The sequence below is a fragment of the Dipteris shenzhenensis genome, chromosome 26 (assembly GCF_047967505.1).
Source record: "Dipteris shenzhenensis isolate YYH24624 ecotype China chromosome 26, Dip_SZ_1.0, whole genome shotgun sequence".
Taxonomy (NCBI): domain Eukaryota; kingdom Viridiplantae; phylum Streptophyta; class Polypodiopsida; order Gleicheniales; family Dipteridaceae; genus Dipteris; species Dipteris shenzhenensis.
In genome coordinates, this window is record NC_141621.1 from 39068842 (window position 1) to 39213020 (window position 144179).

At 43.0% G+C, this 144179-nt stretch overlaps 2 protein-coding genes across 2 annotated transcripts; both read left to right on the plus strand.

The window, feature by feature from the left end:
• The first annotated feature begins 8318 nt into the window (after positions 1-8318).
• LOC147885046 (Protein kinase superfamily protein) lies at positions 8319-94728 on the plus strand. Its single transcript, XM_087397163.1, has 18 exons — positions 8319-8697; positions 47509-47900; positions 48120-48263; positions 48565-48690; positions 49435-49522; positions 49754-49847; positions 49986-50079; positions 50262-50316; positions 50549-50640; positions 50740-50910; positions 61093-61149; positions 61266-61349; positions 61480-61564; positions 64653-64714; positions 64826-64900; positions 81038-81142; positions 93863-94004; positions 94338-94728. The coding sequence occupies exons 1-18, from the start codon at positions 8406-8408 to the stop codon at positions 94409-94411; spliced, it is 2232 nt and encodes a 743-aa protein (XP_087253289.1). The 5' UTR covers positions 8319-8405; the 3' UTR covers positions 94412-94728.
• A 20291-nt stretch (positions 94729-115019) lies between these two features.
• LOC147885047 (flocculation protein) lies at positions 115020-142518 on the plus strand. Its single transcript, XM_087397449.1, has 5 exons — positions 115020-116050; positions 123282-123397; positions 139510-139753; positions 139840-141387; positions 141834-142518. The coding sequence occupies exons 1-5, from the start codon at positions 115172-115174 to the stop codon at positions 142095-142097; spliced, it is 3051 nt and encodes a 1016-aa protein (XP_087253575.1). The 5' UTR covers positions 115020-115171; the 3' UTR covers positions 142098-142518.
• Positions 142519-144179: the final 1661 nt, after the last annotated feature.

Genomic DNA, 144179 nt, shown 5'->3' on the forward strand with positions numbered 1-144179 from the left:
CAATGGAAGATACCAAAGTCCTTAACAAAATATTGCTACCGTGGAAAGAAACTCCTCAACAACAACATTTATGCAATGCAACCCTAATTAGTTCATCAAGTTCTAGGGCTAGTCACAAGCATATCAACCCCCGATGTCCCAAGGCTCTCCTCCACATCTAGAACAACAAGCTATCCTATACCAACAATTCTAAGGGACGAGTTTGATTGCAAGGTGAATCTAATGACACCAAAGTGGTTTGGATAAGTTCCTTGTGATCATCAAAGGTTTTTTCCACTTTCATTTTCTAACCCCACCCTCCTTTATCTTACTCCAAATGCTCCTCTCTTTAGTTTTGTTTTATTCTTTTTCTTTATGCTACTGAACACTAGTACCCACTTAATGATTTGAGCCTCCTAATATAATATCAGTTTTAACTTAGAAAAATTTTCTAGAATCCAAGATGCTATAAACCTCTTCAGCTGTAGTCATCATTTTAGGAGTTTATATGGTGTATTACCAAACTCCTTTAGATTTCATGACTCTGACAAATGGACTTCTAGATCACACCACATCCTTGTTGGGATCAAAGAAACTAGAACTTAATGAATTATCATCCATAAAATGGATTTAGAAGAAGTTTTATGCATATAAGCAAACAAAATGTCATGCATAAATCTGGACATACAAACAGGCCATGCCTATGGAAGGAAGAAAACTAAAATATGTGGGCATGTCTGGTAAATACTCTACAACCTAATCAAGAATAGTTTAAATAAGAATCATAGCTCCACATGTGAATGGCATTTGTGCTTTATCATGGTCCTAAAACATGAAGGGAAGCATCAGACTATAGTGAATAAACTCAGTAATTTGAAATTTTCACATTAGATCAAAGCGTGTCATTCCAAGGATGGAGCCTTGGGGGGTTCACCTAGAAATATTATGTAAGAATACTATGTGGATTCATTAGAGGGTTCTTTAACTTCAAAACTTTAAGGTAAATTTAAAGAAATATATTTATAGATGGGGGTTTTGATTGGATTTTGAAAAAAAGCCCATAAGTTTGTATAAAAAAGGGTTTACCTGTATTGGAAGAAATTGCCTTAGGGTTGCATAGTGCCTACAAAGTTCTTGTTTGAAGAACACATAGTGTTTTTGGCCTGGTGGGGTGGGGAACCACTGCCTCACTTACAACACACCACCTCTTCATATTTGTCTTCTTCATGAAGGACATCTCCCACTCGGCATGCTTGGTGGGAATATGGTCTAAAGTTTAAATTTGTTTCTTTGCTAAAAAACTCTTTATCCATGCAAAATTTATAAACAAGGGGTTTTTTTAATACCCCTTGAAGTGCACATCATACATATGATTTCTTATTAGTGCACCACTTTGGTGGGGAGTAGGGTCCAAACAAACTCTATCCAACAATATCGGGCCAGAGAGACTGCAACACCATGACTCCATTAAAAGGAGAGGCAGATGGCAAAATGCCAGGGGAAGATGGTCTACCTGTAGAGTTTTACAAGTCTTTCTCGGAATCAGTAGGGCCTCATGTTTTGCAGGCTTGGGATGAAATCCTTGCCTCCTCCTTCCTACCGTCCCACATAAATGGGGGAGTTATTAAGCTTATCCCTAAGGATGGACCCAGGGACGAGCTTAAGGACTGGAGGCCTCTCACCATGCTGAACTGTAGTTACAAGATTTTTGCTAAGGCCCTCTCCCTCAGAACTCAAGACAAAATGGACTCTTGGATTCTTAAACAATAGAAAAGGGTTTATTAAAGGAACGCACCTTCTTGCAAGCATTAATATTTAGGAAGGGTGTGAGTATGCAAAGGACTCAAAACAAGACATTTGCTTTCTTAAAGTTAACTTTGACAAGGCATATGGTCGTTTGGACTTGGACTTCCTTATTCATGTCCTCCAGGACATAGGCCTTCCCCCAACTTTTGTATCTTTTGTAAGGCTACTCCTTACTAATGCTTCAGCCAAAGTTTGTATCAATGGGGAGATGAGCCACTCCTTCCCCCTCAAAAGATCCATCAAACAGGGTTGACCTATTGCTCCCCTCCTCTTTGCAATTGTTGCAGATTCTTTAGGATGGCTTATTCAAAATGAAACTGAAGGTGGTCCCCTCAAAGGCATTGAGATCCCTTTAGGCAAACAACCTCTTTATCAGTAGTTTGAATATGACACTAACTTTACACCAAAAACACAAAGACAGGATATTCAAAAAGTGTTGAAATGTCTTGATGTCTTATGTGAAGCCTCGGGATCCCTCATCAATCACTCAAAAACTGGATATGCAACTTTAAGTGGAAAGAAACGGGATGACTTAAGGGACCTTGGGTGTTTGAGGATACCCCATGGGTTAGTTTTTTGCTTGCTAGGGATTCCAATGGGATTTCAAATTTCAATGAAGTAAAGATGGGATAGGTTTCTGCAAATTCAAGAAAAAGCTGGATAGATGGAGAGGATACCAAGCCAACCTAGCTGGGAGGTGATTAGTTCTTAATCATTGCCTCTACTGAGCCATGTTTTACCTTATCCTGTTGGGTGCCCTCAAGAGCTAGGCTTAAAAGCTTTATCAAACTGTGTAGAGCCTTTCTGTGGGGAGGTCCTTCTAGATTGTCAAAAGTAAGGTGGTTGAGGAGGTCTGGGGATAGTGGATATTGAAAAAGCTACTCATAAGCTTGCAACCTCCTAGATTGTTAAAGTTATTCCCCTTGAAGATTGGGCCTAGATCTTACTCAGAAACATAGTCCATATCCGTCCTCTCAGGGTTTCGAAGTGGAAAATTTTTCCTCTTCTTTCTATCTGTGCAATCTAGAACACTGCACCACAAAAGGGAGCCCGTTATGGAGGTCTCTTTGGCCTACCTTTGAGCTTTATTGTTTTCTTGGGTAAAGGTTCTTTTATGGCTCTTGACTGTGTTTGGGTCTTGGTGGTTTTCAAGGATAAACCTATGAATGATGAAGACTTCATTAGAGCCAGCCTCCTCTTCAAAAAGGGATTACAATGTTGGGGTAAGCTTTGGGACAAAGGAAATCTCAAGTGGAAGAGCTGGCTGGAAATCTGAAGGGAATTCTCACTTACTAACAACGAGCAGGGTCTAGTTATGAACATAGTTGCCCTCTGGCTAGGGGAAACTCATTGGAAGGGTGGGTCTCACTTGGTCTACTGAAAGAATTTAGATGGGTGGGAAGCTCTCTTTTTTTCCCCATCCCTACACCAACTTCCACCATTGATGAGGTGTTCAATGAATTGAACAGAAGATGGTGATAGTGTGGTCATTTGGAAGAGTAGATATGAGAACTTTTGGGTCAAAAGCATACCACAAAAAGTATCTACTCTCTTATGGATGATTCTTCATATGGCTATGTGGACAAATGTCAGGAGCCTCAGCATTGGGAAGGGGACGGATTTTGCAAAAGCTGCCCAAGAGTGAAAGAACATATCTTCCTTTGTGGAATGTCCTCACACATGGAAAGTTTGGAAACTTGTTCACTTGGTTACTGGGGAGCCCCTAAACTGGAATGCTATTCTTCTATGGGAGTCAACCAAGGTCAAAAGTATTTGTGGCTCCCAACAAGAGCACAAGCTGTCTGGTTTATCCAGATTGCCTGAAATAATTTTCAGTTTAAACACACTATTTTGTTTGTTGGCATACTCTTTGCTGAGGGACAAGAATAAAAGTGCCTCCACAAGGCAATCGAACTATACAATGAAGCACACACTCAACTGAACATGGAAATTGAATTGCATGCCCTTAGCTATTTTGAAGACTCGCACACTATTGTTATAAAGGTGCTTGTAGAAGTTGATCATCACGTGTCAACTAAAGAGATTTCTTTGAACGGTGCTGCTACCCCAGATTCCTTGACTCGGGTTGTAGGGATCCCCCCCTCTACTGAGCCTTTTTTCATAACCCCTTCTCCAAGAAGACCCTCTACAAGAATTCCCCTCCTTGCTGCTCATGGTCCTGGCTACATGGAACCAGATCCTATGGTGAAGGACAGTGATAAGCTTAAATCTGATCTTCCCAAAGCTCTTTTCAAGTCTCCTTTGCACGATCTCTCCCCGAAAAATAAACATCCTCACAAGCTCCTAATAATAAAAAGAAAGTTGCGGTTGAACATATAGTCAAGGATGAAGATGCTTAAAAGTCATCCGCTCAAAGTCTTTTGTTTTTTGTTTATCTTGGTGAACACTTCATTTGTGAAGGACTCTTTTTTTTGTGAATCTTTTATAGATTCCTATGATGTAAATTGATTATGTAAATAATATACAACCTATTTTCAAGGAATATGGTATACATTGTTACATGAGAGCTTTTGCAATCCACAAAGGACGTTACAAGAATCACATTTCTTACATCAGATTGCTTAGGATATTATAGCCTTGTCAAATATAACAAAGTACTCCATTGAACTGTATCGAACATGGCAAGGGTTCTAGTGGATACTTTGTGTGGTTTAGTGGTTTTTCCATGCTAGATGGTCGGTATTGTGGGTGATTCCATGTTAATATTGATGCCACTAGTGTTATTGGCGTTATGCTTGATTATTGTATATTGACTACAATTATATTAGGATTAATTGGTTTGTTCAATTGCTTGTTATTAATGTGACTTCATCTTAAGTATAGGTGATGCAGGTGATGGAAATTATGACAAGGATTGGAGATAGTTGAGGGTACTGATTGAGGTGTCGCACTGTACATATCATGTGGCCATAGGACAAGTATTGTATTTACATTGATACTGTATGCCATGGGAAATACTTTATGTTACGAGAAGACATAAATCAATTGTGAATAGATCAACCCAAGAGGATATGGAAAAGTCTCCCGTACTTTTGTCGAGAGAAGGGTTAATTTTCGTTAAGTTATTTTTGGCTCTATGTGCTTTAATGAAAAATCTCAAATACTATAGGCAAGGAAGCATGAGCCAATCATCAATGGTTGAGTATCCAGTTGGTGTGGCCATCCACTTTGTTGTGCTTTTGCTTCCTTTCAATTTTTGAAGTGGTGCTTTGTGTGAAAGCCTACACTTATTTTTTAGAATAGAGATAATATCATCTACTTAATGATTCTGGAGAAGATTTCATAGCTCAAAGTCATAATGCCTTGAATTCTCATTGCTATGCTTTTTCCACCATATGAATTTGCACATGATTTCTCTAAAGGATATTATTTTTGTTACCACTAAGCACAATGAAAAGGCCTACAACTAATGTTGTCATTTTCATCTAGTGGTTTAAAGGGTTGTAGATGAGTTGTCTTTTAGTACTTAGCCTTAGGTGGTATTCATAGCATTATTTCTCATCAAAGGGATGTTGACATCAAATAAAGAACTAGTATACAACAAATTCATACATGGACTAGTTACAAGTTGATAGGTTCCATGCTTATTGATGATGGCACATACAATTGATTGATTAGTGCTTGTACAAACATACATTTGGTGATTGGAAATTCAAGCCATATGCACCTCTTGAACTTTGCGTTGACTTCCAAACTAGCTATCTCCAAAAATATTTTTGAATCCCATTATTAGATATTTATCATTAAAAGACCCTATAGTTATCAAAGGATATCACGAGATTGTGGAATGGCATTCTATGCACATATTTAAGATAAAGAAAGGCTCTATTAAATGAGAGATTGAAGTAGCACTTATTTCAAAAGACTAAAAGTAAAGAAAGAAAAAACCATGCCACCTATGATTGTGGAGCCATACCACCTAAAAGTGTGATTGAGTAGCACTTTTACATCTAGTGAAGGCTGGCGCCATTGAAGAAGGAAATCAATGTAATAGAGAGTTGTTGGTGCTAAGCATGATCAATCTATCTATGCCCCTCTCTTTTCCTTTGTAGTCTTTAAGAGGTAGCTCGTTGTCTGACAAGTGCTACCGTCACTCCATTGGTTTGTCTCATCAAGTCAAATAGTAAAGCGGAGATGTCTTCGTTCATCATGTGAGGGTCCACTAGAGAGTGAGTCTGTCATGTGGTGCTCTTTGGGTCCTAGCTACGTTGTATCCCCTACTACCCCTAGCTCGAGTCACTAGGAAATAAGTTTGTGATCATCTTCTAGCAGGACTTTGATAGGCATCTTGGGCTCTCCTTTGCACTTGCACAGTCAATCTCTATGTCACTAGGCCTCGATGAATAAAGTCACCATGTGTCGCTAGGTATGAGAAGTATGAAGGAAGATTCAATGCCAAATTTGCAAGACCCTTTGTAGTTCAGCCAAATGTTAGTGGGAGTTGTATTGGAGCAAATCTTATATAAATAAATAGATAGATAGCTATAGAGAGAGAGAGGGAGGGAGGGAGGGACTTTTTTTTTGTGAAATGAGACACAAACCTTTTTTTTGTAAAAAGAAATAACACACACACACACACCTCCCTTTAAACAATATTATCTCTTGTAAAAAAAGATTTAACTTTGATACTACAACCTCTTTGTAAAAAGATTTCACTTTGATACTATAACCTCTTGTAAGGCAAGAATTATAGGAACAATCAAATAGCACATGTCTTGCTCGAGTAGAAACGACACACTCTAAAACATGGCGGCTACTAACCTTAGTTCAAATGTTAGTAGCACCCACATTCCCAGTTACCCCCTCTATACCATCCTACTATCCCCCCCTTGCCCCCCTCCGCATAGTTTTCTTATAAGTTTGTGCATCCAAGCATAAAATATACCTTGTTTCCGAAATTGGGATGGTGAATGTGGTCGCAAACAATTATGGATCCAACCATATGTGTGATGAAAAGTGGGATGACAATAGTTTTTGTAGCATGATACAGTGTCTTATCAAGAAATAATAAATATACTTTGTCAACATGAAGAACGCAATCTAAACTACAGTATACTATGGATCAATCATTCAAGTAGCATCTACAGCAACTTGGTCAAGCACTCGATCTAGCTTATGAACTACATATGCTAAATAATAGTTATGTAAAAAAATAGACTATTCTTGATGATCTTATGCAAAGTAGTAGGCAAGTAAGAGCAATAGAGGGTTTGGACTAAGGATTCAATAGTGTAGACTTTTCAAGGGCTTGCACATAATATTGAGTGAGTGGGGAATCACACACTGAGTTGGAGGACAAAGCATACCCTCTTGTTGAATGTGGATACGTGCATATGAAAAGAGTGATAAGCGAAGATGCAAGAAGTTCCTCATGCAAACGTAGAAAGAGAGTTTGAGAATCATACATAGAAATATGAATAAATGAAAATAAAAAGGTCATATATAGAAATATGAATAAATGCATATAAAGAGGGGGGGCATCATATATATAAATATGGATAAATGAATGAATAAATAAATATGTAGGTATGAATATATAGAGGAGGGGGCATCACACACACATACAAACACACGTATGAATGAATAAATAAATATGTATGTATGTGTAGTGGAATGTGTCAAATCAAATAAATTTAATTAAGCATAAGCACACGAGACAAACTTCGTCAGGCACCCTATTTAATCTTTATGCAATAGCAGTGCGATAAATATTCCACCTTTCAACTTGGACAAATATTTATGTGCACGACTTTGAGCACCCATGGAACAGTCGACAATAAAGGCAATGGGCATTTGTAAATGAAAGAGACTATTCTAAAGAATCTCTTGGAGGAACATGTTTGCTAGTTGTACAATGGTCCAATTGAGAACTATGCTAAGGAATGAAAAACAAGATTCCTTACTTGCCGTTAGCCTTCAGCCTCAAGAGAAGAGCATGAGAGTGGTATTGATGGCCCTACATGAGGCGAATGTGCAAACCATGGGCGGGACATGTGGGAAGCATGGGCCTCTGGGTGTGTCGAGGAGTGAGAAGAAGGGAGAGGGCAAGCAAGCGATTGGAAGAGGAGGTGGAGGTGTGGCAAGGAAGGAGAGAGAGAGAGAGAGAGAGAGACGAGAAAAGTGTTTCGAGAAGGTGAGTGGCAAGAGGGTGTGAAGTCAAAAGCTGGAGCGACAGAGCGAGGTGGCAGAGTTTGTACGGCCAATGAGAGCATGATTGAAGCAGAGCGATGAGGAGGTGGCAGTGTTTGAATGGCCAATGAAAGCAAGATAAGTCGGGGGGGATACAAGGAGAAGGGAGTTAGATAGAATCACGGAAAGTGCAAAGAATGAGAGGGAGAGAAAGGGTACAACGCAGCCGATAGGATGGCAACACGTGGAGAGCTGGGGGCCAAGGCTGTGAGGGTGCCACGTGGCAAACGGCGACAGGCGAAGGGAAGGCCACATGGGCAAAAAAGAAATGCTACGGTAGCATTTGATGCTAAAGCATCTTCTTCTTCCACACTCTGTGGCGATGGCTACGGCTATGGCGAGCCACAGCTCAAGCTCGCAATCGCCATAGCTTCCTCCCTCCTTCAACCCCTTCCCCACTTTTGCTTCCCATGGATTCCCCTTGCTTCCCCCCTTCCCAGATTGATCACCACCTTTCCTTCTCTGCCTCCTTCTCCCCTTCCCCCCCTCGATTTCTTCAACCACCTCCCACCCCCCCTCTCCTTGCCCATCGCCCCATCTCCTGCCGAAGCTCCGATCCCTCTCCCGCTCGACCCCCTGCCCTCGTTAACGGAGCCGCGCAGAATGCGGGGCGCCACGGATCGCTGGCCGTCAATGGACGGGAATCTCGCACGGTCAATGGGCGCGAGTCTCGAATGGTTCCTATCAAAGAAGCAATGAGGAGTAAGGACAGCTTAGCGCACTAGTTCTTGGACGTCTTAATGCCCGTGTTTTCTCCTGTTTTTGTTGCTGGGTGCTAGTAGTTCTGTGGATCATGTTACCGGGTCCTTGTACTCACAGCTTAATCACGATGAAGAAGTCTCTTCCTTTGTTGAGGACACGCGCGAATAGTGTCGTATAGAATTACACTGAGTTCAAGTCTCATTGCATAGCCAATCTATGAATTAGCTGCTTGCACTTTCACTCTCGACACATTGTCACCTTTACAGTAATTACGCTAGAAGCGACCTCATATGTGCGCGGAAGCTACTGCGATTTGTTGAGTGTAGATACAACAAGAAATCCTAGAAAGCACGACTCGAGATGAGATCAGCAAAGGTGAGTATATACCGAAGGTGGAAAATTGAGTGTTCGTCCCTGACACCTCTGACTTCACCTTCAGTCCCCATCTAGCACCCATACTGACTTTTATCCCAAAGAGTTGCGCCCTTGGCGCTTCATCTGGTTAGATTTGTTGAAGGAGGACTCTGTTCTTCTCGTGCTACTTCAGGGTCAATGCGCATTTGGCCAAGTGGAATTGAAGGAAGTCCAATACCGCACATTCTGTTGCTGTGCTTTGGCGTACGAAATCTCTATCATGCAGTCGCTGGATATTATAAATGCTTATTCGGAGAAACTGAATTGAAATACTAGTCTCCGTGCGCAATTATATCATGACTGAAGATAATGTAGAGTACCTTTTGGCTCGCTCTCTCCTTTAGTGCTAGCGTTTGTCAATTCTGCGGCTGCCCTTCACCTCCGGAGTGCTGACTGAATCACTGTATGGAGACCCCTGTATAAATGAATGCTGAAAGTGTGTAGGGATGCGTGGATATGCATGTATGGAGCGTATGTTCATCCGCACCCACCATTGTGCACTCATGCATCGGTGGGTATGTCATAGTAGTTGTAGAGAAGGTAAGGTGGTGATCAATCTGGGAGTTTGTAGTTCTCAACTTTGTGGTAATGTCCATCAAGTTGAAATTACGACGTTTTGTTATGGTTTTTAGAGGATGAGTTTAGACAAGCAAATTGAACTTTTTTCTTTTTAACGTTGGTAATAATTTTTTTCTTTTTCTAAGTTTTTTTGCTTAGAAATGCACCTGCTAACTTTGCAAATAATTTTTTTCATGTTAAACAGAGATTGGCCTATCTTCTCTCTGTTTAAAGCTTTTTTTCCATAGAAATGCTCGTTTAGGAGAACTTAAAGTGAACAATCTTAATAAGCCACCTCCTTTAGTGCAGTCTCCATCACTGCCCTTCACCTGAAGAACGCTGATGGAAACTGATATGAAGGACTTTGCATAAATGGGTGTGTCTGTGCATTGATATGCATATGTGAAAGCATGTGTTTATACTATCGTCTACACCCATTGCTTGTGTTAATGGCATTAGTCGGGATGTCACAATGCTTGTCCCTGCTATGCATGATGGAGTTTATAAATTTTTACCTCTGGGTGACCTAGTTAGGTTTTTCGAAGATGAAACTGAGATGTTTTTTAATTCATCTAAGATACATGATGATCAAATTCTTCAAATGGGATGGACGAGCAAGGTTCATGTGGCTGAAATTGCAAGTGGCACCCTCATGCAATGTTGGGAACAGAGTTTGCTACTCTCCTCCAGAGACACCGCTCATTGCCACTCGGATTGCTAAGGAGAAGTCTTCCCGAATTTGTCTTTTGTCAAATGTCAATCTTTCCTACTTATCATTGTTTTCAGTGTGGTGAAGCTCTCCATGACATATAATGGATGTAGTTTGCTTTTCAGAGAGTAGAAAGGGACTGTTTTGTGCTCATGGGATGCCAGTTTTGGAGCTAGGGATCCCACATGGAGTGATAATTTACCATGGAATGTGGAGGCCACCATGGACCCTATGACTTATCTACTTCTTACATGGAGATCAGATGTGGATGATTATATTGTTGGGTCTTCACTTAACAGCTTGGGGATGACCACTGATATCTGGCCTTCATAGTCAGCTGAGTTGGATCAACTTTTATAAGCTGGATTTGTATATGCCATAGATTAAAGTGATTGGCTTTTTCCTATTGTAGTTGTGCCTAAGAAAAATGGCAAACTCCGAGTCTGTGTGGATTATCGAAAATTAAATGCTCAGACAGTTCCAGATTCATTTCCCATACCTTTTACCGATGGAATTTTAGGTCAAGTTGCAGGCCATGAGATGTGCTCATTTATGGATGGCTATAGTGGGTATAATCAGATTATAGTGGCTCCTGAAGATCAGTCAAAGACTGCTTTTATTACAGAGTGGGGTGCTTATGCAACCAAAGTGATGCTTTTTGGTTTGAGGAATGCCCCGTCCACTTTTCAGAAGTTGTTTAGGTGGAAACCTTCAGAGATTACCTCACTGAATTCACTGCAATTTATTTAGATGATTTCTGCGTGTATTCATCGGATATTGATCACTTGGGATATCTTGAGAAGGTTTTTTAGAGATGCAAACAAGCGGGTATCTCTTTGAGTCTTGCTAAGAGTGTGTTCTGTGTCTGAATTGGTATTCTACTCGATCCTGTTATTTCTAAGGATGGAATCAGATACAAGTAAGGTAAAATCAAAGCCCTCCAACAAATGCTTGAACCTCAAAACTTAACTCAATTACGATCTTTTGTAGGGTTTATCAGTTTCTATCGCAGGTTCATCAAGGACTTTGCTAAGATTGCAACGCCCTTGTATGAATTGACAAAAAAGGATACTAAGTTTGAGTGGAAACTGAGTTGACAATAGTTTTCAATGATATGAAAAACCGAGCAAACTCCAATTCTCAGACAACCAAGATGGGATGTCATTTTTCATGTGCATGTGGATGCTTTCGGTTATGCATTGGGTATCATTCTAGCGTAGTTGGATGGTCGGTTGGACTATTCAGAAGATTATGCTAGCAGGTTACTTACACCTACATAATCAAACTATAGCACCATCGAGCGAGAAGCTCTGGGAATGGTTTTTAGTGTATAGAAGTTAAGGCATTATTTACTCAGAAATCCTTTTGTGTTCTATGTGGACCATCAAGCCTTACTTTATCTTATTAATAAGACTGTCATTCAAGGATGGCTTGTTTGTTGGATGCTTCTGCTATAGGAGTTCAATTTCAAGATTAGTTATAAACCAGGTAAGACCCATGTGGGCGCTGATTGTTTGTCCAAGTTACCAGCACCCGAGCAAACTCAAGGAGTTGACATGGAATTACCAGATGTTGATTTGTTCGCAATTGATTATTGTGAGAAGGAATATGCCGAGTTGGTCATTTACCTATCTCAAGGCACATTCGCTGAAACTATGCCTCGAGATAAGCGCGGACAATTAGCTCTTAAGGCTTGGAAATATAGTCTAATTGGTGGAAGCTCTATCGACAACTGATTGGTGGAAGCTCTACCGATAGTGTGCAAATGGGATTCTTCGTAGATGGGTGTTATCTCATGAACTGCAGTGGTGTTGCAGGAGGCTCACTCGGTCCATGAGGAGGGCACTTTCAAGGCGGGTGAACTGCTTGAAAGGTCTTACAAGCAGGTTTATGGTGGGAGACATAATAGAGAAACGATAGGGTTTGCAGTGGAGCGATAAAAAATAGACAATACTCAGACACAACTGAAGAACAGAACTCCGAAAACATAGTGCCTGTCGGTAATATGAAAAAACTGAATACAAGAACCTCAAGCCATCATGTCTCAAGGACCGTGGCTGAGGTGAATCAGAAAGATGATTCCATGTAGAGAAACAATAGAAAAGATAGCAGCAGAGGGAGCGAAACGCAGTCCTCCGTGTAGCTCGATGATGACGAAGATGATGAAGAGCTGGAGCTGCCCTAGAGGTAGGAGAGGATGGCAGCAGATGAAGAGGAGAAATGTGGAAGCTTGTCAGGTAGCAGTTAGGAGCAGATCTGGAGCAGCAGCTGGAGGTCCAGGGCTAGATCTAAAGGAGAGAAATAGAGAGACAGAGGAGTTGGGGCAGAACTGGAGCAGAGGAGTAGATCTGGAGGAGGGGCAGATCTGGAGCAGGAGGGGCAGTTCTGGTGTAGGAGGAGCAGATATGGAGGAGGAGGGGCAGATCTGGAGTAGGAGGGGCAGATCTGGTGCAGGAGGGGCAGATCTGGTGTGTAGGAGGAGCAGATCTGGAGGAGGAGGGGCAGATCGTGCAGGAGGAGCAAATCTAGAGCAGAGGAGCAGATCTGGAGCAGGAGGGGCTGCAGCAAAGGATGGAGGAGGTGAGGAGCAGTTGCAGGTCCTGTCTCAAGAGAGTGAAGGGGGTAGGTAGACTTTTATAGGCCTGACCTTAGGAGGTCGGCCAGCTCTAGTCGGTGGGCCTGCCAGCTGGTTGGCCAGCTGGTCGATGGGCCTGCCAACTGGTTGGCCTGCTGGTCGGCCAGTTCTGGTCGGCCAGATCTGGTCGGCCAGTTCTGGCCTTTTTGGCCACTAGTTTGGCCCTGCTGGCTGACCTTTTGGCTGGCCTGCAAGCTGGTATGTTTACCCCAGAAATTGGGGATTGTAGTTTGCTTAACACCCCCTCTCAATTGCCAATTTGGAGGGGCAGACATTGTGTGCTTGGAGCTTCGTGTAGAGATGTCGACGGTGGTGGTGGCGATCCCTGCGAAAATGCCCAAGAGATGCAAGGCAAAAAATGGAGAGAAGGTCACAAGAGGAGTGCCCTTGCAAGGGAATTGTTCACTTCCTCAAGTGCCTGAGTTACACGTATGATCAGCAGAAATAAGAACACTGTGAAGCTCGAGAGAATAAGCCACCCCCTCTCACCGCCGAAAGGTGGAGGAAAAAGCAAAGGTAAAGAACAAATATCTCGTAGCAGCACTGATAATCCAGAGATGGTGGGATTCCGCCAAAGGAAGAGGTCGTAGCTGAACAATGAGCCAGTGTGTGCCCGATCTTGGACCTCGGGAGAGAGGAGTCTATCCCTACCTCCATGTATGTAGAAGATTCGAAACAACAGTCATCAAGACACATCTGAACAAAAAGGGTCCCGCTTAGGGAGAACTTGTAGATCCTGGAAGTCTATGCCGATGGAGATCTGGTAGAGGTGAAGGATCATGACCTCGTTGTTCGAAGGAATGGGGAGTGTCAAGCTTGAAACCGAAAAAGGAGGGAGGGATGGGAGTAGAAGATGGAGATTAGAAAGGGAGGGAGGGATGGGAGTAGTAGATGGAGGTTAGAAAGGGAGGGAGGGATGGGAGTAGAAGATGGAGTTCTCTCCTGTAGTGCACAACGGAATGAAGAGGAAACTGATATGTTCATAGGAGTGATGCTCCCCGTACCTATGGCCTCCTTGAAGAAGCAAGATCTTTAGATCACCAGAGATCTGAGGTCTTTAGATCACCATGGCTCTGATACCATATAGAGAAACGATAGGGTTTGCAGTGGAGCGATAAAAAATAGACAATACTCCGACACAACTAAAGAACGGAACTCAGAAAACATAGTGCCTGTCGGTAATATGAAAAAACTGAATACAAGAACCTCAAGCCGTCATGTCTCAAGGACCGTGGCTGAGGTGAATTAGAAAGATGATTCCATGTAGAGAAACAATAGAAAAGATAGCAGCAGAGGGAGCGAAACACAGTCCTCTGTGTAGCTCGATGATGACGAAGATGATGAAGAGCTGGAGCTGCCCTAGAGGTAGGAGAGGATGGCAGCAGATGAAGAGGAGAAATGTGGAAGCTTGTCAGGCAGCAGTCAGGAGCAGATCTAGAGCAGCAGCTGGAGGTCCAGGGCTAGATCTGAAGGAGAGAAATAGAGAGATAGAGGAGTTGGGGCAGAACTGGAGCAGAGGAGTAGATCTGGAGGAGGAGGGGCAGATCTGGTGCAGGAGGAGCAGATCTGGAGCAGGAGGGGCAGATCTGGTGTAGGAGGAGCAGATCTGGAGCAGAGGAGGAGCAGATCTGGAGCAGGAGGGGCAGATCTGGTGCAGGAGGAGCAGATCTGGAGCAGGAGGGGCAGATCTGGTGTAGGAGGAGCAGATCTGGAGGAGGAGGGGCAGATCTGGTGTAGGAGGAGCAGATCTGGAGCAGAGGAGCAGATCTGGAGCAGGAGGGGCTGCAGCAAAGGATGGAGGAGGTGAGGAGCAGCTGCAGGTCCTGTCTCAAGAGAGTGAAGGGGGTAGGTAGACTTTTATAGGCCTGACCTTAGGAGGTCGGCCAGCTCTGGTCGGTGGGCCTGCCAGCTGGTCGGTGGGCCTGCCAACTGGTTGGCCAGCTGGTTGGCCAGTTTTGGTCTTTCTGGCCACTAGTTTGGCCCTGCTGGCTGACCTTTTGGCTGGCCTGAAAGCTGGTATGTTTGCCCCAGAAATTGGGGATTGTAGTTTTCTTAACAGACATTGTTCAAAGATGCTCAAGCCAGGTGTATGCAGAGTGATGTGTGTCAACGCACTGGACGGTTATTGGCTACTCAATCTATGCCTTTGCAACTCACCAGGCCCTGGGAAGTCTTTCAATGTCAGGATTTGGATTTTGTTGGTCCCTTTAAAACTGCAAAGTTCACTCAAAACAAGTATTCACTCATTGCCACTGATTATGCTACGAAGTGGGCAGAAGCTAAGGCACTGCGAGATAACTTGTCTCCGAGCACGGCTAAATTTGTCTATGCAAATATTATATGCCAGTATGGATGTCCTCTATAGCTTGTCAATGATCAAAGTGCACATTTTCTCCATGATGTGATGCATGTACTTAAAACGGAATTTAAAATCATGCACACAGTTTCCACTTCTTATTATGCTCGTGGTAATCGTGAAGCTGGGTCAACTAACAAGACCTTGAAGCTCATCCTCACAAAGACAATACATTCTGATAAAGGTGACTTGGATATCAAACTCTACTATGCTTTTTTGTGGGCTTATAGTACGGATTACAAGGTAACTACCAACCTCACACCTTTTCGTATGGCCTTTGGCCTAAAAGCAGTTGTGCCCTTCGAATTTGTGATTCGGAGTCTTCGAATAGCTACAGAGCATCATTTAGGTGAACAAGAAGCAATCAAGGGGCGATCAACTAAGCCACCTGGATGCAGTACATCTGTGAGCTGTTTGGTCACAAACGGTGATTCAGCGCAGAAGGAAAGCGTGGCATGATTGACATATTGTGCCTAAGTAGCATTTAAAGAAAGGTATGCTTGTATTACTCTATACTGCTAAGTTGGGGCCTATCAAAACCAATTTTAAGTTGGGTTGGAATGGACTCTATCGGGTGGTGGAAGTTTATGACAATGGAACAGTGCAACTCGCGGACTTGGAAGGTAATGTGTTGTCCAAGTTGTACAATGGAAGCAAATTTAAGCCATACAGAGCAGTAAGTTCTTCACACATAGGGAACTTGGAAGTAAATCACTCGGTTAACAATGCCTTGTTAAATTTTCACAAGCCAGTGTGCCAGCTAGCTGTTTAATTGGGGTGGACCAAGTGCATCGTGTGCTGCCATGTGGCATGATTAACGTTAAGGGCTTATTAATTCCGGAACATCATGCTAAGTAAGGGAGGTCCATGCAACTGCTATTTTGATGAGCACTACAGTCACAGATTCTGAATGACTACAATTGATCAGAAGCTCCACTGATCAAAACCATTTGCAAATTCAATATACTCAATCATTATCATCTTCAGCGTCTCCAAGAGCTACCTCTAAGCTCTTCCGTGCTTTTGTTCTTACACCTCCATTCACCTTTCACCTATCCTCATCAAGCCAATCTATTCCTCGCCTACAACTTTCCTCACAGGCTTCTTTCTCTGTATCCAACCTCGTCATCTTCGTCGTGATGGCGGATTGTCAAGCTCGCCAGAAGAGGAAGCGCAGCTCTCGCATTTCTCCTCCGCGTCCCATCGAAGACTTTTCTAACGATGTCCTCACCAGCATTCTCGCCTCAAATCGGATCCTAAAATTTTTTCAACTACCATGGAAGGATGTCTACGACGAGGAGCTGGGTCTTCACAGGGCTATCTCATCAACACTTTTTTGTCCAAGCTCATTGGACTCAAGAAGAGTGTCAAGTATGTGTCCCGGCAGTATGTGGCCCGAGTCATCACGATGGTGGAGGACCAGCTCCATGTGGACTGGTTTACAATTTTTGAAAGGATTTTGAGAACCAGCTCCTAGCCATCAACAAGGGACAACCCCATTACAAGCCCGGTCCCCACCTATGTATGATCCCATCACAGGTTAGTGTCCGAGTGAGTGTTGTGGCCGGATGCACTACCGTCAGGAGGGGTAGGGACCTCGGGAGCAGGACAGGACAAGGAGGAGGAACATGTTGAGCAGAAGAAAGAAGAGGGTGATCAAGAGGGACAGGGCAAGGATTAGGAAGGTGAAGAGGAGCAAGCCAGAGAAGAACATGACGAACAAGGAGAAGGGGCATGCGAGGAGCAGAAGTAGGACAAAGGCTTGCAACAGGAGCAGCAGGATAGCCAGGCAGATAACAAGAAACAGGAGGGGAACGGTGACGAGGGCACCTCCGAGCAAAACGATGATGGGGAGAACAGCGAGAAGGGCACCCCCAAGGAGCAGGAGCAGTTGGAGGGGAACAACCAACATGGCACCTCCAATGCAAAGAAAAATGATGGCGGGGACACGGTGGATCAAGAACCACCAAAAGAGGTCGAGCCTGTGCACAGAGTCGAGCAACAAGGAACTGGCTCAGCACTCGGTCGTCTTATCTTACCTCCACTTCCTGCTCCCCTCCAGAGCCATCCTCCCGTAGAGACTACTAAAGATGAGCATCAGGATCGCAATGTCAGAGAAAGTCAGCGGCAGATGTTGAGAGAGAACACGATCCAAGTGACGCAGTCCCTGAACTATCTGGCCAACCATTGGGTTCCCCCCGAGGTGCTGGAGTATAACTTGTTCTTACAAGCCAGGTACCGGGAGGAGGTGACCAGATTTGTCAAGGAACCAATCTGCGCAGGGCTGAAGGTGACCTGGCTGCGGAATGTAGGTCCCTAGGAGAAAGAGCAGTTGGAAAGCAAGCAGGCATTTCATGATGATCTGGTCCATGCTCACGCTCAACTGCAGAGTATGCGCATATAGAATTAAAGACTGATCATAGCAACGTGCAATGCGAGCTCGAATGCCTGGTGTCCATTGCTGCCAAAAATGTGAACATGCAGTGAGCCATACAAAAGCTACAACAACAGGTCGCAGTGAGCAAGCAGCAGCAGGTGGACCACAGCAAAGTTGGGGTGCTAGAACAGGAGAATGCACACCTGAGAGACGAAGTAGCATAGGGGCAAACACTATGGGAGGAGAATGCACGGCTCCAAGCGCAGTGGAGAAGTACCAGCAACTCATCCGCCTCCTCCAGGTGCCCGAAGAACATCCCAGCAACCTAGCTCACGGACAGCCACCCAATCACGATTGACCTGGTGGACAGATGGGTGGCCTCCAACAGTCAATTCCAGCGAGCAGGTAGGAACCTCGGGCCAATGTTCCTTGGCCGAGGGAGGCACTTCACAAACAAAGGGGCCAGAAGGGGTCATGGCCCAAACACTGCCGATGTTGCACTCTAGACAGGAGACACTTACCGAGCAGGCGGTACAAATGGACTGCAGTTTTGATGTATTAGCGCAGATCTGAGTTTTGGCAGAAGTAGCAGATAAGGAGGTGCAAACCAAGCAGCTCGTAGGTGCCAAACCAATTTTGCCAGATGAAGGTCTCTTAGTTGCTGTAGCTGCCACGGAAATTTTGCAGCGTGTTCCAGGTAAGGAGGAGATGCCCATTTGTTACAGGGTTTATCGACAGTCAGTAGCAGATGAAGTGTTTAGTATGCCCTCCATGCACCAAGAAGTTTTGGAGCTTGTACAGCAATGTGATTTCTCCGTTCCATGCATGGACCAAACCCCAAAGCTTCCTTCTTGTGCAAAGTATGGCTCATGTGATTCTAGAATATGCTACAAAAAACATAAATATTATGTACCAATTCAACATATTCTACAATCACTCAATATAGATATTATATCAGTATATTGATTCAAGTACATACCATGTAGTGTATGATTGAACTTGAAGCCCATGCCTCCTCCATGCTATCATAGAAATTATGCATGGCTTGTGTGAATTCATTAGCATCAGGATCTTTGAACACCATCTTTTAAAGTAGCAGAGCCAATATGTTTAAAATGAACCAAAAATTGGCTTTGGCTACCCTTGTTTGCCTCTATTGCTGCCATAAGGAATTATAGCATACAGCTTCTTCCATGTAGTCTTCTAACCTATGAACTACAATGTTGCCAAGCTCATCTGTAGAAACTTTCTAGCTTTGGTTTCACCAAAGCAAGGTTTTGAAGACACATTTTAATTTTTTATTGACCTCTTCTCACCCTTCTCAATTTTCGCTCAATGCTTGTGTAAACCTTCTCTTCTCACCCTTGTCATTGTTCACTTGATGCTTATGTAAACCTACCTTTCTACAAGTTGAGCCTCCTATTATCTCCGTCTACGACAATACCATTCGAGACTTCAATTGTTTTGTGGAGGAGCATGCTATGCGGCAACACAACATATTCAAAGCGGAGCACAGGTTGATTCTGGCACGAGTACGGCAGCTGCCTAAGCCTACTATGGCTGAGTTACCCTTCTACTATGGCAAGCTTTTACGGAAACTGTCCATTGCACTCTCAAGACGCATATGCATACATCCGCATGTGTTGCGGCACATTATTGAAATCCCCACAAAGAAAGGCATTCTGCCACTAGGGATAATTCAACGTGTCCCATCAGATCAAAATTCTATGGTGAGATGATTGAGGAGCATAAACCGAAGCAAATTCATAGATGTCTCCTTGCACAAGGCATTGCACAATAATCCAACAACCATTCTGGTCATTAAAGCCGGTCACTAAAAGCCACAACTAGCTGATGGGCATGTTTTACAAGAAGCACTACTTTAAAAAAGGAATGATTTACAGCATTAAAAATGTCATATCGGGCAAAATGCCATGTCAAGCCTACATAACCATGCTGATTATGATACTGCAAGGCTACTATATCAGGCTGTAATCTGTTAACATACGCCCATATGATCTTCCATTTGCACAGATCACATAACCCCTGCACATTATATGTCAAACTCTGTAGTTTTGGCAGCATATTTACAAATTTACAAGCATGTACATACTATAACACCCCAAATATTAATCAGGACTGTATGTCCACCTCAGGATCTAAATCGTGGTCTTGAGAGCTAGGCAATATCTTCAGGGAAGAGAGTATAGCTCATAGTCATTGCAGCCCAAGTAATACCCAAACCTGAATTCTCAGCAGGGGTGTGCCCACTAAAGATGCACCCATCTAAGTATGAGTTGGAAGTGCCCCCCTAGCTAAGACAATCTTCCTGGGGGCTCACCAACCCTCATTCGAGGCTTTTTCCTTGGATTTTAGCTGAGCGGCAGAGGGCACTAGACAATTACCATTGCCAGTAGAAGTAACTTTAGCTTTTCCTTTATCCAGGACCATAGGAGCTGGTTTATTTGGTTTAGTTTTTAGTCCAAAAGTCCCAGGGGAATCCTTACTCTACACAGGAGTGGCATTGCATCTAGAGGCATCTCCTTTGCAAGGCCAAGGGACATTGCGAGGCAATATGACCAGATTTCCTACATTCAAAACATTCACCTGAAAAAATGCTATTTGCAAGCTGTATTATCTCAAGATACCTGCCTAAATTGCAGAACCTAAGGAATTAGTAGAAAAAGCATGATGCAATGAATGTTCTCCAGGATATCCTCTTGGTGCCTGCCTGCATGCAGCCTCAAAGTTTTGCCATTTCTTATAGATGCCATTTCTTTTGAGACAGACCTCGGATTGAGACGAAGTAAAAGCAAAAAATATGCCCGATACACCTTTCCTTTTGATGTCATGCATATAGCTCTTCATTGCACTGTCTGTAGGTTTCAAAAAATGGCGCCTTAAGTTCGCCTTTCTATTCCCATGAATAGAGAAAGAAGTCATCTCTGTAACTCCGTGGCCACTTGAACAACACTCTCCTAAAGTAGGAGGCATTCAATGGAGCTAGGAAACTTGGGTGGTTGGCTACAACAATAGCAGGTGCAGAGGGAGGAAACTAAGCATTGATACCATTTGATCAAATTGTGAAGCTAGACACTAAGCAGGCTAGGGATTATAGTAATGTGAATATAGTATTAGTATATGTACACTTGTGGTGGACATCTACACAATTTATGCTTAAGAAGCCAAAGCTAGCTAGCTGTATACACATTATCAACACTCAAAACACATGCCAATTTTTTCCATATATTGCCAAATTAATAAACAAATCCCCATGAACAACGTATGGCCCACAGACCGAGAGGATTGTAAGATGGTGGGGTGCAAACTCTACAAAAAGAGGCTTAAGAGCTTCTTTCCTAAACCAAACTAGGGTAAAGTACTTGAGTCCTCTAGATAAGTGAGATTTTGTGTGCCAAGCGAAGAGGAACAAAGGCTTTGAAGATTTTTAGCTAAAGGAAAATTTACTTCACCTCTCATAGATCCACATATTTGTAGCTAGCGTGAGGACACTTTCTAACTAAATAATCTCTCCTTCAAATCTAAATCCACATCATGCTCTCCTTTCACAAGTGAAATATGAGATGCCATCCTCAAGCTTCATGATGGTATGTCCAATAGCCATGAAGGTCTTTAGAGAAAGTACCAAGCATATGGTTGCATGGCTCTTGCTCTTTTTTGAACTTTTTAAGGAGGTTCTTTTCTTTGGATTTTGCACTTCCGAGATCACTCACACTAAAGTGCGCACATTTACAAGGTAGGGGACCCAATTAGTCTGAAGTTCAAACTCTAGTGGATGATCATGATTGGCCACATGTATAGCCAAAGTGTATGCATTCTTGGCCAAGTGTTCGGCCAAGGTATATGCTCCTAGGGAAAATTCCCTTCACCTCTCGTAGATCCATTATTTGTAGCTGATGTGAGGACACTTTCTAACTAGAAAGCACCCAATCTCTCCTTTAAATCTAAATCCACATCAAGCTCTCCTTTCACAAGCAAAATAGAAGGTGCCATCCTCAAGCTTCATAATGGTAAGTCCAATGACCATGAAGATCTTTAGAGAAAGTACCAAGCATGTGGTTGCATGGCTCTTGCTTCTTACTTTTTAAGGAGTTTGTTTTCTTTGGATTTTTGCACTTGCAGACCACTCACACTAAAGTGTGCACATTTACAAGGTAGGGACTCAAGTAGTACAAAGTTCAAACTCTAATGGATGATCATGATTGGCCGCCAAGGTATATGCTTGGGTGAGACATTCATCCATGAAAGAGCATTGAGATTGCTATCCAGATGTTAAGGGGTCAACTAATCAACCCGAAGTTAGAATTGGAATAGTTAAGTGTCTTAACAGTTAGAAGTTATAACCGCAGATACAACTACCAAGTCGGATATAGAGAGAGTGTGTGAGAAGAAGAGGGCATGAGAAGAGAATACGCGATATGTGTTCTTGTAATGATCTGTTCTGATGAGTAATGAAAATTTGAATCTGATTGTCACTTATTCTGTACGATGTTCGTCTTTTTGTGTTTGTGATGCAATGTCTTGTGCGTTTCCTTTTCAATCTACAATGAGAGGCAGTAAAATGTATTTCACTTCGTAGTGGAGAGATCTTTGACGTTATGCAAGTATCAGCACCCCAGTTTGACAATGTGTTATTAGTTTTAGCATTTCATTCACGCAAAAAAAACATGGGGGTCTTGTATTATGTTAACACTGGTGATCCTGCGGGCTCAAATACCCTACAAGTTATCTCGTAATTAAAGACCGAGATCGGCTTGTTGTGCGCCATGGAGCATTGTGCACTAATGGGATGACAATGCAGTCGTCTATACACCACATCCAGAGGGGTGGAGCAGAATGCTCAGTCCAGTGGATGAGATAATCTCAATCCAATGTTTTCGGAAGACGGCGGGGGCTCTGACAGTCCCGAACAAGAGAATCAGGTACAATGCAAATTGATTTGAATTGAGTATACTAACGTTCTTGGCATGGCAATACACATACAAGACAATGAATGTCTACAAATTGCCAAGACGACAACCCCATATCCCAACAAACGCGCTTGCAACTTCGACTTCATGATCAACAAGAGCGGAGAAGTGAAAGTAAGTGTTGGAATGGTACCAACACATTTATTAAGCCAGGAAGGTGTCATCCAAACGGTGACACGGGAAGAAACCGATGTTCAAATCCCAGAGGATGAATCAAGGGGGAATCCTGAAATTTCAAGCATTCTTGTAGACGAAGAGAATCAAGCTTTTCACACTTTACCAAACAGTCCAAGGAATGAGAGTACATACTACAAATTTGCCACCACCCTCACCTGTAAGTCCACAAGTGAACATGCCAATACCTGTAATTCCACCAGTTCGCCCAATGGCACATCCGCAGGTAAGGAGTCTGAAATGCAAATTTTTTGAGTTCCATGGTAAGGTCAAAGAAGATCGAGACAGCCATGTCGTTCAATTTGAAACCCGGTGGCGAGCCTATAGTTTCAACACCTTGTTCGGAGTTCCGAAAAAGTTACAACAGTTCGCCGGCATAAAGCAATGTGGTGGTTCAGCCCATACAGAGTGGGAAATTTCGCCACCCATAGTGATCTCAAAACAAAATTTTTGGAGAGGTTCTAGAAGGAGGAAATCCCCAATGATGTTAGGAGAAAGCTAAGGCAATTGAAGAAAAAGAAGCTGTCCGTAGAAGACTATGCCCAACAGTTTGTAAATTTCAACGCACGTTTGGATGCAACAGAAATACTGACCATTGAAACAATGGCAGAATACTTCTGCAAGGGGCTAAAACTGAAAATTCAATGTTTGGTTGGTGGCCTAGTACTGCCACTTTAGTTGATGCAGCCAAAAGAGCTGAAAGACGTATAGGAACAACAAAAAAGGGAAAAAAAAAATCGGAGGTGGAATCCGACGATGATTTCGAAGAGGATTATGATGCTTCGAATAGTGAATCTGAATTCGAATTTGACTCGAGTAGTGATGAGTCCGACAGTGATTCGGACACCGAATCAAAGAAGAAAAGAAGAAGAAGAAGAAGCAGTAGCAAAGAAAAGGAAAAAGGAAGAAAATAAGATGAAGAAAGAGAAGGTGAGTAGCGGAGATGCAACATACTAGAAGGGTTGGCCGACAACTTGACGAAATACAGATAGTGAATTAGTTTGTGAATTGTGACGAAGGAATTCGACGGAACAGATGCAGTTGATGGGATGATAAGCGATAAGCGAGGTGTCAAGCGTATAAGTGGCCTTATCTACGAAGAAACTTAGCTTGGGAGAAATAGGTTGACGAGGAACAGAGAGCATGGTTCCCATAAGCCAGACGGAAGACAGGTGACGAGAGGAGTCATCAGCGCAGCAGACTTTAGTTGAGGAGCGTATCAATTGGTGGTACCAATCTGTTCACCAAACCAAAGCCAGTTGGTCCAGTTAGTGTAACCAGACAGTTATCCATCCAATTATTGTGAAAAAAAAAAACAGAGAAGTTTTCTTTGGCCACTAGTTTCCACTTATTTGCTGTCAGTTAATTTCCTGTCAGAAACACAGAGTTTTGCAAAAACCTAGAGACTTGCAAAGGCTTTAGCAGAAGAAGGCTTTGGGACATTTGCGCTACGTGAAGACTCCAGGGGTATTAAATTGGGTGGCAGGAGAAAGACCAGGGAGCACTTTACCCATTTTCCCCTTTGTTTTTGTCATTTCTGTTTTGTTAGAAACAGATTAGGCTTGTGTGGTTATAGCAGAGACTTGGGATGGACAGTCTTTGAGACTATGCCTGTGTGCTTCAGTCACAGTTGATTTGCAAGAATTTCCCTAGTATAGGGAAAAACGATATTTAGATATATGCGTGTCAATTACCTAGCCAGTATAGTTGTCAGATTGTAGGTATTCCCTAGTATAGGGAATTGTGTCAGAATTGTCGATTTGTAAATATAGTGTTCTAGCAGTGTTTTTTTTTAAAAAAAAATAAAACACCCATTGACCTGAATGGAAGCAGAAGAAGGAGCTTCCAGGAGGGACCCTGGTGAGTCAAGGGTCCGGCTGACCCAGCAAGTGTCGCACCCAGTAGTTCACACCTTATCTGGCAGGATTGCATTACTTGTGAATGCCTTGCAGCAGTTATTAGCGCAACAATTACAGGCAAATGCAGGGCAGTATGAACTTAGAAGAGTGATACACAAAATGTCTGCCAGACCTTCTCGAGATGAGAAAGGAAAGGCTCCGATGGAACCGGAGTCTAGTGTCCATACAGTCGAGCTTAGGAGGGCTAAAGTACCTAATATTGCCAATTATAGGCCGGAAAAGTATTCTGGTCAGATGAATGACCGTAGTTCTGATATCAATGAGACCTGCTTACACAAATGGGATGAGGCGTTTGCCATTTGTGAAATCAGAAATGATATCAAGAAAATCCGCGAGGCCACCCACATGTTTAGTGAGGCAGTGGATCGGTGGTGGATTAAACAACAAAAAGATGGTATTGCATCCACTACCTGGGAGGGGTTTAAAAGGGAATTTAGGAAACACTTCTTACCTCCTGACGAAGCATCCCGAGCTTGGGATCAGTATAGAAACTTCGTCAGAGAAATTTGTCAATGGCAGAATACACTGATAAGTTTCGAGAGAGCGTAATGAAGGTTGATGAACCCCTACCTCAATCAATCCAAGTGGAAGATTTCATATTTGGATTGAATGATCGGATTAAAATGGAAGTTCGGGCTAAGTATGCGAACACGTTGGATGATGCAATAGCCATAGCCCTGAACTATGAAGATGCCAAGGGCAGTAGGCCAAGTGGGTTTGCGCAGGTCGGAACCCAGTATTGGTACCGGAAGAAATCTGGGTTTAAGAAGAAGTGGATTAGTAAAGGGAGTGGTTCTCAGCCGAGTGGTCAAGCCAAGCAGGCAAAACCAGCTGAAACTCCTAAATCAAGTACCACCATTGGAGTGAAGAGGAAAGTAACACCAATGGCAGCCCGGGCTTAGTCAAAGTCTCCCTTAAACCCAGAGCAAAGAGAAAAAGCGAGGAGAGAAGGCTTGTATTTTGGTTGCCTTTAGCCTCATCAATGGAAGGATTGTCCACGAAATAAGGATCGTTGGATGGCTGAGATGGTAGTCTTAGAATGCGACGTGGAAATGGAGGGAAGTCCTAGAGTGGAACAGTTGCAGATTCAGCTAGCGGGATCTTCTCAGAGGTTAGTACCTTGTTTGTTATGTGTGTCTGTTGCTAAGCTAGTAATGAGTGCACCTAATAACATCTTATCTAAGCCCGCAGCAACGGGGTATACAGCCTTTAATGATACGGAGTTAATTAAGATGAAAGGGCAAGTGGCCAATCATGATGTCATTGTGTTGTTTGACTCGACGTCAACTCACAATGTAATTAACTGCAAGCTCGTGAAGAGGCTGAAGTTAAAGACTAGCCCATCTGACTATGCGTATACAGTCAAGATGGTAGATGGAAGTTCAACTGAAGTATGGGACGAAAGGGTTACTTAGTTGAAGCTTCGTATTCAGGACTATGCTAAGAAGCTTGATTTTGAAATGACTAAGCTTGCTCATGCAGATATAGCCCTGGGTATGGCGTGGCATTCTAGGAAGAATCCAGCCATTGATTAGAAAAAGCACGTATATCAATTCAAGATGAATGATGTGCTTTATGTCTTACGAGGTGAAAAAGATATACCTCAAGGACCATTGGTTTCCGTGATGGAAATCTGAAAAGCTCAAGAAGAGTTTTTATTCCTTTGTACGGCATCGGTAGAGCCGGTTGATGATTCTTCGGCTAGCACTGATGTTGTTCAAAGTGGTGAGATGGCCAAGCTGGCTAATCTAGTAGCAGAGGAGTTCTCTTAATGTTTTAGGGAGGAGTTACCTTATGGGTTACCTCTAGAGCGGAATGTTCAACATAAGATTGAACTGATCCCGGGGGCAGAACCTGTAAATAGACCTCCCTATAGAATGAGTTTTACTGAAGAAGTAGAGGTGTGTAGACAACTGGAAGAATACCTCAAGTTGGGGCAGATTCAACCAAGTTTCTCACCGTTTTGCTTCGCCAGTGATATTAAAGAAGAAAAAGGATGATACGTTTCGCCTCTGTATAGATTACAGAGCATTGAATAATATCACTATTAAGCACAGGTATTTGATGGTTCGGATTGATGATTTGCTAGATGCATTACATGGAGCCGTGATTTTCAGCAAGATAGATCTTAAGTGTGGCTACCATCCAGATCCGGATTAGAGCCGAGGATGTGCATAAAACCGCTTTCAGAAGCAGGTTTGGTCATTATGAGTTTTTGGTAATGCCCTTCGGACTTACCAATGCTTCAGCTACATTCGTCACGCTTATGAACGATTTACTACGTCCGTATATCGGAAAGTTTGTAGTACATTTTGTTGACGATATTTTAGTGTTCAGTAAAAGTATTACTGAGCATCGTGAACACTTAAGAATAGTGTTCAGTACTTTGAGGAAAGCCAGTCTTTATGTAAATAAAAAGAAAACTATACTGTGTATGGTTAGACTTGAATATTTGGGATTCATAGTTACTCCAAAGGAGGTAGAAATGGACCCAAAGAAAGTGGCTGCGATACTGACTTAGCCAATCTCTTAGAGTCTGACCGCTTTTGCAATCATTCTTGGGATTTGTCCAAATTTATAGAAGGCATATCAAAGGATATTCCAAAATAGTATCGCCATTGACTGATCTAACCTCAAATAAAGTACCTTTTATATGGGGACAAAATCAACAAGAAAGTTTTAACACCATAAAACAAGTTGTGGTCACAGGACCGGTGTTAAAAATAGTTGATCCCCAAAAACCGTTGTTCGTGGAAACCGATGCAAGTGGCATTGTGGTAGGTGTTGGAAAGGTCACCTCCCCATCTATAAGCCCCCATATGAGGAGAGCATGGGGGAGGGAGACCTAGGGCAATACCCAACAGAAAAAGAGAGAAAGGGGCTGCCACATAGACAGCATCATGGCTGGCATGTGGGCAGCACATCTAGAACTGTTATGGGCAGGACAGAGGGCCAGGAAAGTACGGAAGGATGGCAGATCTGTACGGATTACAGATGCCTGCTGTACGGCTGGTTTCAGGGTCACGTACGGAGCTCAGGCAGGAGCCCTAGAGCTGGAACAAGCCCGGAGCAAAGGCAAGACAGTCTGGGACAGATTGCGATGGATCTAGGACAGGAGGCGCACTGTTTGCAGTAGGTTTTGGGGGGGGCTGGACCCTGTATTTATAGGGCATCTGCCCTTGAAAGGTGGGCCAAGGGCCCTTGTAATGAGTGCCCCAAAAGGGCAGCCCACAGTCCCATAAATGGGGAGCTGTGGGGTCGGTTTTCAGACAGACTGAGTCGGCCAGATTAGGGCTGACCAGTCGGTATTTTTGCAGGCCCTTGGGGCCTATATAAAGAGGACATTCAGGCCTCATTTCAACATCATCTGGAGCAGCAATTCCACCAGCAGAAGGAGCAGCAGCAGGGCTATCTTTGGGCCTACAGTCAAGAGGAGAAAGAAGTACCTTGTGCTGCAGACTTAGCTAACAGGAAGCTGCCCACCTAGACTGGTTTCCAGACAGCAAGGTGGAGAAGATCATTCTAGACGGAAAGTCTACTCATGCTCGAGGTGGAGCACGCGGACTCTAGTCTAGAGATAGCCAGCAGATAGGAGAAGGACTTTGTGGTAAGATCAGAGGACCACACCATTGGTGGGACTCTGGATCTGTCTCTCTTGTATTGTGTCCATAGTTGTGGACGGAAATATATTATTTGGTGATTTCTCTATCTAGTTTGGTTCATTGTCTATTGATGAGTCTGCACACCTATTGAATGCACATAAGTAAAGAAGTTTGTGATTCCACACCCACACCGCACACTGTGTGAGCTCCTGGGCATTATTTCCGCTGCGTGTACCGTCTGTTGGGTCATTTCTAACATGGTATCAGAGCCCAAGTAGGAGGCTCACAGGTGTACTGAAGGCAGGGACCTTGCTGAAGGACGACCCTGATTCAGAAGCTCTAGGGAATTGACTTCCACGACTGGAGGATTGTGCCCTTGCGAGAAGGAGGGTGACTCAGGTTCAGTCAGGTGCGTTCAGAGTTCTGGTTTACTGAATTTGAGTTTGGTTGACTTTGCTGTGTGGTATATACAGTAGAGATGTCGCCATCTACAGCCTCTTCAGCCCCTGCTATCCCTTCCTCCTCCTCCAGTTTTCTCTCTTTCACTATCCCTAACTTTGGAGAGTCTGGGAACTTGGACGGGACTAATTACCCGATCTGGAAAGTGAAGATCTGGAGTCATTTAGTGGCTCGGAAGTTGTGGAAGCTGACCACGGGAGAGGAGTCGAAGCCGGAAGACTTGGTGGACAGTAAAGGGAAGGTACTCATCGCAGTAGACAGAGAGGAGCTTGAAGCTTGGGAAGAAAGAGATGCCCATGCCCTGGCAATAATCATAGGGACTACGGCGGACTCTGTTCTTCCGCATATCCAGCTAGCCGAGACGTCAGTAGAGGCGTGGGCCACCCTGAAGGATCTGTACGAGACAGATAATACCTCTCGGAACGTGCTTCTTCAGCATCAACTCTACAATCTTGATATGGAAGAAGGCGATACGGTACATAGCCATTTGACGAAGGTCAAGGTGGTGCGGGATCAGCTGGCAGCAATTGGTCAGAAGACAGACTCATGCCATCTGGCCTTGATGGTACTGAGGAGACTGCCTCGGAGTTTCAAGAGCTTTGTTACGGCTGTGACAGCAAGCCAGAGGAACAAACCTCTGACATTTGAGGAGTTGTGTCCCTTTCTGCTACAGGAGGAAGCTCGGGAGAAGCTCTACAACGAGGACAAAGACGACAAGGCGATGCTGGTGAAGGATTCCGCAGGTAAGGGAAAGGGCAAGCCTAACAGTGGCAAGTCCAATAAAGATGACTCTGACGACGAGGGGACTTCGAAGAGGAAGCACAAGAAGAAGTGTTTCTATTGTGATACGCCTGGACATTTTGCAAAGGACTGCAGAAAGAAAAAGGTGGATCTGAAAAACAAACAGGAGTCTGACTCAGATTCAGAGGGAAAGGCCAAAGCTAATGTGGTAATCGAAGAATTGTTCCTGGTGACATCATCGAGTGTTACCAAGGTCAGGTATGTTGATCCAGAAATCACAGTAAGGATGTCTGACATAGAGATGTGGGTCGACGAGGAGTCAGCTACCTTTGTGAAGGTGAAGGACAGTATGGAGCGCTTGGTACCTTCCAGGTGTGTAGCTGTTAACACTGACACGAGGGTGGATTCCATGGAAAGCCCTGGGGTCTCATGGTAAGATGGATGGGTCAGATGGATGCTGGACTTCAGAAGGGGACAGTACAGGATTACACAGGATCTTGGCGGGTGCCTCATTGAGGTACAGGGTTTGCTTTCAGAGCGTACATTCAGGCAATACAACAGTTTGGTATGTATTTGATATTCTGTATTTGAGCCTTTATAGCATGCTGTGGGGAGATTCTGGTCTTCATTTGTCTCAGGTGATAAGAGATTGGAAGGAATTGGCCTTCTTCGAAGGCAGAAGGGGAAGTATTGGTGCTTCTTCAAATCTCGGACGCAGATTGCTAGAAGGTGGTGGACAAAGAGTACTGAAGCCAGAAGAGTACCTGCTTGAGAACTCAGCGAGAGTTCATGGTCCAGGTTATCTGGAAATATTCATTGGTTGCAGACCTTGCCAAAGGAAGGACGGGTTGAAACAGACCCTCAAAGCATGGTGCCTGGAAGACTCCAGGTTGTTCACTCATTATGAGGGGGACGACTGGAAGATCGTGATGACTGGATTGCTCGAGTTCAGAGGCGGGAATGTGACTGAAGGAGGTGCTACCAGGAGGTGCTACCAGAGATGGACCTGTGTACCAGGATGGTGTGCGGAAGCAGAACCGGACCTGGTGGAGCAGGAGCCACTGGATGAAAAGCCAGGAAAAGATTTCGACACCGAAAGGTTCCAGAGGACTACGACCAGGGAGTTACTGGAGCATCTTCATCGACGTGTTGGCATTGGGCTGAGATGTGTCGGTGAGAGGGGGTGTTGGAAAGGTCACCTCCCATCTGTAAGCCCCCATATGAGGAGAGCATGGGGGAGGGAGACCTAGGGCAGTACCCAACAGAAAAAGAGAGAAAGGAGCTGCCACATAGACAGCATCATGGCTGGCATGTGGGCAGCACATCTAGAACTGTTATGGGCAGGACAGAGGGCCAGGAAAGTACGGAAGGATGGCAGATCTGTACGGATTACAGATGCCTGCTGTACGGCTGGTTTCAGGGTCACGTACGGAGCTCAGGCAGGAGCCCTAGAGCTGGAACAAGCCCGGAGCAGAGGCAAGACAGTCTGGGACAGATTGTGATGGATCTAGGACAGGAGGCGCACTGTTTGCAGTAGGTTTTGGGGGGGGCTGGACCCTGTATTTATAGGGCATCTGCCCTTGAAAGGTGGGCCAAGGGCCCTTGTAATGAGTGCCCCAAAAGGGCAGCCCACAGTCCCATAAATGGGGAGCTGTGGGGTCGGTTTTCAGACAGACTGAGTCGGCCAGATTAGGGCTGACCAGTCGGTATTTTTGCAGGCCCTTGGGGCCTATATAAAGAGGACATTCAGGCCTCATTTCAACATCATCTGGAGCAGCAATTCCACCAGCAGAAGGAGCAGCAGCAGGGCTATCTTTGGGCCTACAGTCAGGAGGAGAAAGAAGTACCTTGTGCTGCAGACTTAGCTAACAGGAAGCTGCCCACCTAGACTGGTTTCCAGACAGCAAGGTGGAGAAGATCATTCTAGACGGAAAGTCTACTCACGCTCGAGGTGGAGCACGCGGACTCTAGTCTAGAGATAGCCAGCAGATAGGAGAAGGACTTTGTGGTAAGATCAGAGGGCCACACCATTGGTGGGACTCTAGATCTGTCTCTCTTGTATTGTGTCCATAGTTGTGGACGGAAATATATTGTTTGGTGATTTCTCTATCTAGTTTGGTTCATTGTCTATTGATGAGTCTGCACACCTATTGAATGCACATAAGTAAAGAAGTTTGTGATTCCATACCCACACCACACACTGTGTGAGCTCTTGGGCATTATTTCCGCTGCGTGTACCCTCTGTTGGGTCATTTCTAACAGTAGGAGCAGTTCTCCTTTAAGAGGGAAGGCCAGTAGCCTTTGAAAGCAAGAAGCCTTCTCCCTCCCAAAGAAATTGGCCAACTCATGAATTGGAGTTGTATGCTGTTATCCATGCTTTGAAAACATGGAGGCATTATTTGTATGGTTCAGAGTTTTATGTGGATGTGGATCATGATACTCTGAAACATTTTTATAAACGGCCTGACTTGAGGGGCCGCCAAGCTATGTGGGCAGAGCTCATGCAGGAGTTTAATTTGACGATTCGGTACCGAAGAGGGAAGGATAATAAGGTTGCTGATGCGTTGTCTCGCATTATGCACGGTATGAGTTTTACGGTATTAGAGAGTGCTCTAATGACTGAGATTAGAGAAACTCAAAAGATGGACGAGTTTGTCCAGAGCTTATGGCCTAAAGCTCATGTGTTTAGACCCGGGGAAGAAAAGGATGACCTGGCATCTAGAAAAGGCCAAACTTATGCAAGATATGCCATAAGGGATGGTATGCTAAAAAGAAATGGCAAGGTAGTAGTACCTAGTCAGAGTGATCTCAGGCAAAGAGTCATTCGACAGTGCCATGATAGCCCATGTGCGGGACATCCAGGAGTCGAGAAGACATATGATCTCGTGAAGCGAGATTTCTTTTGGCCAAAGATGAAAAAGCATATTCATGAATATGTGACACGGTGTTTTTCTTGTCAGGTAAGCAAGGCCGAGCGGGTGAAGCCACCCGGACTTTTACAGCCCTTGGAGATACCACTAAGTAAGGGGGAGAGAATTTCCATGGACTTTATTGTAGGGCTGCCTATGACACAAGGTGGATATGATTCTATCCTTGTTGGTTGATCGTCTAACCAAGATGGCTCACTTTATTCCGACTAGAGAGTCTGTTAGTGCCCCGCAAGTGGCGGATTTGTTTATTAGACATATATTTCGTCTGCATGGATTGCCTAGATCCATAGTGTCAGACAGAGATGTCAGATTTACTAGTCATTTTTGGACAGCGGCATTTGAGACACTAAGGACTGGGGTCAGGTTAAGGAGTCATGTACTATGGTTTCTAGGATTTTCGGCTGCTCCTGCGAGCTTCCCCTCCTCCCCCGCCGTACCTCTACCTCCCCCTAGCCCCTCCTTGCCTCGCCTCTCCCGCCCCTACCCCTCCGCCCTCACGTCCCCCCTCACCCCCACCTCGCTCCGTCCCCCCTTGCCACGCTCCACCCCCCCGCCCGCTACCCCCCTCCGCTCACCCCCGCTCACCCCCTCCGCTCCACTCCCACTCACCCCCTCCGCTCACCCCCTCCGCTCACCCCCTTCGCTCCACTCCCGCTCACCCCCTCCCTCCACTCCCGCTCACCCCCTCCCGCTCACCCCCTCCGCTCCACTCCCGCTCACCCCCCTCCGCTCACCCCCGCTCACCCCCTCCGCTCCATTCCGCTACCCCCTCGCTCCACACCCCCCGCCCCGCTACCCCCTCCGCTCACCCCCGCCCCGCTACCCCCTCCGCTCCCCCCCGCCCCGCTACCTCCGCCCTGCTACCCCCTCCGCTCACCCCCGCCCCGCTACCCCCCTCCGCCCCAGCCCACTACCCCCTCGCTCCACTCCGCTCACCCCCGCCGCCAGTCCGTCCCCTCACCCCTCGCCTCCCGCCCCGTCCCCTCCCGCCTCTCCGCCCTCCCGTTCCACCTCCGCCTTCCGCTCCCGCCCTCACCCCCGCCCCCCCCGTTCATTCGCCCCACCCCGCCCCCTCCGCCCCTCCATTCCCCCCCGCCCCCCGTCCGCCACCTCGTCCCCGCTCCGCCTCTCCCCCGCCCCCGCTTCCGCTCCCGCCGCCCCACCTCACCAGTCTCCCGCCTCCACGCCTTCACCTCGCGCCACCTCCGTTCCTGCCACACCCAGGCTCCACCCTCCCGCTTCTACCTCCCCCCGTTTTTGGGTGACAGCCTCTTCCTCATCGGAAGCCTCGCAGTTTGTCTTGGCGGTATGGCGGCTCCCTGCCTGGAACCGGAGGCCCAGAGGGTCCCTCCCTCTCCAGATGCCTACCGCGTCATCCTGACTGAGCAGCAATCATCTCGGGTTCAGGAGGTTGCCAATGACTTTGCTCTTACCTCTGTCTATGGCAGAGTCATTGGACATTCCCCCTCCAGATCAGCCATCAGGGACTGGCTCCAGTCCACTCTCATGCTAGAGGACGGCCATATTGAGGAGGTGGCCCTTATGGGAAGGGGCATCTTCTGGCTTAAACTCTCCAGTGCGAAAGCTGCGAGCAGCCTGATTGCTGGCTCCCCCACGTCAGTGGACGGAAAGATTATCATGATAGTTCCGTGGTACCGTGGATTCAGCGCAGCAGATTTTGATGCCCGGTTCCGTATACCTCGCCATCCAGTGACGCTAGTTTTTCCTGGTCTTGCTGCTGAGCTGCGGCCGATTGTTAGGGACTTGGGTTCCCACTTCGGCTGGGTTATGCACGATACTTTCGCCGATGCGGTGACTACGGCAAAAGCCCCCCGAGTCCGTGTGGCTGTGGCGGATCCTGCGACTCTCCCGGCTGTGATCGAGATCGTGACAGGTGCCGGCAGCATCACCCAGAGCATGGTAGTCACCGGACAGCCAGGACAGTGTCTGAGGTGTCACGGCTTTGGACACCTAGCGGCTGCCTGCCCACGTTTCGCCAGCTCTTCTCGGCCTCCCCCGCCTCCCCCCTCTCCGCCCCCTCCTCCCCCCTCCGGGCAGCCACGCTAGGAGGAGTAGAGGCAGCCGGAGCCCGGACCAGAGATTGCTGGCGGCTGGACTGAGGTTAGAAGAAAAAGAGGAAAGAACAAGAAGATTTCTGATAAAGGCAAGGAGGCAGAGGTTACCCCACCTGTAGCTGCACCTCAGAGACCCGATAGGCAGCCGCCCCAGGGACATGGGAGAGCATCTTCTTCGACGGTAGCCCGCCCTCCACAGCCTCAGGTCCCCCTCTCTTCCTCTCCCTAGCCTCTCCCCAGCCAGCCCCAACCCATCCCCCAACTGCACCCCTTGTCTCCCGACCCGCAGCTTCAGCCCCCTCGTCCTCCTCAGTCTTCTCCCCCTCCTTCTCAGCCCCAGTTCCAGTTGCAGCCCCATCCCTCCCGCCCCCCCCCGCCTCTTTCAGTTCTCCCGCAGAGCTAGCTGCTCCGACGGTTCCTCAGCCGAGGGCAGTTCCCGCTCCCCCTCCTTCTTCTCCTCCGCCAGCCGCCCCTGAGGAGTCTGAGCTGCCTATTCCCCAGCCTCCTCCCCCTCCCCCTCCCCCTCCGCTGGCAGGACACCCGGAGTCTACACCACCACCGGAGCAGGCTTCTCCGTCCGCTAGCCCCTCAGTGGCAGACTCTGATGGGCCTCAGCTTCAGGAGAGAGAGCTCCCCCGCGACTTTTACAGATCTGGCCCCTGGGACTACTTGGATGTGGCCAAACCTCGGGACCTTCCCTGCTTGCCTCGACATCAGTATCTTCCTGCTCCGCAAAGGGGCAGATGGGAAGATAGCCGCCTTGGCCCCTAGGGATGGCCCTAGCTTTGCTTTCACGTTCCTCAGCGACGGCACCGAGACCTGGACAGACGACTCGGTCTGGGAGGCTCTCAGGGAGCACACGCATGCTCAGATTTGCTCCTGGATAGGCCCGTCCGGTGGGCAGCTTCTCGAGACTCAGTGGTCCGAGGGTGACGTGCGCCTGCGGTGGCGCTGCGCCGCCAAACGATTCAGGCTGATTGTGATCCTCAGGCCCCCCCTGTCTTGGCCCCTCCCCCAAGATGTCAGAGCCTGGATGCCTGAGAAACTCCGTGCCTTCTACGGGATGTCCACCTCAGAGATCTCGAGCTGGCTCGAGAAAGCCTTCGTTCATGGTACCAAAGGCCTCTCGCCTTTGCTGAAGGTGTTGAAGGACGGGCAGGACGACCCCGCCTCCCCCTCCAAACCTTCCCATAAGCACCAGCGCGTCTACTCTGAAATGTCAGCTTCTTCTTCGACCTCGACCGCGAGCAGACAGTTGTTCGCTGCCTCCCAGTCCTCACCATGAGCCTACACCTTGTATCCTGGAATGTGAACGGGTTTCACTCTTCTGGCACCCGTGGTCCCAGAAAGCTCATTTTGAGACAGGAACTTCAGCCAGCAGTGATAGGACGTTTGGATGTACTTCTGCTCCAGGAACACAAGCTTTCGGCGGCTCACTCCCGTAGATGCGGGAAGATCCTCCCTGGTCACTCTCACACTTATTGGGAGCCCTCGATCGGCGCACTGGGGAGGAGTGGTGGTGTCTGTACTTCCGTGGGAGAGCAGCTAGCCCAGGGAGTTTTCGGTCATGGCACGTTGATTCCAGGTCGTGCCCTCTGGGTAGGTCTGGAATTGGAGGGCTCAAGAGTTGGAATTCTCAACATTTATGCTCCCACAGATCTCCGTTGTAGAGCCACCTTCTGGAGGACACTTACAGGGATTCTCCCAGACATGGATTCCTGGATTGTTGGAGGTGACTTCAACAATTTGGAGACCTTGGAGGACCAGCAGGGCAGAGGACCGGAGTTTACAGGTATGTCTCAGGCAGAGCAGTCCGCTTGGGACTCTTTTATCTTTGCGACAGGAGGAAGGGACTGTTGGCGAGACCCGTCCTTCCGGCATTGGCACGGGAGCTTGGACTTCTCGTGGGGTTTCCGCAGGGAAGGAGGCAGACTCTTGGAGAGGCTGGATAGATTCTATGTTAGTGATTGGGCCATCAGCAGAGGCGGTCAGGCCGGTATAGTTCCAGGGACGACACTCTCCGACCATGCGCCGGTGCTCTTATCATTAGATTCGGCAGCTCAGGCCCTTCCCCCCCGCTCATGCCGGATTCCCGACTCCATTTTCTCGAGGGAGGACGTGCGCAGCAGTATTTGCGGTCTTTGGGATAGAGACTGGGGCGAGTGCGCGGATTTGGTTGATTCGGTGGCGCAGGCGTTGCAGGAGTCCAGCCAGATCTGCCAGCTCGCAGCCCTACAGGTTCGACAGGAGTGGTGGGGTAGAGAGAGAGCCCTTCGGAGAGACCTCGCCTCCATTCAGCGGCTCCAGCAGGCATCCCCGGGCTCGGAGGAGCTTCGGACCCAGGCCCTTCGAGCCAAAGCCCTTCTTGAGGAGACACTCCAGCGTCGCTCAGAGTTTTCCTATCATGCCTCTCTCTCCTTCTGGGCTCGGAAGGGTGACCGGATGTGCAGGGAGTTCTTCAGGACACATGGCCAGAGAGCTGCAGGTGATCAGCTTCGGAGTCTCAGGACAGCGGTGGGACACATCGTCACGGATCTGGGAGAGGTCTTGGGATTGGCCACCGACTTCTACAGGACCCTTTTCTAGCAGGAGCCGCTTGCTCCTCGCACTCGTCGTGCCCGTGAGGAGGTGTGGAGACACACTCCTTCCTTGGTCCAGCCTAGCATGCAGGCGACGCTGTTGGCACCGTTTACCACGGATGAGATGCTGGAGGCCTTGATGGCCATCGATGGACAGAAGTGCCCAGGTGAGGATGGGCTATCTCGGGCATTCTTCACCTCCTTCTGGGACCAGATCCATCAGCCCCTCTTAGCAGCTCTTCAGAGGATTTTTAGCAGCGGTTATATGCCAGAGAGCCTCTCCTCGGGACTGATTTGCCTCATCCCGAAGGGAGGAGATAGATAGGAGGTCTGTCAGTGGCGCCCGATCACTCTCCTTACCACTGCCTACAAAATCCTAGCCAAGATGATCAGCGCCAGAGTTCGGCCTCTACTTCCAGACCTCATTCACGACACTCAAACAGGCTTTGTCCAGGATCGCAGTATCCTGGATAATGTCTTCACCTTTCCAGAGGCGGCGGAGTGGGCTCAGCACAGCGGATCACACCTTGCCATCCTACTTCTCGACTTTGAGAAGGCCTACAATTGGGTGGACTCCTTTCTGGAGGGGACTCTGGAGCGGCTAGGTTTCCCAGCAGGTTGGATTCAGGGTATTTCAGCTTTGTACAGGACAGCCTCTAGCAGAGTCATCATTGGAGGCAGGATGGGTGAGCGTTTTAGCTTGGAGAGATCAGTGCGTCAGGGCTGCCCCCTTGCCCCTTACCTGTTTCTCTTCTTCGCCGAGGCTATGACTTATTACCTCCGGGCGAGGTCTACAGGGATCAGGGGTGTTCGCCTTCCCCTCCGGGAGGACTCGGAGTACGCGGATGACACAGCCCTGTATGTCCAGGACGATGAGTTGATGCTGGAGAGGGTGAGGATGGCCCTGGAGGTCTTCTGTTCGGCTGCTGGTGCGAAAATCAACTGGAACAAATCAGTTGGTTTCCTCACAGACCCCGGGGCGCGTTCTCAGTGGGGGAGGTTTTTGGGTTTCAGGTGGATCCCGCGGGGACAGACAGCTAGATACCTGGGTTTTCAGGTCGGCCTGGACATCACGCCAGCTCAGCAGTTTCTCCCGGTGCCAGATTCCATCCGACGAAAGCTGGCCTTCTGGAGCACTGCTAAGCTTTCCCTTGCAGGTCGTGCCTTGGTAGTCAACCAAGTCCTCCTTGCCACGGCTTGGTATGTGGCTTCCTGTTGGTGTTTCTCGAGATCCAGTGTGACACAGCTTAGGAGGCTGGTTCGGAACTTCCTTTGGTCCGGGGAGGATGGCCTCAGAGATACCAGAGCCAGGGTCGCTTGGCAGACAGTTATTCTTCCGCAGGCTGAGGGAGGCCTGGGAGTCATCGATCCAGAGCTGCAGAGTCAGGCCTTGTTAGGCAAGTTAGTCATCTGCGGTTTGACCCCGGGGGGGCAGACGTGGAAGATGCTACTTCAGCAGGGGGTCGGTTCTTGTGTCCCGCGACGAGGTGGAGAGTGGCTCCCGTCCCTCAGGTGGATCTTCACTTCCGCCCCGCTTACTCAGCCCCGCTCCCCACTCGTTCGTAGCCTCCTCATGGTTTGGAGGCGGCTCCGTCTCAGTCTCATTCAGTCTCCTTCCCGCTGTCAGGAGGAGATTGATCGCCAGCCGCTTATCTGGAATGATCAGGTCAGAGATGCCGAGGGCCTTCAGTTGGGGGAGAGATCACATATCAGGTGGGATGGTTGGATGAGGGGGCCAGCCCGGTCCCTTCGAGTTTGGAGAGACACGTACAGATATTTGGAGACGGCTGATCTCGCAGACGCAGCTGGAGGTGCTCGTGGAGCCCAGGCGAGACGCACGGAGATCGACGGCGCGATCCCAGCTGATTGGTTGGTTCCACCTGAGCCTCAGATCCTCATGCCTGGGTATGACCGTTGGCTGGGACAGTTCACCCCCCGTGGCATCCCACTGGTGGTCGCAGGACGTTTGGACGACTCCTCTATTTCTTTCTTCGCGGTTATGGGGGATGGACGACTCAGGAGAGAGGATGCACTCATCGACCCCCTACTCCCATGGCAGAGGGTTCGGATCGTAGGCCTTTTGGGGAAGGTCTGGCGTACCGATCCTAGCATTGAGCAAGATCAGCTGCAGCTTTGGCGACTCTAGCTCTGGGAGGGGCGGGCCTTGTCAGAGCTTGAGTGGGACCCAGGAGAGTGGAGCTGGCCAGAGGTTGTGACAGGACAGGGGCTGACCTCCTTCTTTGCCTACAACACGACTTTGGGCAGGCGAGTTCTTGGGAGGATGCAGAGCTGCCCCCCCACCCAGCAGCCCAGTTGGTATGCACAGGGTATTTTCAGGTTCTTGTTGCAGGCCTTCTGGAAGGCCTTGTGGGAGAGCTGGCGGCCGCGGAAGATCTCCTACTTCTTGTGGCTTCTCGCCCACAAAGGTCTTCCGGTGGGGAGCTGGTTGAGACAGATAGGCCAGGACAGACGCTGTCAGATCTGCCATGAGGTTGAGGAGTCACCAAAGCACTGCATGTGGAGCTGCACTCGCGCCCAGGAAGTGTGGAGGTGGACTTTCGGGATTCTCACTCGCGCAGCACCAGAGCTAGGCTTGATCACATGGGGCGCGTTCTGTTGGTGCAGCACCGCACCTGGTCTACATCACTTATTCGAGGCATGCCAGTAGGACCCCACTTTCCTTATCACGCAGGGTACATGGGGGGGGCTGCTCGAGGGTATCCCGCATCACCTAGCAGAGGCGGATACAGGAGTTCAGGAGAGGCAGCCAGTCTGGGAGATTATTAGCAGCATAGCAGGGTGGCACATTTGGACCTCGCGTTGCGCGCAGATCCTCGGTGGCACCTCCTTATCGACTGCCCAGATCATGACTGATATTTGGTGCGAGATTATTCATACCCTCAGAGGCCAGTGGGACCAGATTCAAGGAGATTCCCGGTCCGGTCAAGAGAAGCGGAGACGCTTCCTTCGGACTTGGAACACTCAGGGCCTCTTCTTCGAGCAGACTTCGCAGGGCCTTCGGTGGCGCTACTCACCACCCCGATGGCTGTTCATTCACACTCGCCTTATCCCGACGTGAGAGAGTGATTTATTGTGTTACCTTTTAGGGCTGTGTCCGATTTGTGAACGCAGCCCGTCAGCTACAAGCTGACCTTTGTATCTTGTTCTCGAAGTAATATAATTAGCACTGTTTTTTCAGCAAAAAAAAGACACTAAGGACTGAGTTGGGAATGAGTAGTGGGGATCATCCTGAAATGGATGATCAGACGGAGAGAGTCAATCAGATTTTAGAGGATATGCTGAGGGCATATGTGTCATTGAGGCAACATACGCGGGACAAGTGGTTGCCATTGTTAGAGTTTGCCTACAATGATAGAAAACATTCCTCTACGAAGTTTAGTCTGTTTGAATTGAATTATGGTTATAGACCAGCAAATCCAACTTCAGTTGGAATACCTCAAAGAGTGCCTAGTGCCGCGAACTTTGTGGTTCAAATGCGGGAGATGCTAGCACTTGCGAGAGCTAATATCCGCTAGGCTATGGATAGAGCCAAGGCGTATGCAGATGAAAACCGATCTATAAGATTAAAGTTTTTCTCAGAGTTTCTTCGCACTCGAAGTCGTTAACTTTAGGAGAGTGTGCTAAGTTATCACCTCGATACTGTGGGCCGTGGTTAATTCTAAAGAGAATAGGCAAGATAGCCTATAAATTAGAATTGCCACAGGGTTGCAAGGTACACCCAGTGTTTCATGTTTCTTGTTTAAAGAAATTTTTGCATACTGGTGACTCACTAATCGAAGGTGTGGTTTTGTTTCAGGAGATAGAGGATAATGCAAGATGCAAACCAACAAGAATCCTGGACCAAGGAACAATGCAAGTGCGAAATCGGAAGATACCCACGGTGTTGGTTGCATGGCATGGTCAACCTCTATCAGAAGCTACCTGGGAATCCGTATACCAGTTGCGGAGAGTGTTCCCAGATTTTATCATTGAGGACGCTGATGTCCGAAGAGGGAAAGAATGTTACGCTCTAGCCGAGGTAGCATGACCTCGGAAGAATCAGTCGACATTTCCCTTAAAGGATCTATGTTTGTAATATATCTGTTTGCTCTTCATGTAAATGATCGTGAGGGAATTAATGTCAAGGTCCTAGGTGAGGGCTGATAGCACCAGACTAGGTGGGTCTAAGGCTAAGGGCCTAATGCAAGCAATGTGCCTAGGGGCAATTGGAATTAAAGTATCCCAAGAGAGGGGTGAAAAGATGCATTAGGAAGGCCCTATGATGATGACATGTGGCATCTAGATCCAACTAGGGAGATGGGGCTTGTTGGAGTTAGTGAGAGAAGGAGAAGGAACTTTGGTGTGATTCGATTTTGATATCTCTGTGAGCTCTCACGCTTCAACAGGAATTGGCTGGGTGGAACTAAGTTGGTGCTATTCCCGTGATCTGCAGTAGTAGTTTAGGAAATGTATGTAATAATGACCCGCATGAACCTGATTGAGACTCTACCGGGAAAATCACTGGAAGTAGAGGTTCTGGTAGTCACCCGATCATAAGGTCCAGTTCAAAAGAAACCACAAGCAAAGAAAGAAGTAAAGGAGAAAGCGTTGAGATGGAAAGATCAAGAAGAGGTCCGGACAGCAGTATTGAAAGAGATTTAGAAGGCACAAGCCAAAGATGCAAGACCAATGTTTTGGCAAACGGTGGACCCGCAAGAACGAACCAATCTGGCAAATCCAAAAAGTAATCTGATAGATAGTCCAAGAAAAGTTTTGATGAACAGTCCGACAACAAATCCGACCACAAGTCCGACAAGCAGTCCGAATCTAGGGGATCAATCAGCAGTCCAGGAGCAGGGGGCAGGTAGCCAAAAGCAAGGCGAAGGGAACCTCTCGGCTGAATTGTTTCAAGCCTTGAAGCAAGCATCCATCAAGATTACATTGGATCAACTATTGAGTTTGGCTCCAGTATTTCTGAGAACTTTATTAAGCAATTGCAAGAAGAAAATAAGGAGAAAAAGAAATCAGAATTTCTGGGTGAGGAAGACTACCAGCCTTGTCTGCAAGAACTAACGATACTGCAAGTAGAACCTGATGACGTGGACTATAAGGTCCCGGCAATCAAAGTGCATTCTAATGGTCAAGAGATACCAAGAACATTGCTAGATGGGCGCTCGGGTGTGAACATCCTCCGGCACAATATGTATGAAAAGATGGGTTTGGCGGAGTTGGATGAAGCACCTTTTCAGGTCACATTGGCTTACCAAAGATGAGTTCAACCACTAGGAATTGTTCGAAACTAGCAGATTGTCATTCAAGCCTATGACGAGCAGATGAAGAAAACAACAAGAATAAAGAAAGTCGAGTTGGAAGAACTGAATTTCAACACAACAGAAAAGCTACAGACAGTAAAATTTAGTGTACATGTGGAAGGAACTTTAAAAACTGAATTGATGCAACTGTTGATGGAATTTAATGACATTTTTGCTTGGGAATACACGGACATGAAGGGCATCGATCCGAGTCTATGTGTTCACCGCATAAATATGAAAAAGGATGCAATTCCAGTAGTGCTACAGAGGTATCGAATGAATCCTAACTATCAAAGTTGGTAAAGGAAGAATTAGGTGAGTTTATTAGAGTTGGTTTTATATACCCTTGTCATAGTCTTTAAGAAAAATGGCAAATTGCGGATCTGTGTAGAGTATAGAAAATTGAATGCAGCTACTATCACCAACCCCTCCCCTTTACCTTTCTGTGACACCACGTTGAATGCAGTAGCAAGCCACAAAGTGTACAGCTTTCTAGATGGATTCAATGGGTATAATCAAATCCAAAAGGCTAAGGAAGATAAAGAAAAAATGGCATTTTGTGGCTGAATGGGGGGTGTTTCAAGCAATGTAATGAATTTCAAACTGAAAACGGTCCACCCACATTTCAGGGATGGATGCAGAAGATTTTTGCACCATATCTTACAACCTTCATGAGAGTGATTTTGGATGACTTCAGTGTATTTGGCAAAAAGATGAACACATTGAACAACTTCGGCTTTGTTTTGGAAAATGCAGAGAGTCTCGGCTAAGCCTGAATCCGATGAAATGCGCATTTGTAGTCCGACATGGTGTCTTACTTGGACATATCATTTTGGCAGAAGGAATGGCAAGAAAGGTTATTGCAATCCAAGAGGCTAAAGAACCTAGAAATGCCAAAGAGATTATGTGGTTTATTGGGCAAGTGAAATGGCACAATAGATTTCTCAGGTATCTCTCCTATTTGTGTCAATTATTGACAAGATTAGTTAAGAAAAATAAACAATTTGTTTGGAGAGAGGAACATCAAAAAGTATTCCAGCTATTGAACAAAATGCTGGTGGTAGCACCTATCCTTATTCCACTGGATTGGAGCCAAGACTTTCATGTTTTTTTGGATGCATCGGATATTGCCATTGGTGCAGTCCTAATGCAAACTTTGCAGAAGGGATGGTTCTAGCCGATTTACTATGCCAGCCGTATCTTATCATCAGCCGAACAAAATTATTCGGTCAAATTATTCGGTCAACGAAAGGGAAGGCTTGTGCATGGTATATGCTTTGCAAAAATTCAAACATTATCTTTTGGGCAATATAGTGGTCTTTCATATTGACCACCAGGTATCATTGTATCTGGTCAATAAGCCACAACCATCAGGAAGGATAGCAAGATGGATCCTCCTCTTACAGGAATATAACTACAGAATAGTGCACACATTGGGGAGACAGCATCTCATTGCCGATTATCTCAGTAGATTGGAGTCAAGGGAACATCCAGGACAAGGAATTCTGGATGACCTACCTAATGTATCTTTGCTCCAAGTGGAAGCCATTGGTGGAACAGATTGATATGACAGAATGGTGCAGTTCTTGACAAATGGAGTGTTTCCTAAAAGTTTCGCAAGGGATCAAAGGCATAGACTGGCTCTCAAAAGCAGACCATTTATGATCATTTCAGGAGAATTGTATAAAAGAGGAATAGATCAAATACTCTAACGCTGTGTTCCAGAACATGAGCAGCACTTCATTTGCAAGAAGCTCATCAGGGGACATGGAGTGGCCAATTTTCAGGAGATATGACAGCAAAAAGGATCTTTCAAGCTGGATTGTGGTGGCTGACAGTAATCAAAGACTCACATGGATTCGCAAAGAAATGTTGGTACTGCCAAAGAGATGGACAATCATCGGATGCCGATAGATTGTTGCTCAACCCAATCCTACCACTTGAACCATTTCAAAAATGGGGTTTAGATTTTGTGGGGCCATTCAAACCAGCTGCAAAACAAACAGGGAACAAATACATTTTGGTAGCTACGGATTATTGCACTAAGTGGGTCGAGGCACAAGCTCTGCAAGATAATTCATCTAACTGCACAACAAAGTTTTTGTACCGTAACATTGTAACGCAGTTCGGATGTCCGATAGCGCTAGTGTTGGATCAAGGATGACATTTTCTAAATCGAACCAGTTAAAAAAATACAAAATCACATACGATTGTTCACAAAATAGCATCAACTTACTACCCACAAGCAGCAAGACAAGTAGAAAGTTCTAATAAAATCATGAAGCAGATTCTGAAATTGATAGTTTCAAAAAATAGAACGGCTTTGGACACACAACTAGATTCAGCATTGTGGGCATTCCGAACAGCATTCAAGGTAAGCATGGGAATGACACCCTTCAAGTTAGTTTATGGGGTCCATGGAGGCGATAGTGCCCATGGAATTCATGACCGACAATCTACGGGTTTCAACAGCAAAACTAAGGAGTGGAGTTCTGACGACAATAGTTGAATCAATTGGATGAAGACCGACTAGGAAGTCAACATACAACACAAGTCATCCAAGAGTGTAGAAAAGCTTGGGTTGATAGAAACATCAAATTCAAATTATATAAGGAAGGAGACTGGGTACTCATGTTTAACACAAAATTGGAGAAGTTCCCAGGAAAATTGAAATTGAGATATGATGGACCATTTAAAATTGTGAAGTACTTAGGCCAAGGAACATTCCGACTAGCTGATATGCATGGTAATATATCATTGTTGAAAGCTGTCAATGATTTTCACTGAAGCCATTTGTCAAACTGAGGAAAAAGTACGATTTGACTTCAAACCATTTGGTTGGATTTCGGACTTTCAACGATCCAACGGTCGGGTACATTGGGCCTTTAAAAAGAGGAGTCATGCAAGGGAGCGACAACCATGACACTTTACACGTGCAGGTGTTGCAGCACATGCAGAAATCGGCACTTCAGTTCCTTCACAAGAGTCATTCTACCTTTCCAATCATCCTTCACTTGCTTCGACCTGCCAAAAATCAGCCATCGGAATTTCATCGATTTGTCAGCATGCAGACCACCCTCAAAAGTGTCATGGAAGAGCATGCAGAAGGAGAAGGTGCTGCCAGCAGTTCGTCGATCCTCCAAGTCATGGCATCTTCCCGCAATCCTTCAGGATGAAAGCAGAAGGTTCAGTTTGCATCATGCTGGTCCCTCCGGAGTCAAGTAAGCGCCAACGTTGAAGAGAAGGCCGTAGAATCGCCTCGTCCGGCAAAGAAAAGGAGCCTGGAATCCCACTTGTGATTTTTAAGATTTTAAGCATGATTTGGACACTACAGTCTACCGGTCCGTGGAAAATTGCATGGCTGCACAAGATGGGGTTACACGAATATTATCATTTGCTATGGTGGCAATGGGCCATGAACATGGAAGTACAAAGGCAATTCGACCACCTCCAAGATACAAAAGGTATGCTTACACCAGAGATGCCAGTCACGGTTGAGTTAGTTGCGCAGGTGTTTAAGTTACTATTAATTCCAAACGTGCCCACAAAACCTCCAAGTAGATACCCGATGAAGTCATGGTATAGGGATTCGGTGAGTAGGTGCACTCCAAAGGATACTTTTATGTGAAGAATGCACTCAAAGGCCAAAGAAGAGATCAATGTAAGTGGTTCCTGGAGAGAGTTTTACTCCTCACTAAATATGATTACATTTTAAAGGATAATTATTCTCTGATGCATTTTGCCGAACTGGTCAGCATTCATGCACGAGAGAATCATGGGGGAGATAACCAGAAAGGATAAGCGGTGGAGTACGACACACAACAAACTCCGGTCTATTCTCTATGTTATTTTCATTCAGATTCCAGATGGACCACGTCCCCGCCAATGTTTACCATTCTCGGATGAATAAAACAAGAGAGAAGACAGATGCATCATGGAGGAGTACCCCCGACAAGAAACAATTAGACTATGGAAGGAAGCCGGGTATGCTCTAGCAGATATCAAAGCAATCGTGGAAACAAAGAAAGACTTACAAGAGGTTGCACACCAGTAGGGTAAACCAGATTCTATCAAGAAGCCCAAATTAAAAATTCGGTATTAAACCACAAACTGTAGACCCTGCAACAAAGATGAACAGGCAGCAGAACAAGAAGTGGAAGAGAGAATGCCAGAACAAGCAGGACAATTGAGAGGACAAGGTACCTGGAACTCATGAGGGAGTACCACCAGTGGGGGATATGCCCATAGACCCACTGAAACTAGAAAGCCCTATATAGCAGCCACCAATGGTACAAGAGCATGTAGATAACCGAGAACAGAGCCCAGAAATGGCAGAATAAGATCAAATTACATTTATGGATGTTGATGAGGCAATTCTTCTGTTATAGAGATTGAGTTCATCCTTTCTGAAGGTTGGAAATCCAAAGTTTTGAGGTGGGCTCAGGTCCAAGCATTTAGTCCAAATTCCTATCCACCGGGTGTGCCAGGTGTTAAGGGGTCAACTAATCAACCCGATATCGGAATAGTTACATGTCTTTGACAAGTAGAAGTTATAACCGCAGATACAACTACCAAGTCGGATTTAGAGAGAGCGTGTGAGAAGAAGAGGGCATGAGAATTTAGACCCTGGTTTGTCTATTTGCGTACTCAATGACAGGTTCTGGTAGTTTTAACGCACTTCTTGAAATTTTTGGTGTTGTGTGGGAAGGAGATATGCTCATGTGAATGATGTGCTTGGTAGAAGAAAAAAAGAGATTTGCTTGAAACATTATGGCAAGACTCCTTGCAATCTGTTTTCATCCCTATTTGGTGCCCGTATGTGAAGACACTTGTTTTGATTAAGTATCCTCCTTGTGCAGAGGGTTCTTAATGCTTTTTCCAATTCCCTTTTAAATGTATGTTCTCCACTCAAAAGCTATCTTATGTACTTCATGATTTAGGTGTGTCCTCATTTTAAATTGACGTATTGAATTTGAGCAGAGAATTCCACAGAAAATGGAAGTGCTAATATGACAAAGATGACAAATGGCTTCAGTTCAAATGGAGCTGTCAATAAATCTTTCAAGGATGTACCCAGTAGTTCAGCCTCAAATAATAGAATGTCTCTGGCTGCCAGAAACGGGAATCAGGTCAATGGAGCAAGAGTGGATGTATTCCCTAAATTGCAACGCTCAAATCAGTTAGAAGCTACTTTGTGGGAAGACAATATTAAAGTCTTGCCTTCAGATGAGGCTTTCAGCTGGTCCAAAGAAAATTACAGCAATGTGCAGAGGACAATTGATGTATGGAGTTTTGTTTTATCGTTGAGAGCTCGTGTATATATTGATGGTGCAAAATGGACCTTCATTGGTGGAATGTCGGAAGAAAAGCAGGTGGGGGTTTCATTTTCAAAGTTTTTTCCCCTGGTGGACTTGTTGCTATAAAAAGCTACTAGGCTCGTTCCTGGTTAAATTATTTAGGTATTCTAGTCATGTACTAGTACGTGTGATTTGATTTTTTGAAACTAACAGATTGTACTCTAAATAAATTTTATAAACATTGATGATCCAGCCATCTATACTTTTTATTACTTAGGTGTTGTTCTTTGGCAGAAAGCTAGAAGGCGCAAAACCGCCTCTTGGGTGAGGGAGAGAATTTTACAGCTAGGCCCTACGTTTATCAAGCTAGGGCAATTGTCATCAACACGCTCAGATCTTTTCCCAGCAGAATTTGTTGAGGAGCTTGCCAAGCTACAGGTATCATTGCACGTTGCAGCGACTTGGTTCTGAATTCTGAATCCTGATTGCTTGTTGTTGAGAATTGGCACACGCCTTACTGAACAGGGCTGATCTTGAAGTGCCATCAAGTGACTTAAATATACCTCAGTTAGGTCTTTTTTGTTTGCAAAGCTTCAAAAAAATGATACAGCTAGAAGGAGAGTTTTAAGTATAGACTAGCAAGTGCTTAGATGAAAAGATTCTAAAAGGATATAAATATAGTTTCTGTTACAAGGAGTTAAGGATATAACGACTTAACTACATACAATAATCTTTGTAGGATCGTGTCCCAGCTTTTTCCTCTAAGAAAGCGGTTGTGCTGATTGAAAAAGAGCTGGGGCAACCTGTGGACATGCTTTTTACAGAATTTGAACAACAACCTGTTGCTGCAGCTAGCCTTGGTCAGGTGGGCCCTTTCTTTCAGATGAGATGAAGTTCAGATGGTTTTCTACGTAATACTGCCTGCTTGCTTGTATTTCGCTTTCGCAATAGGCAAACCTTCTCTTTTCTTGTTGGTACCTGATGGTTCTATCAATCTTGTTGGTATAACCAGGTCTTATTTAATATGGTGTATTAACATATTCTTGTTGTTCTTGTCCCCTTGGATCAAAGTATCTGTATTTGTTCTCCATTGACACATGTAGACTGCTGAAGTGTGCTGCTTTTCTTTGATTTTGATGATTGCTCTTGAAACGTGTATCAGATGTCTTCATTCCCATGCCATTGGAGACCCCTTATGAAGAGTCCTTGTCATATCTTGCTCTTTCCCTGTTGGTCTTCTCTCTATCTAAGAAGCCAATCCATGTGATACGTTGATCTTACTATCCTTACTATGGCTCCTACAACCGTGGTAAAAGGCCGTCTAAAATCTAGTCAGTCAGGGATGTAACACCATGCAACAGCAATTTGAATTCCTATGATATGGTACCAAGAGTGTTATGTGAGTGCTTATAAAGATGCATGGGGTACTAGGTCTTCCATGGACATCTTAGGAGGAAGTTTGGAATAAGACTTGTTTGAACTGTTTCCATTCTTGGTGGACTTCCATGTTATGCTCGGTTCATGTTCTGCACAGGCAGTACTCTTGCTTTGCTGGGTGATCTTGATGTGATTTTTGAAATGTTTATTTTTGTCATGGACTGGTGTGCAGGTTCATAGAGCATTGCTACCCAACGGAGAAAAGGTGGTTGTAAAAATACAGAGGCCTGGTTTGAAAGAACTCTTTGACATAGATTTGAGTAAGCTACTTTTTGACATAGATTTGAGTAAGCTATGCTTTTGTAGATTCCACACATTGTGTTGCGTTGGGTTCCGATAGATTTTTTCTTTCCTGATGGATATTAAATCACGTTAAGTTGGATATCTATGGAATTACATTGTAGCTCTGGTTTGGCCTTCTAGATTGTTTAAAAGTGAGAAGAGAGTTGTCAGAGAGCTCACATGAATTCCAATGATTTCATATCTTCCAGGCAATTTGAAGAGAATTGCTGGATATTTTCAAAATAGTGAGACACTAGGAGGACCCACAAGAGATTGGCTTGGCATCTATGAAGAGTGTGCAACGTAAGATGTTCAACAGGTTTACATGCTGATAGCTTTTGCTTTTACACATGGAAGCGAGTCTTAATATAAATATCTACTTTAACATTGATTTATGGTGCTATTGTTTCATTGAAGGAGTTGTGGCTTTGTCATTTGCAGCATTTTATATCAAGAAATTGATTACATCAATGAAGGTCGCAATGCGGATAGATTTAGAAGAGATTTTCGAAATATTAAGTGGGTCCGTGTTCCAGTAAGTTGAAGCCAAGACCCAATCCTGTTTTCTATATAGCCTCATGGCGAATCTAGGTTGTAAAGTTTGGGGCCAACGGTTTGCTTGAGCAATATGGTATTTTGAATATTGCCTAATGTTGATCAGGAATTATCAGAATATTCTTTAAAGTCATTAACAGCATATGCTCTGATTGTGGGCAGCAAATATTCTGGGACTATACATCTACTAAAGTTCTAACACTCGAGTATGTTCCAGGTATTCCATTATATCTCAATCGTTTTAAGTTTTTCACGAAGGGTGGAAAAACAATGCATCAGACCTACTTTAAGGATTCTTTAAGGGGTCTCAAAACCTGGTGTTCTGTCTTCTGAAATTAAGCTTTATGATGTTCCCTGTTAAAGGTTTCTATTAGAACTAGATTTATGGATATTTGCTGCTGATTTTGTGAGGTAAACCTTTTCTTTGTGTGCTGCTACCTTGCATCCAGGCATTAAGATAAATGATGTGGCCATATTGGATAATGGAGGCTTTGATCGCTCAGCTATAGCCAGTAAAGCCATCGAGGCATATCTAATTCAGGTTGTGACTCATCATGGGCATATTTCAAAGTTCCTATTTAGCCTCTTTGATTGTTGTTGTCTCATGTGGTTTGATTAAGTGTTTTGATACCTTGTGCAGATATTAAAAACTGGCTTCTTCCATGCAGACCCACATCCTGGGAACCTAGCAGTTGATGTTGATGGCTCACTCATTTATTATGATTTTGGTATGATGGGAGACATAAAGGCGTTCACACGAGAAAAGTTGCTTGAGATGTTTTATGCAGTGTATGAGAAAGATGCAAAGAAGGTAAAGTAACATATTTTATAATGCAAAAGGTCTTTGTTGAAGCAAATTTTGTTTCGAGTTGGGAATGGAGCAATGAGCATATCTTCAAATTCTTAACAGTCTTCAAAGATTTCTAGACTTGATTTTATTCAGGCTCAGAAGTGGACGAAAGCCCTGAGGATTAACCTCTGTATTGAGTGCTGCAAATGGAGGTCATTTTCCTTCCAAAACTCTGTAGTGGTTTCCTTAATCTGCTCTCAGAAAGTATCTCAAAGAACTGGGGTGCTCTTTTAGCTGCTCAGATAGACAGCTCCAAGCCCCCATGGCTGGACTGGGCCACTATCCCACTGTGCCTAACCAATGTCCTTCTTGGCCCCCAGCATGAATCCTCTGAATCTTAAAACCTTAGGGTGCCAAGCATTGTCTATTGCCCAATGTCCTCTCTAGACTTTGGGCTGGCCTTCGACAAGACATCTGGATAAATGGTTTTGCACCCTCATCATGCTCCACATCATGAGGAGACCTTCTTGGTGAGGCGGACTCCTATAAAGATCTACCTATCGCTGCCGCTACCCTCCCATCTTTGGTGTCTTTTGGAGTAGACCTTGTTTTAGAAGGAGCTCCTGGACATGTTTGGGTTGAAAATATTGATTCTTAGGCATTTCCTAACGAAACTGTCTTACTCTAACTATTTCTAACTTGAATTCTATGTATTTCAGAGTTTGATGGTGCCACTATCGTGATTCTACAGCACTCAGCCCTGGTATTTTGCTGAGAACGGGCTCTAGTCAGAGGGATTTTGGGCCTATCTACACCCGGTTATCTCTGGGGGATACCATTGCTTACATTCTACAGTTTTCTATATTTTTTTGTTATGTTGGGTTCTCATCCTTCATTTTCTTTTAGTGGGGAGATCGTTGTATGCATTGGACTATAAATTCATGTTCCAGGACTTCTAGGTTTCCTTGCGTTGTGTCCGAGGATCTGCATTGCTATTGTAATTTGTAATTAAAGCGGGGCATGGCATTATTGTAATAAGAAATATAACAGAATCAGCCAATGTAGTGTGTGTACCTCATTCGCAACCTATCGGGTGTTGGAGTCTTCTCCTTTCCTTTCCTCTACTCTATCCTTTGTGTGGAATTTGAATGATATGTGTGTGATTGTTAATTTCTAAGTAATGGCAATCTAAAATTCAAAATTTATTAAGTACTTTAACTGGAAATGTGCTTCCGCATAAGGACCACCTTGACAGAGGATATGTCTATATTCCTCATGTGAGTGTCCACCCCGGGTTGGTCTGCTGAGTCGTGCAATCTGGCTCTCTGATATGTTTGGTCCCCATCCCCTGCTGTCCGTCGCTTGGATTACCAGAGAAAAAATTCGTGATTGTGCTCTACTAGGCTCTATCAGTCCCTCTAGTGCTCTCCTCTATGCTTGTATGAGCTGATCTTATGCCTTGGGGATTTAGAAAGGAAAGTGGCCACATGCTGTGATCAAGGTGTGCCTAGAACTCCCTGTGGGGGCCAAAATTGCTGCTAAATAGACAGTGATGTCCTCCATGGTTCCCATCGGAATGCAAAGTGCTTTTTTGTCTCTGTTCATCTCCCACATATATTGAGGATCTCAAATAGGCAGCTCCATGTTTCTTCTCACAGACCCTGAACTTTATGTGACCCCTAGTCCGGTGGTATGGTAAACCCTTCACTTCGTGATAGGTGAGTGGACCATGGAGCCTTAAGGCTATATGGGAATGGTGTTAGTCTGTCCACATGTAGTCCCAAGCTTGCAAACCATTTGTGTGTTTGGGCATACCAGCTTCACTGATCCCCCTTTGCCTCCAGTTGATACATGAGGTTAAGGCCAGCCATAGCAGTCTGCACCATCCAGATGTCGTGCTATCAAAAGTCTCTGACTCTATGAAGTTAAGTGACGACCTAAAAGATTGCATCAAGCTATAGCAGAGTAATCCGGAACTCTACTAGTAGATTATGATGTGGGACCGATGACACACTCTACAAGGAGAGAGCAACCACTTGGCAATAGAAAAACGATACAAGCACTAAATTAGGGTTTCATTTCCATACAAGGTGAGGTATTTGAAGTCTTGGTGCAGGAACTCAAAGAGTCACTCACAATAGGTAGACAATTCATGTGCGAATTGAAATTGTGTGTTTTGCATGGGTTTAAATTGAATGTAAAATGAATGAGAAAGTTGGCTTTTGGCTGGCTGGTTGTCATAATAGAACAGTGAACAGCCTCAGAGTTTCCGAGCAAGTCAAAGAGCAATTTCTAGAAACTAAAAATGAAATTTGAACTTTAGAACAACGAAAATCTGAATTTGTATGATTGGATATATAATAGTCTTACAAAGGTATATTCACTAAATCAAGATATCCTGAAGATGTTTTAAGAATAAGCTCATGAAAAAAAGAATATTTCAAATTTAGCTAGATAAATACATGTACTTGTGGGAGGGTCAAAGTCTTGCGTTGCTTGAATATGCCTCATGAAAATAAAATGGAACGTGGATGATGAACACATGCAGCTAAATGCGAATTTGCAGCCAAATTTAAAGTATGTAACTTCAAAAAAGAGGTGAAAAATTACTATCTTTTTTGGGCATCATCATATCCAGCAAATGATGCATATGTTTAGCAATTGTGGATTCATATATTGAAGAACAGAATGATTGGCACGAGCATGTGCAAATTTAGACCAGGGGAAGGTACCTCGGAGCAGTGTGACAAAGGTCGCAAATGATGCATTATCCCATAATTAAAGAAAATGCAGAAATCAAAGAAGGGTATCTTTTCATTTCATACTGGAGGAGACAATGTTATGGAGTCATCTGTAAGCATTTGTCTTCTACTATATTATGATTATGAAATACCCATTCATGCCGTTTTTCTTGCCTCGATATCTTTATGAGATTGTTAATAACATTCAGGTGAGAATAATGGAGTCCAGTGGACTGGCATGATCCATTAATGTTCTTCATGTTATGCATACTTCCACTGGTACAAAATCAGCATCAAGAGGGATTGTTGGATCATAATCATAGTCTTCAAGTTTGTTTAGAAAAGCATGCAGTCCCCGTGTAGAGATCACATATAATCTGCCATTGGCCTTCTTTGGTTAGAATCCTGGTTTTCATGGAGGTTATGCCTGTTTAGCCTGCTGTCTTCTGGGTCTTCCTTCATATTCAAGTCCCTCTTGATGAGTATCTCTCTATGTGAGATTTTTTCATTGGAAACATTTCAATTTACGTGCTTCATTAAGTAGGATTGCTGGGCAATATTGAAATTATGTCTAGAAATGCATGTAGAGTTGGAGCTGTTAGAGTGGGAATTTTGTGATTTCATAGCCAGAAAGGATACACCCCTGCCCTCCCCACCACACACACACAGGCACACACGTATGGACACACACCATCACCACCACCTCCGGTCCTGCCCTTCCTCCTCTCCTCTCCTTCCCTGTTTCCTTATTTTTTTCCTGTCTTCCACGTGTGAAGTGAACCACCACAATAAGCACACTGATTTTCCAAAACGTGTATCAATTTAATAATTAAATTACATCCCTCTTGTGAGATGCACAACTGTCTAAAGTAATTTTTGACAATCTTTAGAAACCCAGATGGCAGCTTATGCTTGGATACTGATAAGAACGTAAGTGTAGCTTTTCTTACTAAGTTATTTTCTCTCATTTAGTTTTAATTTTGTTTAAAGTTTCTTACAAAATCCTTTTTTCCCTTTTTCCTTTTCCACTCACTTTTTTTTTGGGTGAAATCCATATTTGTTTATATTACAAGAAGCAGTTCTCAAAGAGAGAACTTGCCATTACAAAAACATCAGTAGATTTCAATATAAGACAAGTAGATAGTGGAATCTATTTGATGAGCACTGAGGCAATCATAAAAGGATTGCCTTAATGGCATCCAGAAATAGGAAGTCTTGGAAAAAGTGGAGTCTCCAAAGACAATATGATTTATGTCCTTCCATAGAGCCGAGAGGCCCCAATATCGAACCATGCGAAAAAAAGATGAAAGTCCGGCCTCAGTGGATAGATGCCAAATATTCATACACTTCTTTTCTTTTTGTGAGAAGAAATATTTTATTGCTATGAAATAATTACATTCGTAGTTACTTTCAAAGTGGTGTAATTACTACTCAACTGAAAATCTCAATATAAGCTAGATATACATCATGATCAATCAAACGAGTCTGAAAGCAATCATAGAATGATTGCCGCAGAGATTGTTTGAAAAAAACAAAAGATGGAAAAGTAGGATCACCAAAGACTCTATGATTTATGTCTATCCATGGAGTCCACAGTGCCCAGTAGCGCACCCAAACTAAAAATAAATCAAAACCCTGTCTAGCTGGATGAAAATCAAATAACCAGAAGAACCTGCCAAAAGTAACAGTAGGAACTCTCGCTCGAAGCCGCTGTCGGATGAGAGCGAGGAAATCACAAGTGTGTGGACAGTGCCAGAAGATGTGAAGCACAGATTTGGCAGAATGTAGACATCTATGGCAAACAGCCAGAGCAATATGTCTATGTGCGAGTAACTGCCCAGATGGAGAAATGCCAAGTAGGACTCGCCAAAGGAAAAGCTGTTGCCGAAGAGGGACTTTATAATGCCAAAGGAGACGCAGCCGCTTTCTCCACCACTTTAGTGGGCGATCCATATGCCAAACAGAATTTGCTCTGTCAGAAATCCAAGGCGGAAGTAATAACACTTTATATAGAGAAGGCACTGTGATATGTGAGAGCTTCAAAGGACGGGCTGAAGAGGAAGAAGAATGTATGATAGCAGACATAAAGGAAACGAGATCTGCCTTAGTGAACATGATGAGAGGCAGATAGAATTGTATGTATGCTATCAAAATGGATTGCGTTATTCGCAAACGAACATGGAATGGCCAAGTTACAAGCTTCCAATATTCAAGTTTTGCCCTTAACTTTGTAAGCATCCAATCAGTTTGTTGAGAACGAGTAAGCCCCCAACCTAGAGGATAGCCAAGATGTCGAATCAGTTGAGAAGTTGGAACAATTTCCCTAGGCCACAAAAGACTATGCCAGTCTTTAGCATGCAACGGCAATAATTTTGATTTTTGAAAATTGACATGAAGACCAGTAGCCAAACCATATGTAGAAAGAGCCTGCATAATCATGGAGGGATCGCTCCGAGTATTTTTCAGGGTAAAGAAAGAATCATCAGCATATGCTTGGGTGATCATGCTATGGTTGCCAGGAATTTCCAATCCATGCAACATGCCAGTGTCCAAAAGGTGGTCCATATATTGAAGCATTGGATGAGTGGCTATGGCAAAAAGTAAAGCACTGAGGGGACATCCTTGCCGAACAGAACAACCAAGAGTGGAAGGTTGTAGAAATATCCCCTGAAAGTATGCAAGCAGCTTTACTATCTTGATATAATTAATTGATAACTTGTGGCATTTTTGGGCCAAATCCCAAGGCCTGCATAGTTGATGAAATAAAATCCCACTTAACAGTATGGCAATATCAACTTGCAATAGCAAAACATCCTGCTGCATATATTTGGCATATTCGATTCCAACATGAGCATTAGCAATGTTATCTGTGATATGCCTACAAGGAACAAAACCATATTGCGCAGGATGCAACCCATCATGTAAATAGCCTTTCAACCGATCAACAATCATTTTGGTAGTAAATTTGTAAATGATCGGCATAAGTGTGATAGGTCTCCAATCAGCCAAAGATTCACAAATTTGCTTTTTTGAAAGAAGTTTAACAAGACCTCGCTCCTATGTGTCTGGCATTTTCTGATTTTGCCAAGTAGAGTTCACCTTATGCAGCAATGCATGCTTCAATAGAGGCCAATATTCTAGAAAAAACTCAAGTGTAAGACCATCCCATCCTGGAGATTTCCATCTATCATAAGATTTGATTGCATCTGACAATTTCCTCTCAGTAAAAGGTTCCTCAAATTCCAAAGCTTGAGTAGTGGAAATAATAGGAGAAACATGCTGTAAAAGTAAATTTCTGGCAAACAAAACCTGCTACGAGGGAGGATCTGCAGAACCAAACTGCTGAGAGAAATGATGTACACAAACAGAGGCAAGTTGTGACTGTGATGTAGTCCATGAACCATCAGGCAGAAGCACCCTGTAAATGTTTGTTTTTAGTCTCTTCTGATGCAAGCTTTTAAAAATTTGTTTGGAAGAGTAGCCTTTATCTATAAAGGCTATTTGTCTTGCTTTAGTCTCCGATTTAGCTAGTTTCCTGTGATCGTTGATTTGAAGACAATGTTTAGCTTGGCATAGTCTTGTTTGCTCATGCAATGACAATGGACGAAGATGACTGAGTTCAGTGAGGTCTTGACAAGTTAATTTGGCCTAAGCAATAGTTTCCCTCAGAGTCTTCATGTAAGACTTGCCATAACCTTTAATTACATCTTGCATTTTAGAAACAAAAGAATCCCATGCATTATCAATATCAAAGTGGCTCTAAGAAGACAGAGTGAGATGCTTCAGTAACCATGGCCTTGAAAGCAATATGTTGCAAATAGCTATTGTTCACAATCAGATGTCGCCTTTGAGGTAGTCTATCATCTGGCATATCATAAAAAGATAACCTCGATCATAAAGGTGCATGATTTGAATGCACAAAGGCATAGTCAATCCAGATTTTGAATGTAAAATCATCATTTTGTTACGGAGCTACACTATACCAATGATCCAGACGTGCCTAATAAGAGGAAAGGGCATTATGTTGGAAAGTGTATCCTGGTGACAAAGGCTGCAATTCCTTCCAAAGATCTACTAAATCAAGGTGCATCAGTGATTGAGACCATGCATGCCTTTCAGGGGTTAACATATGAGTATGTCCTGATGTATTGTCACCCTATTGCGGATCATTATTGAAATCCCCACAGATAAAGGCATGATATCTCCATGGATATTGCTACATGGCATCCCAAATTGCAGATCTATTCCGAGAAGATTGAGGTGCATGGACAGAAGCGAATTCAAACACCTCGCCTTGAATGATGCATTGAAGAATAATCCATCTGCCTTGATTGTCATTTAAAGCTATAGCTGGCTGAAGCTCATGCTTTATCAAAAAGACTACTCCTGAGAAAGAGTGCTCCCCAGCATAGAAGATATCATAGCCACAGTAATGACAAAAGAGGGGCGAATGTTCCAAAAGCATTTGCCTATGAATCTCATCTATCATAATGACCTCAAAAAAGCCCCGGGCTGCATAGTGTACCTTCTGAACAAATGAGCCAGCCAGTGTGCGGGTCAACTTGTTGCCTACCTCTGCAGCAGGTGGCATCTGACGTGGGAAAAATAAAATAACTGCATTTTTGGCATATTCTCTAACTGGATCCACAATTTCATCCACTTCAACCATCAGACCAACCGATGGAACATAGTCTTTCCACTCTTTCCTGACATCATAAACCAGTTGTGCTTCAACAGAATCATGCATTGGGTCATGCTGACCCTCAGCCTGCTCCTACTTTTGCTTTTTGCATTGAACTGATCGATCCTTTTGAAAAGTTTTTTCATAAGAGTATTCAGCCATGTCTTTGGAAGAGGATGGAACCCAAAAAGGAGGTACCTGTAAAGAGATAGTAGAGAAAAAACAGTCCCAAAAAAGCAGCCCACAGAGAGGAAGAAAGTATTGTATTTGCAAAGAGAAAAAGGGAAAAAGAGATGTAGGAATTTAGAGAAAAGAAATGACAAGTTCTGTAGAACAAGAAGAGAAAAAAACAGTAAAAGTTCCTAGATGAACTAGATTTCAGAAAAAGAAGAGAGATTCTGGCGATGGAAAGAGTACACAAGGACCCAGAACCCCAAGAGGAGAGAAAGGGGAACAGAGAGCCCTCAAAACCAGCGTAAAGATGCAGTCCGTGAGCAAACCCCTGCAGAAAAGCGACCCAGGAGCAGGAAATCAAGTGGCACCAGCAGCGTGAGCAGAGCGGGACAGGCCGTACGGTCCGTACACCTGTACAGAAACTGTACGGAAGGATGGTGGGCTGTACGGCAGGTATTTATCTAAAATGTCATTTTTTGCACTCTGATGTAGCGCAGCAGGTAGGTGATACCAACGGGCTGGTTTTTTTACACAAACATTAAATCAATGTACATGACATTAGACTCCAAAGGAGAGCCCAATGAAAGAACTCAAAAACAGTGAGAAAACACTTCAAGGCTAGTAGCATCCAAGTCTCTTGCAGCAAAACTATCATATAAGGATTGCTTGAGAGACATTCTGAAGAAAATATATGTCTGAGAAAACTGTTGACCCATCCTGGAATGCAGTCTATGTGTCCAAATGGTCCATAGTACCCAAAAGCAAGTCCAGTGAAAAAAGAGAAGGAATGGAGACATTTGAGATGAGAAGCATCCAAACATCCAGAAGAGTTTCCCAAATCGGATAGAGGGAAGCCGAAGCCGCAGCAAATGGGAAATATGAGTGATCAATATGCGAGAGTGTGGGCAAGACCATAAGAGGTGAGGAACTATCTCGCGGTGATGAGAGCAACGGGTGCAGGAAGAGGGAGCAATGCGACGTGCTGCCAATTTCACCCCAATGGAAAAAGCTCCCACTATACATCTCCAAAAGAAAAGCCTTTGTTTTAATGGCAATTTGGCTTTCCAGATTTTCATGAGTCGTGATTGCCACCAAGATAAAGGCCTATCCAAGTTCCAAAGAGTGTTGGCATGCTTGTCAATCCATGGCGGTGGAAGAAGAAATCTATAGACCTTCGAGGAGGTCAGATATGCATTGAAAGCGTATGCATAGTAGGAGGTAAGGAAGTCAAATTCCAGTCCAGTAATCTGTCCTGTACAAACAGTGGAGGAACTGGAATAAATGGTTGCAACATAGTCGAAAGTGTTTTCCAAATGGACCTATGATGCAATCCCAAGGAGAATGTCCTGCAAGCTTGTGGAAATGAAAGCATACATCCTTGTTGATCCACAACATCGCCAACAAGTCTTATGCCCAATTTCGTGAGATTGTATGCGTTAATAGGTGCCTGTAGAGCGAGAGGCGATTCAAACACCTTGCTCCAATGGATGCTTTCCAAGCGAAAAGAATTACCATGATGAGAGGAAGCACCTGTCCATTTAGCATATGAAAGAATTCTCTTCCAATCATGAATAAAAGCAGTAGAAACAGGGCAACCAGGAATTTTCCCCTGAAATGTGGTCATGACTGCTTCCCAGTGATCTGTAATCCAATGCCCATATGCATGGGAAGTCATGTTTCCACACATAGCTGCTAACATAATAGCCCATGGCTGTTTTTGCTGAAAGAAATCAGCAATCATAGTGCTTTTTCTTGCCAACATATGAACCTGGAGATTGAGAATATTCAGCCCCCCATGAATCTTGGGTGAACAAATAGACTGCATTGGGAGTAGCCGCAAAGCCTTTTTGTGAGATTTGCTTTTCCAGAATATCTCCATAGCCTGTGACATATAGGAAGCCAACTGCTTAATAGACCAGGGAAGAAGAGGCAAATAGAATTGCACATATGCCATAATGATGGACTGTACTATCCGAAGTCGAACATGTAGAGGCCAAGTGGACAAATGCCAGTATTCCAGTTTCTTGTTGATCTTTTGAAGCACCCATTTGAGCTGGTGTTGCGGAGTGATATTCCAACCAATGGGGTAGCCTAGATGCCTCACACACACACTTTCTTTTTCCACACACACACACTTTTTTGGGGGAGGGTGAAATCCATATATTTCTATATTACAAGAAGCAGTCCCCAACAGGGAACAGTTAAACAATTACAAACATAGGAAGATTTTAATATAAGACAAGTAGACATAGGAATCTATCTAATGAACACATAGGCAATCATAAAAAGATTGCCCGAGTGACATCCAGAAAAAGTGAAACTTGGATAAAGTGGAATCTCCAAAGACTCTATTTTCTGTCTTTCCACAAACTCCGGAGTCCCCAATATCTAACCCATGTGAAGAAAAGAAGACACATACACACACACACACACACACATTTTCTATGGTACATAGAGTGTTGGAAAGGTAGGCCTCCCTAGAATCCTTAGGATTGCTGCTAGAACTTATGTGAATATTTTTTTTTAAACAACAATGCTATCGCAATCAATATAACTTCTTATAATAGGCTTTGTTTTAAAAAAGAAATGTTGTTCATGGACATGCAGGTCATTCAAGCCTTGATCGACCTTGGAGCATTGACACCAACAGGAGATATGGCATCGGTGAGTAGTCAAATTGAAGACAAATAAACATTTTCTTGTGTGTGTTGCTTCTCAATGTGGAATAAATAGCACTTGCCAAAAATAGTCAATTAATGGGAATTCTCATTTATGGATAGGTGAGAAGATCAATCCAATTCTTTTTAAACAATTTAATGGACCAGAAACCAGATGAAGCAACTACTTTCTCTGCAATTGGCGAGGTGAGAGTCTTTGGAACCTCTATATTTGAAGACAAATATATATAAAATAAATGGTGATATACTAGAGACTTTCCTAGTGGGTCAGATCTCCTCTCTCCCTTGCAATTTTGTAATAATGGATATTTTTCAGGATCTATTTGCAATAGCATTAGACCAACCGTTCCGGTTCCCAGCAACATTCACATTTGTCTTACGTGCCTTTTCTACACTGGAAGGTATTCTACTTTTGGCATCTTCCTATATCTTTTGTAGTTATTTTTATCTCTCTACAGTTCCTTATGTTTTTCTTTAGGAACTTGTTTTGTTATATTTGTGTGTTGTCTTACGTGCCTTTTTTACACTGGAAGGTATTCTACTTTTGGGATCTTCCTATATCTTTTGTAGTTATTTTTATCTCTCTATGGTTCCTTATGTTTGTCTTTAGGAACTTGTTTTGTCATATTTGTGTGTGACTTTAAGTGTCTTGGTCCCTTGTAGTCAATATTTGAGAATGTGTATGAAATCAAAGAGAAAAAATGATGCCTTTCAAGTTCTTTATTATGTGAATCCAAATCAAAGAATGCAAGCTTATAAAGGTTTGCACTGAAGAAATTGAGAGGTGGGCACGTTTAGCCTAAACTTTAGGCCTTTTTTATAAGCTTTTTTCCCTAGCCTTCATTATTTGAGACCTCACCATTCCTTTGGAGCTCTAGACTGCCGTAAACAAAGATTAGTGCATGTGAGCATAATTTCATGCAATGATCTGATGGGCTGATGATGCCATTAGGGGTTTGATAGAGAAAGGCTTTTCCATGCATGACAAAAATGGGGGCATAGTCACCAGAAACTTTCTAGAAACAATTTTTAGAGGTTTGGATGAGCTACTGGCAGAAAAAGATGACTTGCCTTGATTTGATTTACTAGTTTGATTGCCAAAATTCTTTCAATGTTAATTGAACTGCATAAGTTGTTGAACCTTATGTCCTTTGCCATAGAGTTCTTTGAATCAAACTTGGAATGTGATGATAGAACTTGTTAATGAAGATATCTTGGCTTTGAATTTCCTGGATGTAGTTTCTTTAGTTGATGATGGTTGGCTAGCCACTAATGTTGTGAGTTTGTTGATAAAGTGTTCACTAAAGGGAAATATTTGGGATATGGTGTCCAACATAACTGCTTGGAACATCTGGGTCGCCCATTGTACCTTGGTGATGGGAGGCCACGAGGTTCCCCCGGCAACCACCATTGTTGCTAGATGGCAAGATATTATCTACAACCTGTGCACCATATGAGAGCACAAGACGTGATGATTTCAGACTACGGTTGAGAGACGAGCACGTATTTGCAAGGCTTGGCCTACTGGTGTCTTCTATGTATTTGTTGAGTGAGGCATTCACTAGATGTATAGTCCCCCACCTTGGTTGCTTCACAGATTCCCTAAGCAATGAGCTGGGTTCTTTGAAAATAGGTTGGTTGATAGCTAGTGGTTGATAGCTAGTTCTTTCTCCAGTTGATTCTTCCACAATCAACACCACACGGATAGCTAAGTTGTATGGTTTGTTTTTCCTCAAGCAAGGTGTTTCCCTTAGAGTAAGTATATACCAAAACTTTTAAAAATCTTCAAAATTACAAGATTAAAGCTGCCTTTGAGTGATAGACCCTTTTGGTGAAGATTGCATCTAATTCAGATTAACTTTGACAAAGAGGATCAGAGTAACAATCCTTTGGGTACATCATTTTCTTTTCTTTTTTTTAATAGAGAAAAGGAACTTCTATTAATGCTTAAAATCCAACCATACAAATTGGCAAAACCAGAAAGGTGCCAATCGTGGCCAAAAACGGGCTGAAAGAAAACCCGCTTGTTATGATGCCTTGGCAATGACATAGGTCCAGTTCTCTTATGGACATTTAAAGAACTTAGACAGTTGCTTGCTTAGGGATTCTTTGTAACAGGGGCTAACAACCACGGTGGTGGACTATACAGCCAGCGAATCCCTCGCGGCGTGAGATCATAAAATACACCTGCAAGCCAAGCCTTGCAGAAACGTGCCCACCTATCGTCGGTAGCTCGAGAACTTGGAACACCGTGCTCCCAAATGGATCGCAACATATAAATGATATCTTGCCAAATAGCAACCAACGTAGCCATCGGAGGAACATGGTGCTGGCGCATGATCCAGCTACAACGGGTCACCCAGATGTTCCAGGCCGTGATGCTGGCCACCGTCTCCCAAACACTATCCTCTCTCGACTAAGGGGGATGGTGAGAAGGGGGGGGGGGTAGCCAAGTGAAGCTCAATGCTGTGAATGCTCCGGCCCTGTATCCAGTAAGGTGGCGAGACCGTGTCTATAGAGAAGGCGTGGCCCCCCTCTGTAAGCCAAGCTGACGTACCCCACGTGAAATCTCTATGTGTGCTCTGAAACCGTGCCACAATCCGAAGCGCTCCGAGCCAAATCCTTTGAGCTGTTGGGCAGCTCCATAAGCAATGAGGAATAGTCTCCATAGCTCCGACTGTACATCTGTGGCAGCTGCCATCCACCCGCATCTGCTCAAGCCATGGGCCCACAGGGAGACCACCGTGTGCAACCATCCAAGGGTACATCATTTTCTAAGTACCAATAGAAGATATTCCAGCTTATTTTCTTTTTAAAACATGAATCTAGGCCAGTGTGGAAGCTCCTTTGGAGTCTAATTGGCTCTAGATTGGGACCAGATGTGTTGCCCTGGTTCTTAGGCATTTTGAATAGGTATACAGCTCTACAATGCCTGGAGAAATCATGGCAGTGGTTGTGGTAAGCTGTTGTGATGAGAGAGTTTTGTAGAGGTAGCAGACTCTACGTTTGACATTGATACACACTATAGAAAGCTTTGTAGTGTGAAAGTTCTGATGTAATTGGCTCTCTAAGGCCTGTAGGTCTGCGAGCATCTAATCGTCTATAGCTTATTTTTCTCTGCGTTGCATAACTTCTTGTATGAGATCTAGGATTCTTTCACTACAATGCCCTGCCTGCTGTCAGATATCTGAGTATGGACATATTCTGTATGCTATGCCACTTCATTGCATCCGACATCTTTCTTAGTTTATTTTGCAGTTTTGCTAGATTTTTATGTGCATTTTATGCGTGTGATTGTTTTCTAATGTTATCAGGGTCATGTTGTAGATTAGCAGGTGTGATTCTGGATGCAAACGAATAGGGATTATAAGTGAGGACATAGCTATAAAAGGCTTGATATACCCATCATGACTCATATATGTCTCTTCAATCAATAGATGCCTATTAATCTTGGACTTTCCCGTCTTTCTTTCTTTTGCCACATTGCAGGCATTGGTTACATACTTGATCCCAACTTCTCATTTGCAAAAGTTGCAGCTCCATATGCACAGGTTTTAATTGTTCTGGAAATTTCACTTGCAAAAGTAAGCTGCGCTCTTTACATCAGATTATTGGTGTTATGGGATGTACTTACTTGTTTCTTCTTTTTTGCGTCTGGCCAGGAGCTACTTGATGTCAAAAGTACACAAAGAAATGGAAACTATTTAATACAGGAACTGCAACGGCAAGCTAATGAGGTCATTATACTTTCAATCCATAAACTTTTCTTTCCTTTTAGATCTATTTTGAGGAATCCTTTGAGACTTGAAAAGCATCTGATCAGTATCCATTCTAGTATTTTCAAACTTTTCTGACTTCTTGTATCAGCAGACTGTGCAATTATCATATTTTCCATGGACACAATATTCCATGAAGCTTTTGTTTCTCTAAGTTGTGAGGATGTTACTGAAGCTAGTCACTACCATGCCTAGAAAAGTTAGTTTAGAAGTCTGTGTAAGAAACAGATTCGATATTTCTTTATTTCATTTGTGTGCGCGCTTATATCTAGATGTGCCATACACGTATATATGCAACTATATGTTCATATAGGCATACTCTTCTATTTATCGAGATAGGTATGTACATGTGTATACGTACATGCATACCTGCATGATTTTATTTACACACACTTTTTTTTTTTTGGTAAAATTATCAGCAAAATTTACATGCGGGTCTCAAAAAAGAAAACAGAGAGCCTCAACAGGAAATCAAAAGCAAAGAGAAACTATTTCCAGGCATGACTGAGGAAGATCTCCTTGATCACAACATGAGATATTTTGGGAATCTGTTCTTGCAATCTTATGAACACACACACACACACACATATATATATGTATATGTATATGTATATGTATATATATATATGTATATGTATATGTATATATATATGTATGTATATATATATATATATATATATATATGTATGTATATGTATGTATGTATATATATGTGTGTGTGTGTGTGTGTGTGTGTGTGTGTGTGTGAAGAGCTTGGAGAGGAGATCAGGTTGCGAGACAGAGCCCCGTACAGCTCCCCCTTCTGCCCGTACACCTGTACGGCTGCCGTACATCAGTACGGACAGACCGTACGACCAGTCTGCTCCCCCTACGCAACCCGTGTAATCTCGCTCCAACTCTGCGTGTGTGTGCGTCGATATCGTTTTTCCCTTCCGAAGCTTCTTTTGTGCCTCCGTACATTTCTGCCACCCTCCGTACATTTCAGACCGTTTGCCCTCCGTCAGCATCTCTGTTCTCGCCAGCAACCCTGCGCAGCCTTCATCCGTACATTTGTACGGTCGTCGTACGGCATCCGTACGTCTGTACGTTTCCGTACCAGCCCAGCCTTCCCGTACAGTCAGACTTCCCTCCCGTGCAGCCCGTATATACTACAGCGCAGCTCATCATCGTACAGTTTGGTACCTCTTGCCGTACAAGTTTTGGGGTTTTCCTCCGGTGTCTTCCCTAGCTGTGTCTTCCGCCAAATCTCACCTATCCCTCTGCTCTCTCCTTACCAGTTATACACTTCTTCTTCTCTCTTGTGGGCTTCCTGTGATATTTCTTTGGGACTGGTTTTTTTGGCTTTCACTACCCTTTTACAGGTACTTCATTCTCAAGCTCCCTTTCTTACAAAGTCATGGCAAAGTATTCATATGAAAAAATGTTTCAAAAGAAGCGCTCGGCTCCCTGCAAGAAGCAAAAGCAGGTTGAGGGTCAACACGACCCGATGCATGATACTCTTGAGGCTGAACTGGTATATGATGTAATGCATGAAGGTTGCAGATACGAGAAAAGAGTGGAAAGACTCGGTTCCTTCAGTTGGCCTCATGGTTGAGGTCGATGAAATTGTGAATCCAGTCAGAGATTATGCCAAGAATGCAGTCATATTATTCTTTCCAGGCCGGATGCCACCTGCTGCAGAGAGAGGCAACTGGCTGACATGCACATTGGCTGGCTCTTTTGTTCGTAAAGTACACTATGCAGCCAGGGGCTTTTTTGAGGTTATCATGGTGGATGAGATCCACAGACAAATGCTTTTGGAACATTCACCTCTCTTTTTTGGGCAGCAAATGGTGCATGTCTTGCCATGGTCTCCCACAAGGGACTTTCAAGCTTTAATCCGACACAGATGCCCAATTTGGGTTGAAGTTGTTGATTTTCCCCAATGTATGGCCTCACTTTTGCCTAAAATTGCAGCATCTTTAGGTAAAGTGGTCTGCCCACCACGGCCAAATGGCAACTCAAACAGATTTTGCATTCTCTGGGATACTAATAATCCCACACCGGACTCTTATTCAGTCACGGTGAATAATGTGAACATGGGAAGTGCCTTTTATAAACTCAAATGGGGTTTATTTGCAGGGGCCTGTTTTGAATGCAAAAAGTTTGGACACATGGCTTCACAGTGTCCAATGAATCAACATAAAATGCCTCATGCCACCTTGCCAGTTCACATGCCTACTAAAGATGCTCCTACTCCAGTTGCCAACAAAAATAAAAGCAGTAGACAGCCTTCTGGGAGTCGGGATAAAGGCAAAGCTCCAGTGGCTCCCAATGGGAATCTCACTTCACATTCACGTCGTGCTATTCAATCCTCGACCAAAGGAAAGCAACCTTCAACTGATGGTTGGCAAAGCCCAAGAAAAGTTATTTCTGCTCGAAGAATTCCACCCCCCCGTACTTGGAATGGTGCATCTTCTAGCAATGAGATCAGAAGTATTTGGATAGGACCAAAAAATGTGAAGCACTGATTCAGTAGAGTGCTGGCATCTATCAGACAGAGGCTTCGACAGCGATTTCCTACTGTTACTTTTGGCAGATTTTTGTGGTTGTTTGGTTTTCATCCACAGCGACAGGGTTTTGATTTATTTTTTGTATGGGTGCACTATTGGACCCTATGGACTTTATGGATGGACAGAAATCATAGAGTCTTTGGTGATCCAATATTTTCTTCCTTCCTTTTTCTCAAATTCTCTCTGCAACAATCATTCTACGATTGTCTTCAAACTCGTTTGATTGATCAGGATGTGTATATAGCTTATACTGAGATCTTTAGTTGAGTAGTAGCTACTTCGTTCTTGAAGTAACTATGAATGTAATTATTTTACAGCAATAAAAGATTTCTTCCCACAAAAAAGTGTATATATATGGGTGCGCTATTGGACCCTATGGACTTTATGGATGGACAGAGATCATAGAGTCTTTGGTAATCCAATATTTTCATCCTTTCTTTTCTTCAAACGCTCTCTGCAACAATCATTCTACGATTGTCTTCAGACTCGTTTGATTGATCAGGATATGTATACAGCTTATACTGAGATCTTTAGTTGAGTAGTAGCTACTTCGTTCTTGAAGTAACTATGAATGTAATTATTCAACAGCAATAAAAGATTTCTTCCCACAAAAAAAGTGTGTATATATATGTGTATACACACACTTTTTTTTTTTTGTGAAACCAGTAACTATAAAATTAGCATGAAATCAATGTACATGATATTAGACTCCAAAGGAGAGCCTAATGAAAGAACTCAAAAACAGTGAGAAAACACTTCAAGGCTAGTAGCATCCAAGTCCCTCGCAGCATAACTATCATATAAAGATTTCTTGAGGGACATTCTGAAGAAAGCATAGCATGAGGAAACTATTGTCCCATCCTAAAATGCAATCTCTGTGTCCAAATAGTCCATAGTACCCAAAAGCGAGCCCAGTGAAAGAAAAGGAGGAATGGAGACATCTGAGGTGAGAAGCATCCAAACATCCAGAAGAGTTTCCTGAATCTGATAGAGGGAAACCGGAGCCGTAGCAAATGAGAGACATGAGTGATCAGTATTCGAGAGTGCGGGCAAGACCATAAGAAATGGGGAACTGTCTCATGGTGATGAGAGCAACAGGGGCAAGAAGAGAAAGCAATACGACTTGCTTCCAATTTCACCCCAATGGAAAAAGCTCCCACTATACATCTCCAAAGGAAGAGCCTCTGTTTCAATGGCAATTTAGCTTTCCAAATTTTCCTAAGTTTTGATTGCCACCAAGATAAAGGCCTATCCAAATTCCGAAGAGTGTTAGCATGCTTATCAATCCATGGCGGTGGAAGAAGAAATCTGTAGACCATCGAAGATGTCAGATTATGCAGTGAAAGTGAACAGGTAGCAGGAGACAAGGAAATCAAATTCCAGTCCAGTAATCTGTCCTGAATAAACAACGGAGGAACAGGAACAAATGGCTGCAACATAGTTGTAAGTATTCTCCAAATGGGCCTATGATGCAGACCCAAGGGGAATGTCCTATAAGCTTGTGGAAATGAGAGCACATAACCATGTTGATCCACCACATCTCCGACAAATCTTATGCCCAATTTCATAAGATTATATGCTTTAATTGGTGCCTGTAAAGCAAGAGGCGATTCAAACACCTTGCTCCAATGGATGCTTTCCAAATGAAGAGAGTTACCATGATGGGAGGAAGCACCTGACAATTTAGCACAAGAGAGAATTCTCTTCCAGTCATGAATAAAAGCAGTAGAAATAGGACAGCCAGGAATTTTCCCCTGAAATGTGGTCATGACTGCTTCCCAGTGATGATCTGTAATCCAATGCCCATATGCATGAGACTTCATGTTTCCACACATAGCTGCTAGCATAATAGCCCATGGCTGTTTTTGCTGAAAGAAATCAGCAATCATAGTGCTCTTTCTTGCCAACATATGAAACTGAAGATTGAGAATATTCAGTCCACCATGAGTCTTAGGAGAACAAACAGACTGCATGGGAAGTAGTCACAAAGCCTTTTTGTGAGATTTGCTTTTCCAAAATATCTCCATAGCCTGGGACATATAGGAAGCTAAATGCTTAAAGACCAGTGAAGAAGCGGCAAGTAAAATTGCATATATGACATGATGATAGACTGGACTATCCGAAGTCGAACATGTAGAGGCCAAGTTGACAAGTGCCAGTATTCCAACTTCTTGTTAATCTTTTGAAGCACCCATTTAAGCTGTTGTTGAGGGGTAATATTCCAGCCAATGGGATACCCTAAATGCCTCACAATGGTATAGGAAGAAATAATGTGGCCTCGCTAGAGAAGTGCATGCCAATCAGCTTCTTTCAATGCTAGAAGATTCGATTTCTGAAAGTTGATATGCAGTCCAGCAGCTATGCCAAAATCATTCAAAGTATGCATCAAAAGAGAGAGGTCACTTTGAGAATTCCTAGGCGTGAAATATGAATCATCAGCATATGCCTGTGCAAGAAACAGCTGTGCCCCTGGAATTTGCAAGCCATGAAGCTGTCCTGTATCTGCAAGATGGTCCATATGCAACAATAACGGATGAGTAGCAATGGCATACAGTAGGGAGCTAAGAGGGCATCCCTGTCTCACTGAACGGGTCATAGTCCATGTCCTTGACAACCCACTACCAAGCAGACACTGTGCAGTGGCATGAGAATACAACCAGTAAATAACATGAACGAGCGGAGGGCCAAATCCCAATTTATGCATTGTTTGAGAAATAAAATCCAATGGATAGTATCAAATGCTTTCGCAATGTCCACTTGTAGAATGAGAACATCTTGTTTAGAATATTTGGCATACTCAATTGCAAGCAAAGCATTGGAGATATTGTCAGTAATCTGCCTTCTGGGAACAAACCCATACTGCTTGGGATGAAGTCCAGCTTGCAAGATAAATCGAACCCCAAGGACAATCATCTTGGCAATGAGTTTGTAGATGACTAGCATAAGAGATATGGGCCGCCAATCAGCCATTGTCTCACACAATCTTTTTTTGGGGATCAATTTGACAAGCCCATGTTTCCAAGAAGGGGGAAGAGATTGTTCTACCCAAGCATGATTGATCATGAGAAGAAGAGTGTGATTGAGATTACCCCAAAATGCACGGAAGAATTCAGCAGTCAATCCATCCCAACCAGGAGAGCTGCCTTTACGTAAATGACTCAAAGCATCATCTAGTTCCTTAAACATAAATGGCTGCTCCAATGCATGAGCCTGTTCCCAAGACAATATAGACTGAACATGCATAAGGAATTGAGACCTAGCTGCGTTCACTTGCATCGAATAATCAGGCTGAGGAGAAAAGAGATACTGGAAATGACTAGAGCATTGCGATTCCAGTTCTGATTTGGAGGTGGTCCAGGTGCCATCATCCTGCCTGATCTTGCAAATATCCTCCTTTCGCCTATCCGCATGCAGGCTTTTAAAGAAGGCCTTGGAGGAGCAGCCCTTATCCAAAAGGGGTTTCATGCGAGCTCGGATTTGCCACTTCTTTATTTTACGAATATCATTTTGATGGATGATATGAACTGCATAAGCGCAAGAATCCTGTTCAGAAGAGGTGAGCTGCCTATAAGAGCTGATTGCATCCATCTGTTGCTTGTGAGATTGAGCCCATTTCAGCTTAAGTCTGAGGTTTTCCATGTGACTCCGTCCATAATCTTGAATAACAGCCTGCAAGCGATGGGCAAGACTGATCCAGGAAAAATCCATGTCCTCCTGAGAATGTAAGAGGAGGGGGCGGACAGCCACTCTCACCATGTTCTGAAATTGTTGATGAAGCAAATAAGCACTATTAACATGGAGTAGGCGACGACCAAAAAAAGGCATATCATCTGTCAAATGTGCTATAGATAATGTCAGGCATACTGGAAAGTGATCAGATAACAAGAGGGGATGATCAACCCATAATGCACACGTGAAACTAGTGTATTGCTGAGCGTGCAACAAATACCATCTGTCAAGTCGAGCCCAATAATGAGTAAAAGCATTGTGACGGTATGTATAACCCATATCTCTATCCCTTGTTGAGAGCCATAAATCTTCTGCATGCAAAAAAGAAAGCATATCCTCCCAATGTCAAAGCTCAGTGGGGATCATGTGAGAACGATGAGTGGTGTTGTCTTGCATGGCAGGCGAGTTATTAAAGTCTCCACACAAAAAAGCATTAGACAGCCATGGATATTGCTTGAGGGAGTCCCACATTCGAGCTCTTGTCGCAGAAGTTTGAGAGGCATAAACCGATGCTATTTCATAAAGATCAGCATGAGAGATGCATCTGATTACCATCCATCGACCCTGGGGGTCGTTGTAAGCAACCGTGGGCTGCATATCATGTTTTACCAACATGCATATCCCAGAAAAGTGCATCGTACCAGCATAAAAGATGTCATAACCAGCAAAGTGGCCTTGCTGGCGTGCCAAGAAGTGTTGGTTGTGTTCCTGTAAGGAAATTACATCGGGGTGCATTCTATGTACATAGTGCCAAAAAAGTCTCCACTTATTGACATTGCAAAGACCTTGAACATTGTATGTAATGCAAGTAATTGAAGCAGACATAGAAGATATGTACAGTTGAGCCAAGAAACATAGTAAAGGTATAAGCTGTCAGGCCTCAGCCATGACATCGACGTCCACCTGGCCTCTTGGATCAGTAGCTCTATCATCCGCATCATTGTCACATACAGGAATGCCCTTCTTAAGCACATCAACCCACAATCGAGATGTCAGGCTATCAGTAGGGGTAGAGGCCTGACCAGGGGTGGAAGTAGAGGCATCCCAATGCCGAGATTGTAACGGTCGTGGCTTAAGCGCAAATACCTTTTTGGGTTGCTGCCAGGCAACCTATGGAGAGGCATTGGATTGTGAAATTTTGCCCTTTCCCTTATCCTTTTGCTTGGCTGAAACTTGGACCACACTTTCTTTGGGAAGAACAGATTGAGATGCCACATCACCCAACTTGCTAGGCGTTGCCTTAGGCCTTGGACCATAAGTTGGAGAGGTAGTATTTTTTGGAGATGTGTATACACACACACACACACATATATATATGTATGTATGTACATGCAGAACATCTCTCTTTGCATGTGTGTGCATGCGTGCATTGTGTTTGTAGATTGACCGTCTCTTTTGTGTTTATATGTATATGTGTGTGTGTGTGTGTGTGTGTGTGTGTGCGCGCGCAATAATGGCTTGAGGGAAGGAAAGCATTTGACCAGTAGCATCAACAACGTCATTTATACACCTGATCCCCAATTTGCTGAGATTATATGCCCGAATCGGCTCTTGGAGGGCCAATGGAGGATCAAAAACAGCACTCCAGTAAATACTCCAGCACTAAGACCTTCATATGCAAAATTTCCATGTCGCTTCGCCTTCATTTCCCTAACTCTCCTTTTGGGAAACATTTTTGGCTTTTTGGCAGACTTCCTACAACCCTGGTCCCTTACTCTTTATTTTTGTACTGGGTCAGATATTGGGCTTTTTGGACCATATGGCAGTATCACAACATGAGATATTTTGGGAATTCGTTCTTGCAATCTTATGAATATTTCAGACTCTCCCTACGGCAATCTATCTATGATGCTTGCCATCAAGGAGATCTTCCTCAGTCATGCCTGGAAATAGTTTCTCTTTGCTTTTGATTTCCTGTTGAGGCTCTCTGTTTTTTTTGAGACCCTCATGTAAATTTTGCTGATAATATAATCATGGATTTACCACAAAAAAAAAGTGTGTGTGTGTGTGCAGCATCAACATCTTCCCTCAGCTTGGAAGCATGGTTTGGTTAAGCTTGTGCCCAAAAAACCTCTATGTGAGACAATGGATGACTGGAGGCCCTTCACTTTGATGCCAATTATATACAAACTTATTGCCAAAATGTTGGTACATCGGATAAAGGATATCCTTCATGATGGACTTCATCCCAGGCAATATGGTTTTGTTCCAAGACGGCATATTCATGACAATATCTCTGATACTCTCATCGCAATGGAATATGCGAAATATTCAGCTCAAGATGTTTTGGTCATGCAGGTGGATGTGGCGAAGGCATTTGATACGGTACAGTGGGATTATGTCTCTCAAATCATGTTTAAACTTGGTTTTGGGCCAAAGCTAGTTAATGTCATATATTGGCTTTACTCAGATTCCATTGCACATTCCATTGCACAATGCTTTATAGGGAATCATTTATCTGAGTCTTGGACTCTGGAACGATCAGTTCGACAGGGATGCCCTCTCAGTGCTTTGCTCTATGCCATTGCTTCACATCCTTTACTTCTTTATATGGATCATCTAGTTGATACTGAGAGCTTACAATCTTATGAAATTGGGCATCCGTTTCATTGATGACGTGGTGGATACGCAAGGACATATTCTCTCTTTTCCAGCAGCATGTCGGCAATACAATCTTGGGATGCATCACAGACCTATTTGGAAAGCTATTGCTGATCTCTTACTCCCTTTGGTCCCGATTCCAACATTGAATGTAAGAGACAGGATTCAAGATTGGCACCTTCAGTCTTCGAGTCCAAGAATATCCTCTCGGCCTTTGCATTTATTGACGTCTATATAGGCTTATCGATTGATATTACCTCCTCCTTGGATTGCTCATCATGCTAATTCTCTATGGCATTTGAATAAATCATTAGCCTGGTGGAAAGGAAAATTGCAATTGGTATGGAAGTTGAAAATGCCATTGAAGCAGAGACTCTTTCTATGGAGATGCATTGTCCGTATTCTTCCAATGGGAGTGAAATTGGCTCAAAGAAGGATTGCTTCACCTCTTTGTCCAAGATGTCATCATATTCCTAAGAGTATTCCGCATCTATTATGATTTTGTTCATATTCCAGAGACCTTCTAGACAAGATCTCCTATTTCTTATCTCTTAGATTTCCTGCACACAGGTTCTACAGGTTTTTCTAGATGTATGGCAAACTATCAGCTTCTTTGTCGCAATATTCTCTTTTCTTCCAATGGATTAGATACTGGGCCTTATGGACCCTCTGGCTGCAGCGAAATCAAGCATATCTGAATTCTCCCCTTCAGCATCCTTATGAGTTCTTTCGAGCCTCATTGCGGCAGTCTTTATATGATGCAGTACATGAGGAAGATTTGGATGTTTCTTGTATTCAGCTTTTCTTTTACTGCTTCTTTGGCTCTTTTCTTGAGCACTGCCCTGATGTAAATGAATGTTTCATAATATATTGGTTTCACAAAAAAGTGTGTGTGTGTATGTGTGTGTGTGTGTGTGTGTGTGTGTGTGCTTCCGTGTGTGTGTGTGTGAGGTGTGGTGACAAGTGATAGTTTGCCCTTGCGTGTGTGTGGAGCGAGTCCGGTCGAGAGGGTGAGAGCGTCGAAGCCAAGCCTTCCTGCAGCATCGTCGAAACCTTCCTGCACCGTACCGTACAACCAGTACGGCTACCCGTACAGCCTGTACGGCGGTTTTCCGTACAGCGCACAGCCCGTCTCCTTTCCATCGCTCCCTAGATTTGCCTGCGTGGTGCTTCGCTGTCTTTTTTTCGTCACTCTCCAAAATTCCTATGTAGCCTCATCCGTACAGTCGTACGGCACACGTGCAACGTCCGTACGTTTCTAGTTTTCTGTTTCTGCTGTGTCAATCCCCGTTCTGGCCGTACACCTGCCCCCCTCGTACAGCTCCGTATACCTGCCCCCTCCGTACAGCTCTATCCGTACAATCCTGCACGCTCCCCTACTTCCAACCGTACAACTACTTGGAGTTTTTTCTTGGGCTTCGTGTTCTTCTCCGAACGTCTTGTGTTCCAGCCTAAAATCCTGCATTCCTATCTGTTTGTTTTCTCCACTCTTCCTATCCTTTCTGGTGGACCTCGTGTGAATACTTCTTTTGGGACTGGTTTTTTTAGCTTTTACTGCCCTTTTACAGGTATTTTCACTTACAAGTCCCTCTTTTCACAAAGTCATGGCAGAGTATTCATATGAAAAAACGTTTCAAAAGGAGCGCACGGCTCCCTACAAGAAACAAAAGCAGGTTGAGGGTCAGCATGACCCGATACATGAGACTCTTGAGGCTCAACTGGTATATGATATAATGCATGAAGGATTTGCAGATACTAGAAAAGAGTGGAAAGACTCGGTTCCTTCAGTTGGCCTCATGGTTGAGGTCGATGAAATTGTGGATCCGGTCAGAGAATATGCCAAGAATGCAGTCATTTTATTTTTTCCACGCCGACTGCCACCTGCTGCAGAAATAGGCAATTGGCTGACACGTACATTGGCTGGCTCTTTTGTTCGTAAAGTACACTATGCGGCCAGAGGCTTTTTTGAGGTGATCATGGTGGATGAGATCCACAGACAAATGCTTTTGGAACACTCACCTCTTTTTTTTGGGCAGCAAATGGTGCATGTCTTGCCATGGTCTCCCACAAGAGACTATCAGGCTTTAATTCGACGCTTTAATTCGACACAGATGCCCGGTTTGGGTCGAAGTTGTTGATTTCCCCCAATGTATGGCCTCGCTTTTGCCTAAAATTGCAGCATCTTTAGATAAAGTGGTTTGCCCACCACGGCCAAATGGAAACTCAAACCGATTTTGCATTCTCTGGGATACTGATAATCCCACACCTGACTCTTATTCAGTCACGGTGAATAATGTGAACATGGGAAGTGCTTTCTATAAACTCAAATGGGGTTTATTTGCTGGGGCCTGTTTTGAATGCAAAAAGTTTGGACACATGGCTTCACAGTGTCCAATGAATCCACATAAAATGCCTCGTGCCACTTTGTCAATTTCTATGCCTACTAAAGATGTTCCTTCTTCAGTGGTCAGCAAAAATAAAAGCAGTAGACAGCCTGCTGGGAGTCAGGATAAAGGCAAAGCTCCAGTGGCTCCCAATGGGAATCTCACATCACTTTCACCTCCTGTCATTCAATCCTCGACCAAAGGACAGCAACCTTCAACTGATGGCTGGCAGAGTCCAAGAAAAGTTATTTCTGCTAGAAGAATTCCACCCCCCCGCACTTGGACTGGTGCCTCTTCTAGCGGGAATACCCCAGAGATAAACACAGGAATTGGGATTACATGGGCTGCAGTAACAGCCAGCAGAACACTCTTCCCTGAAGAAGAGGTTGCTGCGTTGCTGTCTACTTCTCAGGCGGCTACTTCTTCTCAGGCGCGAGGTCTCGACCCTGAGATAGAAATGCAAGGCTGACCTCATAAATTTTGCTGCTGTACATAGTTGTTACATTACTATAAATACCTGTATATATGACTGCTCACATCAAATGTTTCACACTCAATGTCCAGGGCATGTGTGACAGTAGGAAATGGAAATCTGTGTGGCTGTACATCAACAGATTTCAGCCTAACATAGTGGCTTTACAAGAACACAACCAACATATGTATGCAGGCAAGACAGGACACTACTGTGGATATGATATTTTTTATGCTGGGGAGCACTCTTTCTCAGGGGTTGTCTTTCTGATCAAACATGAGCTTCAATCTGTCATTGCATTAAATGACAATAAAGGCAGATGGCTCGTTCTCCAATGCCTTATTAGAGGAGAGGTGTTTGAATTTGCTTCAGTTTATGCACCTCAGTCCTCTAGAGAAAGAACTGTAATTTGGGATGCCATGCAACAATATCCGTGGAGATATCATGCCTACATATGTGGTGATTTCAATAATGCTCCACAACAAGGAGACAACACCTCCAGACATGATCATATGTTATCTCCTGAAAGGCATGCATGGTCTCAACTACTTCTACATCTGGATCTGGTTGACCTTTGGAAGGAATTGCAGCCTTTGTCACCGGGCTACACTTTTCAACATAATGCTCTTTCAGCCTATCAGGCACGTCTGGATCGATGGTATAGTGTTGCGCCCCAACAAAATGGGGAGTTCACATGCAAAATGTGGATTGACTATGCCTTTGTGCATTCAGACCATGCACCACTATGGTTACGGTTATCTTTTCATAACATGCCAGATGATAGATTGCCACACAGAAGACATCTCATCATCAACAATAGTTATTTGCAACATGCTGATTTCAAGGCAATGGTTACTGAAGCAGCTCATTGTCTTTCCTCCAGCAGCCATCTAAATGTTGATGTTGCTTGGGATACTTTTATTTCTAAAATGCAAGTGGTGGATTAGAGTTTATGGCAAGTCTTACATGAAGACTCTGAGGGAAACCATTGCTCAGGCCAAATCTACTTGTCAAGACCTCACTGAACTCAGTCATTACCGTTCTTTGTCCTTGCATGAGCAACCAACACTATGCCAGGCCAGACATTGTCTAAAACTAAATGATCAAAGGAAACTGGCAAAATGGGAGACTAGAGCAAGACAAAGAGCCTTTACAGATAAAGGTTGCTCTTCCAAAGAATTTTTCAAAAGTTTACATCAGAAGAGAATCAAAATAGAAATTTGCAGAGTGCTTATGCCTGATGGATCATGGACTACCTCACGGTCACAGCTTGCTTCCTTTTGTGTGCATCACTTCTCGCAGCAATTTGGCTCTGCAGCTCCTCTCTCGCAACAGATTTTACATGCACGAAATTTACTGTTGCAACATGTTTCTCCTATCATTTCCCCTCCTAAAGCTTTGGAATTGGAGGAACCTTTTACTGAGAGGGAACTGTCAGATGCGATCAAATCATGTGGTAGATGGAAATCCCCTGGATGGGATGGTTTAACAGTAGAGTTTTTTCTAGCCTACTGGCCTATTTTGAAGCATTCTTTGTTATGTATGGTGAATGCTGCGTGGCAAAATCAGAAAATGCCAGACACATGGAAGAGAGGTCTTGTTAAGCTCCTTCCCAAAAAACAAATTTGTGAGTCTTTGGCAGATTGGAGACCTATCACTCTTATGCCTGTAATTTACAAAGTCACCACCAAAATGGTTGTTGATCGGCTAAAGGGGATTTTACATGATGGGTTGCATCTTGCTCAATATGGCTTTGTCCCATGCAGGCACATCACCGATAACATTGCTAATGCCTACATTGGGATTGAATATGCTAAATATACACAGCAGGATGTTTTGTTACTGCAAATTGATATTGCCAAAGCATTTGATACTATTCAATGGGATTTTATTTCATCGACTCTGCAAGCATTGGGTTTTGGCACAAAAATGCAGCAGCTCATCACTTGGCTATATCAAGATAGTAAAGCTACCTGTATACTCTCAGGAGATATTTCCCCATCCTGGACTCTTGCTTGCTCTGTCAGGCAAGGATGTCCCCTGAGTGCTTTACTTTTTGCTATAGCCACCCATCCACTGCTTCAATATTTGGATCACCTTTTGGACACTGATCAGTTACACGGTTTGGAGATTCTTGGTAGTCGCAGCATGATTGCTCAGGCATATGCTGATGATTCATTCTTTACTCCAAAAAATACTCAGGCTGATTTGTCCATGATTATGCATACTCTTACTACATATGGTTTGGCTGCTGGCCTTCGGGTCAATTTTCAGAAATCGAAATTGCTGCCATTACATGCACAGGAATGGCACAACCTTCTGTGGCCTGGAGAAATTGTCCCCACTTGCCATTTTATTCGACATCTTGGTTATCCTCTAGGCTGGGGACTCACCCGCTCACAACAAACTAATTGGGTGCTAGCAAAATTAAGGGCAAAACTTGAATATTGGAAGCTTGCAACTTGGCCATTACATGTTCGCCTGCGAATCACGCAATCCATTTTGATAGCATACATACAATTTTATCTGCCTCTCACCATGTTCACTAAGGCAGATCTGGTTTCATTTATGTCAGCTATCATGGAAATTTTCTGGCGTTCAAAACATGGCAAGAAAAGTCTCAGATTACTCTCTATGCATCGTCTCTGTTCTCCCAAGATGCACGGAGGTCTGAACATTCTTGATATTCAAATGCATTTACTTGCTCACAGAGGGAAAATGATGATACAGTTTATGCAAGGAGATCAGCCTTGGGCTTACATGATTCGCTCTCTCTTATTACATCTTCATACACCTGCCTTTGGGCATTGGCAGCTTACTCAGTGGGATTTTTTATTTGGCTCTATCCAAGGCAAGATCAGAGGATGCCCTTTTGTCTCTCGTCTGCTTCTTGATTGGAAACATATTCTATCCCATTTGGAATGGCATGGCAGGGACTCTCTCTCGGGCAACTCCTTGAGGGTAGAGAATATTTTTTGGTCTAAAGTTTTCCACCCCCCTTTGGCCATACAAGAACCCCGACGTTCTTATTTTCTCTCCTTAAAAGGCATTTCATCTGTGGCGGATGTACTTCGGGATGATGGCACAATCTTATCTTTTTCTATGGCTGCTCGCAAATATGGCTTGGGAGCTCATTATTGCCCTTTATGGCATCGAATATCAACAATGCTCCAACCGTACTTGCCGGTACCCCATTTGGAACTTCAGAATCGGCTTGAGGATTGGATCTTACGCTCTCCTTCCTTATATGCCTGTCCTCTGAAGCTCTCACATATCACAGTGTCATCACTGTATAAAGTGTTATTACCTCCGCCTTGGATTTCCCACAAAGCAAATACTGTTTGGCATATAGATCGCCCAATGAAGTGGTGGAGAAAAAGGCTGCGTCTTCTTTGGCATTACAAAGTCCCTCTATGACAACAGCTTTTCCTATGGCGAGTTCTTCTTGGCATTTTTCCATCCGGACAGTTACTCGCACATAGACATATAGCTTCAGCTGTTTGTCACCGATGTCAGCACTCTACTGAATCAGTGTTTCATATCTTTTGGTCCTGTCCAAACACTTCTGATCTCATTGCTCTTATCAGACAGAGGCTTCAACAGCGATTTCCTACTGTTACTTTTGGCAGATTTTTCTGGTTGTTTGGCTTTCATCCAGAGAGACAGGGTTTTGATTTATTTTTTGTATGGGTGCGCTATTGGACACTATGGACTTTATGGATGGACAGAAATCATAGAGTCTTTGGTGATCCACTTTTTTCATTTTTTCTTTTTTTCAAACGATCTCTGCAACAATCTTTTTATGATTGTCTTCAAACTCGTTTGATTGATCAGGATCTTATACTGAGATCTTCAGTTGAGTAGTAGTTACTTCGTCTTTTTGAAGTAACTATGAATGTAATTTTTCTACATCAATAAAAGATTTCTTCCCACAAAAAAAAAAAAGTCTGTGTGTTCTTCCATTAGGCTCTCTTTTGGAGTCTAATGTCATGTACATTGATTTCATGTTAATTTTATAGTTACTAGTTTCACCAAAAAAAAAAAAAAAAAGTGTGTGTGTATATATGTATGTATGTATGTATGTATGTACATGCCGAACGTCTCTCTTTGCGTGTGTGTGCATGCATGCATTGTATTTGTAGATTGACCGTTTCTTTTGTGTTTATATGTATGTGTTCCTGTCGTTAGATCCTACATAACAAAATCATGGCTGTATTGAGGCAAATAGAATGGTGAAGCAGCTTTTTATCTGAGACTGAAGCAATTTTATAAATCATAAACAAACATTACTGTCTTGAAACAGTTTTTTGTCTAAGACTGAACTTTCACATGGAATTCTGTTATTGCAATTGTGTTGCAGGCTAGAGATGCTGCAGTAGCAATGCCAAATAGAATTCAACGGATTGATGAAATTTTGCAGCAACTTGAGTCAGGCGATATAAAGCTCCGTGTGAGAGTCCTTGAGGTCAGTGTTGGGTTGCTCTCCTAAATGAAGATGAATTAGCTTATTAGGTTTCAATATCAAAGTGTGGACTCTTAGTGAAATTATCAAATGGTTGCTGCATGCTTTATCCAAGTAGATTTGTTTTTTGACTCTCTCTCTCTCTCTCTCTCTCTCTCTCTCTCTCTCTCTCTCTCTCTCACACACACACACACACACACATACACACGCGCGCACGTGCACACAAACACACACACACATTTTTGGGTGAAATCCATGTATGTTCATATTATAAGAAGCAGCCCCAAAGAGGGGACATGCAATTTCAGCATCAAAGATGTCAATATAAGACAAGTAAACAGAGGAATCTATCTGACAACACATAGAGAATCATAAAAAGATTGCTTGAGTAACATCCGGAAGTAGTGAAACTTGGAAAAAGTGGAATCTAACCAGTAATTACAACATCAAACGATCTCATTATGGGACAAAAAGGCACAAGCGTAGACACTTTTTTTGGGGGGTGAAATCCATGTATGTTTATATTACTTAGAAGCAGTCCCCAAAGAGGAGACATGCAATTACAATATCAAAAGATTTCATTGTCAGATAAGTAAATAGAGTAATGTATCTGACGTATAGGCATGCAATTGTAGAAAGATTGCATGAGCGACATCTAGGATAGTGAAACATGGAAAAAGTAGAATCGCCAAAGACTCTATGATTCTTGTCTTTCCACAGAGTCCACACAAACACCCACAAAAAATAATAATAATTTTTATTAGTAACTGTATCTCACACACATAGACACTTATTTCTTTACACACACGCAGTAACTTTATATTACGTAAAGACTGTCTCCAAAGCAGAGATCAGCCTATACAACAGAAAAGCTCAGTATAAGAGACAAGTAGACAGCATAGTCTATCTGCTGAACAGACAAAAGTAAAAGAACATGGAAGAGGTGGGCTCATGAAAGACTTGTTAATTCCTGTCTTTCCATATGGTCGAGAGTGCCCAATATCTGACCCATGCAAAGAACAAGTTGAACTCCGGTCGTTGCAAGTGAATCCCAAAGAGCCCAAAAAGCTTTCCAAATATAGCAGAAGGAAAGCATGCGTGAAGATGTTGCTGAATCAACAGAAAGAAATCCCGAGTGACGGGACAAGTCTAGAAAAGATGAAACAAAGATTCCTAGGAGCCAAACATCTGTGGCATAATGCATGAGCAATGTGTCAAAAAGCCAAGAGTGTGCCAAAAGGAATGACACCAAGTAGCACTCGCTATTAAAAAACATGTTGTCGAAGTGGCAGTTTGTAGGACCAGATTTGATGCAACCTTTTATGCCACCATTTGGCATTATGATTAAAAGACCACAGTCAGTTGGCATGCTATGAAATCCAAGAAGGTAGCCAAGCGTAAAGGCTGCAAAGGAGAACCCTGGCGATGCAAAGACCAATCAGTAAGCTGATCTGTGAGTCCAATGTGGGAACCGGTAAGAAAGAAGAAAGCATATGAGAGAGGGAATGCCAAAAAGGCCTATAATGTATTCCCAATCCATACTGTCTGGCTTCCAATGGAAAAGGCAATAAAGTACCATCATCTTGAAGGACATCATTAACGAGCGAAATACCTTTAAAAGACAGGAAATAAGAATGCCTTGGTTCTTGTAGAGCAAGTGGTGGATCAAATGCTTTCAACAAGTGTAGGTTCTCAGCCCTCAGAGAATTGCCTTGCAAAAAATCACGCCCGGTCCATTTAAGATGAGAGAAAATCTCTTGCCAAGCTAAGAGGATATGAGAAAAAAAGACAGCCTTTAATCTTGCTATCAATGTGTCCCAGAATAAAGTCCCATGAAGTGGGATGCCAGCGCCCAAAAGCGGGAGTAGACAAGTGCAAAAGCAAATGAGAAATCATAGCTGCCCAAGGCTGATTACCTTCCAAAAAAAGAAGCATCATTTTACCCTTGTGTGTAAGAAGATGGATATGAAGATTGAGTATGTTCAATCCACCATGCATTTTAGGGGAGCATAAATGCTCCATAGAGAGTAGTCTGATACTTTTACGGCCTTGCTTCAAGGACCAGAAAGTCCATAATGGTGGACATGAAATTAGAAATATCTTTCTTTTGAAACATCATCAAGGGCAAGAAGAACTGAATATAAGCCACCAAAATGGATTGCACAATTCGAAGACGAACATGAAGAGACCAAGTGGCTAATTTCCAATACTCCAGTTTCTTTCTGAGTTTTACAAGCACCCAATCTATTTGCTGTCTACGAGTGATATTCCATCCCAAGGGGTATCCAACATGACGAATAAGCTGATTGGGCAGAACAATCTCTCTTGGCCACAAGGAACTATGCCAGTCCTTGGCATGCAAAGACAGAAGCTTAGACTTTTGAAAGTTCACCTGCAAGCCAGCAACTAGTCCATATAAAGATAAGGCCTTCATAAGTTGATCAAGATCCTATTTTGTGTTCTTAGGAGTATAGAAAGAATCATTAGCATAGGCTTGCCCAAGCATGGGTTTGCTGCCATGAATATTGAGACCATGCAAAGCATTTGAGTCAACAAGGTGATCAATATAACAGAGCATCAGATGAGTAGCAATTGCATAAAGCAAAGCACTAAGAGGCATCCCTGTCGTCTCACTGATCGATACAAAGTTCATTGATCAGAGAGATCCCCCAACAAGATGCATGCCGCTTTGCTTTCACGGTAGAGCCAATAAATAATATTCTGCAGTCAATGCCCAAATCCAAGAGTGTGCATAGTTTGGGAAATGAAATCCCAGTGCACTGTATCAAAAGCTTTGGCAATGTCCACTTGGAGCAAAAGGACATCCTTGAGTATACTTGGCGTATTCAATGCCAATATATGCATTAGCAATATTGTCAGTGATGTGTCGGCGAGGAATAATTAGGATGCAAGCCATCATGCAGGTAGCCTTTTATTCTATCACCCACTATTTTGGCAATGATCTTATAGATGATCGGCATGAGTGTAATAGGCCTCCAATCAGCAAATGAATCACCAAGATGCTTCTTGGGAATTAACTTAACCAACCCTTTCTTCCAAGCATCTGGCTTTTGCTGATTTTGCCATGCAACATTAATCATATACAACAAAGTATGCTAGAAAAAACTCTAACGTAGGCCCATCCCAACCCGGAGACTTCCATTTGCCACAGGATTTCAAAGCATCCAGAAGCTCCCTTTCAGTAAAAGCTGCCTCAAGTGCATAGCCTGATCAGAATCAATAATTGGAGCAAGATGCTATAACAATTGACATCTGGCGCAAAGAGCCCGTTGCAAAGAGGGCTGCAGATTCCCAAATTGATGAGAAAAATGATCAGAAAAATGATCAACACATGCCTGAGCAAGCTGTGCCCGTGAGGAGGTCCAAACACCGTTAGATGTCAAGACGCGAGAAATATTTTGAGCTTGATTTTTAGAATGCCAACTTTTGAAGAATTTTTTGGAGGAACAACTTGCATTTGGCAATTTTCATGTAGCATGACATAGACAATCAAGCACAGGCTGAGACAAAACCCTGACATGGCTGAGTTCGGTCAATCGTTGACAGTTAGCTTGTACTCAAGTCATGCCAGTAGGATTTCCCATAGTCACGAATAACAGATTACATACGAGAAGTGAAAGCATTCCAAGCATAGTCAAGACCAATTTGACATTGCTCACGAAGTGGTGCAATGGCATGAACAACGATTTGCTTGTATTCATCATGCACCAAGTAACTATTATTGACTATGAGAAATCTTCTGCTTGGCAATCTGTCATGCGGAATTGCCTCATGGGAGGTGTAAACAGGGTCATCCTAACCCGAAACCTGTCCTTTTTTTTTTCTGAAAGTCTTTTCGAATGCATAATCAGCCATTGTACTTGAAAGAAAGGGTGAATGTGAAGAACCCTATGCCCAACTTTTACAATAAATGAGAAAAAACAGCCCCAAAAAAGAGCAAAGAAAGACCATGATAAGAAGTTAAGCAGGGCTCAACGAGGGCCAAAAAGCAGAATGGAAGCAGAGACGAGAAAGAAAGAGACCAAAAAGTGGGATTATGAACAGGGAAAAGAAAGCGCACGGTAGAGAAATGGTGGCAGCACAGAAGAAAAAGAGGAGCGTTGGAAGTGAGCACAAAAGAGCGCAAACAGTTTTCTGTACAAATTGTATGGAACTGTACGGTAAAGAATCATACAGTCAGCTGAGGGGTACAACAGATCTGCAAACTGTACGTATGAAAGGTACGACACTGAAAGAACGAATCTGTATAGGTGGCTGAAGATTTTGGCACAGCAAGGACCTGTACGTGACAAATTTGGCGTCAAAATCAGGGTATGGGGTGCCGAAACAAAGAGCTGACCAGTGACTTTGGTCAGAATCCCGTGCATGGTAAAAGCCCTAGACAGGGGCTGAACAGCCTGTGTTCACCACAGCTCGCATCTTCTCCTCTCTCTCTCTCTCACACACACACACCACACACTTTTTTTTAATAGTGAAAGCTTTGATTGATTATATTACACACACTACACCCACATGTATACTTTTTCAATTTTGAATTATTATTTTATGTACCCCGTGAAATCTCCCCTTTACACTCTTTTTAACAACCCCATACACCAAGCCCACTAGTCATCCCATACCTCATCTAATGCCTTCTCAATCCATGCACTCATTCGCTCCTTACTCCACTTGTGACTTAAACTTTTTTTAATTATCTAAGAATCCATATGGTTGCCTATATTCCTAGGTAAAGTGATAACAAGCTGGGAAAAATAGGCATTACCTGTCTACCCAAATGTAACTATGATGTTCTAACACCTAATTTGTTTGGATGGTGGTAGGTAAGTGGACCCCAACCTCTAAACCTGGACTGCTTCTTTTTTCAATATTATGTTTGTCAAACTCAATATTATTAAAAATTCTTAATTTTGTTCGAAATTTTTGCAAACTCTAGTTGCATTTTTCAACTTAGATGCCTCAAATATTTTTTCCTTATATATTTTCCTTTTTTATACTTTTCATCCATTTGATGAAATTAATTGTATGGCTCAATTATTGATGGGACTTTTTAATCTACACGCACACACACACACTTTTTTTTGGGTGAAATCCATCAGGCTTTATATTACAATGAGCAGTCCCCAAACAAGGGGCTGACAATTACAAGATTAGAAAATCTCATTATAAGATAAGAAAAAAGTATGATTTATCTGACGAGCACATAGGCAATCAAAGAAAGATTGCCTTAATGATACCTGGAAGAAGGAAAACTTGGAGAAAATGGTATCTCGAAAGACTTTATGATTATGGTATTTTCATAGACTCCAGAGTTCCCAATAATGAACCCACGTGAAAAAGAGATCAAAGCTTTGCTGCTTTGGGTGGATTCCGAATAGCCAAAAAAACTTTCCAAAGGAAGCTGTAGGAAAGCGAGTCCTTAGGCGTTGCTGCAGAAAATAAAGAAAGTCACTAGTGTTGGGGCATTGCCAAAAAAGATGAGCCGAAGATTCCCGGGGAGCCTGACATCTGTGACAAATAGGAGGAGCAATATGTCCGCGAGCCAATAGTTGACCAAATGGAATGATACCAAGCATCACACGCCACAAGAAAACTTGTTGACGAAGAGGAACTTTGGAAGTCACCTTAATCTTTTCCACTACCATCTGGCATCACGATGCATACACCAAAACTGATTTTCCGCTACCATCTGGCATCACGATGCATACACCAAAACTGATTTACTCTATCTGAAATTCAAGGTGAAGGCATCAAAAACCTTATTAAGCTTAGCAACTGTGATGTAAGCCAACATTAAAGGACAAGTGAGTGAGCCCTGACAGTGTAAAGCCCAATCTTCAAGACGGTATTGAGTTTCAAGTCTTGGAATTGGCATGAAAGGTGGAAACACATGCGTAATAATGCAAACCCAAACCATATTTTTTGACTGCAGAAGGAAAAGATAGCAAGGTACCATCAAGTTGAAGAACATCATCGACAGTCCGAATCCCTTTAAAACTGATAAAATAAGAGAACCGAGGCTCTTGCAAGGTCAGTGGATGAGCAAACACTTCGGACTAATGCAAACTCTCAGCCCTTAGGGAATTACCATTCACAGAATCACGACCTTGCCATTTAAGATAGTGAGAATCTCCTTCCAGTCGGAAAACATGCAGGAAACAAAAGGACAGCCCTTAACTTTGCCGTCAATGTATCCAAACAGAAAATCACATTGAGAAGGTTGCCAGTGGCCAAATGCATGAGTGGATAAGTATGAGAGCAAGTGACACATCATAGCAGCCCAAGACTGATTTCCCTGCATAAATTCCAGCATCATCTTGCCTTTATGTGCTAAAATGTGTATGTGAATATTCAGAATATTCAGACCGCCATGCATTTTTGGTGAATAGAAGCGCTGCATTGAGAGCAATCTGATGCTCTTACAACCATGTTTCGACCGCCAAAAGGTCTCCTATAAGAGTAGAATAAAACATGCATATCCTTCTTGCCAAACATCATCAATTTGGCAAAAAGAATTGTATGTAGGCAACCAAAATGGATTGAGTAATACGAAGTCAAACATGGAGCGGCCAAGTAGATAGTTTCCACTATTCCAATTTCTTTTTAAGCTTTTCAAGTACCCAATCCGTTTGATGGCGGCAAGTGACCATCCATCCCAAGGGATATTCAAGATAACGAACAATCTGAGTGGGCAAAACAGTTTCCCCTGGCCACAAAAGATGATGCCAATCTTTAACGTGCAATAGCAGCAACTTAGACTGTTGGAAATTGACCTATAGGCCAGCAGCTAAACCATATAGAGACAACGCACTCATGAGTTGTGAAAGATCCTTCTGAGTATTTTAGGAGTGAAGAAGTAATCATCAGCATAAGCTTGCGCAATCATAGGTTTAGTTCTGTGAATCTCTAAACCATGCAAAGCATCTGTATCCACAAGATGATCAATATAGCAAAGCATGGGATGCGTAGCAATTGCATACAAGAGTGCACTAAGAGGACATCCTTGCCGTACTAAATGATGGAGATCACAAATGTCCCCAGATATATGCAAGGAGCTTAATTATTACAGTAAAGCCAATCTACAATATGTTGCTTTTTTCCCAAACAACGCATGGTCTGCGAGATAAAGTCCCACTGAACAATATCAAAAGGTTTAACAATGTCTATTCATAACAAATGTACATCTTGCTGTGTGTATTTGGCATATTCTATCCCAACGTAAGCGTTAGCAATATTATCCACGATATGTCTACGAGGGATGAAACCATATTGAGCAAGATGTAGTCCATCATCATGTAGATAGCCTTTGAACCAATCATCTTATAAACAACAAGCATAAGAGTAATAGGCCTCTCCAATCGGCAAATGATTCACACAAGTATTTCTTCAGAAGTAGTTTGACCAATCCTGTCGTCCAAGCATTTGGCATTTGCTGATTTTGCCAAGTAGTATTAATCATGTAGAGCAAAACATGCTTGAGGGCATTCCAGTATGCGAGAAAGAACTCCACAATTAGACCATCCCAACTCGGGGACTTCCATTTGCCACAAGATTAATTGCATCAAAGCTCTCTTCTTGCAGCCAATACTTCCTGAGAAGGAGAGGGTGAAATCTCAAACTGTCTAGAGAAGTGAGTTACACAAGCTTGAGCAAGCTGTGATCTCGAAGAAGTCCAACATCCATCAAATGTCAAAACTCGACAAATGTTGGTAGATTACCTCTTGTGGTGTAAGCTTTTAAAAAATGCTTGAGACGAGCAACCTTTATGAACAAAAGCCCTTTGTGTGGCCTTAGTTTCCCATTTGGCAAATTTTCAGTAGTCATTGCATTGCAAAGTATACCTAGCCTAGCATAAAGATACACTCTCATTTGGAGTTAAATCCCACATATGACTGATTTCAGTCAAAGATTGACAAACAATTTTTGGCTTTAATAGCGAACCCGTGTGAAAAAAAGATCAAACTCCGCTCTCTGTGGGTGAATGCCGAAGACCAAAAAAGCTTGCCAAAGCAAGCAGTGGGAAAGCAGGCGTGGAGGTGCTACTGAAGAAATAGTAGGAAGTCACGGGTGACAGGGCAATTGCAAAAAAGATGGAGCAAAGATTCCCTGGGTGCCAAACATTTGTGACATAGAGCAGGAGCAATATGCCTATGTGCCAGGAGTTGGCCAAAAGGAATAACACCAAGCATCACTCACCATATAAAAACATGTAGACGAAGAGGAAGTTTGTAGGACCAAAGCTGCTGCAATCTTTTACGCCACCATTTTGGCATTACAATTCAAGGACCAAAGCTGATTTCCATGATGTGATATCCAAGGAGGAGGCATCAAAACCCTGTATAAGCTAGTCACTGAGATATTGATTAGGCGTAAGGAGGGGGGGGGGAGGGGAGTAGAGTCCCGGTGATGTAAGGTCCAATCAAGAAGGTGATACATAAGCTCCAACCAATGAAGTATTTGAGAAAAATAGTTCCAAAGGGGTCGATAAGGCATGCCTATGAGGATTTGGATTTTGCATGGGAGAGCTTTGTATGTCGCATTCAAACAGTCATTAAGGATTATGGCAGGTGGCATATGGCTGATTTACGACAACACATACAATGGGCTAAGAATTAATGTCAAAGCCTCACACAAATTAGCCATGAGAGACATCTTAATCCTCATGAACTAGATGCTCTTTCAACTGCCCACAATATTTTGACTCAGAATGCCAAAAGAAAGCTTCGTAAATGGCAAATTAGAGCCAAGGTTAAGCCATTGTTGGACAAAGGCTGTTTTTCCAAATCTTTTTTCAAGAGTTTGCATGTAGGAAGACAGAGATGATCAATTCAAAGGATTGAAAAATAGGATGGTTATTGGACGCACTCTCAATCCCAACTGGAAGATGCATGTGTACAGTATTTCAAAAACATTTTCTCGCAGCCTTTGCCTTTCTCTGATCAATTTCAGACTCATTGCAGATTTCTGGATTGTGTATGCCCAATTATTGATTCAGATGTTGCTGTAGATCTTGAAAAGCCTTTTTCAGACGCTAAAGTGGATGATGCTCTGACACATTCGGCAAAAGGTAAATCAACCAAAAAAGCCTGGCAAGAACAGCATCTTCCTCGCTCCTGGAAGCATGGCATTGTGAAATTGGTCCCTAAAAAACTCTTATGTGAAACTTTTTCTGATTTGCCAATCACTCTTATGCCTTTCATTTATAAGCTCCTTGCTAAGATGATTGTACAGAGAGTTAAACATATATTGCATCATGGCTTACATCCAAGGCAATATGGTTTTGTGCCCAAGCGGCAGATCAATGATAACATTTCCAATGCACTTCTTGCCATTGAATATGCTAAATATACTACACAGGATGTTCTGATTATGCAAGTGGATGTTGCCAAAGCTTTTGATATTGTTCACTAGGATTTCATCTCTAAGACTATGTCCAGGATGGGATTTGGACCAAAATTGATTCATGTGATCTATCTTTTATATTCAGCTTCCACTTCTCAATGCATACTTAGCAAACACTTGTCTAGGCCTTGGACTTTGTTCAGATCTATACGGCAAGGCTGCCTTTTGAGTGCTCTTTTGTATGCAATTGCCACCCATCCACTTTTGTTATATATGGATTATCTGACTGATACAGGACAGCTGCATGGTCTTCAACTCCCTGGAACACAATCTTTTCTGGCAAATGCATATGCTGATGATTTCTTTTTTATGCCTCAAAACAGTCCTAATGAACTTCGGCTTCTCATGAGCACTCTTTTTTATTTTGGATTGGCTGTTGGCCTGAATATTAACTTTGACAACTTCAAGCTTTTGCCTTTGAAAGCTTGTGATTGGCACTCACTTATTTGGCATGTTCAAATTTTGCCTCCAGACCAGATTGTCAGGCATCTGGGGTATCCTGTGGGCTGGAATATAACAATAAAACAGCAAATGGCATGGGTGTCTAAGAAGCTTTGTCAGAAATTGGATTATTGGAAGTTATCCACATGGCCATTGCATGTTCGGCTCTGAATTGTTCAATCCATTATTATGGCTCATGTTCAGTTTTATTTACCACCCTTACACTGGACTTCCAAGGACATCACTAGCTTCATGTCTCCTACAATGGAGTTGTTTTGGAAGACAAAATCTTGCAGGTTGGCTTTGAGGCTGCTAAAAATGCACTTTGTATGTTCTCCAAAGATGCATGGAGGTCTTAACATACTCAACATCAGATATCATATATTAGCAAGAAAGATTACCATGCATTCAACTTTTTTTCAGCAAAAACAGCCTTGGGCTATCATGTTGGCAGCCATGTCTATGAACATGAGGACAAAGGCATATGGAGATTGGATTACAGATCATTGGGAGGTAGTCATTGAAAATTTCAAGGCATCATCCTTGGGTGTCCTTACTCCACTTCTTTAATGCAGGATTGGAAGCGAGTGCTCTTCAAGATTAAATGGTCTCCTATCAGTTCAGCTCCGACTGACTCTCTTCACCATGAAAGCATACACAGGAGCTCAGTCTTTGATCTTTCTTTAGCTTTACAGAAACCGGTTAGGGCATACAATCTTATGAAACTTGGGATTCACTACATTGATGATGTGGGAGACACTCTGGGGAATATATTATCATTTCCAGATGCTTGTCATAGATTTCCTATCATAGACCGATATGGAGGAAACATCTTACTGCACCCCTCCTCCCAATTCCTCCATATGATGGATCCAACAGACTTCAAGATTGGCAGATCATGCCATGTATTCAAGGCTTGCACCCACTTTCTTTGCAAGCCATCACTTCTATGAAAACTTATAGGCTGATTTTGCCTCCTCCATGGATTGCACAACATGGGAATGCCCTCTGGCACCTGCAAAAATCTCTTTCCTGGTGGAAGTCAAATCTTAAATTATTATGGAGAAGTAAGCCGCCTTTGAAGCAAAGATTGTTTCTTTGGAAATGTTTGGTGGGGTTTTTTCAGTGGGAGTCACTTTGGCCAAATGTGGGATTACAGGTCCTCATTGCTTGAGGTGCTCTCTTTCTTCAGAGACAGTCCCACATCTTTTGTGGTTTTGCTCTCATTCCAGAGCTCTATTGGACAGCATATCTCACGGTCTTCACTTGAGATTTCCGGGTTATCAGTTTGGTAAAATTTTCTGGTTATTTGGCAGATTTACTCCAGTACGGTCCAATACTCTCTTTTCTTCATTGGGTCAGATTTTGGGCGCTGTGGACAATTTGTAAGCAGAGGAATTAGGGAACCCATTGCTCAAACTGTATGAGTTTTTTAGAGCATCATTACGGGAATCTCTGTATGATGCTTGTCATGAGAATGACTTGGATGTATCTTCTCTAGAGGTGTTTTCCCACTGCTTTTGATTTTTCAGAATAGTCTTTTCTCAAGACTATTCTCTGGAAAACCATTTTTGCCAGGTGAATTCAGGCATTCCCTTTTTTTAAAGGGTAATAGTTCGAACAGCCATCAAAAAATTCGAGACAGAGGAGAACAATGGAGCACAAGCACAATAATTTATGGTGGGCTTCCCCTCAACCTGGCAGATTAACAGCTTTCAGCCTGTACATAAGATGGGAGATTCTGTGAATCCATCCAACTATAGGACAATTTGGAAGAATGAGGTCCCTAAGATGTCATGGAGAAGAAAATGCAACTCTTCCTTATATGGGTCATGAAGGGCTTAGTCCTAGCATCGTTTAGAGGGAGCCAAACCGGGGGAATATGGCTGACTGCCACTTAACCAACTGACCCAACACCAATCGACTGACTCATGGCCGTTATGCCACATCATCAGTTGCTTGCCACGTTGCTGATTGCAATGTCACTTGCCAACCTGTCACGTGGATAATTGCAATGCCATCTTCTGCAGATCTGCAGCCATGCATGTAATCTGGGGCTGTTTGACAGCCAATGCTGTTGCTACACATCCAACCTCTCTATCTAACTATTTATGCTATTGCACAGGGCTTCTCTTTGTTTGGGTCCTTATACACGCGAGCATCTATCTTCCCAGATGGATGCCCAAAGGGTGAAGCATTGATTTCCTACGTCCACCCTCAAGTTAGACACTAGACTATTGCTTGGGCCCAATCTTAAGAAGCTTCAAAAGGTACCCATGTGTTCTGGGATGAATCTTGTCCAAAACAAATATTGTACTTCAATATGCTTTGTCCGTTATAGGTCAAGTGCCATCCATGTCGAACTAATGAATGAAGTGGGGGATTGATATCCTCGCGTGATGATCCCCTTGCCTAGGAACTTTTTGGAGGTAGCCTAGGTTTCACATATGCAGGTTCTTATGTAAATGGCGAAGTCCGAAGAAAGCATTTTCAAAAATCCAAAATCTTCTATTACCACCTGCTGAAAGACCCAGCACAATTCCTTTACTGAGTCACACTGAATTAATCCCACAACCACCCTTGTCCAGTGTTCAAATCCACCCTATTTCAAATAATAAATCCCGCAATGTGTGCCAGAGCAAAAAAGATATTGATAGTGTTGCTCTTGATGTTTCAAAGTGAATCTAGGACTCATTAATCACCTCTCGTCATGCAAAGGCGAACGGATCCAAGCGGACCCCTAATATTATGCATAGTTCGAATACAGAAAGAGTTTATCTATATTTTTTCTTCGATCATCTTCCATGATCTGTATTGTAATCATGTTTTGATGATGGTACCGTTTATGTTATACTTTTCCAGGCAGAAAGGGCAGCCAGAAGAGCTTCAATTCTGCAGATGGCGACACTCCACACAGTTGCTGCAGGCACACTACTGAATATCGGTGTTTCTTTCATTGGCCAGGGATTGGAAACCTTTGCGACACCTTCGTTCATTGGATCAGGTAAATTCAGCTCGCATCTCAAGCAGGAATGCTGACATCCATTGTCTGATCTCCAAAGAAGTGCATTATACCTTAACTTATTAGTCCTAACTGGGAGTTGATCTTCAAAAGCAAGCTTGGTCAAAAGTTTTGCTGTGGTTGCAGCTGTGCAGTATCTTGATGATTTGTTAGCCTGCTTTTATTTTTACATTCTACTAGGGAAGAAGCAATGAACTGGTGGCATCTTTTTTTTTTTTTTCAAGAAAACTGGTGGCATCTTTTTGGACTTACCCCATCTTGGAATTACAAAATGAATGAGCACATGATATTCTGCATGGTAATTTACTGCAACAGGGGTATTTGTGCTGCTTCTGATTCAAGCCATGAGGAGAATTCGCCGTCTTGACAAATTCGAAAAAATGATCTGAGATGGAAATAAGAACATGTACTATACATATTCCATGTACAAAAGTACCTGGCAGGAAATTTCAGGGGCAGCATTTGATAGTTGGGATTCTGATATTTTACCCTGGTTGTCCACCACATTGAACAGAACGATATTTAAGCCCCTAAATTGACACAGGAATTTAATGTATTCTTCCCGCTGAGCAATATGCATTTGTTCAGTGGACTTTGTATAAAGATTCTGCATTACCTGGAGTACATCTATAGCTCCTTTTAGCATTTACCTGGAGGATAAATTTATGATTGGACGTGTAATGGATCAATACACAGAACATATAACAGGAGAAAGTCCACCGTACTGATCCAAAGAATTCCTTTGAAAGCACCTCTCAACTAGATCTTTTATCTCTCTCCCTCCCATAAGTCCTATACCTACATAAAGTATTCACTTGATCCAAAGAATTCCATTGAAAGTGTCTCCCCAAGTATTCACTTGATCCAAATAATTCCATTGAAAGTGTCTCCCCAAGTAGGTCTTTTATCTCTCTCTCTCTCTCATGAAGTCCTATAAACTACCTGCATATACTCTATATCAACTCCACTTCCAACCATCCTCTTCCTTCTTTAGTGGGGAATATGTAAAAGGCTTTTCTAAAATCTATGAAGCAACATACAAGACTTTCCCCACAAGGTCTTCTCTCCTCCATATGTACTTGAAGAGTTACTAAACAATTGATTATGATATATAGCCTTATGATATCTGCCCCTTGGCTTATCTCACAGTTAGTCGATGATAGTCCACTACAAGTAGTCGATGTAGTCCAGTATAGGTTTGCCAATGTAGATCCTTTCGAAATGGTTAAGTAGTTGCCTATGTTACTCCTCCTCTTTTGTGTGTCAAGGGTTTATCTAGTTCTCAGCCTATTTTGAAGCAAAACCTTTCCATGTAACTATGTTGTGACATGTCATATACTCAGGCACACAGGCATAGGTAGTAGCTCTTAAATTTTAGGATTTAGAAGAATGAATTCAACAATGTGGAGATGCAAAAGCTTTGCTGCTTTGGTGTTCACCCCACATGCGTGGACTTAAATGCTTTACATAATCAAATTCAAGGGTAGGAGAGAGGTGCATATAATATTGTTGTAAACTTTTATTATTCCTTTGGAAATAGTTTACATGCAGCATCTTACACTATTTTGTTCAAATTCTAGAACAAGAAACTGTAGAAATTCAAGATTTAGAAAGGAAGACGGTAGTAAAGCCTCACAAGAAGGGATATCAAAATATTGAGAAGTACCTCACCATCATCATTGATAGATGAACTAGAAGAAGGCCTTGCTCACTTCAAGTGAGTTACCAAGGATTTGAAAGAATAGAATGTCATGACATATTATGTGGTTGTCTAAATCATCTACCTAGCAAATCAATCTAGAAGGTAGATTTCATGACACCAAAATTTGTAGATATGATCCTAATCTCATAGTTCAATTTTAAATGATGCACTTAGGAATCATATACATGATCTTCCCAAAGTTTTGTATGTCCAACTTTAGAGCATAGCGAGATAGAATAAGAATCAAATTGTATTAGGATGCCTTTGTATGCTAGTAGAGAAATGCATATTTCAAAAGTGATGCTAGGATTCCTTCCTATGGGGGCTAAACACATTATTAATTAGATGTTTTTCTATTTCTTGATAAATATGAGAAAGAAGCTTGCAATGTAGATGTAATAATTCCTATTTAATAAGATACATATGTGCCAAAAATAAATTGTAGGCATGAAAACAACAAATTGATTTTAGATGCTTTGTGCTTGGGCACTATGATCAAACTAATTGATCTATTGAGAAACTAAATGAGCTAATATTTTAACACCAATTTCAAAACAAGAAAGATTAGGCTAACATGACATTGTTGTGGGGGGAGCTCTTTACACCAACATCATCTTGGGTTCCAACCAAAGGATTTAGAATTTGACTTGTGTATTACACCATTAAAGCCTTGGCATCAATGAAGGAGATCTATGAGCCATGAAGTAGGGGAGAGGTACAGACCTAGAAGTGTAGTGAATAAGATTAGAGAAATGTTACAATGTCTTTCAATGTGATTTTTATGTTCCACCATGTAGCCTTGGAGTCACTAAAAGGAGGTACATTGAGCGATAAAGGAGGGGAGAGATGTAGACCCTATAAGTTTAGTAAATGAGATAAGAGACAATGGAGCATGTGGGTGTGGACATGGTGGGATCCATTCTTTGCATCCCAACCTTTCATCATTGAGCAATCTCACAGGAGTTCTAAAGCATATTTGATGTTAGTTGGCCATAATGCATGAAAAGAAGTTTTGTAGGCATACTCGGCGATAGTTTTTTAAGTATCCATGTACTTGCACTACCACAGAACAAGTACCTTTGAGAGGATAAATAAATTTATCTTGATTGTTAGCCCTTAACAGAGGGAGCCACAGTCTAAGTATGGTCACCAAGTGCTAGCCTCGAAAGCGATGGAGTTTGAACCGAGCACCATTTTGTAGCAGAGGTGCAGGAGATTGGGCTATCACCAGCAATCAGAAGATACAAGTTGAACCATCGAACGCATATTCATTTAGAAGGCAATTTTATTAGGTACTTGATTTGTTTGTAATAGGCAGAGAAGAGAAAAAGAGATCAGTGTGCCGAGTTCTCTTCATCTGACCTAAGCTTGCTAGGATAGGGGGCATTCATTGCAAGTCGAGGCAGCTTGGTTGTACTCACGATAGAGTGAGTGATTTCAATACAAGATATTGCGTGCTCATGTACTCGACTCTATTGATGTAATAAGTGATTTCAATACAAGATATTGTGTGCTCATGTACTTGACTCTATTGATGTAATACACTTTGTATTCTTAAAAGTGTTCTTTTAAGAGTGTGTGTGTGTGTGTGTGTGTGTGTATTTGAACAAGGTTGTATGCTTTCATTTCCACAAGCTTGCAGGACATTCTCCTTGGGTCTACATCATAGATCCATTTGGAGAACTCTTACAACTATGTTACAGCCAGTTGTTCTGGTCCCTCCACTATTTGTACAGGACAGATTACTGGACTAGAAATTGACTTCCTTACCTCCTGCTACTCATACGCTCTCAATGCATAATTTGACCTCCTCGAAGGTCTACAGATTTCTTCTTCCACCACCATGGATTGATAAGCATGCCAACACTCTTTGGAATTTGGATAGGCCTCTATCTTGGTGGCAATCACGACTCATGAAAATCTGGAAAGCCAAATCACCATTGAAACAGAGGTTTTTCTTTTGGAGATGTATAGTGGGAGCTTTCTCCATTGGGGCGAAATTGGTAGCACGCCGCATTGCTTCCCCCTCCTGTCCCCGTTGCTCTCATCACTGTGAAACAGTTCCTCATCTATTATGGTCTTGCCCACACTCTCGCATATTGATCACTCGTATTTCTCATTTGCTGCGGCTTCGGTTTCCCTCCATCAGATTTGGAAAACTTTTCTGGATGTTTGGATGCCTCTCATCTCAGATGTCTCCATTCCTCTTCTTTCACAGGACTCGCTTTTGGGTACTATGGACCATTTGGACTCAGAGACTGCATTCCAGGATGGGTCAACAGTTTCCTCAAGCATATATTTTCTTCATAATGTCCCTCAAGCAATCCTTATACGATAGTTTTGCTGCAAGGGACTTGGATGCTACTAGCCTTGAAGTGTTTTCTATCTGTTTTTGAGTTTTTTACATTGGGCTCTAGTTTGGAGTCTAATGTTAGTGTGTGGGAGACTTCCCATCTTGTAAATTTATGAGAATATAGATACACTAGATTTTACCAAAAAAAAGTGTGTGCGTGTGTGTGTGTGGCTTGGTATTCTCTTGCTATCATATGGTTCTCCTACAATAGCTAACCCCATCCTCTGAGTGTGAATGTTGTCTATCTATTCTATATCTGAGCATTTCATCCTTAAAGATTGCAAGAGATGGCATCTTAATCGAGCACAGTACAGAGTTAACACCAAGCACCTTTTTGAGTTAGCCACCACGGATGAGAGAACCAAATGGAAGGTCGATTGAATTGTGAGTTGACAAGTTATCAATTAAAGATATTTAGAGAACCAAGTTAGTAAGCTTAGTGTCAAGGTCAGTAAAGTTTATGTTAACCAGTGTGACAAAGTGAAACAATTGCTAGGATTTGTGGGCTACTACAAGTGACTTTGGACGAGTGCCATCGGTTGGTGGTGTGCTTGAAGACTGGCATGTGGGATACACAAAGTATTTGGACTACTACCCAGATACTTTCTACTATAGTTATGGCTAACACATGCTCAGAAAGAAAAAGAAGATACATGGGCGGCCAGGTGTGAAGAGTCCCTGAGCCCAAGGAAATCGGTTACATCCAACCATGAGAACTGGACTAGTCTTAAAAATGCAGTTCAATGCCTGATAGAGGCTGGCAGAAGAAGCAACTATCCAACAGGAGCTGTAGAGCCAGAAGAATGAAACATTGGTGTTGGGCTGAGGAATCCCAAGAGAGTGACGGATAAATGTCCATCCTGGCAAGTGGAGTCCGAGCATTCTTCTATGGAGAGTTTGGATTTAGAATGGATGGCCATTTCCTTGGTGGAACATCAAAATGGACAAGAAGACAAACTCCGAGAATGAAGAGGGTGTCTTCGACAATACTCAGCCATCATTTCAAAAGAATTACACCAGGAAAGATATGAAGGTAGAAGACTAGCTATAACTAATGGTCTAAGAAACAACCAATGGAAAGACCAGCATGCTTATAGAGAGCGATGCCACCAAAGACCAAAAGTGAATGTGGAGCAAGTAAGGCAATTTGCCCGAGTTCCTCTCACAGTAGATAGAAATTCTACTCAGCCAATAGGTATACATTGAACTATATCTAAGGATAGCACCAACCGATTGAAGGAGAGTGTACATCGACCTCATACACATGGCAGTTATGATAGGTGGAAGGCTAGCAACTCAGTCCTTTTGAGTGGAAGACATGCCTACTCAGGTTATGGAGGAGAGAAGCCTAAGTCCAGCTCCAACAGCAAGGTAAATTTTTAAAATCTCAAAGGCACTGATGATGAAGACCCTTAGAGTCACTTACAGAGCTTCTTACATGTAGGTCGCATAAATGGTGGAACAATAGACAAGGATTACATGGATTATTTCGTGTGCACCTTTTAAAAAAATGCCTAGAAGCATTCTTGCGCATAGGTTCAGGCAAGAAATCAACGAAGAAGATGTCCAAATGAAGCTAAGTGAGCTAAAGAAAAATAAAGGAGAATCCGCCCAAGACTTTGTCCTCAGGAAGCAAACTCTCATAAATCAATTGAGCACAATTCCAGATGACAAGTTGATGCAAACCTGGTTGATATTACAGGTTGCACCCAGTTAGACTTGCGCAAGCTAAAGATAGTAAATTCAACTAAAATCTATGAAGAACTATTAGGCTGAGCTGTTGCTTTGGAAAAGAATGAAGGCTTGAAGAACAAGGTAAAGAGGAAAGATGCTGACAGTGATACTGAGGAGACACCAGCAAAGAAAGGCAAACTCCAAACTAAGCTGAAGAAAGCCTTAAAAGAATCGGGCGTTGACGCAAGCTGGGTAACAATGAGAAATGGTCCAATAAGTGTTTCAAAGGAGGACGCGTGGAAGAGGAATGCAAGATTAAGTATTGAACCACCTACACCAAGTTTGGGAATGATGAATCAGATTGTTGGTTTAATGGTAAAAATCACCAAGTGTCAGCAAACTGAGTGGTGATTGATACTCGACCACCAAGTAGTAAGCCACCACGTCCCAAGCAGAGGGACAAGGGTAAGAATGGTAAGGAGAAAAGTGATCCATCCAAGATCAAGTGTTTCTATTGTGGAGAGAATCATTTGTGTTCTGATTGTCCAATATTGGATGAACATTTAGAGTTTCTCAAGACTAATATGGAAAGAAAGGAAGTCAATCCAAAATGCCGAGCAGTTATATCCAAACTACTAGATGTTTGATGCCCAAGTGCTCACTCGATCAAAAGGATTGGTAGCAACCACTGAAGACACAGATGCTTTAAGTAAAGACATTAATTGCAAGGCCCATAAGGATTTGGCAACCAAGATTCCAAGGGAGCTGAAAAGGAAGCTCCAACAGTAGAGATACCCAAGTAGATTCAACATTCCATCATTGAGCGAGGGGAATCCTTAGAATCTAAGGCAAATGTAATTGAATCGAGTGCTACACAAGAGCCTAATGCAGAGCTAGCTCGAGCATGGGAAATATTTAAGAATATGCAGCTTAGGTCGACATTTGCTGAGTTATGAAAATAGCTCCGTACTATCAAGATTTATTTACACAATCAACAGATCAAGGAGTCAGCCATCAAGGCTAAGAAGAAAACTATACTTGGAGTAATAGTGGACGGTGGTTCTGGAGTGACCATCATTTTTGTAGAGATTGCTGAGAGACTAAACTTTGAGTCATACAAGCCACCCCGAGTATATATGACAAATCAACACCCAGTTGACCCCAAAGATATGTTGCAAGATGTGGTCATTTCTATAGGTGGCATATATCATACAGATAGCTTTATAGTGATTGCCATGGAGCAGCATGCTTATCCAATATTATTGGGATGATCTCGGCTCTACAAAGTGCAAAAGTACTCCATGATTGGGGTTCAGAAGAGATGATTAACAAGATAGATAGTCAAGATGGGTGTATACCAACAAATTCTCAGAAGGTTTCAAGTAGTTGTCTACCAAAGAATTTGGAGGTCACAGTATCCATTTCCTCAGGATGTTGAGTCACGATTGATGGAGCTACAAATCCTACCTGTGGGTGAGATTGATATTTTCTAAGTGGCTACAAACATCAAATAGAAGTTGAAAGACGAGTAGATTGCCAAGCAAAAAGTTATATTTTCAAGTAACTTCATTGAATGAAGGGGAATGAGAGGTAGCTGAGATGCCAATGACTATCACTAGACTCAGTACTAAACAACTAGTCCAAGAGCCAACAAAGAACTAAATTTAGGCACAGAAGATAACCCTGCTACGGTAGTGGTAAGTGCCAAATTTCTTCTGAGCAACTCAGAGTTGTGCGAGATTTATTTATCAAAATATAACAATGTGTTTACATGGAATTACATAGACCTAGGTGGAGTTCCTCCTAAGTTGTGTCAAAAGCCAATTCAACAACACAGGTACATAATGAATCCTAACTATGCCAAACAAGTAAAAGTTGAGTTGGATAAACTTTTGTGTGTTGGGTTTATGTATGCCATTGATCCTAATGTGACTAGTTATTTCCTATTGTGGTTCTGCCTAAGAAAATTTGCAAACTTCAAGTCTATGTGGACTATAGGAAGTTAAATGCCCAGACAATCTGTGATCCATTTTTGATACCCTTCTCACCAATGGAATCTTGGATCAAGTTGTAGGACATGAGGTGTACCCATTTATGGATGGTTACAATGGCTATAACCGAATCACTATGGCTCGAGAAGATCACTGCCTTTATCATAAAATGGGGTGCTTATGCAACTTGAGTTATGCCTTTTGGAGAGAGAAATGCCCATCAATCTTTTAGAAGTTTATGGTAGAAACTTTCCAAGACTATCTTACCGAATTGATTGCCATTTACTTGGATGATTTTTGTTCAAACAAAGATCATCTCAAATACCTAGAAAAGGTATGTCTGAGATGCAAACAAGCTAGTATCTCATTGAACCTAGCTACGAGTGTATTCTATGTTTGATTCGGGATATCCTCGTCGGCCATGTCATTTCTCAAGGTGGCATAAGAACCAAGCTAGGTAAGATCAAGGCTACACAGCAGATGCCTGGGCCTCAGAATCTCACTCAATTGCATTCCTTTATAGGGTTTATCAATTCTATTAAAGATTTATCAAAGACTTTCCAAGATTGCAGCTTCTTTGTATGAGTTGACAAAGAAAAATATTGAGTTTGAGTGGAATGCCAAGTTGACTATGGTTTCCATGAATTGAAGAGTCGAGCAATGGCTACTCCTATTCTAAGGCAATTAAGGTGGGATCTTATCTTTCATGTGCATGTAGATGCTTCTGGATATGCCTTGGGCATTATTTTGGCACAATCAAATGGTCATTCAGATTAATTAGTATACTATGCCAGTCAGTTATTAACACCTACAAAGTCCAACCATAGTATTACCAACAAGCGAGAAGCTCTGGGAATGATCTGTGATCTTTAGTGTATAGAAACTAAGGCATTATCTATTGGTGGTAACCCTTTTGTGTTCTATGTTAACCATCAAGCCTTGCTTTATCTAATCAAGAAGACTGTAATTCAAGGACATCTTGTTCCTTGGATGCTTCTACTTTAAGAGTTAAACTCTAAAATCATTCATATGCTGGCAAGAATCATGTAAGATCTAATTGTTTGTCCAATTTACCTACACTCAAGGATACATGAGGAGTTACTACTGAGTTGCCAGATGCATAACTCTTGGCAGTGGACTATTGTGGACAATGCCTAGGGATAAGCACAGACAACTAGCCTTGAATGCTTGGAAATACACCTTGATCGGTGGACAACTGTATCGATAGTGTGCAAGTGAAGTTCTTCGCAGATGGTTTTTGCCATAAGAGCAAGCCGTTGTGTTGTAGGAAGCTCACTCGGGTGAATTTGGTGGAAATTTTCACGGGGAGTTAACCACTATAAAAGTTTTACTAGCAGGTTTGTGGTGGGATACCTTGTTCAAAGATGCTCAAACTAAGTGCATGCAATATGACATTTGTCAATGCATTGGATGGTTATTGCCTTATTAGTCTATGTCCTTACAACCCACTCTCTAGGGAAGCGTTTCAAAGATGGGGTTTGGACTTTGTTGTAGCTGTTGACTATGCTACTAAGTAGGTAGAAGCTAAGTCACTTTGAGACAGCGCGGCTAGGAGCCCAGTTAAGTTCATCTTTGAGAATATCATATGCAAATATGGATGTCCTTTGCAGCTTGTTAGTGACCAAGGTACACATTTCCTTCAATGTGGTGTAGTCTCTAAAAAAGGGACTCAAAATCATGCATACAATCTTCACCACTTACAATCCTCATGCCAATGGTGAAGCTGAGTCAACAAACAAAACACTTAAGCTCATCCTCACCAAGACGGTGAAATTAGCTAAGGGTGAATGGGACACTCAACTTCATCCTACTCTATGGTTCTATCAGACTGCTTACAAGGTGACTACCAATCTTACACCCTTTTGTATGGCCTTTGGCTTAGAAGGAGTTGTTCCCTTAGAATTTATTATTTTGAGTCTTTGGATTGCTACAGATCATCATTTGGATAAGGCAGTAGTAATCAATGGGCGATTGCATCAGCTAAGCCACGTGGATGAGTTACGTCTCTGAGCAGCTTGGTCACAATTAGTAATACAGAGCACGAGAAAGGCATGGTATGATAGGCACATTGTGCCTAAGAATTTGAAGAAGGGTATGCTCATGTTACTCTACAATGCTAAGTTGGGGCCTCTCAAAAAAAACTTTAAGTTGGGTTGGAATGGTCCCTACCATATAGCTAAAGTCTTTGAGAATGTGACAGTTTAGCTCAAAGATTTACAAGGCAATGTGTTCTCTGAATTGTATAATGGGAGTACCAAGTAGCAAGTTCCTTAGACAGACAAGAATCGGATGTAGACCACTCGGTTGACAATGCCTTGGTGAAATTTGTAAAAAATTGAGTGCCAGTTAGCTATTTAGTGACAGTGGAAGAGATGCATCATATGCCACCATGTGGCAGTATTAATGTTGTGGGCACATTAATGCAGAGTCATCATGACAAAGAAAGGGAGATTCATGCAACCATTGATTTGACGAGACATCCAACTATAGATTCTATTCGACTACATTGGGTTCGAAACTCAGTTATCATCTTCAATTGCATTCTCAATACATCTACAATAGATGTTGCAAATTTTCCATCATCTTCCCTACCCTCTAGATTTTCACAGTACCAGCTTGTTTCCTATGCTACCCAGCCCTTCCTTCCATCATCCTCTTTGATGCTCAGCTCTCATGTTGTATTCATGATCATGGAGAGGAGAGAGTGTGCTGATCGACAGAGAAGGAGAAAAAGTTCATCACATGTGTTGCCTCCACACCCTATCAAAAATTTTGACTCACTGGGATCTTGCAGGCCAACTGTCTCTTGAATTCGCCAACCTGCCATGGAAAGATGTTTGGGATGAAGCACTGGCAGAAGAGATCTTGGACTCTTATGATGAGGAGGATCATAGCCTTATCATCAACGACATGCATATTTGGATCAGCTCACAGCTACTTATAAGAAGGGCTTTAAGCTCAAGCAATGCTCTAACCCTGAAAAGCTTGGTGATGCAAAGCGGTGTGATGTCTACTTTGTAGATTATAGTTACTCATCTTCGCAAGGGTATCTTATCAGCAAAGTAGTTGACGAGAGCCTAAGGATGGCATGCAGGTTCTTGTTTGAATTTTTTCAGTTGAAGAAGAGCATTGGGGGTATGTTCCATGACACTATTTGGCATGGGTCGTTTTAGTAGTGGAGGAACGTTTGTCGAAGGATTGGTTCACAATTTTTGAGAAGGCATTCGAGGCTCAGCTAAGGGCAGTGAGTCAAGGCCAAGTCAAGGCCAGACACATTGCAATCTCGACCTGCATCTTTGCATGTTGCAACACCGTCTCGTATGACAGGGCAGGTACCATGGCTAAATGCATTGCCATTTCCAAGTGGAGCACGCCCAATAGGAGCCAAAAATGATGAACACCTAGATAGGGGTGAGCAAGGTAACAAGGAGAAGGAACAAGGGAGGGAGGTTGAAGTAGACAAGGTTGAAGCTCACCCCTCACAGAAAGCCAAGCAACAGAGGAGTGGCACGACCTTGGCCACTGTCACTTTGGTTCACCTCCCTTGCCTCTACAGAGCCTACTTCATGCCGAGCCATTTCCCTTGGGCCCCATGTTAATTGAGGACAATCATTAGGATCGGGCTACCACTAAGAGCCAGTGGCAAGTCCTTAGGGAGAACATGGTACACACGGCTCAAGCTTTGGATTTTCTAACCAACCACTGGCTCTCTCCCAAGGTGCTCAAGCATAATCTATTCCTTCAAATGTAGTACTAGGAGGAATTGTCCAGATTCTTGGAGGAGCGAACATCAAGCTTGCGACAACGGGCTGAGGTAGACTTGACTACGGAGTGCAAGTCCCTCTAGGAGCAGCTGTTGGACAGTAGAAACGATGTGTATGAGGAGGTGGTCCAAAACTACTCCCCACTACATTAGGCCCATGGTACGTACTTTGGTAACCAACAATGCAAAGTGGACAGATTAAAAGCACTTGCTACCAAGTCCAGGAGTGAGGTGGTGGCCCTTGTAGAGAAGAATGTGCAATTACAACATGTCTTGCATTGCATACAACAAAAGGCCACCGAAGCTTGATAGTAGAATACAACTTGGACTCAAGTCAAGGTCCTTGAAAAAGAGAATGCTGATAGGCTACTGCATGACCTAAAGGAGGAGCATATGTGCTTACAAGCTAAGCTAAATTGGTTTTGCCAACTCTAGCAACTAGTCCATCTCCTCTAGGCTCCCAATGAATACCCCAACAAACTAGCTTGCCAACAACCACCAAACCATGACAGCTCGAATGGTTAGGCTAGTGTGTGTGAACTGTCACAACAACTAAGTAGGCAAACAAGAATTTTGGAATAGAGAATAGATTAAGGAGGAGGTGCTTCATAAAGAAAGGTAGCAGAAGGTCTCACGGCCCAGTCACTAGATTAACACTCAACCCAACTAGTTGAGCAAAGTAAAAGGAGACAGCATAAGAATCCATGCAGTTCCAGAAAGAACAATTACTTCACCTGAAGGAGGATAGGATTCAGAGTCAATATACGGTTCAAGTCATTCAAGAACGACGAAAGGCATGAGTAAACCGAAACGTTAAGTTCAAATTGTTTAGAGTGGGAGATCTAGTCTTGGTGTATAATTCCAAATTGGGAAGATTCTTGAGCAAGCTTAAATTGCGGTATCAATGCCCATACCGGATTGTGGAGGACCACAAACAAGGGACTTTCTAGATCGTGGATCTACATGGCAATAGGTTCCCAACACTAATTAAAGATTCCACATGAAGCCATTTATAGGGGTATGGGAACTGACGGCTCAATCAGAGAATTTGAAAGTAGAAATCTTGGTTGGGGCAGTATCTGGGTATAATACGAAAGAGGTAGCAGCCCATATTCACTGGAGTGATAGTTTGCATGTGTGGGTCAAATCGAAGGGATGGTTTAAATATCTCTCTATCAATTCTTTGTATCAATTCACCATCATCTCAGTCCTTCAAATTGGTGGGAATGTGTGCGCAATCGACTTCACTGAATTTAAAACACAACAAGCAAGGCCTCCTATGCACAAATAGATCATTGCCTATAGTAAAAACTGCAAGTGCTACTTTGCAAGCTCAGGCAGAATCAAATTCTCAGATGTAGTCGCGAAAAGTATGGGAAAGAGAAAGGTCTTTTGGACCATCCAAAACACTGTGCTATAAAGCCCAAAGGTTGGAATAACTCAAGGAGCAAGTGGTGGAGTTGGACCTGAAGTGGGCAAAGCGAGTAAGTCAGTACACTGTCATTGAGTCATCTCCATTTGTGGATTCCAAATTTTATCTAGATGATGATGCCTCCAAAAATTTATGGTTAAAAAAGATGGAGCTAGAAGGGTACCACAAATGCCATTGGTGGAGGTGGCAGATTAATACATAGGCCGACGAGCAGTTTGCTCAATTATAAGAATCAAGGGGTTATATAGCACCAATACAGGTGATTGAGCAGGTGGTGTCGCAGGTATTTAACTTACCATGGTATCCAGAGGCACTGACAAGGCCAAAAACGAAATGCACTCCACGATAGATGGTTGCAGAATTTGGATGCCTCATACCACTAGATCCACTCATTCCTCTCAACCTCTCAGCCTCCTCCTGCTCCCTCCCCTCTCCCTCTCCCTCCAATCTATCCTCTCCCTCTCCAAAAGGTAGGGTTGATTTAGGAGAAGGATCATTTGCTACAACAACAAAAGGAGGCCCATGAAAAAGAAACAGCTAATATGTTGTTGCTGGGGGAATTGCAACAGCAAACTGCACAGACTGAGAAGTTGCGAAGTTTATTGGTTGTCAAAACCAGTGTGGTGGAAGATATACAAAAATGGCTCATGGATGTCAAAAGCACCCTAATTGAAGAGTTGAATATTTTGATGGAGGCTAATTCTAAATTGTCCACAGAGAATACAATATTGTAGGCAAGGGTGGATGCTTTAACAGAGGTAGAGACCTAGATTGAAGTCATGAATGATGAGGACACTCTTGAGATAGAAGGCATGTTCATGAGCAATAAGAGTGTAGAAGAGTTGCAGAGAAGATTACATGACTTAAAATGTGGATGAACATCAAATGAAAATTGTTTATGACACTTCAACAACCCTTTGGTGATCATATAAAAAATGCAGAATCAATCAGGGTGAATATATTACAGGAGCAGTTGGAGGTATTGCAGAGAACTGTATGAAGAGAAGAAGTCAAAACTAATAATATTAGCAGCCTCTATGTTTGAATTGGGAGAGTCCCAATTCATAAAAGAAATAGATAGAACATCCAAGGTATAGAAGGTGGTTAGTGCACCAAATATGAAAGTGGAAACAGACTTAGCAATTGAAGAACAGGATGACCAAACTGAGCTAACCATGCATACCCAATTCAATGATGAGCAAAAAGACATGGATCTACACTCATTTGCAGCACACAATGGATTGTCTATCTTCTTCTTCACCTACTTTGCATAATTTGGGTTCATTCGGTACCATTGCTAAATTATTGGGTTGGCGTCTTCAGGTTAATACGGTGGACATAGAGAGCCGGATCCACTCCCCGCATATCCGTATATTCCCAAGCAAATACATCCTTATATTCTTGCAAAAAGTTCACCAATTCCTATCTGAATGTTCCTGTAGCAAATATGCTCACCTTAATCGATTTCGGTTTTGCCTCTGTTCCCAAGTCTCTTCCAAGCCATCTTCCTTCACCCTCAATGTTCTCCACCTACCCAATTCAATGATGAGCAAAAAGACATGGATCTACACTCATTTGCAGCACACAATGGATTGTCTATCTTCTTCTTCACCTACTTTGCATAATTTGGGTTCATTCGGTACCATTGCTAAATTATTGGGTTGGCGTCTTCAGGTTAATACGGTGGACATAGAGAGCCGGATCCACTCCCCGCATATCCGTATATTCCCAAGCAAATACATCCTTATATTCTTGCAAAAAGTTCACCAATTCCTATCTGAATGTTCCTGTAGCAAATATGCTCACCTTAATCGATTTCGGTTTTGCCTCTGTTCCCAAGTCTCTTCCAAGCCATCTTCCTTCACCCTCAATGTTCTCCACCTTTGATCTTCATACGCAGATTCAGCCTTCAAGATTAAACCCTCTCCATATTTATGGTATAGTGCAGTGCAGTCTCCCTCTCATCTAGTTTGGAATCCGATATCACCGGCTGGTCCTCCTCTGATTCAAATCCCTTGTCGGGTGCTGGATCCTCTACTGTAACTATGCACACTTCCATTATAGGTTGTACCTATTGCCCTACTAGACGATTGCTTCCACATCTATCTCGAATAATAATGGATTGGCATCCAGGAGCTGTTGCTCCTCGTTGTCATCCAACTATGTTCCCATATTCACCCCTTGGGCCATTACTGGTGGTTGTTTCTTTAATAAGGTGGTGTTGGGAATCATCTACATTTTCAACTTCTTTTTTCCATTCTGTATTATGATCATCAAAGATCCCAATCTAGTTTTACCCTGGTTGCCTTGAACCATGGCCTCCCTAGCAACATGGGGTATCTTCGTCCATCTATAGGATTATAAAATTAATACGGAACACCATACCTTGCATGCGTATCAACTGATTCCGAGCTATTCCTATGGGTTGAATTCTCCTCTGGTCTGCCATGCTATTAGAGCTATGCTTCTCCATCATTTTCAAAAGAACACTCAACTTTTTCAAAAGTGAAATGAATTCCATACGTTTAAGGGTTTGGTAGCACTGAAGTCGACAGCTAAGCTGAAGTTTGAGATATGCACAAAGAATCACCCAACAAGGATTTGTTGGTATAACCCCAATGCTCGAATGAACCCGATGCAATAGGTACCCCGAACACTGGCAATTATCAAGTGGCCATCGACCCAGTATCGGCACAAAACGTGAACCAGATCCAACAAAGGAATAAATGGAATCAGAGAGGCAACTGGAACCAGAGGGGGAATTGGAACCTGCAAGTGGTCTAGGGCAAACAAATTTTCGGCATAGATTAAGATTGCAGGTATTGTTTGGAGAATGGACATAGACAAGTATGTAAACATAGAATAGAGTGAGGTTTAGAGATCACACGATGGCCACTAAGGCGGGGACCACCTCCACACGACCAACCACCAGCACAAACAAATGCAGTACTTATTGAAGAATGGGGGAAACCTCTGTATGACAGATGAAATCCACAACACAGGTTTACGAATGGTAGTAGTGTGACTACTCGACATACATGAAGCAGAGGGATTTCCACAGAAGGAGATAGAGAAGATCAATGTGTATGCTATAACAAGATTCAAGGGTCCAGTTTGAGAACTAGTAGAAGAAGCGCAACCAAAGAAGGGGAAACGTATGGAGTGGAAGCACCAAAGGAGGCCCGGATGGCGACATTAAAGCAAATTGAGAAAATGAAGGCAGACGAGCCACAACAAGTGGAACAGCAAACAATCATAGCATAAGGGGAACCCAGAGGCTCTTCTCTGGCACCTACTGCAAAGCTAGGGAAGGAGATGGAAGCAAACCATATAGTATCAAATCCGGATAAGACTTTCGGTTTGGATAATTTTTTAGGACCGTTGACGGCCCTTAAGAAGGTGGAGGTAAAGATTCCAATAGAGCACCTGTTACGGATGGGTCCTGGAAGTAAGAAAGAGGCTAGTGGGGCAGATTTCAGAGTTCCAACCTCTGGAATTAATACCATCAAGTTGATTAGAGAGTGAGGCACCAATAATATGTTGGGTGGAACCGAAGGATGTGGACTATATGGTACCAACGGTAAAAGTTCAATACCAAGGTCATAATCTGACGGGTGTGTTGCTAGATGGGGGGTCTGGGGTTAACATTCTACCAGAATACATGTTTCGGTGGTTGGGAGTTTTAGGATTAGAACCTATTCCATTCCAGGTCTCATCCAAGAGTTTCTCTGTATCACTTGTTTTCTTTTTCGATTTCGTCTTCTCCTTTCTTGACTTATTTGTCTCTTTCTTAGTAGACTTCTTTTTCTTATGTTTTTGCTTCTTTTTGGACTTTTCATCCATATCCTCTGAATCTTCACTTTCAAATTTTGTATCCTCGTCCGTATCACTTCCAGATTTATGTGTGTCAGAATCAGTCTCACTATCTGAATCATCACCTTTGGACTGACTTTTAAAAGATCCACATCTTCGTTTTGCTCTTTTTTTTTTTGTCTGTCAAATCATTGAAGCCATTAACTCCTTGGATTTCCAATCCACTTACTATGCTACATATCTCTTGCCTCAATCCTTTGCAAAAATATTCAGCCAATGTCTCGATTGCGGGTCTTTCCACCACATCCAACCGGGCATTGAGGTTTCGGCATTTCTATGCATAATCTTCGACCATCAATTTCTTCTATCAAAGTCCTCACAATTTTCTATGGATGTCGTTTGGGGTTTTCTATTTACGGAACCTATGCAAGAAAGTTGTCTTTAGTATTGGATAATCCGCAAACTATGCAAGGCCATACGAGCTGAACCAACTCATCGCCATGCCACTTAGGGTACCTGCAAATTGTTGTAAATTTTTTGGATCCCCAAAGATTGTGTCAAAACCACTCGCTTGCCAGTGGGTCTCAAATTGTGCTACGTGGCTATCCGAGTCATCCTTTTTTCGACCCTGAACTCAGCAAACTTGCAATTCAAACTTGCTGCGTTCGGATTCATTAGGTTAGCTAGCGGAATCAGTGGTAGTGCTAGTACTATTGGTACTTGTGGCACTGTAGGCACTACTAGCACTCGTGGCACTACTAGCACTACTGGCAGTTGTGGCATTGTTGACACTATTGGCACTTGTGGCCAAAGGATTGGATTGACTAGTACTGTCAAATTTATGAGAGCTTCTGTATCCCACGAATCAACCGAATTTTCCTAGCCTGCTGGATTACTCATATTAGATTAAAAATATTTGGTAAGGACTGACTTACCGTATCTTTCTGCTTATTCGAATTGAATAAACTTGAAAAATTTGAAGTGAACTCCTTACATGGGTTTAGTTTGGTACTGGTGGGTCTTGCTAAGTCTTCCGGAACTGCATATGTTGGCTTTTGTACTAGCCTGGTTCTGGTGGCTCCTTTGCTTGATGTCGGATTCAGGTATCGCAGACTATTGTGAGTGCTACTAAATTGTCGATCGCCCCTCGGTTTCTTCGTTTGCTTACTTGGCTATGGTTTCCAATCCCTCTGCTATAGGCATGCGAATCTCCTCGTCTTCAAATTTTGTGGCTGGATTCCTTGTCTAGTCCCTCAAACTTGAAGTGGGTCATACTGTAAGTGACAATTGGTTTGCCATTGCACCAATGCCTAGTTTCGATTACCGAAACCAAAGAGCGTTGCAAGTGTTCATCTGGCAAAGTCGTACCAGCATCATCTAAAGATGCCTTTGGGACATTATCATCTACCTCGGAGATGATAATGTTTCAACAGTACGTGGTTCTGCAACCGCTGTTGCCATAGCCACGTACGAGACACAATGGGCCTTGACTGATCCATGAAATCTGACATGCAGACTATCGTCCATTACTTTCTATTCCACCCGTATTTTGAACTTCCTTTCATGGATGCTTCTCCTTTCTTCCCGTATCAAATCTTCATCAATTATGGAGTAGAAATGTTTCCACCACAGAACTCTACTTGTTATCCTTCCTTATCCGCCCCGAACATTTCTTTCTTTAGCCCCGAACGTTTCTACTTGTTGGCAAGGTAGATGTACAATAGGATTGCCAGTGTTTTGGGGTCCATCTAGAACCCGCAAAAGTATTCTAGAATAACAAAAACTCAAAGCGCAATGTACAATTCATATACAGAATGCAAGACATCATTATGGATAATTTAAGGACTACATTATCAAAATCAGAAACTCACAACACCATTTGAACTGCTCGAAAGAGATCAACAGATATAAAAGAAGCGATGGACATTTCAGAATGCAAAATGCTTACAATAACAGATTCAAAACTCTCTCCACAATCATCTCTCTCGGAATAACACATTCCCGGTTCTCTTACATTCCTAAAGGTGGATGAAGAGGCACACCCAACAGGTGGTGACCCCTTGTATCTATAAGCATTAAGTTATACTAAAATATATCTAAAATACTATCCAGATAATATTCGCCTATCAGGTATACAAACCAAGCAGATTTTGGAAGCTGAGTATAGTAGTATTTTACTATTGCCAAATTGTAGAAAACACTACGACATAGCAGTTGCAACTAGTGCTACTCTCATCGCGCTAATCACTATTTAGTAGTAGTGCTAATACCACCTTGTAGAGAATAACACTACATAGCACTCCTATTCCATTTTATAACACTACATAGCACTACTATTCCATTTTATGGTAGTGTTAGCCACTATGTCGTAGTGTTATTTTAGAGAAAATAAGTACATAACAATGCTATTTTAGTGCTAATTGCTTCTTAGAACTCAATGTGCCACGTGTTACTATGACATGCTTGTGTAGGCTTTGATGATTTGACATGCTTGTGTGGGCTTTGATGATTTGGCTAAAGTGGCCTTTTTTACTTATATGGAGTCTTTTACACTTGGGAAGGGCCAAAAAAGGAGATATAAAACGGATTAAAATTTTTTTCCCCATGATATTGGCCACTATTCCCTCATTTGGCTCACACTCACTTCCAGTGTCCGCTTTGCACTCCATTCACAATTCATGAGACCATAATCCTACATTGCACATCAGTGCCTCTCTCACTCATGCCGATGATGTTTTTGGCTATGCAATTGGTCACTTATTTGGATTAATACCGGGGGAGGAGCCAACACAATCAACACCTCTCTTTCCTCCTCCTTGCTAGGTGCTTATCATAATTTCTAGTGTGTGTCTTGGTTAGGTTAGTTGTGTGTACAATTTGGCTACTACTTGTTCTCGGTGTAAAAAGAAAGGCACCTATTCAATACACCTTTACTGTAGATAGTTTTTCTTTGGTGTTTTTTAAACATGAAACTAGAGTCTCAACTCATTTTGCTTGCAAATTGTTGTTTGAAATAAGTTGTATTCACAGGGGTAAATATCTAGGCAAGATTCAATAAGTGGGATGAGGATCCTTTTACGATGTCGATTGACATAGGTAGTGATGTCATGCTAAACACTTATAGACTTGCTTCATGGAAATACAATAGCATATCAGGCTATTGAGACATGAATGGTGGTGCTCTTAAACTTATAAAGCCTCATGCCAAATTCATGGGATTTAACAACATATAGTTAAGAGGGCTATGCTTTGTTGCCCCCACCATAAGAAATTGACATTGAGCATCATTTATGGTAAGGAATAGACCACCCAAACGTAATCCTTTTGTTAAATGGATAAGAGGGCTAGTGGATCTCACATGCATGTACGTAGGAGCATTTTAAAATGGTGAAGGAAACATGCCTTAAGTTATAGGAAGTAAGGAGTTTCGTTAAACAAAGTATAATTATGTTATAAGTCTCCATTTAACATTATAAGTTATAGCTAAAATATGCGGAATGACTTAAAGCATATCAAGGAGCATCCATCACTCGTGAGTTAAGGAATGAAATTTGGGTAAAGGGAGAGAGTGGACTCGTGTGATTACGTGTGTTAGAGTGCGTGAAAGTGGAGATGTGTGGGTCTTGAAAGGGACATGCGGGGGCGCATACTGTCATGAAATGTGTGGTGGGGTAGTACATGACGAGCAAAGCGAGGTCAAGTGGTGTTATTGGCATTCAAAGAAAAGGATGACATCGTTAGAAGTGGAAGAGATTCGACAAAGCAGAACTGATTTTTCACGGTGGGGCTCAAAGAGGTGTGAATCTCAAGGAGTCTATTGTATTCTAATTTTTGTATTTAAAAAAAAGAGATTTGTTAAAAAAAGTTTGTATGCTAATTCTAATTCTAATGAATTTTCGATTTTTTTTTTTTGGGGGGGGGGGCTTTTGCAAATGAGCGATGAGTCACAAGCATGAAATAATGAAAAAGGGGGACATTGATTCTGAGTGGGAAATGGGGGGACACGCGGCGGCGTTCGATTGGGCAAGAAGGCGCCTGTTTAGTTAAAGGTCACAGATACGGGGGGGGGATATGCGAGACAAAGCGGGGTCCAGTGGGGGGGGGCCACGTGGGGATGACAGGCCACGTGGAGGGAGGATGACCAGGAGACAGGTTAAGGGGGGGGGGACGAGAACCAGGGTTAGCTGGGTCATCGTCTACAAAGGCCCGATTTTTTGTTACCGATGATGTTTTTCGGGGCAAGCTCTGTGTCCGCCATAGCCAGAACCTTCAGAGCTTTTCCGCCATAGCCATACCTTCAGAGCCAGAGCTTCCCGCCATAGCCAAAGCTTCGTCCTTTGCCCTCTTCCCTTCTTCATCTCCCTCCTTTGCTTTCGAAACCCTAATCTCTCCGCTCCGCCATGGTCTTCTTCGATCCCCCCCCCTCCTCCCCCGACGATGAATCCTCCGGAACAGACGAAGCCAGGTCGGGGTCTCCTCCTCCTCCTCCTCCTCCCCTCCCTCCCCCTTCTTCTTCTTCTTCTTCTTCCTCCTCGTGCTTGATCATCCCCCTCTTGCATTCCCCGCATTTGCTCGACTTGCCTCCCCCCCCCCGCCCTGGCGTTTCCCCCCCTGTCAGCCTCTCGCTTCCCCGAGAGCCCGAATTGGGTCGCAGAGCCCCCTCCGCCGCTTCCATCCCTGTCCGAAATGCCCCCTCAAGCTACCGTTCGCTCTTCGATCTTGCAGGTTCCCCCCGATGCCCTTCCAACCACGCTCACAGTAGAGAGCTTGGCGGGAAATCGAGCGTCCTCGCTTTGCAAGTCCCAGCTTCCTCCCTCCCTCCCCCATTGACGGCCTCCGCTGTAGTCGACTCCTTCCACATGAGCGCGTCTACTGCTTTCTTCCCATCTTTGCAAAGTGGCGAGCAACGGCTGTTGGATCCCCTACCTAACATTACAGACAGCATGCGTTACTTGAGGTGCGAGCCATCCCAAGATTCCGACACAGCCTCATCCAGCGGAGAAGGAAACCATGCCAATCCAGACGAAAGGCGACGGAATTCATATACGCGTGGCCCTGGGGAGATTGTTCGTCGATTAAGCGAAGTTCTACAAGGAAGGGGAGACGAAGATCTTGTGCTTCAGCCAGCAGACAGAGACGGCATGATGCTGCAGTGGTTGCAAGCTCTAGATCTTCAAATCGTTGGGGCCTGTCGAGCAGATGAACGGTTGCGTCCCATGCTTCGCTGGAATGTGTCATGCAGTGGTGCGGATGGTCGCTTGCTTGCGCATTTGAGTCAGGTCGGCATTGTCTGCAACTCTATTGTTAAGCATTTGCATCTCTTAGTTATTAGTCTGCTCGTTTATATACGCAAATTGTGATTAGTAAAGTAGGCATTGTTATTTTTAATTTACGGAACTTTGTTGTCCGGAAAGGGTTTGACGGCCCTACGACAGGGTGACGGTTTCATCATTGTACATTCATATGAATTATGTGTGGGATCTGATGGACTGGTTTCGATTCTGATTGATGATTATGATTACTCCCTTTTTATTGTCACCCAAAACTGAACAAGATTGAGCAGGGATCTCTGTTGTTTTTAAAAAAAAGGGTCTTGTGCAGTGCATATGTTACGATTGTGTGTAGTGTCCAAATAAATGTTCTCATCTTACACTGGGACATAGGTGGAAGAGTAGTAGACTATGGTAGGGAGGTACGTGCGACAAATATCTGAGTTGGCTAACTGACAACTGTGCTTCCTCTTCAATGGAGATGGCAATGGTATAAGAATGTTAGCAGTACCGTAAGATTGTGATAGAATAGTAGGCTGCTCATAGAGAGGCATGAAGAATGTTGGAGGACATACAATATTTGCCACTGGGTGCTCCGCTTATGGGTGGTTGTCCACTCTGTGTGTGGCATATTTGGATGAGTTGATAGCTTCCTCTAATTAATGGCTAGGGGGGAAAGTAAGCAGGTGCATGAGGATCTCAAACAAGGGCAGTAGGATCCTTCATGCAACTTAATAGTTGTGACAGTCCAGTCATGTAGACAGTGCAGTCCTGGCATAAGACCACTGAGCAGGTGGATGAGAGATCTCAAATGAGGCTGGACGTGGCTCCTTCTCTGGTAGTACTGGGTAGTCCCGCTCTTGATGAGTTGATAGCTTCCTCTAATTAATGGCCAGGGGGGAAAGTAAGCAGGTTCATGAGGATCTCAAACAAGGGCAGTTGGATCCTTCATGCAACTTAATAGTTGTGACAGTCCAGTCATGTAGACAGTGCAGTCCTGGCATAAGACCACTGAGCAGGTGGACGAGAGATCTCAAATGAGGGCAGTAGGAGCCTTCATGTAACTTAATAGGTGTGCAACGCATGCCAGTGACATGTAGAAGTGGTCATTTTGGGGCAGCATTTAGGCTGTGATTGGTTTAGTCCTTGGCTTGCTGTGTGGCCCATGGGATAGGTCTGTGTTTTTGTATCAGCCCATGTCCATTCAGGAGCACATTTCGGTACTTCTCAAGACATCTATAAAGTTTGATCTACTAGTGTGCACATGTTTGCGAGGGAGATATGAGAGTAGTGTTATCTGTGGGAAATTTCCTCACTTGGGTTTGTCCACAGCACGCATTTCCTTTGTATTTCTGAGAGAGCACACATTGATGCTTGAATTAGTAAAGAACGAGAGGGAGCACTTAGTGGCTCGTTTGATGGTGAGGTTTGGGATAAACTTAAAAGAGCTGCATTTCTTAAATTTCATCCTAGGGAAAACCAAAGCTTCTTGCTATGTTTTGACTAGCTTTAGGTTAAATTCTAGTGAAGGTTTAATACCAGGGTAAACCACAAGCCATCACTTTGGAGTTATTCCCTCCTGCACTTCAGCAACTTCTCATCTTCCAGTAAGCATCATTCGTGTATTTCATTCGGACATAAACCAAATTTGAACACCATCTACATTAATGTGGGTAGCCTTGGAGAGAGGCGTATGCATCCTTCAGCACTATTGTGGCATTCTGTAAGCATTCAGTGAGCATTTGATTAGCTGAGCAGGAGTTTCATCTTTTTTCATCACAATAAGTTCTCTTTTGATTGATTACATCCATCAGCACACCACATGGAGAGAGAAGGACCAATTTTCATGCCTTTCTCGACCTTCTATGGGGCCTTTTAGCTGAAAGGGCTAAATCCTAAAAATGGAGCAATTTGTTCGGGACTATGTAAGTCCATTCCACGCCTTGTACACTCATTTTGATGTGACCTTCACCTCCTGAGCTCTTTGCTACTGCTTCCTCTCCAGCTGTGCAGTCTCTCTCTCTCTCTCTCTCTCTCTCTCTCTCTCTCTCTCACCCTTCAATTTTGTTTCCCTAGGCATCCCTACTCACTGACACACCCTCTGGGCCTTTGTTCCCCATTCTCTTCTTTTAGCTACTAGAGAGTTTGCATGGTGAGCATTCGAAGTGACAAGTCTAGACATGTGTCACGAGGACGTGAAATTATGGGACTTTTGATTTGCGACTCTCGTAATTTGCGTGTGATTGCCTTGAGCCTCTGGGACGTGAGGGTCCGGCCATGGGGCGGGACTTGGGATATTAAAATTCCTAGTGGGCCCTTGTAAATAGTGAATGTGCGCACAGTTACTAGGTAATTAATTCCTAGGGCCAAAGTGTGTAACAAGGGGGCCAAAACAGTGGTGCAATTAAAAAACACTGCTTTTTTGGAGCCTAGGGCTTTAAAAGGGGGAGGGAGCTTTTCTTTTGGATGCAGTTGGCCAAATCAGTTTCAGAGGAGCCAGATCGTCTGTTTGGAGCTTCCAGAGCTTGCCCTGGAAATTCATTTTTACCCAAGGGCCAGTTCTAGGTGATCCAGAGCCTGCCAGGGAAATTCGTTTTTACCTAGGGGCCAGTTTTAGGTGATCCAAGGCTTGCCAATTAAATTCGTTTTTACCCAGGGGCCAGTTCCAAGTGATCTAGGGTCTGCTAGAGCAAATCGCAATTGATCCAGGAGCCTGCTGTAGGTGGCGATTTCTACCAGGGTGTCTATTCTAGTTTGCGATTTTCTTTTGGGCTCTTGTAGGCTATCGCAGGTGCCTTCGATTGGTTCTAGGGCTGTTCCAGGAGTTCTGGACTTGATCGGGTTGCTCCGGGTGAACTGCGACTTGCCTTTTTAGGCTTTAAGGCTCTGCAAGAGATTTCGAGTTGATTTTTGGAGCTTTGTGGGTGTTGTGGCTGGTTTTGGTAGCTTTCTAGGTGTGGGTGTTTGCTTCTAAGCTGCTCTTGGGTTGTGCCAGGGCAGAATCAGCTGATCTCTGCAGGATCTAGGGTTTTTCAGCCCAGGTGACCTTTTTGCTATGGATTTCGGGTACAAGAAGGCTTGTCTTTGCATGCTTTTGCTGTTTCCTGATTGGTTGCTGGCTAGTTATTGCATTTGGGTTTCTTTCCTCACAAAGAAGGGTTGATTTATGCTGTTGGGCAGTGGCCAGGGAGGCTATAGATTGAAGCAACTCACTGGGAAGTGTTTGGTTGTTTGATTGCGCCAGAGTTTGGCTGTTGAGGGCTTTGTTTTGCAGTTGTTCAGCGGTGTTTGGCTGGTGCGTTGCCCTATCAGCTAGATTTAGATTTAGATGCCTGTGGGGAGAGACTAAAATGAAAATGTTTAGACTTCACAAGCAGTTGTAGCTTGAATGAAGAGATTTTGGACTACCTTTTGATTAGCCTTCTCCTTTAGTGCTAGCCTTCATCATCGCTGAGTCTGCCCTTCACCTCCGGAATGCCGACAGAAACTCAATACGAAGACTTTGTAAAAATGGATGCTCAAGTATGTGTGGGTGTGTGGATTTGTATGTGTGAGAGCATATTTTTATACTATGGTCTACACCCACTGTTGGGCGCTGATGACGTCAGTGGGGATGTCATAGTAGCTAGTCCCTGCTATGCATAATGGAGTTTATGGTTTTCAACCTTGTGAGTGACTATCATGAGATTGAAACTGCACTATGTTGTGTTTTTAGAGGATGAGTTTGGGAATGTTCCTGGATTCATCTAGGCATATAGGTGTTTGGCTGGTTGGCCGCTTGGATGTGCGATTGCAGGAGTGGTTCAGACAGTGGATGCTATTGGAGTCTCTGTTGCATGCTTTGGTTGGTTGAGGATACATGATTGTCTAGTGATTGGATGCCGTTCATCGTTTGAAGTTGAGCCGGGAATTATAGGGTGGAATGGATGGGGAGTTTGCGGGCGTTGGTTTGTGCGTGGTGCAGCTTCCCAGAGACCTTTGTAATCAGCCGTTTGGCTTCAAATGAATGTTATATAAATACCGCAAGGGGCGCCAATGTTTGGGGCCAATTGGTGTCTTGTTTTTGAGTAGGAGCGCTCTAGCTCCCCTATGATTTGTTCTGTGGTGCATATTTACTTGTCTATTTACTGTGAATGCTGTATTTAAGTGGATCCTATCACCCTTTACATTGTTGAGGCTAGTTTCAACATGCATACTTGAGTGTTGGAAGGAGTTGAAGCGTAGGGTATAATTTCTAAAGAGAATCATGAAGTTTCTGGTAAGTTGGTACATCAATTGGAAAGATTTGGCCAAAGCAACTCAATGGTAAAACGCTCTTTAGTCAAATAACAAAAATGTTAGCAAAATGGCCTCAAAAGTTTTTTGTATATGAATACCGAACAAAATATAATAATAGAAAATAATAATGTATCTATGGTTTGATTATTTCACTTTCAACTATTTAGAATTCAATGACGCACAGTTATCTTGAGTATCGCAATAAGTGAGCGATTTCAATATTTTTGAATCCTCTTCTTAATTAAACGTTCATCAATTTCTTCGATGGCTTCTTGGCAATGACAAATGTTGCTTTGGTTGTCACAAGATGTCTCTATGGCCTTGTGCTGCTCCTATCCAAGTTGTGCAAATAGTTGTCGTAGCAATCTTACCTTGCGTTCTGAAGCTGATACTGCCATGTGCTCTGCTTCACGAGAAGATAATGGGGTGGTAGCCAGCTTTATCCGTGTGCTGAGTGAGACAGGTGTACTCACATCTCCTGCCCCAATCTCAGGTCCACAACCCTACAAGCTATATATCATTGTCTTCCCACATTCTAGCCTTTAGGGAAGTCGACCTTTTGATGTAGTGAAGGATCTGCTTGTTTTCACTAGCTAATGTCTGTACTAGTGTAGAGGCTACCGATAGATTGCATGTTCATTGCTCCTTTCATATCCTAAAAATGCTAGGGTTTAACTTTGAAGTCTCTTATACTGAGGGATCTTTTTTCTATAGCTCTTGTAAAGGAAAATCTTGGTGCCTTTAATGATGTTGAGTTCCATGTGAGCTCAAAGAGGCTGTCGAGAAAGAAAAGTTATTGTGGCGTTAAGCATGTTGAGTTCAGTCCAGACATGGTGTGAACTTAAAGAGTCTTCACAACCAGTTTCATCAGAGGTGCCCAGCAGCCAAGATCTGAATGAGGCTGTTGTGGAGATGCCGGACATAAGGTGGAAACTAGCAACTGAGAAGCTTGTGGGAGTTAGCCTAGGCTGCAGATTATAACTTAATGTAGTTGAGCGATCTCCTATTAGAGGTTGTTCCAGCAAGCAATCCATGGAGAGTCAAGTCAATCTAGTGTATTGGTGAACAAGAAGTAACCCTACTGACCAAAACACAATTTGAAACCGGCCTCTAATCACTCAGAGGACAGTGGAACTAAACCTTGAATCACTTCAGCACCTATTTACAGCTCACAAAGCATATATCACAACCATTAACCATTGCATGATCACCATTTGTCATTTACCCATTTGTTCACAAATAAAACTAGTGAAAAAGGGATGGAGGCTAGAATGCCCCTGCTCAACAAACATAGACAAGTGCACCCGATTGGCCCCTAACACCGTGGTACCCCTTTCGGTGTTTCTTTATATTTCACAGTGAAATGATTACAAGTTGCATCTAGGAGACCTTCTTTAACAGCAAAATCACAACTCACCAAGCCCTGAAAACTCGAACCAAGTCCTCAATTGCCAAGAGGACATAGTAGACAATGCCCAATTGCATTCTCAGCCAAAGAGGAGTGGAAAGGCATGAAGAAAGAGCATTTACAAGAGCCGACCAGCAAGAATTCCATTGAAAAATGCGAAAAGAAGCACTTCTATCGCGAAGAAGCGGGAGTTCTTGGGCTCAAAAGAAGTGTGCTTTTGAGAGAAATGCATTGAGAAGGTTCTAGAGAAGTTTCATTGCCGGAAAGTCCTCCAAAACTGAGAAAAACCAGTCAACCAGCACGTGGGACCACTCGAAATTCAACAGAAAGCTGTAGCTTTGCAAGAGAGGAGAGGCCCAGGAGGCTGTAGAAGCAAAAAGGTTTAGAAAAAGCCACTTTTGCAAATTTGACCAGCAAAAGAAGTGCTCAGCTTTGCCCGTTCTACCAAATGCACGGAGGAAAAAGCATATCACTGCGAAGGGGAGGTAGAGGGGAAGCCATTGGGCCACACGAAAGTCTAGGAATCCAAACGGATTAGCAATTATGAAGAAAAACGGAATTCAGCTGAAGGATGCTGAAAAACCAGTCCAAAATCTCAACAAAGGGAGAAGATGAGAGAGAAAACCACACATGTGAAGTTTAGAAGGCCCAGGAAGGTCCAGGAATGGCAAAGGAGTATGTAGAAGGCACTAGAGCCACCTGGAACTCTAGGAGGGCCACTGGGCCTCTAGGGGGCCCATTAAAAATGCCACATCATCATTTTCCAACGACCACTCTTTTAATTCCTTGGAATGCCTTGGGGCCTAGGGATTAATTATGCTTATGTGCTAGGCACCATGCCACGTTTAATTACACATTATTAAGCCCTCGCTTGGACTTTTAAAACCAGAGTTGTCACAGTCTTGTTCATTTAAGTACTTAGAATTTCATGCCCTCGTGACACAGTTGGTGTGTAGTATGTCGTTAGTGTCCGTCTTCTTGGTCTGCCTTGAGTTTCCATGGATCCACCTCAGGTTATTCAGGCTGTTTACTGCATAGAAAATGTGGATAGTTATTATTTCACTTAAGGTGACTGATATGGTGGTACCGAAAGATCAAAGTTAGGCAGTGATTGCTTTGAAGAGAGGCCAAAATAAAATAATATTGGCTTCACAAGCAGTTGTAGCTTCAATAAAGAAATGCGGACGATTTTCAATGAATCTTCTCCTTCAGTGCTAGCATTCATCATGATCACCTGCCCCTTATGTCTAGAGTAAATGAATGGTCACGTGATAGGTGTGGTTTTATTCAATGCTCTGCAACCAGCATTGGGTGCTGGTGATGTAATGAATCTGGAATATGTGATAGTCACTTGGGATTGTTTAGGCGCCTTTATACAATTGTTTTCAATTTGATATATGTACATGCACACATACATATGTATACAAACCTCTGTGTGTGTGTGTGTGTGTGTGTGTGTGTGTGTGTGTGTATGAGAGAGAGAGAGAGAGAGAGAGAGACCCTCAGGATTTTGTTCATATTAAACTTATTTAACGAAGATTGCTTGTTTTGCAGCATTTCAAAGCTAAAGAGTTGGGGTTGCTTGCACGCTGCTTGTGTGCACCGCTTGTCACCATACGTGTGGGGAAAGTTCAATGTCAAGGCCGCCTTCTTTGCCCAACAACTTCTAGGTACATATTTCACCTTGTTTTCGTCCATGCTGGGCTGATATTGCGATAAATTGTTCTATGTCAAGTGGTGCATTGCCCTATCAGCTATCTCTTTCTAAGCATATTTTGCAGAGAAATATAATAGTAGCTACTCCTTGCTATGCATGATGGAGTTTATGGTTTTTAACCTTGTGACTGTCATGGGATTGAAACTGCACTATTTATGTTTTTAGAGGAAGTGTTTGGGCATGTTCTTGGATTCATATATATTCGTATCTCAATCTGCCATTCTTTGTGGCAGTTAATTTTCTTGGGTTGCTGCTCGGTCCATGTGCCCAATGATAGGATTTGAGCAATTTGTTTTATGGGTGCCTTTTCTCGGTCCCTTTTGCTAGGATCTCTCTCTCTTTCTCTTGTATCGATGCTCTGTCAATATGCCTAATGACAGGATTTGAGTGATTTGTTGTATGAGTGCCTTCTCTCTCTCTCTCTCTCTCTCTCTCTCTCTCTCTCACCCTCCCCCCATCATCCCTTCTTTTCAAAATCTGTGTGTGTGTGTGTGTGTGTGTGTGTGTGTGTGTGTGTGTGTGTGTGTGTGTGTGTGTGTGTGTGTGAGTGAGAGAGAGAGAGAGAGAGAGAGAGAGAGAGAGATGCACACCGATATACATACATTATATGTAATGTATATATCCATGCATTATTGCTTGAATTGCAATGACTAACTCAATTTCTCTCAAAACAAAAAAAAAAAACAATCTGACTGGCTTCTGCAGTAGGAAGCCATCCAGACTTCACTGGATCCCTTTCTATGTTCCTATAAACACTGCTTGTTTAATTCCACAGAAGAAACAAGTAAAAGATAGTTAGACCATGAATATGGAATAATACTCTCTGGTGCTAGCCTGTGTTATGGTTTATTTGAAACCATCATGCTGTTGGACATGAATTTTAAAAGACAAAGCTGATGCAAATTGCCTATACAGACTCTAGGAGATGTAGGAACATATCTTCTTTTGCTTGATGATGCACCTTTTGTTGGTAGTCTTGGCTTGCTCTTCCTGTTCTAGTGTGGTCTTCCCTGGTTGGGATCAAATTCCGTAATTGTTTCCTGTCATGCTAAGTATTCATGTTCTGAATTTGATAATCGTTTCCTGTCATGCTTAGTATTCTTTGTCCCGAATGTTCAACAAATATGACAAACTCAGTCATATACACCTCTAAACTTACACAAAAGCATCCCTAGCAAAGCTCACGATTGAGGCTTTTTGAGTGTATTCTTTTGTACATGCTTTTCCAGTGTATTCTTTTGTACATTGCATGTGCTTTTGATTTTAAGTCTGATAATTAACCTGATTTTTGATAGATGTACTGATTGATACAGTACCATCGATTATACGCACAGGATACCTCATTACAGTCTTGCTAGATACATGGAAAACCTGAGTGTGTCCCAGCAAGCAATTGTCAGACAGAATTTGCACGTTAAATTCATTTGCCTGCTTTTATGAGTACATTGTGATCTACTCGGCTGGATGTGATTCAAAGTAAGAATGAGTGAGAGCAAGAAACTGCATATGCCTGCTTCTTGAAGTGAGTTGACTGCTGATTTGTCGGTGCATTGGTTTTATGACTCTATTGTGTTAGCCATAATGTCCTTAGCATTAAGTTGAACCTGCATCAGTTTTTTCTGCAGGACAGTGCAATTTTAAACTGGCCAGTTGTGCCATCAGACTAACATGGTTTTATGACTCTATTGTGTTAGTCATAATGTCCTTAGCATTAAGTTGAACCTGCATCAGTTTTTTCTGCAGGACAGTGCAATTTTAAACTGGCCAGTTGTGCCATCAGACTTGCTGCCATTACCCGAAGCCAGTGAGGTTTAAATCGTGCAAGGTTGAGTTTCTCTACTTGATTGAGCCTTGATATTGCCATCCCAAATGTTGTCCTTGTGTGACTAGAAAGTAATTATTTTGCCATCTGATGGGAATTGATGCATGTTACTGACGAAATATATAAATAATTATTTTTTCTACGGCTAAACATTTCACTGTCAGGCTACAATGCAAGAAGATGATAATTTTTATTTGGCTTTCCATTTTCCTTGCATATAGAGTAAAGGTCTGTTTGCTGGCATCATGGGATCTCTAATGTTTGATGCAATATGTGAGGGGTCAGTAGGTATGCTTGTGGGCTTGATGGGCAGTCCGATGACCCATCTGAAGTGCATTGACACATAACAATAAGGTACAGTGGTAACATACATCTTACAAAAGTGTTCGAGGAGCTCATGATCCTGAAAGAATGATAGAGTGAAGGTGATGTTGCCATCTACCTTGGCACTTGGAGAATCATTGTGAACAGCTTCTAAAAAGAAGCAAGCGGATTAGAGAAAGATGAATGTAGATATAGGGAATCAATTGCATATTGCTGTATATAAGCCATAATGAGGTCCTTGTAGGCATAAGCAGCTCGCAGTGTAGAAATCCCAAGCCCAAGCATTACACGTCTGCAGTCTGAAGGACAGACCAGAGCGCGCAGAAGATTTAGGCCTTAAGCTGCTTAAGCTTTAAGACTCATTCAGAAGCCCTTGGTATCATGACATCCTTCATGTCGTGTTCCATGAAATTATGCAAATATTTGGAAGGGGAAGATGCTTGTGGGAGAGGCAGTGGCTATTGCAATAGGTTTGGATCACCATCCTCTCTATGTTTTAGTCATGACTATGGACTAGCCATTGGCCACAAAAGATCTACTTTGTTTTGGCTCATTGCACATTGAGGTCTCTCCATGAGTCTGTGCCTCCAGCAAATGTGGAGAGACATCACACGTCACAATGGCACAACAAGGAATCAATTACTGGATTCCAAATCAAGTGGATAATTGTTTTTCTTACCCCATCGACCTTGACATTGGACTCGCTCATGCTCAATTTACTGCTGAAAGTACACACTCCCAAACCTATTTACTTACATCAGTTGTTGACTGAGAGTCTTTTGAATTCTCTGATAAGAGCTTTGCCTTCACGGTAGACAGCCCACTTACCCCCCTTTCTAGCTATCTTCACCTTCACTAACTCAGTGGCTTCTGCTTTAGTTGGGATCTGGTGAGTTCTTCTACCATCCGTACTTCATACCTTTCAATTTTCTGGATTGTCTGAGAACATGAACTCTTGTAGCTCTTGTTGCAAGAGTGAGTACTACATTAGTCCCATCTGAATGGATTTTAAGCAAGTCATCCTTCGGCGATTCAATACTTGATATTGCTGTCTTTATCTCTTCATAGCTTTCATCATTCATGTTGAAGATCATACCCTTAGTTTTACCTTCATGTTGTACCCTTACAAAAGTTTTGCAAAGCTTGCAAAGGCATCAAGGAAAGGTTCTTAAATTTTATTCTCTAGTTTGCTTGCCAGCCTAATTTGAATCATGGAATAGGCTTAATGAAGTGAGCTCGATTGAGAGTTTGATTGAGTATGCATGTGCTTTGTAAGTTAGGATTGCAGTTTTGCATCTTTTAGGAGGCGGTACATAAGTGTAAGGGGTCCATTTAGTTTTTTATGTTTTGAGAGAGAGAGAGAGAGAGAGAGAGAGAGAGAGAGAGACAGAGAGTATTCCTGTTTTTTGGAAGATTTTGTTTCTTGATTTTCTTGTTTATTTTGGCTTAGTCACCTTCTTCCTTTCTTTTTTTTTTTCGCTTTTGTTTATTTGACGTATTTTAGTAAGCACTGGGTTTGCCCAAGAGACTCCGCATGTCTTTAGAAACCCAGTATAGATGCTTATGCTTGGGCACTGATGACGACATAAGTGATGCTTTGCTTTTTCAAAAAGTTTTTGTTACCGCTTTTTTCTTCTTTTTCATTTTCTAATTTTTAGTGTAGATTTTTGGATTATAGAACAATAAAAAATCTGAATTTGTATGATTGGATATATTCTAGTCTTATAAAGGTATATTTTATGTACAAAGATCCAAATTCTTTCGCTAGAGAAGTATATCCTTGAGAGTTTTTGTGAATTTAATATACATCTAGTAGAAGCTATTGTAGTTTCTTGGATCTTTAGGTTTAGATGTTGATATATATGATAAACGACAATAAGCTGAGTATGGAGTGTTGAATAGCATACGAATGGCTCATGTTGACTCAAATGTCTCTGATATGGATATGGCTAAATATGGAGTGATTACTTCCCAATTCAAAAGGTTCTCTCATCTTTGCACAAGTAAGAGGGCCTTTATATATTAATTTCGTAATTTAATTCTTTTACTCTTAGAAAGGGCTATAATACAAGAAAAGTAAGGAGGAAACTTTGCTCTAGGTAATCAGTATAACTTTTGAATTTTCACTTTGCGTATGTTTAAGATCCTCGAACGTAGAATCCAAATCCAAAGTGGAGGCCATTTTCTCTTTAGTTCTTAGGTTTCCGTGGAGGTGATCTACTCCTAGGTACCTGCTTAGTTTGGTTTTTTCCCACTCCTTTATTGTATGTTTATTATTTATATTTAATTTGAGTAAATAAATAAATAACTAACGAAAGAATAGTGGTAGTGATTGTTTCCTTGTGTTTGCATTGCAGTCTCGAATGTTTCCTTATATGTGTGCTGCTTTATCTTTGTTCCCTTACTGCTTACGTTATCATTAGTGTGTTTTTTTTTTTTTGGGGGGGAGTGGTGGATAGTTAATTCTTTCTCTCTCTCTCTCTCATTTCTTTTTCTTAATTTTTGCTTTGTCTCTTCTGTTTTGCTATTGAAGTTTTTTGTTGTTTGGGTTGGGATTTCAAAGCTGAGCAAGCACTAGGTTTACTCAAGAGTTTCAAAACCTAGATTGTACTATATGTTTGGGTACTTATGAGAACATACCTTTAGCTTTGCTTACTAAGTTATTTTCATTTTTAAAATTTCTCATTTGCTTATAATTTTGTTTAAAGCTTACAAACTTCCTAACTTGACCATTTTTAAAGAAGGATTGGGCACAAGCATGCCCCCATTGTAGTTGCGTCGGACATTCGTGTAAAAATATTGGAGCTCAAGAACTTAGAAGATCTTCATATTTTAGGAAAGTGAGAAGAGTAGATGTTATATGGGAATAGAGTTGGTCAAGTGGAAGGGCTTTTCATGTAAAAACTTGAGTTAACAGCATCATCTTTGGAGCTGTGTCTTGACCAATAATGTAGGTAAAAGCAGGCACAACTTACAAATACTTGCGGCTTTATTTAGAACAACTATAATGGGAATGCTAAGACTAAAAAGCCTCTAGGGGTTGAATAAGGGTTGTGACGCATGGGGGGGGGGTGTGTGTGTGTGATAGAGATAGAGATAGAGATAGAGATAGAGATAGAGATAGAGATAGAGATAGAGATAGAGATAGAGATAGAGAGAGAGAGAGAGAGAGAGAGAGAGAGAGAGAGAGAGAGAGAGGCCATTACGTGGCTGCATTGTGTTAGAATTATTATTGTATTCTAGCAGTGACCAATGTAATGTAATAAGTAGGTTAGGGGCACTTTTCCCTCATTTGAGGTTTCCCCCCCTAACCACAGTTAGTTCACTAACTACGGTTAGTGAAGGATAAGGTTTTGTCACTTAGACAAAACCTTTCCCTTTTGTTGTACTTCTTCACTTCATCTATGGCAAGCACAATGTTCAGCTCTGTAGCTCTCTCTCTCCCCTTTTCTAACATTTGGTATCAGAGCAGCAAGATTCTGCTCTTTGCTTCCTTGCTTGCAAGCTCCCTGCTCCTAGCTCCCGCAAGCTCCCTGCTCCTTGATCCGTGCTCCAGCAAGCTCCCGTCCGTACAAGTCGTAGGGCCTGATTCTGTACATCCGTCGTATAGTCACCGTACTGCTCCTGTACAGACGCACAGTTTTACTCGTGCACCGCTGTCAGGTCCATACACCCGTACAGTTCTTGCATCGCACAGCTCATACTGTCACATTTCGCACCTGCACGTGTGGCGCTTGCAAATTGTCCGCACAACCGCATGCTTTTGTCAGCGCCGTATCGTCGTACAATTGCAGTTAATAGTCCGTACTTTAGTACATATTTTAGTACTTCTTTGCAATGTACACCGTACGCACGGATTTTCGTGCAACTACCATCGGTATTGTTGTTGCAAATCCGTACACAGTACGAATTTTCGTACATTTTGTAGGCTTTTGTACCGTTCGTTGGTGTCTGTACTTTGTGCAGGTTTTCCTCTTGCAGGATTACTCTGTAGGTTTTTCTTTGTAGGTTCTTATCTTTGCAGAGAAATTGGGGCTTTTGAGCTCTTCACAGGCACATTGCATTTTTTGGAGTGCTCTTTTGCAATTTTTGGGCAGACGTTGCAGTTGGTCTACAGGTGTTGAAAAATTTGGGGCTTTTGCAATTACACTGCAATTTTGTAGTGAAATTTGGGGCTTTTGCAATCAGAGTGAAATTTGTGCAACATTTGGGGCTTTCAGACCATTTACCCTCTTTTGTATGCGCTCTCCCACAAGAAATTGGGGCTTTTGCATTTGAGTTGCAATTTTGCAGGTAAAAGAGCATTGTGGAAGTTTGCAAACAGTTTTGGACTCAGTACGAGTCAAATTGCAGACTTTTGCCACTTTTTGCAAATTCTATTTGCAGGTTTTTGGGCATTGAGCAGAGCTTTGTGGTGCATTTTGAGCCTTTGACAGGCTGTGACAGTATTTGTCACTGTGAGCAGATTTTTTTTTGCAGATTTTACTTGTGCATTTGATATCCCAGCAAGGGATTTCACTTGGTCAGTCTGCTGTATTTTTTGAGATTATCTTGTGAAAATGGCTCAGAACAACTCAAATGTGGTGTTCGGGGTTCTCACACAAGAGGATAAGTCGGATGGCACCAACTACTCCTTGTGGAGTTTCATGGTTCGCAATCTGGAGGCAGGGGTAGAGGTATAAATGCAGCACAGGTGGTTGGAGCAGCCGCTCCAAGAGCTTCCACAGCAGAACAGAAAAGATGGGACTCTAGAGATGCACAAGCTCTTTCAGTAATTTCTCTTTCTGTCAAGAGGTTCATTATACCTCATATTCGGTGATGCAAGACATCTATGGCAGCTTGGGAAATACTAGAGAGTATGTTTGCAGCAAGAAATGATGCCAGGGTTTCCTTTCTGAAGTGAGAACTTTCCCATACACATATGGAGGAGGGAGATTCCATGAATTCTCACCTCACAAAGCTTCAGGACCTCAGGGAACAATTGCTGAATATTGATGAAGTCATTCCAGATTCAGAGATGATCACCACCACTCTGAACTCTCTTTCTGAGTCCTATCTCGGTTTCCACACCTCGCTGAATTTGTCATTGAGGGGGGGCAGCAATCCTCTCTCTTTTCACGAGTTGGTAGGACTTCTGTTGCAAGAGGAACAAACTCGCAGAAATATGGCAACTCGGGTTGGCGAGCATGCTATGCTCTCCAAATTCAAGCCCAAGGGTAAAGGGCAGCATAAGCCACATGCCAATCAGCCCACACATCAGCATAAAGCTGATTCTTGACAGCCTTCTTATAAGGCACATGGTGATACAAATAAGCAGAAAAAGAAGGGCATCTGTCATTATTGCAAGAAGCCAGGTCATTATATTGGAGAGTGCAAGAAACGCATAGCCAAAGAGAAGAAAAGGGATTCCGGTATGGCTGTATCCGATGCATCAATTCCACATTCTCATGATGGCGGAGATGTTGGAGCCAACTTGGTTGAAGAGCACTATGCCTTTCTGTCTTGCACTTCAGATTTTTCAGTGGGTAGTTCTGATATTATAGCCACTAAAGATGATGACCCATATGCTTTCTTGACTTGCAGTTACGATCCTTCAAAGGATGAATGCTCTTTTAGTGTTGATGAGACACTACATACTTGGTATTTTGACAGTGGTGCTTCAAAGCACATAACTTCTAAGAAAAGTTTGTTTGTGACTCTGCATTCTTCACCCACCAAGAAGAAGGTAACTTGTGCAAATAATTCTTCTCATTCAGTGTGTGGAGTGGGAGATATTATTCTCACATCCACTGATGGCACATATTTCAGAATTTCAGACGTACTCTATGTGCCAGGTATAAAGAAGAATTTGCTTTTAGTGTCCTCACTCAATAGAGGAGGATTTCAGGTTGTTTTTGATGATGACAAGTGTGTAGTCAGAGACAAAGAAAATGACTATGCTTTGAGGTTGTCTGGCACTTTGTATTGGGGTCTTTTTTAGCTTGATTTATATGAAAAAAGATCCCATCTTGCATTATCAGTTAGCACTCCCATTGTTGCGATGCAGAATGCGGAGTTATGGCATGCCAAGTATGGGCACATGAGCTATGGCAGCTTAATGACACTTCAGAGGCATGATATGGTTGATGCATTACCTCCTTTGGAGTCGCCTCCTCCTCATGCATGTGAAGGTTGCATTCTTGGCAAAATGCATAGGCTTCCCTTCAAAAGGGATGGTGCAGTAAAAGCTACAAGGAAATTACAGCTTATTCACAGTGATGTCTGCGGTCCCATGAGGACACCTGCTTTTGGGGGTTATCTCTATTTTGTTACATTCATAGATGACTTTACCAACTACACTTGGGTCTATGGTCTCAAGGCAAAATCAGAAGTGTGTATGCATTTCAAACACTTTGTGGCTATGGTTGAGAATGAGACAGGACTCAAGGTGCATACACTTTGCACAGATCGAGGGGGGGAGTATATGTCTCATGAATTTGAGACATTTCTGAAAGAAAAAGGCATTATGCATCAGCTTATAGTGAGGCTTACACCTCAACAGAATGGCAAAGCTGAACGGAAGAATCGCACCGCCATGGAAATGGATAGATACATGCTTACAAGTAAGAAGTTGCCTCACAGGTTTTGGCTGAAAAGCCTTATGTGTGTCAACTATATTTTAAATCGGGCACCTACAAAGGCTTTGAAGACAATCACTTCCTATGAGGCATGGCATGGGAGAAAGCCTTCAGTGGACCATTTCAGAGTTTTTGGTTGTGTTGCATATGCCCACGTGCCTATGGAGTTCAGACACAAGTTGTTAGATAAGGCACTCAAATGCATTTTTGTGGGATATAGTTCACAAAGCAAAGGCTATCGTCTCTACAATCCTACTACACGCAAGATTTTTGTTAGTAGAGATGTTATATTCTCTGAAAATTTCGCACATACACATGCTGAATTTCAGATTTCGGCCTGTTCAGATGATGTGTTTGAGGGGATGCTTCCTATAGCATTTGGTTTCCCCGCTGAAACTCAGAATTTACAGCAACCTCCGCCAGCTCCACAAGTACAGATTCAGCCCCTAGCTGAATGGTACAACCTCAGGGTGTGGATGAAGTTGTCAGGCAAGAAATTCAAGAGATACACGCAGCCAAAACAGTCCCGCATTGGTTGCTTCAGACTCTCAGGGAGAGTAGGGTTGAAGCTCCATTGCCTGGCAGAACTCGTAGTTCAGTAAGGCACATGGAGGGAGCTCATTCAGTTGAATCAGCTTATGCAGGTACTCTTCTTGATGAGGAGGAGCCTGAGACTTTTGAAGAAGCAAAGGATAATGTGCATTGCCATGCACGATGAGTTGCAGTCCATTCATAAAAATCAGATTTGGGATGTTGTGGATTTGCCACCAGGTAAGAATGCCATAAGTACACGGTGGGTTTCAAAGTCAAAAGAAAGCCAGATGGGTCCATTATTGGTACAAGGCAAGGTTGATTGCAAAAGGATATGCTCAGAAAAAGGGCATAGATTATGAGGAGACTTTTGTTCCTACATCCAGGATGACCACCATCAGGTCAGTTACAGCAATGGCTGCAAATTTTGAATGGTATGTTCATCAGTTGGACATTAAAACAGCTTTCCTTAATGGAGACTTGTTGGAAGAGGTTTATGTCAAACAACCTCCGGGTTTTGAAATTTCAGGAAATGCACATTAAGTATGCAAGCTGAATAAAGCTTTGTATGGGCTGAAACAAGCCCCACGTGCATGGTATGCCAAAATTGATGCCTTTCTAACCAGCAAGGGGCTGCACAATAGTCCAACTGAGAGCACCCTCTACATCAAGAAGGATGGGGGGGATATTTTGGTCATCATTTTTTATGTAGATGACATGTTGCTTACCGGATCAAATGAGGAAGTAATTGCAGATTTCAAAGCCCAATTGAAAGCTACATTTGATATGTCAGACTTGGGCTTGTTAGTTTATTCAAGAGAAACGTGGCATTGTTATGTCTCAGTCGAAGTATGTTGAAAAACTCTTGGACAGATTCAACATGCATGATTGCAAGCCTATGTCCACTCCCATGGAGCCGGGGCTGAAGCTTACAATGCATGATGCAGGTGAATCAATTGATGTTACACTCTATAGTCAGGCTGTTGGATGCCTCATTTATCTCTGCAATACACGACTTGATATTCAGTTTTCAGTTTCTCAGGTGAGTAGGTATATGCATAGTCCAAAGACTATGCATTGGCAGGCTGTAAAACGCATCTTCCATTACTTCCAAGATACAAAGTCTTTTGGCTTAATGTTTCCTAGGGGGGGTGACTTGCAGATGCATGCTTACAATGACTCAGATTGGGTTGGAGACTATGATACTAGGCAGTCGACCAGTGGGAATTGTTTCTTTCTAGGACATGCTTGCATTTCTTGGTTGATCAAGAAACAGTCTACAGTGGCTACCTCCTCATGTGAAGCTGAGTACAGGGCAGCTTTCACAGCGACAGTTGAATGTGTTTGGCTGCGTCGTTTATTTGTTGATCTTCATCTTTCATTGGAGGGTCCTTTGATTCTCACTGGTAGTCAGAGTGCTATAGCAGTGGCAAAGAATCGTGTGTTTCATGCTCGCACGAAGCACATTGAGGTTCACTATCACTATGTCAGAGAGAAGTTGCATGCAGGATCTATGTGTCAACACATGACAATGTTGCAGACATCTTCACCAAAGCACTTCCACGTGAAAAGTTTGAGGCATTTCGCAGTGCCCTGGACTTATCTCCTTATGGTGATTGATCATTTCCTTGTACATGACATTGGCACTGCAGGGGGGTGTTAGAATTATTATTATATTCTAGCAGTGACCAATATAATGTAATAAGTAGGTTAGGGGCACTTTTTGGTCATTTGAGGTTTTTTTCCCTAACCATAGTCAGTTCACTAACTACGGTTAGTGAAGGATAAGGCTTTGTCACTTAGACAAAACCTTTCTCTTTTGTTGTACTTCTTTACTTCATCTATTGCAAGCACAACGTTCAGCTCTCTAGCTCTCTCTCTCTCTCTCTTTTTCTAACACAGTGGTGGGAGTTGGTGGTGGAAGTTCCGAGCTCTGGAAAGGCAAATCGACAAGCTCAAGGAAATGTGTTTTTGACTTCATCCTTCCATTCTTGACCTCGGTACAACCATTTGTACAATATTTCGCTAAAGGTCTTCATGAGATAGAGAACTTGTTGCAAGAAATTCGGCTAAAGGTCTTCATGGGATAGGGAACATGTTGTAACACTAAAGGTCTTTATGGGATAGAGAACTTGTTGCAAAGTGCCAGCTTGGGATACACCTATCTCACCATCGTCTCATTTGGATTTAGTGTGAAGCTCATAGAATGTAATTTTGTTAAGGTAGTTGCTTCTTTTGCAAAGACATGATGGGAAGGTTCTTCTAGAGAATAGCACAGAGGAGTTAACTACTTTTCCTTATAGAAAATAATTGAAAATCTAGGGACATCTACGACTTAGGATTCATGAACATGTGCAGTGACTAGATTCTTTTGGAATCTATCACATGTACACTTTATAGTTCAACTCACGTTGTCGTTGAGCAAAATGGAGAGATGAGCCTTGGTCCTATCCTGATGTATTCATAGCTTGTATTTTGATCAGCCTCATTGTATCTTTGTTTGTTTGAAGGACTTAGAGACAAGACATACAATATAGGTGTGGAAGAGGATGTGGGGACACGAAACATGTGACTCGGATGTTCTTCTTTCTGACGATTTCAAGCAAAGTTTTCCTATTCATTGATGAGTTGATGTGGATACATGGAGGATGCATTGTTCTTTTGTTGCTAGATGCAGACAGCGTTTTCTCTTCTCTAGAGGCCATCCTACCCTTTAGAGTCATGGATGCACTCGACACATTCTGTCAAGTTTCATGCATGCAAGTGGATGAACATGACAGAAGCAAGTATATATTTCCAATGAGGGGAAGTCATATAATAAGTTGACAGCTTAAAATTTCATAACAACAAAGGGTAAAGAATTTTAGGTGGAATGAAATCGGCTTTCAGCCTCTAAAGCAAAGTAGTTCAGCCATGAAACATTTGCCATGTTGTGCCAAGAAATCTCTTGCCTTAGGTGCAATTTTCTTTCTTTCTTTTGAAATTTGTTTTTTTGTTCGCTTTTTAGAAGATAACAGGTTGAGTTAGTGGTATAGCTTTGTTCGTACAAGAGTGGCTTTAATGAGTATCATTGGTGTGAGATTTCCCCATGCTCAAATAGTCCTTGCTTTGAGGCTGATCATCAAGAGAGGTTACGTGGATCTGCTTGGTGTTCTAGCGAGCTTTGTCCATCCTTGTCAAGTTACACACTTTGAGTCAATACCCATTGGCAAAGGATTAAAGTCATTGAATGATGATGTGGCAGTACACGTGGAAAATATTTCAGAATCGTGGCTATTTTTTTGATAGAGTAGCAAACCAACCATTGAATAGCTTAATGTTAATGGTGAAAGCGAGTCTGAAAACGAGCACAAGAAGCTGTTTCTGATGAGGAGAATTGAGAACGGTAGATGGTTCTTGAAGACACTTCTTTCTGAAGAGAGTTATTAAGCTAGTCAAGAAGGGTAGTAGTCCATGTGCAAGAACTTAGATGCTTGGAAAGTTAGGAGAATGGGTGAAGGCCAAGTTAAAAATGACCAAACACAAGGCGGGTGGCAGCATACACCAATGTGAAGATGGGTGAATGCAGCTTATAAAAATGTGATTTGTTGTAAGTGAGTTTCACAATTCAATATAAGGTAGATAGCAGCATGGACTAGTATGAAGCGAGAGACTTGCAGCTGAAGGATCGCATAGGAAGCGGAGTTGATTATCATGAGACTGTGCACTTCAGGCAAACCGTAACTCTGTGAAAGTGGTGATTACTCTTGCAGCCCAGCATGATCAATTGGATGATTCTTGAATGGTAGGTTCATGCAATGATTCGATTAGCCTACACATTCTATTTTCTTGGCTCTACTTCATAAAACATGCTAAATACTAGCTGCTAGGTGCTCCATGTGGGCCTAAGCAAGGATCAAGTTAGGGATCAAGTTTCCTTTGTTACAGTTGTCTTTATGCTACGCATCCTCAATGTCATTCTAACAAAAGGTTTATTTGATACTCTAGGTTTGAGACCCGATCTGGACCCATGCGACATGGTTGTCATAATAGTCAGTAGTCTATGGCCAATTAGAGTAGCTAGGATAGTTAGGTCTATCTCAAAACAAGATTGTCTTAACAATAGGACTCTACCCATTGCGTGGCACCAACCTACCACCATGTGGTAGACTTGCCTAATTGGGTTGGGCATACTAGGCCTAGAAATAGAAGGCACGGGTTTGAGATGGATCATCTTGAAGAGGCCAGTGTTTCCGTGTGAATGTGTCTTGGGATACACTACCTTAAGGCATATTGGTCTTAGAGCAACGACTTCTCACAATAACCCTCTCGGGTGATAACCTATGGTATGGCACATATGTTTGAGCCTCTTTGCTCATATATCCCAATTATGGGGTGGCTTGGCGAATAGAGCATATGGGAGAGTCAACTAGCTCTCCCTTTTTGCTTCATGTTGATCTATGGCATGTTCTTGCAGTTTACGTGGCATTGGAATTTGTCTCACTCCAGGATGATCTAAAACCGGAGTACTAAGATGCGTGCCATAAGAGGTGTATGTTGTACATGACGCTAAAGACTCTTGAATTTAGAATGTTTTATTTTTTCAAGGGAGGGGAGTGGAATTTAAAACTATTGAAGATTCAGAAGTCTTTATATGTACTCATAGGAAGCATAACCATCATTGCATGTTCAACGAGAGCATATACTATGGTCTACACCCACTGTTGGGTGCTGATGAACTCAGTGAGGATAATATTAGGTAGTCCCTACTATGTGTGATGGAGTTTATGATTTTGAACCTTATGAGTGACGACATGAGATTGAAACTGCACTGTGTTGTGTTTTTAGAGGATGAGTTTGGGCATGTTCTTGGGTTCATCTTTTGCCATATTAGTGGGCATGAAAATTTCACCTTGTGCAGTTTTCGTCCATGTTGTGGCTTGCTGATATTGTGATAAACTCTTTCTATCTTAATTGGTGCATTGCCCTATCAGCTAGATTGTTTAAGCTTCTTTTTTTTTTTGGGGGGGGGGGGGGGCTTAGATGCTCGTTTGGGAGAGACCAAAATGAAATCGTATAGTCTTCACAAGCAGTTGCAGCTTTAATGAAGAGAATGTGGACTATTGTTTGATTAGCCTTCTCCTTTAGTGCTAGCCTTTGTCACGGCTGAGTTTGCCCTTCACCTCCGGAGTGCCGAGTCCCGACAGAAACTCAGTATGAAGACCTTTGTATAAATGGATCCTCAAGTATGTGTGGGTGTGTGGACTTATATCTGTGAGAGCGTATGTTTATATAACCATTGTTGGGCGCTGATGACATCAGTGGGGATGTCACCGTAGCTAGTCCCTACTATGTGTTATGGAGTTGATGGTTTTCAACCTTTTGATGTGTTGTGTTATTAGAGGATAGGTTGGGCATGGTGCTGGATTGATCTAGATATATGGTCTACACCCACCGTTGGGCGCTGATGAAGTCCCTGGGGATGCTATAGTAGCTAGTCCCTGCTATGCGTGATGGAGTTTATGCTTTCAACCTTATGAGTGACAATCATGAGATTGAAACTGCACTATGTGTTCTGTTTTTAGAGGATGAGTTCGGGCATGTTTCTGGATTCATCTAGATATATATTGGACAGCTTGCGTCTTAGAATTTAAAATGCCTTGAGCTCTTAACTGTCAGTACATATTACAAATCTGAGCATAATCGAGAGCCAATATGTCACATGATAGGACTCATAACTCATCACATAAATTGAGAACTTGAGCATAGATGAGCATGAGAATCAGATGCTGAACATGGATGAACATCAAGCATGAAACCATAGCCTTGAGTGATGGATAGGCATTGGAGTGGTGGAGATGCCATGGAGAGAGCAAGTAGCGCTAAAGAGTCTAAGAACATAAGCATCTCAATGTACGGCCAATGTGCATGTTTAGGGAGATGCTTGAGAGGAGGGAGAGCTAGAGAGGCTAAGAGCATAAGCATATCAATGTACGGCCAGTGTGCATGTCTAGAGAGATTGATAGTGTCAACTATGCAATGCATGAAATGCTTTGACCTTTTCCTTTAACTTTGTAACTATAACTATACTAATAGCAATACAATACCTCCCCTCCAATTCCTTCCGGAAGGAAAAAAATTCCCCTTATGGGCAAGAGGCATCCCAAATATCCCTTATTCCTCTAGAGCTGTGTCCCGGTTCGATATAAATTGTAAGGGAAAGGCTGGAGTTGTGTGTTTTTTCTAGTAGTAGAGGGGCAAGGAGCAGCAGGAAAGAAGCAAGGGGGGGAGGAGCAACAAGGGAGTAGCAGATTGCTGGCAAAATCATGCCAATTATATTTAGAGGGGTTTCATGGGTTTTCAATGAAATGAACGGTCGAGGGACTTAGACTAACTGCGATTTGAATTTGAGTTATGATTTAAGCGATTGCCATGTATCACATTGTATCCCGCCATCCTGCTGTTGCAAAACTTCACATACAAGAGCCATGCCACTGGCATGTGACATTTAATCTTTTATGAGGATGCTTTGTTTCAGGTTTATTGCAAGCACTTGGCGTTTCATGCTGCATCTTTGTGTGCGCGCACCAAAAATTCTTTGCTTTCTTCTCATGTAATTTTGTAATAGTTTTTGCTGTGTATGATTATTAGTAGCAAGAGTAAACCTCTGGTAATTTGATGCTGATGGTATTGTGATGACATTGCTTTAACAGTTTTGACTTGACAATAAAGCGAAGTGACTTTAATCTTCCTTTTATGAGTACTTAAAGTTCAATTTCTGTGTTTATGCAGGGGCTACCTGAGTTTGACAATGCTCCCATCCTCTGAAATGCGACTTTCATTTGTTGGAGACAATGGAACTGTGGAAAGGATTGCTGCGTTTAGTTCTACCAGTGAAGATCCTTATGTGGTCCTTGAGAAGCTGGTTTCAGATTCTTCTGCAAGGTCCTTTGTTTTGAAACTGCCTGGCGATAGGCATGCTTATTTCTGGCAATCTGAAAAATCAAAGACTGGGGGTGACGAATTGCTCTCCGAGGTAAGGCATTGGGATTTCTCTAGCATTTGGTACAACTTGTAAACAATATATTTTGATGGTTGTAACACAGTTATGACTTCTTGCAGATGAAGGATCTTCTAAGGCGGCGACCAACATTGCCACAACTTACTGGCATACAGGAGTCTCGTCTTGATGTTTTTGTGAGCCAACTTCGAAGTGCTTTGGCTGCTGCAACATCTCCTTGCTTTCAACAGTCATCAACTTCATCTTCTGCATTGATTGTGTCAGCAAGTACAACTGACACAAGCTCTGTTGGGCCATCCTCAACATTTGGTGTTTCAGTTGCTTCTGGTTCCCTTAGACAGTCACAGCGTTCTTGTTGGAGCAGAACATCTCCAGCAAGGCTGGCAAATAACCAACCGCTTGTGCATGGAAGAGCTCATTCTGGTAACCAAGGAAGTCTTAGTCCTCGTTCCAGTGGCTTCAAAGAAGCAGCAGTTAGGGGTGTGACAAATGTAAGGTCTATCATATCTTCCAGAGAAAAGCATAGAAGACGTGTTGACAATTCCAACCCTGCAAGCCCACTGAATTCAACTAATATTACTTGGACTCGGAACGTCCACGGCAATGCAGATTTAGATGGTATTTCATGTCAACCATCAATGAGCCCTCATATAGCTCTTTCGATTAGCAGTGACGATAGAGATGACACTGGAACTCATAGTGCGGGATTGTATACTTCACTACATCCTGTGTCTGATTCACATGGGCTTTTAAGAGATGTCGATTTACCTTTTCCAAAACAAATTTTTAGTATACCGCTTGGATCATCGAATTGCCCTGCTTCTCCCAATCTACTTCCATCTCTGCTTGGAGGGCCCTCTTTTAATCCAAGCACCTTCCATCCTCCTGTATCTTCTCGTCTACCTGTTTCAACATCTACTATTCTGGCACCTTATTATTGCCCATGTCCCTTACGATCTTCGTCCTTACAATATACTATCACTCCCCCATTTCTTCGATCTGCAAGTGAGGTGAGTGCTATACCCTCCTCTTCACCCTTTTTCTCAGTCAAACCTTCGTCTGCCTTCATATCCCAGACAACTTTAAGTGTTGACCGAGTGTGTGTCTCTCCAATCCCCTTGCCCGTTTCTTCATTGGTGAATGTTCCGACTCCTTTACAGGCTTCAAGCCTTCCTCCTTTCTTTTCTGATCCAATTGTTCATATACCTGTTATAGATTTTCAGTCAACAACCCAGAGCTTTTTGGTGACTGCACCTCCTTCAATTGCGTCTTCTGGAATTTCCCCAGTTCTTCCCAGTTTTGTCACCAGCATGCTACCTCGTGCAGAAGGGTTGTCTGATGGACTAGAACTGCCACCACTTAATCTATTTCAAGGTCTGGGGTTTTCTTCATATAATTTGGAGGACCGACATAGGGATGACAATGATGTGCAGCCTCTCCTTATTGACAGCAGATTTAGAGCTCTTCTTGCCAGCTCTCCTGAGGGAAGGCATGCAAAAGATGGTCCACAACAGGATGCAGATGCTAGCTGGTGTGGAAGATTGGAGAGCTCAAGATCCCCAGTTTATGATGCATTACCACAGCACAGTGGACCGTTGTTAGGCATGGTTCCTGCCATCCTAACCAGCGGCAGTCTTTCGTGTGTTCTTGTAAGATCTCTCTTCTCTATCTTAATTGACTAAGCATCTGTGTTCCTTTCCGGGAAGATGTTTTCGAAGTGCTGTTTTGTGTCATCTCCCTTTTTCCAAAATTAAATGGAATATGAAACCAGGAACATTTTCCCTACCCTGCCCAACACCCTGTTCTGTCTCAATTTGTCAGATAGGATATGTTCTAGGCTATATTTGATATTCTTTTTGTCTGCCATTTTGTAATTGCTTCTCTGAGTTGTCATATTGGCTATCAAGATATTTCAAACTGTTGAAATTCACTCTGCTTGTAAAGCCTGTACGATGGGGTCTCTCATGTGGACATGAACTGTTTCTATGTCACCTCTCATCTCAAGGATGTTGCTAGAAGCAGGCCTATCTTTCTTTTATTGGGTTATACCTCTTCCTTCATACAAGTACTGACTTGTGCTTGTACTTTCTTACAGAACTTCTGTCAAGAGCGAAGCACCAATGCCACATGGGTGTCTGGAAGTCGAGGTCTGTATGGTGGGGTCTGTGAAGCTGGAATCCCTGCCTCGTCGATCGCAAGTGGTAACTTAACACGCAAAGCAAATGCCAGGGACACTCATGTTTGCGAAACATCAGAAGGTGACAGTATCTCCATTGACCTTGTGGATGTGCTTTTGGGAGGCAAATCAAAGGATGATGGAGTCAAAGATGAGGCCCCCGAGGAATGCTTTGAAAAGTGAAGTGTATTGGCTTTGACTATTTGGACTGCTTTCTACTTCTTATGGGGTGTTGGGAGAGCCTCTTTTGTAGATATTGTATCATCCTCGAATAAGTATTAAGGTGACAGGAGGTGAAGACGCCAGGTCTGGATGGCTATAAATCTTGAAGTGCCTGGCTTATTTATGAATTAAGACAGTTTTGCTCTGAATGGAACTGCTTTGTCTAGCTTCCTGGGGCAATTTATCCTTCTGAACCTTTGAGAAATTTTCGACAGGTGATGCCCGTGTCGCAGGAATCTTATGTAGAATAATTGGGCTTTAAAAGCATTAACAATTTGTTGATGAATGCTTCTGGTTACTGTATACATGCAACTGAATCATCATATCTTTTTCCCCTGAAATTATTAGGTATGTGCGAGGTAGTTTTGAAGTGGATTGAGAAGACTGGAATCCATGGATTGCAAAAAAAGTATTATTGTGAAATAAATGTAGTAAATATTGAAAATTGGAGTGCTTATTGCCCTCATTCGTTTCTGAATTTCATGTACATATTTTTGTAACTAGAAAAGGAGTATGATGAGCAATACACGGGGTCCATGAAAAAAATTCGTGTAAATTCTACGGTACTGTGCTTGTTTATTTCCATGGAGTTGGATATACGAGAAATAGATGTTGCTTGAATTAGTATTTGAAGTAATTTCCTCAAGTTCATAATTATGTCTGGAATCTTAGGTTACTCTTGTAAAGAACAAAGGAATAGGTCAGTCAAAGAAGTGTCTATGGATGTAAATCAAAGCAATATATGTGACGCCAAGAACAAAAAAATAGAAATGCATAGATATTTAGCGTGTTTATGTGCATTTATATACCTAAATAATGTTAGCACTTAGCGCATTTTAGGATCTTTCAACCCTTAGGTTGACTTCTTTGGACAATCCCTATAGTTGACTTTTGGGACTATATTAGTTAGTTCATCTTCTTGTTTGCTCCCTTGCATTTCTATTCTCTTCCATTGCTTCGAGTACGTTGTGTTGTTGCCAGTTGACTTTTGGGACTATATTAGTTAGTTCATCTTCTTGTTTGCTCCCTTGCATTTCTATTCTCTTCCATTGCTTCGAGTACGTTGTGTTGTTGCCAGCTTGCACCTGCGCTTTAACCTTGCACCTCGTGCTCAAGCTCTCGGTAGCTCTCTATCGTTCTCTTGACCGTACCTGTTGGCTACCCATTCGGACACTCAAATGTATGGTACATTGCTTATATATGTGTAATATACCAACATCGTGCCTACGTACATACCAATGCCAACGTTGTCTTTGTTTTGTCGTACGATGCCATCACCGTTCGTACATTTGCACGCAGCGCAAAGCATAGTGAGTTGTGAGCGTGGAAGCGCAATATTGTATGTTGGTTGTTGTGTAACTGCAGTCTGTACGTCGTATGGAAGCATTACCGTACAGTTGCTCTAATAATTCGTACACGTCAAAATCAACCATGCGACTGTCATACAAGTATCCGTGTAACTGTCGAAACCTGTAGGAAAATGAGAATCGTCCGTATAGTCCTCAAAACTTGTTCGGATGTTTTGTGCTATCTTGTGCACATGCAAATTCTTCTGTACAAATCAAAATTACTACAAATCTGTCGGAACAATTGATCGTTTAGTTTGCAAATCAACTATACAAGCCGACTTTGAATCTTTTGGTTGCAATTGGGTCGATTTTGCATTAAATTTGCAAGCTTGGGTCAAAAATTGGGGCTTTTGTGTCTCGACATTTGCTTCCCTGGTCACGAATTGGGGCTCTTGCAATTGGGCTGCAATTTTGCAGCAGTAGAAAAAGCACCTGGCAACTTTTCTGGCATTTTTACACTCACTAAGAATTTTAGACAATTGCTACTTTTAGTAGTATGATTTGGCAGATTTTGGGATTGGGCAAAGACATTGCATTGATATTTGTAGGACATTCAAGAGATTGGATCGCATTTGTAGCAAGTTTGGGATTTTTTCACATTTGCCCCCTTGGCAAAATTGCCCTCTCTAAATGTGGGGCTTTTGCTCAATTTGCTGCCATTTGCAGACATTTGCTTGATTCAACTAAATTTGAG

What these genes read in the sequence shown, in the direction of transcription:
- LOC147885047 (XM_087397449.1), top strand. Translation starts at nt 115,172, where the DNA reads ATGGTCTTCTTCGATCCCCCCCCCTCCTCCCCCGACGATGAATCCTCC. An exon ending in CTTTGCCCAACAACTTCTAG is followed by an intron (nt 123,398 to 139,509) that starts GTACATATTTCA and finishes GTGTTTATGCAG; the next exon opens with GGGCTACCTGAGTTTGACAA. An exon ending in GCAGTCTTTCGTGTGTTCTT is followed by an intron (nt 141,388 to 141,833) that starts GTAAGATCTCTC and finishes ACTTTCTTACAG; the next exon opens with AACTTCTGTCAAGAGCGAAG.
- LOC147885046 (XM_087397163.1), top strand. Translation starts at nt 8,406, where the DNA reads ATGGATTCCCCTTGCTTCCCCCCTTCCCAGATTGATCACCACCTTTCC. An exon ending in ATCTATGAAGAGTGTGCAAC is followed by an intron (nt 49,848 to 49,985) that starts GTAAGATGTTCA and finishes TGTCATTTGCAG; the next exon opens with CATTTTATATCAAGAAATTG. An exon ending in CAACAGGAGATATGGCATCG is followed by an intron (nt 61,150 to 61,265) that starts GTGAGTAGTCAA and finishes ATTTATGGATAG; the next exon opens with GTGAGAAGATCAATCCAATT.